General features: G+C 36.5%; 9 protein-coding genes, 1 long non-coding RNA gene and 3 pseudogenes across 16 annotated transcripts in view; 5 read left to right on the plus strand and 8 right to left on the minus strand.

Annotated features, from left to right (window-relative positions):
- The first annotated feature begins 3537 nt into the window (after positions 1-3537).
- Positions 3538-12655, plus strand: LOC148907312 (uncharacterized). Its single transcript, XM_089036171.1, has 14 exons — positions 3538-4775; positions 4940-5174; positions 5437-5545; positions 5625-5728; positions 6036-6148; positions 6482-6558; positions 6799-7073; positions 7421-7569; positions 7663-7744; positions 7838-8037; positions 8458-8550; positions 8634-8850; positions 9357-9443; positions 9518-12655. Exons 1-14 carry the CDS (start codon positions 3873-3875, stop codon positions 11011-11013), a joined length of 4140 nt encoding a protein of 1379 aa, XP_088892297.1. The 5' UTR covers positions 3538-3872; the 3' UTR covers positions 11014-12655.
- A 6824-nt stretch (positions 12656-19479) lies between these two features.
- LOC148907313 (uncharacterized) lies at positions 19480-22414 on the plus strand (annotated as a pseudogene).
- Positions 22415-22711: 297 nt separating this feature from the next.
- LOC148907314 (uncharacterized) lies at positions 22712-24209 on the plus strand (annotated as a pseudogene).
- Positions 24210-26206: 1997 nt separating this feature from the next.
- LOC148907315 (uncharacterized) lies at positions 26207-30974 on the minus strand (annotated as a pseudogene). Its single transcript, XR_016121040.1, has 4 exons — positions 30907-30974; positions 27283-28552; positions 27114-27199; positions 26207-26795 (listed from the first exon to the last, which is right to left on the minus strand). The product of XR_016121040.1 is annotated as an uncharacterized LOC148907315 (transcript).
- A 281-nt stretch (positions 30975-31255) lies between these two features.
- Positions 31256-38518, minus strand: LOC116301558 (uncharacterized). Its single transcript, XM_089036172.1, has 5 exons — positions 38379-38518; positions 35035-35124; positions 33694-33720; positions 33244-33285; positions 31256-32488 (listed from the first exon to the last, which is right to left on the minus strand). The coding sequence occupies exons 1-5, from the start codon at positions 38398-38400 to the stop codon at positions 32133-32135; spliced, it is 537 nt and encodes a 178-aa protein (XP_088892298.1). The 5' UTR covers positions 38401-38518; the 3' UTR covers positions 31256-32132.
- Positions 38519-40753: 2235 nt separating this feature from the next.
- On the minus strand, positions 40754-44451 carry LOC116301556 (ATP synthase lipid-binding protein, mitochondrial). The gene is made up of 7 exons (XM_031710634.2): positions 44305-44451; positions 44169-44231; positions 42560-42576; positions 42397-42443; positions 41788-41819; positions 41567-41681; positions 40754-41065 (listed from the first exon to the last, which is right to left on the minus strand). The coding sequence occupies exons 1-7, from the start codon at positions 44347-44349 to the stop codon at positions 40896-40898; spliced, it is 489 nt and encodes a 162-aa protein (XP_031566494.2). The 5' UTR covers positions 44350-44451; the 3' UTR covers positions 40754-40895.
- Positions 44452-46188: 1737 nt separating this feature from the next.
- Positions 46189-47840, minus strand: LOC116301551 (UDP-D-glucose 4,6-dehydratase-like). Its single transcript, XM_031710627.2, has one exon. It carries the CDS (start codon positions 47799-47801, stop codon positions 46428-46430), a length of 1374 nt encoding a protein of 457 aa, XP_031566487.2. The 5' UTR covers positions 47802-47840; the 3' UTR covers positions 46189-46427.
- Positions 47841-51506: 3666 nt separating this feature from the next.
- Positions 51507-66575, minus strand: LOC116301552 (uncharacterized). 2 transcript variants are annotated; one of them, XM_031710629.2, is made up of 8 exons: positions 66050-66575; positions 61013-62853; positions 58904-59589; positions 58324-58426; positions 55617-55693; positions 55012-55122; positions 53914-54218; positions 51507-53074 (listed from the first exon to the last, which is right to left on the minus strand). In XM_031710629.2, exons 2-8 carry the CDS (start codon positions 62125-62127, stop codon positions 52442-52444), a joined length of 3030 nt encoding a protein of 1009 aa, XP_031566489.2. In that variant the 5' UTR covers positions 62128-62853; positions 66050-66575; the 3' UTR covers positions 51507-52441. The 2 variants fall into 2 exon arrangements, with proteins under 2 accessions (XP_031566489.2, XP_031566488.2); XM_031710628.2 differs by having other exon boundaries at positions 54982-55122; positions 66050-66574.
- A 6358-nt stretch (positions 66576-72933) lies between these two features.
- LOC116301557 (GDP-fucose protein O-fucosyltransferase 2) lies at positions 72934-81404 on the plus strand. Of its 2 annotated transcripts, none has more exons than XM_031710635.2 (4): positions 72934-73972; positions 78312-78378; positions 79173-79479; positions 80461-81404. In XM_031710635.2, the coding sequence occupies exons 1-4, from the start codon at positions 73281-73283 to the stop codon at positions 80739-80741; spliced, it is 1347 nt and encodes a 448-aa protein (XP_031566495.1). In that variant the 5' UTR covers positions 72934-73280; the 3' UTR covers positions 80742-81404. The 2 variants fall into 2 exon arrangements, with proteins under 2 accessions (XP_031566495.1, XP_031566496.1); XM_031710636.2 differs by lacking the exon at positions 72934-73972 and adding an exon at positions 76760-77584.
- Positions 81405-82623: 1219 nt separating this feature from the next.
- Positions 82624-94168, minus strand: LOC116301554 (uncharacterized). The gene is made up of 8 exons (XM_031710632.2): positions 94148-94168; positions 91636-91870; positions 90934-91130; positions 90234-90351; positions 88610-88776; positions 87697-87909; positions 86148-86337; positions 82624-85413 (listed from the first exon to the last, which is right to left on the minus strand). The coding sequence occupies exons 1-8, from the start codon at positions 94155-94157 to the stop codon at positions 84243-84245; spliced, it is 2301 nt and encodes a 766-aa protein (XP_031566492.1). The 5' UTR covers positions 94158-94168; the 3' UTR covers positions 82624-84242.
- A 4022-nt stretch (positions 94169-98190) lies between these two features.
- Positions 98191-105376, minus strand: LOC116301553 (GTP-binding protein Rheb). The gene is made up of 8 exons (XM_031710630.2): positions 105223-105376; positions 105028-105099; positions 104589-104656; positions 102233-102315; positions 101347-101403; positions 100635-100682; positions 99414-99495; positions 98191-98817 (listed from the first exon to the last, which is right to left on the minus strand). The coding sequence occupies exons 1-8, from the start codon at positions 105272-105274 to the stop codon at positions 98725-98727; spliced, it is 555 nt and encodes a 184-aa protein (XP_031566490.1). The 5' UTR covers positions 105275-105376; the 3' UTR covers positions 98191-98724.
- Positions 105377-108566: 3190 nt separating this feature from the next.
- The window catches only part of LOC116301549 (unconventional myosin-Ia), a 39304-nt gene continuing 4841 nt past the window's right edge, over positions 108567-143029 (plus strand). The window contains exons 1-32 of one of the 4 annotated variants that reach the window (XM_031710623.2): positions 108567-108772; positions 114585-114681; positions 118574-118725; positions 119103-119218; positions 119832-119926; positions 120937-121041; positions 121721-121767; positions 122262-122325; positions 122726-122739; positions 124023-124107; positions 124852-124958; positions 125469-125616; positions 126423-126541; positions 127324-127410; positions 128256-128321; positions 128852-128956; positions 129291-129353; positions 130488-130541; positions 131870-132010; positions 132753-132867; positions 133296-133351; positions 133872-133937; positions 134472-134539; positions 134628-134699; positions 135129-135204; positions 135763-135831; positions 136895-136987; positions 137734-137790; positions 138315-138383; positions 139783-139869; positions 141764-141838; positions 142745-142876. In XM_031710623.2, coding sequence (XP_031566483.2) covers positions 114588-114681; positions 118574-118725; positions 119103-119218; positions 119832-119926; positions 120937-121041; positions 121721-121767; positions 122262-122325; positions 122726-122739; positions 124023-124107; positions 124852-124958; positions 125469-125616; positions 126423-126541; positions 127324-127410; positions 128256-128321; positions 128852-128956; positions 129291-129353; positions 130488-130541; positions 131870-132010; positions 132753-132867; positions 133296-133351; positions 133872-133937; positions 134472-134539; positions 134628-134699; positions 135129-135204; positions 135763-135831; positions 136895-136987; positions 137734-137790; positions 138315-138383; positions 139783-139869; positions 141764-141838; positions 142745-142876 — 2697 coding nt within the window. In that variant the 5' untranslated portion in view covers positions 108567-108772; positions 114585-114587. Of the gene's footprint in view, positions 108773-114376; positions 114484-114584; positions 114682-118573; positions 118726-119102; positions 119219-119831; positions 119927-120936; positions 121042-121720; positions 121768-122261; positions 122326-122725; positions 122740-124022; positions 124108-124851; positions 124959-125468; positions 125617-126422; positions 126542-127323; positions 127411-128255; positions 128322-128851; positions 128957-129290; positions 129354-130487; positions 130542-131869; positions 132011-132752; positions 132868-133295; positions 133352-133871; positions 133938-134471; positions 134540-134627; positions 134700-135128; positions 135205-135762; positions 135832-136894; positions 136988-137733; positions 137791-138314; positions 138384-139782; positions 139870-141763; positions 141839-142744; positions 142877-143029 lie in introns of those variants that run through there. The other 3 variants (XM_031710621.2, XM_031710625.2, XM_031710624.2) reach the window with 3 other exon arrangements.
- On the minus strand, positions 117819-119997 carry LOC116301550 (uncharacterized). The gene is made up of 3 exons (XR_004197750.2): positions 119857-119997; positions 118555-118692; positions 117819-117969 (listed from the first exon to the last, which is right to left on the minus strand). It is a non-coding gene; the product is annotated as an uncharacterized LOC116301550 (long non-coding RNA).

Consider the following 143029-nt stretch of genomic DNA (forward strand, 5'->3'; position numbering starts at 1 on the left):
GTATGGAGACGTCTTTGTCAATTATTACTAGTGGTTAACAAAGAAATAACCCTCAAGGGAATGACACAATCTAAAATGGGAAAAAAATAGATTAGGTCAACTTTGAAACAAACTTGCCCCCTACTAGTATGGAGACGTCTTTGTCAATTATTACTAGTGGTCAACAAAGAAATAATCCTCAAGGGAATGATACAATCTAAAATGGGAAAACAGTGGATTAGGTCAACTTTGTAACAAATTAGCCCCCTACTACTATGGAGACGTCCTTGTCAATTATTACTAGTGGCTAACAAAGAAATAATCCTCAAGGGAATGATACAATCTAAAATGGGAAAACAGTGGATTAGGTCAACTTTGAAACAAATTAGCCCCCTACTAGTATGGAGACGTCCTTGTCAATTATTACTAGTGGTTAACAAAGAAATAATCCTCAAGGAAATGACACAATCTATAATGGGAAAACAGGGGATTAGGTCAACTTTGTAACGAATTAGCCCCCTACTAGTATGGAGACGTCTTTGTCAATTATTACTAGTGGTTAACAAAGAAATAATCCTCAAGGGAATGACCGACGATCTAAAATGGGAAAACAATGGATTAGGTCAACTTTGTAACAAATTAGCCCCCTACTAGTATGGAGACGTCCTTGTCAATTATTACTAGTGGTTAACAAAGAAATAATCCTCAAGGGAATGACCGACGATCTAAAATGGGAAAACAATGGATTAGGTCAACTTTGTAACAAATTAGCCCCCTACTAGTATGGAGACGTCCTTGTCAATTATTACTAGTGGTTAACAAAGAAATAATCCTCAAGGAAATGACACAATCTATAATGGGAAAACAATGGATTAGGTCAACTTTGTAACGAATTAGCCCCCTACTAGTATGGAGACGTCTTTGTCAATTATTACTAGTGGTTAACAAAGAAATAATCCTCAAGGAAATGACACAATCTATAATGGGAAAACAGTGGATTAGGTCAACTTTGTAACGAATTAGCCCCCTACTAGTATGGAGACGTCTTTGTCAATTATTACTAGTGGTTAACAAAGAAATAATCCTCAAGGGAATGACCGACGATCTAAAATGGGAAAACAATGGATTAGGTCAACTTTGTAACAAATTAGCCCCCTACTAGTATGGAGACGTCTTTGTCAATTATTACTAGTGGTTAACAAAGAAATAATCCTCAAGGGAATGACCGACGATCTAAAATGGGAAAACAATGGATTAGGTCAACTTTGTAACAAATTAGCCCCCTACTAGTATGGAGACGTCCTTGTCAATTATTACTAGTGGTTAACAAAGAAATAATCCTCAAGGAAATGACACAATCTATAATGGGAAAACAGTGGATTAGGTCAACTTTGTAACAAATTAGCCCCCTACTAGTATGGAGACGTCTTTGTCAATTATTACTAGTGGTTAACAAAGAAATAATCCTCAAGGAAATGACACAATCTATAATGGAAAAACAGTGGATTAGGTCAACTTTGTAACGAATTAGCCCCCTACTAGTATGGAGACGTCCTTGTCAATTATTACTAGTGGTTAACAAAGAAATAATCCTCAAGGAAATGACACACGATCTAAAGCTGAAACAGTGTGCGTTTATTACTAAATGACATAAGACATTCCTATGTATTAACATTAGAGTGGTTTTCATAAACCCATAAAACAAAGTGTGCTAAATAGAGTGTAATAATTGGATAAGCACAATAGAAAAGAAAAGAACTAGAGTGTGATAGCACTAAATAAGCTAAAGTGTATTGCAAAGGTTTATAAAAACTATCTATGATTACTTCTTATTTTACCATTATATTATAGAAATCTACCTTTGCATTAGTTATGTATACACATATATAATTTTTTTTTCCTTTCAGGAATAACATTTTGCACAATTTATAGTCAAAATGGTTCAACCTTACCCTCCTAGATCCATTAATGTTTTCCTTATTTGAATATTGAAATCTATCATTCTTTCTGAGAATACGAAGACTCAGGATTCAAAATAATAACCGTTTCAAAACTCGAATTCCGATTGGATTATGGTGTTCCTTATGTGGAATAATCCAATCGGAATTCGAGTTTTGAATCGGTTATTATTTTGAATCCTGAGTCTTCGTATCCTCAGAAAGAATAGTAAATTTCAATATTCAAATAATGAAACCAGTAATGGAATCTGAGGTGGAATCTGGGGGGGGGGGGGTAAGGTTGGGCTATTTTGACTGTAATTAATCTTTTGTTACTAGATCTTTTAACCAGTGTCATTTTCAAAACACCATTTTTTAGGTCATTCTATAAACATTGATTGATTAATATAGTTCTTTCAATTTCCTTCACTCCTGATGGCTCATACAACCGTCTACCAGAAAATACAAAAGACCTCTACGTGCAATTTTCATGGTATGCAACTACTCAAACCATTGTATAAATATGCAATATGCCCAGTGATGCGGCTGGGTTGATGAATAGCTGATCTTCATCCCTCTAAGTTTCATTCTCACTAGTGATGCAAGCCGATGCAAGTATAAGTACAAGCACAAGCTAACACAAGCAAAACAAAATCTTCTGTTCTCTTGTGCTTGTATAGCTCTTCATACAATGAAACTCAGTCAAAATAATTAAAATCAACAAAGATTCTTTTTACAATCTTCACACTCACAGTTCTGCGACCTAACGTATTTCCTAACCTGTCCAGCAGCATCTTCCCTCTTAATGGAACACAGTTTGTCCAGAAGATATTTAATATTGTGATGTCCTTGAAAATTCAAGAGATCTTCAGTTGCTGACCCATATGGTCTTGTCAAGAAATTTATTTCATCACCAGTGTACCCGAAGGCACAAGCAAGAGACTTGATGTCTCCTCCCAATTGCCTTGGTGGTTCAAGCAGGACTATTAACATTTTCTTTAGGTTTCCTGCATGGGGTGCCTCTCCAATACTTGTTTCCCATATGCATTTTTTTGGCTCTGGGCATTCAGTCAGTGCTGCTAAAAATATGAGTTATTAGAGTTTTTTGGCTAGAATCAAAACTGACAGTTGTCATAGTAACCAACCAGGCTTCCAATCAGGTGGGTTGTGTTTTCATGAGTGGCATGCGCTGCTACGCTGCTGTCTCTCACTGCTGTGTAGTTCACACGGTAACCGGTCATGACGCCCCCTTGTCATGACGCCCCCAGTCATGACGCCCCCACGTATACCATGACGCCCCCAGTCTGCACTACCAGGACGCCCCCAGCGTAAACCATGACGCCCCTAGTCTCTATTCTAACACTTATTTAATAAGAAGTTGAACGATAATAATATGGCGCTACGAATCCATGTAAATCGAACATTATTGGAGTTGTTTCACGATCATTACGGTTTTAAATAACTCGTTTCTACGCTTCGCGTATCCACGAGTTAATTAAAGGCGCTCAAGAAGCGCATGTGGTTAGTCCAAAGAAGTAAAATGAGTGTGAGGACAGGAGAGATCACATCCAAGGTCATTAATAATTCATGAGTTCAACCATGTGATCAGAACGGACCATGAGGAGCCCCGTGCCATTCATTTTGGTCACAGCAGGGGCACAGCGCGATTGCTTGCTAAGGCAATCCAGGTGTTAATTAGCTTACGTCTGATCCAATAGTAAGGACCGTAGTGATTGATGGGTATTAGACTCTTGTGTTAAAAACAAAATGGCGGAGTTGTACACTGTATAATATCTGTCATTAGTTTTCTTTTCGAAGTAACTGGATTATACTTTATTTGGAATATGGCTTTTTTCGGCGGGCTTTACGAAATGTGCTACCAGTACTTCACTGATCACTCCTTCCAGCGCGTAGAGCTCGTAAGAGCTCACAATGTCCCTCACAATGTAATGCGTTATGGCTCGATCATCGATCATTTTTCGTCAAGTTTTCTCAGCAAAGCTGGATTCATCGACAGCTTGGTATGCTCTAACTACTGAGAACTGTATTGGCTCTCCAAGAAAGGCATCCTTATCGAGTTTCTTTCGAGTATTTCCCAATGAAATATCGAAAATTAAGCTCTGTGATCTGGTCACTCGTGATGGAAGCACGGTACAATCTTGCTGGTTCTTCCATGAGAATGCCAACAAAGTCAGAGTCGACGAAGTTTACGTCGCTACTGCATTTGGCATTATCGGAAATCTTTTTAATCGAAGGCAGATAACCGAAGTAAATACGATCCTCCATCCAAAAATCCAGGCAGCGATACGATCTATCGATCTTGAGGACTCGATTCTCCCGCCAGAAGTTGTCCCGCCAAAAGTTATCCCGCCAAACGTTATCCCGCCAAAAGTTATCCCTCCAAGTTCAAAATATACCTCGTCTAGCCTGTCATATGCAGAACAGCACAGTCTTCCCTTTTTCAATGAATCTTTCGAAGAGGTAGAAAACTCAGAGGTGACAGGACGTGTGAAACGAAGGAAAACTCGAGCAAAGTCAAACTTCATTATGAAGAAGGTTTCTGATCTCTGCTCGAGTCAGAAGGAATCCCTGGCGTCAGTGCTGGCTAGATGCTGCACTGACGATCCCCAGTCAAGGCCGTCCTTTGCAAGAGAAACCATTTGCCAGGTAATGGACGAGATTGCTGAGAAAAAGGGAGTAAAAAGAGCATTCGAAGAGCTCATCTCGGACGACCTCTGGGACCAGCGAGTTGCCGAGATGAGAATGCCAGATTGGCAGTTATTGTTTTTAAAAGTCCAGGCGAAAATTTCAGATGCAAACTGGCAATCTATAATCAATTTTACGAAATTGGGAAGGAAAGTAAGTACTGATGCCTTATGATCATGTGGATTTGTTATTGATGTGTTATTTATTTTGTGATCATAATATTGTGTTCTTCCCACCCCTAAACTGTTAGGTTTCGATATGAATCTATAAGGTCACATTTTGCCCATGGCTTAATGAATTATTATGTTTGGTTTTAGGGAAGCTCCAATATATGCATTCTTCCGATCAAGAATCATATGAAGGCCTTACGTTCTTCGATATTTGGTGTCGCTAAACAGATAATGTTAATTCGAGAAGTACCAGATTCTCTTCCTGGGTATCAAGTCAGCCTTGAACAGGCTATTGTGTGGAGTGCTAGGGAGCAGAGACTCCATGGTACCCAAAGTGAAGTTCTGGAATTCCACCTGAAATTAGATGGACGTCCACTTTTTGGTAATTGAGTATCATTATTAGCTTTGAAAGTTTATATTAAATTATATCTTGTATTATTTTGCTTCGAATTTTGTTTTTGGTTTAATTTGTCCAATTGCTTTACTTTGTTTTTATTTACTTTGTGTTGTCTTTTTACCCTTTTTTTTGCTTTTGCCTATTTCCAAACTTTCCCCTCTTAAATGCTTTTTTTAACCAATTTACTGCTAACCTTTGTTAAAATAAACTTGTTTTGAATTTTTTATTGTATCTAAATTGCATATAGGTAAAGATCAAGTAAGTGTTGGCATTGTACCTGGCAACCATCCTTACCTTTCTTCTCAAAGTGCCCTGACAGTCCGCCCATTAGCCATAGCCAATATTGAAGAAAGCAAGTACGATATTATTAATATGGACTTTTAATTTAATATTGAAGGAGTGTACTCAAAGTCATTACTGCTTTCTCATTATTAGGAAAGAAATTAAAGTCCTGGTAAGAGACATTAACAGGCAAAAAGATGTGATCAAGAGAAATGGCATTGTTGTTGATGGGAAACTTTTGCAAGTTAAATTTAAAGGTAAATTTTTTGTTAATTATTATTATTCGTGCTTTTGATATAAATTTATTTCGTGTTAATTTGATTCCTAAAAGACAACAACAGAAACCCTATACCGACGCTGTGTTTTGCTAGAATCATGTGCCTACAAATTCAGTCTTTTAGTAATTTGAAAATTGGCTTTGAACTCATAATCATTAAAAGAATGTGTTAAAATCTTTAAGTAGTCTGATTTGTAAAAGCAAGGGCCATGTACAATGTGTCTTTGTATGTGATTAAGTGATTCTTATAATACTTATAGTACATGTTTCCTTATATCTCCCAACAGTGATTATTGACTATAAAGCATTTTGCCTGTTGCTGTGCAAGAAAGATGATGAAAACTTTCGACTTGGTGGCAAAGGATTTGGTGAATTCTGCATGTTTTGTCATGCACTAAGGGTATGTGAAGTATAAATATTCTAGTACATTATATTATTAACAATGTACCCTAGTAGAATAGGTTTAATCATTGAATCACTGAAATCTGAAAGTATTTTGGATATTCCACACAATTGGTTAAAGCTAGCAAATGAAAGTATACACCGTTGTGGCCTTTTATCTAATGCTCGGGATTGTTCATTCTTTAGTTGACTTAGAATATGATAACACCCATGAGTGATTTGTACTATTGTTTCATTTTGGAATTTTACTTAATTCACAGAGCAATTATTGTAAGCACTCATTTATTAATAACAAATTATTCAATTCTTTGTGTCTTTTTGGATTAATTAGTTATGTGCTGAGTGCAACCTTGGGTCACATCAAGTTTGTTTGAAGCACTTTGCCATGACCAAAGCTAATATTGGAGGGTAGGTTTCTTAGTAGATTGATGGTATAATTTACTACTTTATCCATACAGTATTCTTGTCTAATCAGTGTAATGCAGTGTTTATTTCATTATTCTATTTTTTTTTTTTTCTGTGTAAAAAAAGTAGAATAAAGAATAAGTGTCTGTTACTGGTTAATACACACTTATGCTAATCATAAGTATTTAGAATTATGATAAAGAAGTATCTGCAAGTGGTTTTAAATGTTTTTAATTTTTCTAGCTTCACAGGGATTAGAGATGACCTCACCCTTTTATTGGACGAAAACATGACAGCTGTTAATATTTGTGCATTACACTGTGAACTACGAAATATGGAACAGCTTCTTGCTTCCCTTGGTTTATTCTGTCACAAGATTGGTTCATTAGCTGAGTACAATGCTGCCCTTAAAGAATATGGTCCTCAAACCATGAAAAAAGACAGGATTCGTATCAGTACAAAACCAGGACAGGAAACAATGGTTGAGAAGCACAATGTCAAAGTTGCATCATTTTCAGGTTTTTACAACTAAATATAATCATTAAATATGGCTTAAGTTCTTATCGGAAGCCTTACTTACTAGTAAAAATTAGAAAAGAAACCTGCATGCCTCTTCTAAAAGTTTTTGCCAAAGTGTGTTGTTGAGCTTTTGCTATGTGGTTATTTTTGACAGCTGTTGTACTCAAGACATATGATAGATATTGGCCTCTATAACTACCAAATACACTGAATCCCATTCACCAGTCTGATTATACACTAAGTAACAAAATTGTTGCTCTTCCTATAACAAAGTCATTCACTTATCCATTAAAAAAGAAACTGTCAGTAATCACTACAATGGCATTCTTTTATTTTTTTTAAATAGGGCCTACCGAGAGAAAATTTCTTCAAAATTCGACTGTCATTGTTGAAAGATCATTGCCCCTGCCAAAGCTGAAAGAACATTTCAGAGATGTTGAAGCTGCCAAGTTGTTTGTACTGAACAAGATAACATTCTATCAAGAGCGTGTCTTGGTATTTGATTTGGATTTGATGTTACTTTTTTATTTTCATTTATTCATCTACCATTCATATGGTTTTTCTAATTTTTTCTGGTCCATCTTTTAGTATTTTCAAGCTTTGAAAGACAATGAAAAGTTTGTACGGGACTTTGGCACTCATCAAGAGGAGATCAATATCAAAGATCAAGGTATATGTAATTGCCAAAAATATATTAACTGAAACTCATGTAGCTGTTAGCAAACCAATTCTTACTATTGCACTTTTTTATTTTATTTGCAAGCTGTTGGCAAGAGAATTGATGAGCTGCTAAAGTCATGGAAAGAGAAGGTTGATGATGTGTCCAACAAATTCACTGAGGCATTGAAGCACAACACAAGTTCTAGAAAGAAGCCCAAGAAAAAGAAAAGATTGCAGGCTTATGAAGAAAATGATGTTTTAGGAACTCTTGCTGCTGATCTTGCTCTTGAATGTTATATAAAGGTAACATATAGTACATACATATGATAATGCAGTAGCCCATACTTAGCTAAGTTATTTTAGGCTTTGTACATGTATGTTGCACAAAAATGTTTCAGTACAATTTGCAAGCAGGGAGGTATGATTTCCTTTAACCCGGGATTATCAAATTATAAAGACTATGAGGATGCAAGCCTTGAAATGATCTTATACTGTAAGGTCATGTGTGTCAATTAAGGTTAACTAAAAATAAACCAAGATAGAATGGTTGTGCTCACTGAAATCCACTTACTTTTTATCAAAAGCTTAGATAATTGCTTTTCAAAACAAGCTGTTGTACTCTTACTCTGCCTGTGGGGTGTTGTATTTGAAATTTCTTCCAAAGTCTTATTATTTGTTTGTTATGTTTAAATAAATTGTATATAAATGTGTATTATTTTTTAGGTCTTTTCTGGTTGGAATGATATTGCCTTAGTAATGAGAAAGAAATTGTTCAAGAAAGATGAGGAGCATTTAATTGATTTATTCGACATTCAGGTATTCTGCACACTGCAAGTTTGATGTTACAAAATGGGCATACTAAATAAATATATTCTGTTATATTATTTTGTTCATCACAGTGTAAAGAATGGGGCTTTCTCCTACGGGAGGTCTTTGGTTTGAAGCTTGGGACAGGAGATTATGGGCACATGGCCATTGAGCATGCCTCAATGCTCCTGAGAAACCATCGATCTATTGGTGCCATGTCAATTCAGGGCTTTGAATCAAGCCACAAAGTACACAGGCAACTCTATTTGAGAGCAACATCCCATGATGTTTCAGAAGGCATATCATCAAGTAAGGGGACAAATAAAAAACTAAGAGCAGCCATCAAAGATATAATAAAAGTTATGAAACATGACAGCAATCATTCATTTAGTCATTTTGATCCTAAAATGTGCAAGATGATTTCTGACATAAAGTGGAACAGAGTTGAGCATTAATTTTGAAAATAGACTATGGGAAATAGCCATTTTGAAAATTAACTCTAGTCTGTGTTGTGTAAAGTACATATTCAAGTTTGTTTTCAATTTATGTTGTAAGTGACATTTATTTATCAAACACCCAAATTGGTTTTCTAATTTTTGATGACATGAATTATGCAGGAGAAAAATTAAATGATCTATTTTACAAACTGTTCATGTATGGAGTTAAACAAAAAAATCCTAGAAATTTAAATTATCTCCAAGTAGCAACTGCTGCTGCCATACAGGGCTGTCATATATCATGAAATATTTTTGAAAGTGTTTAACAAATTAGTGTCATGTGCTTATTTTGAGATAGTCGTTTTATTTATTTTACAGTTGATCAAATACTGACACACCAGTATGCTGAATATTTTCTCTTCCTGAGATTGTCCTTTCGCAAAGCACTAGAGTGTTTGAATAAAAGTAAGTATTTAAAGTGGAAGATTATTTGAAAGAGTGATTGTATTATAAATATATTGTTTTTTATTTGTTTGAAGGCTCAGCTTTTCACTTTTCTGGATGTTACTGGTCCCTAAAGCTGGGCTCTGAAAAGAAGAAGATGTGGACGAGTGAAGATATTTGGTGGATGTCACAAATGGATAGTTTGTTGACCTTGATTTTTGGGGTGGATTACCCAAGATATGCATATCAAAAGGCAAAGTCTCCCAGTGGAAGCGTGAGAAATGGAGCATGCATTGTTCAAGAGGAAGATGTACCTTCCTATAAGTATGTGCATAATGAATGGGAAAAGTCATACCAACAAAGATTGCAAGAGTATAAGTCCCAATATGCATCACCCCAGAATCCTGGTCAGAGTCCCAGTCAACATGCAGCTCCACCTTCTCCAGTGTCACGCCAGAGTTCCAGCCAACACGCAGCTCCACCTCCTCCAGTGTCCACAACCACACTAAGCTCAACTAACCCACTCGAGTTATTGTGTAGAAATCCTGGTCTAACTCGTGGACAACTTGCTTCCCTGAACATTCCACCAGTGGCATATATCAAAGATTCTGATATCACACTTGTACAAAATATCCAGTGTAACAATCTTAAAGACCCTTTTTCCTTAATCTGCCATCCTTCTGAAGCTGTAGTGGACAGGGCTCTAAAGTTGCTACGTGACCATGTACACAGTGGTGGTATTATAGGAGCTGATGACAATCATTCATTTGTTAGCTTGGGAACATTTGGTACTTTTACTGGTGAGGCACTGGAAGTAATTAAATCATTTTGTTTCGCAGCTGAGATCAAGCAAAAAGTCAGAGAAGAGCTTACATGGCTGGGTAGGGAAGACTCGGTTGTTAGAGAGACATTGCTGTCACTTCGTCCGCAGGAGGAGTTTCTTAATGTTAATGGCTTTCTAATGGATGCAAAAGATCTTAGTAACCTGGCTTGCGAGCGCTATGTAGATGGCTACACCATTGACATGTCATGTATGCTCTTTCTAAAGAAAAGCATACATGCATCAAGTATAGCATATCTTCCAAGCCACACATTTACCTGGGCAACAGCAGATCATGAGTTTCTTCTTAAGAAGCTGACTCCAATTATCAGCTTCCAGAGCACAAGTAAACTAGAGAAAGTGATTTGCCCTGTGCATGTTGGAGGGTGCCACTGGGGGATTTTATGCCTTGACTTTTCACAGGAAATCGCATACTATGATGATGGCATGCACATGGAACCACCAACCAACATATCAGCTGCTGTGACAAAGATAATGAAGGTTCTAACATGTCTTAGGCCTTCTATGTCATCCATTTTATGGTCTGGTGGAAAAGTGCCATTCCAAAGATTTGGAATGCCAAAGCAGCCAAGCTCAGGGGAAGGCAGCTCAAGTTGTGGCATTGGAGTCATCTTTGCAGCCAGAGATATCATTGAATACAGGCGGCCAGGTATTCCTAGTTTTAGTTGGTCTTTTAGTGATAGCTCAAAACTCAGGAAGAGAATCATAAATGAACTGATTTCTGTAAGAATTCATGCCAGTGGTCAATAGAATTTATTTTTTTTAGTAAGGCAACCACAATATTTTACATTGCACTCCATATATCTGTGAAATAATTAATGACCAACTATTTTGTTAAATAAGTAGAGTTTGCTAGAGCATGATCCAAACAAAGGCAAGTAGTGGTATTTGCTTTTGTATCTAGTGTTCTGCTCAATGAATATCCACAATTTTGTAAAAGCTAAACAAAACATTGGTTTTAATTGTCTTTCAGATATGTGGCACATACTCTAAAACTACATAAAACATGTATTTTGTTGTCAAAATGTGAGGAATTCATAGCTGTTTTAGCTTTTTATGAAATGTGTTTATACAAATGATGCAATTTATAGCAAATATATATAGGCATCTTAGAATGTACATATGTAAATACCATTGGTACTTTAAAATAATATTTTCAGGTAACTTTTTCAAAGCCTAAGTTTAATATCTGATAAATATTTGTCATTGAAAATTGTCATGATACTGTTGTCCTAAGTGCTGTTTGGCAACGGAAACACTTGGGTGACACGCCTGTGATTCTGTGATACAGATTTCATGACATGCTGCCATGAAATAATATTTTTTTCAGTGATTATGAAAAAAGGGCCTTATAAAAAGTCTTCAGGATCTAACTACCAACCATTGCATAGGAAGTAGGCATATACAGCAATCTATGGGTGCAAAAAAGTAAAAGAGCCACAAGGCTAAATATTTAGTCAATTTAGACTTATAAATAATAACCTACTGAGCATGATTTCTCAGTGGATACTAAATAATTTACCATAATAATTTCAATAAAGGTTGCCATTGCCAAAAGTAAAAAGCTGAAAACCACAAAATCTCAGCTGCCAGGGCTTCAGACCAGACAACCTATTTCAGTATGCAGTACATGTATAAGAACCATTTTAGCTCAACTTGAAAAAAAGGTAGTTCTTTTATGTGGGTTCCAAACATATGTAGCAATTATGTATTTTAAAAGTCACTTTTTTCAATGAACATTCTGACAATTAGTCTTCCATGGCTCGTAAAACTGTACAGATTTGGCCACCAGATTAATTCTATTTCTCTGGTGGCTCTGCCCTGACCATAGCCGACCACCAGAGACGACTTAGAAGAAGCCCTTTTTCTTAGTACTCTTGGAATACTTGCTTTCGCTTTAGCTTGCTTGATTAAATCATCAGCAGTGAGCTCAATACTGCTTTCATGACATTCACTGTTCCCAGAAAAAATCACTTTGTCTTTAACTTCAACAAGGCCTTGTTCTTCCAATGCAATAAAAAAAGAATCTGAATCGAAGAGCTTGTATGAAATTTTCTGAGAGGCTGTCTTGTATGCGGGCTGTCCACAGTGCGACCTGTTTTGAACAGAGTTGACCTGTGCATTTAAGGTAAAAATCAAGTGCTGGAAGAAAGGCGTTGGAACTTGATGCGAGTCAATTCTGACCCATCGCCCTGAAATTAAAGATAAGTGTAAATCAGCCAAAGCTAACAATAATAAATAAGTTTATATGTTTTATAGTAATATAGCGAAGGTATGGTGGCTATTAAGATATCGGGAAATTTAAAATATGAAACTATTAAAAGCACCGTGCAGCATTCGCGTCCTTGTGTTATCAGATTTCCAACAGAGTCAAGTAAATACTTATTCAATGCTTGGGTGGTTTTATTGAATCTGAATAACCGTTGGGCTTTACTGAGACAACCCAAGACTAGCTATATTTGATATCAAAATAAGTCTATTAGCGAAACCGTGACGTCGTCGTTGACAATCCCGTTTTTTTAATTTAAACATTTTTTATCGATACAATCCCGTTTTGCTTAGTGACCTTTTACACTTTAGGAAATAACCTTTGAAATTAAAAGAAGTATAGCCTACCTGGTAGACGGGGATGAAATAAGGAGTTCATTCTCTCCACTAAACCAGCAAGCCAAACTTTGTAGTTTTCAAAATTACAACTTGCCGACAAATCTTTGGACTCCGGAAGTGAAGCAATCGTGGAATCCTTGCAGTCTTTAAATACTGGCACAATGTTTTCCCACTCGGTTCCTGGGTGTTTAAGAACGAAGTGTTTCTTTAAGGTGGAGAAACTCTTGAAATTCTTAAGGCAAAAACCACACTCAATTACATACGTTGTGGCCATAACTTCTACAGTGAGTACAAATCAGCAGTATGCAATGGCAATAGTGTATCATGTCACATTCCGTCATATCCGCAACACAATTTTTCTGAGTGGGGGAGGGGTAGGCCAATGATTATCATAACGTCAGATTTAAAATTTTTGGAGCAAACCTACTTTTCAAGAACTTTTCTCTCCTTTAGCTTATAATTCTATTTGATTTTTATTAATTGATTGCATATTGGTATTTATTGTTTGATTCCTTTTATTTTTGGCTTGGTTCTTTTGTACTCGTAGGGAGGGGGGAGAGGAATATTCAGACTCGGTCACCACGCATTTCATTCCGTCAGTGGTATATCGTTGGATCATTTAATTATAATTCGCGGGCCATGCCTTAGCCATGTCTGAAACAAGCTCTCGAAAATCCTCACGATATTATTCAAGACCGCACACGAAAGAAGAAAGGAAGAAGCAGAAAAGGGAGAGACAGAAGAAGATAAATACAGAATTACGTCTTAAGAAGAGAGAAGAGCGACGACACAAGAGGATCAAATTGGATTGTCCATTAGACGGCGAATTTGAAGAGGGCCCTTTAACAAACCGTCGTGAAAAGCCCATTTCTGTACCCACATTGATTGCCAACGTTAATGAAAGTCATGTTGCTAATGAACATAAACAAGGGAAGGTCGATAGACCGAAAACGTCAGATCAAGCCACCACGTGCTCAAATAAACATTCCAAGAAAGATAGTACAAGTAGAGCAAAAAGTGAAGGATCGAGTTTGGAATCAAAGTTTGGAAATTACAGCAGAGGGAAACAAATGGTGACGCTGGCAAAAAAAATAGGGGGAAACTCATCTATTGAATCTGCTGCCTTTCAAAAACCTTCAGGTTGTATATGCTTAGCGCGACAGCATTGCCCTTCGTATAATAAACGCCTTAGGAAGGACAATATTTCGGTGACAATACCAGTAAGAGAAGTTGATTATCGATTGATCTCGAAATGTTCAGATATCCCTGTAGGAAGTGGAAGTTTTGGAACCTGTTATCTTGCTCATTATCGCAACATAAAAGTGGCAGTAAAAGAAATGAAAAAGCGAAACCATTCTTTAACAGAAAAAGAGCGGTGCAGAAAGGAAGTGCTGCATGAGGCCAAAGTACTACATGCACTTGGGGATCATCCCAATTTGCCTCTTCTTTTGGGAATTTGCTCGGTCAAAGAGCCTTATTGCCTGGTACTGCAATTTCACGGAACCGAGAGGGAAAACCTAACTCTGGAGAAAGCCATTTATAACAAACTTATGAAGAAGACTCAAGTTGTTCAAGTGTTTCGCGATATTTGTCGCGCTCTTCAATATGTGCACGGAAGGGAATACCTCCACAACGATATCAAATCTAACAATGTTCTTCTCCAGCCCATTGGTGAAACATATCAACCAATTTTAATTGACTTCGGTAAAAGTAAGCTAATTGAGCAGGGAGAGAAACGTATCAGAAGTCAAAATGCAAGTTATTTGGCACCGGAAGTTGTGCAAGGACAAAGAGAAACCATTGCAAGCGATATTTTTTCATTTGGTAAAATGCTGCAGTTAGCTGTCTCTCGCCGAAGTTTTAGAGCGTCCTTTGAAAACCTAGTGACAAAAATAACATCAAATAACCCAAATGAAAGACCCTCAACGGAAGAAATAAATGTTTCGCTGGGCAGTCTTACAGAATAGGAGTAATTCTAGATACTGAGTACTCATTTCGTTATTCGTTTGTAAGTACAATGTTTAATCAATATTATATGCTGGTTTATATGCAGGATGTATCGGGTTCACAAAAAGATATGTAAGTGCTGACATTTAATAAACATATTTCATTGAGATACCCTGTCGGGCTTTATTAAGTTTGCAACACCTTCAAACCACAAGAATGCGAACTTGCGGTCGATTTGCGAGGCCTTCAAATCCTTGCAAAACCAGATTGAACGGGCCGGGGCTCGTCATGAAGGAAATGAACTTGTATATAAAATCAAGAAAGGGTATTTCCCATGAACTTTAAAAATTTGTCAAAAGTGAAACGTAAATCCTCAGTGTATATACATGGGAAATTATGCCCATGATGATCAGAATGGCCTAAAGCAGTTTTCAACTTTCAATTTTTGTACATTTTCGATTATTTTATTTAAAAATTTTGGTTTTATTAGGCTGGAGGTTTTTAATGCCATATAAAAAATTTGAACCATGTGTTTTATTAAAAACTTTTACATTTGAATAAACACTGCTGCTTGTTGAATGACTGTTTTCATTAATCTTTGTTGTTCAGTTTCAAATCTGCTGTATATATAGCAAGAACCTATTTATCACATGATTGCAAAGAAATCAGAAATAGTTTTAAGACAAGGGCGATTAGGTTATGGCTTATTAAGCCGTTTCCTCAGTATATATACTGTGACATTTTAAGCCGAAATCCCCGAATCGTTCCTCTCTATCCAAGAGCCCGCGCCCTACTCCCATACGGACATTTCTGGGGCTTGTTCCCAGCGCAGAGGATACAAAAAGAATACTCTATAGCACAAATATGTGTCTACCAGGAATACCCGTGTGGGAGTAGAAAAGGTAGCCGAAAATGGTTGCCGAAAAAAGGGAAAAAAATATACTCTTATAATAACATTGTGCGGAGGTGTCCTCTTCTATTCTCATCTTCTTACCACAACAAATATACTTATTTGGCTTACTAGGCTTAAACTTCATTCTCAAACATTTCACACAAAAGTCATAAGCAAACTCTTTACATTCTTCACACTCCATATATAGACTCACATATTCCCAACATTGCGTTGGACAATGTCATTCGGATGACTCGTAGCACCTCGTGCGGGTAATCCTGTACTAAATTCGGGTGGGCGTTTCAGTCGGCTAATCCTCGGTTGGTCGTTGCGCTGATACCCCCATCCCCTATACTACTCAGTACGTTATATGTAAGAGACCGTCAAAATACACCGTTAACTAACGGCCTAAAATGTTACAGTAAATAACATGTAGGAGACCGTCAAAATACGCCGTTAACTAACGGCCTAAAATGTTACAGTAAGCAATATGTAAGAGACCGTCAAAATAGGCCGTTAACTAACGGCCTAAAATGTTACAGTAAGTAATATGTAAGAGACCGACAAAATAGGCCGTTAACTGAACGGTACCACCGGGAGTCCAGCTAGCCTTTTGGCTGTAATACACCATGTGCGTGCGTACACTTTTTGACGCAGAAAAAAATGGCTTCTTTATATTAATTGTGTTGAAAAATATTTGCTAAATGCTTCTATGTATGCATTTGAACTTGTAGCGATCTGTACGGTCTCTAGTATTGCTGTCTCTTATTAGCCCATTCCCCACCATTCCAACGGTAACGGATCTAGGCAGTCCTACTATCTCCACGAATCTTCATCCTACAAACCGTTGTTAATTATGGAAAATGTTCCTCAAAGTTAATTTGAAGTCTGTGGGTGAGGCCAGAGATAGGCTTGACGTTTATTGTTTACACATTATCACTCAACAGTCTAGCCAAAATACTATACCGACTGAACTTGAGATACAGTATGAACGAGGTAGGTGATTTTCATTTAAATACAATCACCAAATCTATAAACTATCGCTAATAACCAGCAATACACTGACAACAGTTTATCGCGCTCTTGCAAAGAAGCAAATGGGCGAGAGAATGACTGGCTTTGCTAAAGTTTGGATTGGCACTTCCGCTTGAGCTTAAATGGCAATGCAAAAGGTGCGAAACGTCAAACTGTTAATTGATATGTTACATACACATACATACACATCATTTAATTTCTGCTCAGTTTTATGGGTGGACCATTTAACTTGTGAGGGGGGGGGGAGGGGTGTTTTTGAAAAACATTTCCTGTACGCTCCGAAAGCCGAAAAAAAATCCAACAATGGAAAATGGTAACGTAATCCTCTACATTTGGGCAAAATACATTTCCAAATGACTAAAAAAATTTAAAACAATTTCCAATTTTCACAAAATAATCGCCCACCCGCCAAAAAGTTAAATGGTTGATATAAAGAAGCCATATTTTTCTGCGTCAAAAAGTGTACGCACGCACATGGTGTATTACAGCCAAAAGGCTAGCTGGACTCCCGGTGGTACCGTTAGTTAACGGCCTATTTTGACGGTCGGTAATATTTTATGTAACATTTTAAGCCGTTAATTAATGGCCTATTAGTTTCGTCGGTATATATGAATATATATTAAATATTACATACTGGGAAAACGGCTTAAAACTTAACAGTATATATACTGAGATAATAACATAATATTTCATTGTACAATATCAATCACAATAAACTCATATTAGATTATTGCTCAAAGATATGGTTTTTCGATTGTTCTAAGAATGAATTTGAAAATCCCATGAACAAAAGGCTGAATTATCTTGAAATTCATCAGGAGAGATTCAAGGTCTGATTTAATTCACAACCGACAATGCGTTTTTTTTTTTTGTTGGTTTGTTTATATTAAAGGCGGACCCACTGCCACTTACCGTGATGCATCACGATTTGTTTACATTTTGAATCGTGTCAATACTGAAAAAACAATTCTAACCTTTTGAATAAACTCTTAAAAGAATGTAAAAGAATCATTATTGTGCCTTAGTGCTATGTCGGAAAAGGATTTAATATGACGTTATTATTCAATATATGAATCTTTGAATTTCATGGACCACGAAATTCATCTGTGACCGCGGTGCATCACGGTAAGTGGCAATGGGTCTTTAAATTCCATGAAGGGCTGAATATATATATCTTGTAAATTACGGCCTCATTTATCCTCCAATTAGGAGGCTCAATATAGTTTTCAATATCGTTTTCAATATATATATATATATATATATTCATAGTTTTCAGTATATGAGTAATGAGTTTGTTTTGTATGAGACTATCTTGTCGAGACTTTAGTGCTTTCTTACTTGGGCCCGGACTTGATTAAGACGGCAGAAAATTTGCTGTAGCAACTCGAGCCACGAGGAAAAGAAATTATTATGGTTTATATGATGATGTAATCCACGAGTGAAAATGGCATACCATTTTATCGGAAGTTTATCGCATTGAACATGACCGAACATGACCGAACATGACAGATAGATAGATAGATAGATAGATAGATAGATGACAGGAAGCATGATTTGTGGCACGATTCCAACAATTAACCCCAGTGGCGAAGGTCTAGTGGCCCACAGCAGCACGGCACAAATTGGTCAGCCGTTTTGTTTTTGCAATTTCGCTGTCAAGATCGGCCATGAAAACTGTTATTCCACTGTTCAGAGATGTATAATGAGAGCTCTAACAGTTAAATGATCATCAACATTTCGGAATATCTTTATCGGCACGAGAAACCTATAAAAAATTCTTCATATTTAAAGAACGTCATTTCGGTGCATTTGGAGTTCTAGAACATCATTTCACAAAGAACATCAAAACTTTTCTGTAAGGATTGTTTTTGAGACGCGCACCTTTGTGTCTAAGACTCTTTGGTTATTTAAAAGATACAAAAGAAGAGTTATCAAACTCATTAATACCTCATGAGGAAAACACAATAGAAATCACTGATCTCCAAATTTGGTATTCGACACACGCTGGGTACATTTTGCAATTCGCCGCATCATTTTTCGAACTCGACCTAGTACATTTTCAACTCGACTTTTATATTTTCGTTTTTACGCTCGAATACCAAACTTGGAGATCAGTCATATATAGGGTACTGGTTCAGGTAGTTTAGTCCACAGCTTGGAGTTGAAAATTGCGGCATCCGACTTGAGATTTGACGGGACGAGTAATCATCACATAACGAGAAACAAGACGCAAGACGCCCGGGAAGGCGCGAATAAAAATGTCGCCTATTGATGTAAGATACAAAAGAAGAGTTATCAAACTCATTAATAATTCATGAGGAAAACACAATAGAAATCACGACCATGAAGAGTGAAGAGTTCTGTAAATCAGATACAGAATCGTGTTCATTTGCATAAACTTTAACTTGGATTTTCTTGGGCAGATTCACTTTAATTTTGAAAATTTTAGTGAAACACAAAGGAACTAACCTAGACGTTTGATAAGTAGCCTGCGTAGCCAGGCGTTCTTTGTGGGTTTTGGGGGGACTTGGGGAGGAGAGAAGAGGAGAGAGGGAACGCCTGCCAGCAGCAGGCCTTATGATTTTGAAAAACGCCTCCTAATTAGATATGCATGGTTAACGATAAAGGCGCCAAAACGTGACCAATCACATTTCACAACTAGGAAATCGGAAGTAAAGTTTCATTTCCGTTGTAAACACACGTGCAAGCATGAGAGTTGTCAAAAAATTATTGTTATGGCGTCGAAGACAAAACCAAATGAAAATTGTAGATTTTGTAGCTGTAGTTTTAAAGTGAAATACGGTAATTATTTGTCGTCCGAAAACATCTTCAGACATTCTAAGAGAAGTGATTCTTTTGGTACTGTTCTAGCCGACATTTGTGAGGGAATTGGAGTTAAACTCGTGCAGGATAGCAAGCATTATTCTGATCGATGCTGTAATCCTTGCGCCCGAAAAGTAAGAAATCTGGGACAACTCTATGATTTCATTCGGAAAAATGCTAACCCTTGGAGTTTAACTCCAGAGAAGCCTACCGAAACTCTGACTAAAAGACGGCTAGACACACCAGACAAGACGAGTCCGTCATGGAGAAAGTCGAAGTTAGCCCGGGTAACAAAATCACCTCTTGCGAGAAAGTCCCTAAACATGGATGACAAAATCAATAGGAAAGAAGACGAATTAGATAACTACCTGAATGTCGATGATCTACCAAAAGACGGCCTTCAGATCAAAGTTGTGGCACGGATGGCAAATGGCAATGTTATTGTTCGAATACCTCGAGACGAAGACAGCAAAAACCTAGTAAAGCAAATTGCTTTCACCAATTGGAAAACTGCTGCCAATGCATGTTTTCTTCATAGAGAAATGCGTTCAGAACTGAACGCGGCTTTTAGGAAGTCTAGCAGGGTTTTCGAACAAAGTGTTCATGGAGGAAGTGAGGGTATTCTGTCCATTGTGGTATCAAGCTGTTCTTGGAGTATCTGACTCAAAGACAGATGATCTCAAACAACATGGAAACACTGCCAATGCAGCAGCACTTGCCACTGCAAGCCTTGCAAAAGTAAGAAACGTTACCTTATCGGCGTACCACTACAGAATCTCCACTATTCTATTTCACAGCGGGGCGAAACATGAAGATCTCATACGTCTAAATCGACTGGGTATTTGTATGTCTCCAGATTCAGTTATTCGTATTCAACGTAAAATGGGGGACTTGTTGGAAAATAAGGTCTGCATTTGGAAGAAGGAAATTGAAGATAACAGAGGAGCTATACTATTATGCGAGGAAGTCAAGGAGAAGCAGTCATCAGCTATGGACTTAAAAGTAAAGAGCATTTGCAGCACTACAGCAAATTCACTGAAGATTCTTATATGCTTTGCTTACGAAGATAGTTTGTGGTGAAAAAGAAATTAAAGAGGAACGAGGAAGCTTACACAAAGGAATGCCTGGAAAATGCCATTACAGTTTTTGAGACTACTAGACTACCTCTTTATAAGTAAGCAATTTTTTATTAATTTATTTTCAGTCATGTATGACTTCAGAACACCCTAAAAAGTGAGGGAGGGGGACATTATTAGAGGCTGTTACACAAATGGAAAAGAAGGGGCTATATTTTCCCCTCAAGTCCCTGTCTCCAATACAATTTGCTATAAACACATAGACCACATAACTTTCAAACTTTGAAGAGTGACTTTGAAGCAAAAAAGTTGTCTGCAAATAGTAGAAACAAGCTCAAAATATGATATATTTGAGAATATTACGGTATATGTGTTCCATATATTGTTATTTTAAGTTACATCAACATTTCATTAAGTAAGAAAGTATTTAAAAGAGTTGTTTTTGCTGTTTTCATGCTGCAGGATAGTTGGAGACAACATTGATCATGAAATCTATGCTAGAATCGCTCTATTCACTGGACGCACCAATATTCTATTTTGGATAAAGTGCAAGATCCAAACCTTGATAAAAAGACTAGCCAGAAACCAACCAACAACATCCAGTTTGTTGAGCTCCTTCCAGACCAGCAAGTACAAGCCCATCTTCTAGAGAATTTTGAAGTTCTTGTAAGCCGGGTCATAACTAAGTATCTAAAACACTTTCAGCCACTAAGAAATGTTGTCATTCGCCATGTCCCTCACCAGTTTGAGAAAGAAATGGCAAAAAAAGTCAAATATTGTAAGTAAAAAAGAATCAGGATGATTTATGAAGAAACAAACAAATCAGTATAGTTCCAGAAATTCCAAAATTCCTCTGTGTATGTGTGTGTTGAAGGGGGTTTGATAATTACTGAAACTACACTATAAGCAACAAAAAGAAATGCAATAAAAATTAATTATGGAAAGTGTTTTGATCTAAAATTTTTTTTTCAGTGCACCCTTGGAATGGAATTTCTCAACCCAAATGTCTCAGGAGATATGGCACAGATTCTCAAACATAATCAAGAAAAGTATGTCCCCTGCCTCAACAAAGGTGATGATGGTGAAAGCAAGACTTTACTAGCTACAGTACCACTTCACGGAGATCAGCTCTTTGAAGAAAGGTCTAGGAATGTGATCTGCAGTTATCAGGATGGACTAAGTCCTTCTGAGTGCCTGGAAGGGATTGACACAGAATTTGCAGATTGGCATGCCAAGTACACTCTTTACAAGGTAATTGGTTAAAGGTTTGGATACTATTGGGTTTACTCATTTGCAAATGGTAGGTGGCTGTTGACTCAAACGTTTTTCAACTCAGCACACACACTTCTCCTTTATCATTATATCTTTAATTTTTATTTGCTAACAACTATTAAGATAATCTTTGTATAGCTGTTCTTTCAAGACTTTAAATATTAATGTGTAAATAAACAAACTGTTAAATGTGAGTTCTAATAATCAATAGAAAAAGTATAATTTACTGGGGGAAAAATTAGTCTACATCATTAAATATGTGCAATGATTATATAATTTGCATTCATTTACATGTGCAGTTGGAGTACAAATTGTTTGTGGATCATTCGTCTGCATCAGAAGTGGGCACAACAAGAGCAAGCATCAATCGTACTGGTAAAATGAATGCAGCAAAAGGAGTATCCAAGCATTACGATGAGTACAGTGAATTTCATGCGAGAGAAATTGAAGCACACATATGTGCGTCATTTATGGAGATGACAGACATGAAAAATGCTGATGGTAATATTGAAAAATAACATAACTAAGGAATGAAATGTGCTAACAGGGACAACAGAGCTTGGGCTGAGGGGGTGAGGGGGGGGGGGGGGGGGGGGAAGGAGTCTTAAGCCCCCTAACTTTTACAAGAAGTATGCCAAAACCAGACCATGCTTGCATTATTGTAGTTATTATAGGGGGAGGATTGTAGCTGCCCCCTCCCAACCATATAGACAAAAAACTAATAAGTTGTGTCTAGGTTCATTAAAATGACTCCAGGGTCTGTTAGTATATAACTGGCAGCTGAATATGTTCTCTAATGTTTGTTGCAGCAAGTCCAAATCTCATTTTACCTGATTCATCAGTATCTCGTGATACCAAGGCTAGATGGTTGCTGGATGTTTGTAAAGATTACATAAACAGATTTGTATTCAATAGTGATGAAATAAATAGCCTGGTCGAGCAAACAAGTGAACTGGAAGCAGCTCACAAACAGAATAGATGGGAATGCTGTGAAGAAGGCTGTAGTGCTAATTTTGCATACCATTCAGGACAGGTTAGGTAAATAGGTAGAGTCATTTTGATTTGGTTTTTTTTTTTGTACATTGGCTAGCTGTCTGTGTTGTTTATTTCTATTTGTTCTTCTAGACATGAAACAAGAGTACACAGTTTAACCTTTGACAATGGAAATGATAAAAGGGATGCCATTGGGTACTACTTCTGTAGAGTAAGATGTGGAGAGGTTTTTAAGACTCCAACTACTAGAAATAGGTAGGCAAATTTTAAATTGTGTAAGCAATCAGTATTGCTAAATTCAATTAAAAAGGCATGTGATGCAGCCAATTGTTTTTCAATGTGAAATTCCAACACAATATGCAAACAAAGACATTATGAAATATAAAAATCTTCATAAAAATTTAGACCATTTATAATAATAAAATTTATAAAATTTGATTCTAACAAAAAAAAATACAGTTCAAAAGCATGAAAAGACTTTTGATATGCTAGAATTAGCAAGAAGCTGTATATTTAAGAAATGTTTTAAGATAATTTTTCTTGCTTTTCAGGCATGAAAAAACAACAACATGGACAAAAAATGCCTCCAGATGATATTCCTGAATCTTCTCCAAAGGATCAGAAACAAGACTACTGTTTCAACTACCACAGTGCAAAACTGACCTTTGGACTAATTCTATTTGAATTTAACAATGCTATCAAAGAAGGGGATGGTGAAAGGTTGTTCAATTTATTAGATTAGTTTTGTTGCTTTATAAGAATCATGGTCACTACAAATATGCATATGCTGTCCTACTCTATATTGTGAAATGTATTGCAATACTTCCAGCATCACAAGCCTTAAGTCTAAAGTGCAACCGTTTTTATAACAAGAGTGGTGCAAGGAGGGGGGGGGGGGGGGGGGGACATCCCTTTAGACTTAAAAAAAGAACAGCAGAACAGAGTTCTAAAGACCATGTGGCATGCTTTGGGAGCAAATTTGGATGAAAAAAATGCCGAAAGAACTGCTGGAGCACTTGAATGTGTGGAACTGATATACGAGTCTGTGGACAAGGACTGTGTTAAGGGAAATCAAACCAGAAACAGGGCTTCATCTGGTGAAGAAGAAGCAGTGGATCAAATCCTCAGAGATTTGACCGACAACAAGATTTTCTAAAAAAAAACCTGGCCGTGAATATCCATCCTTTCCCAAATTTGAAAGAAGTCTCTTGCATGGTCTTGATTACAGAGACTTGCATCAATGGATCAAAGAACATGTGAACTTGTGGGGAACTCTTTATCAAAAGCAATACTCTCAGTAGGCCTAGTATGATTTCTTTTGCATCACTAGTATATTAAGTCAATTATAATACTCAAAAGAAAATAGAATGAATATAGCTTTGTTGTATTAGCTATGTCATATTAAACTAGTGTACTCTTTTATAATGTACCTTGTGTTCAAAACAGATTAGGACATATATTAAAATGAAGACATGAAAATATTCAAAGGTTCAAAGCACTTTTAGTGTACTGTCAACTCTGTTCTATCAGATGGTTATCATATGGTTATAATAATACAGAAACTAGAACAAAACATAGTCTGATGTTGTAAAATGGATTACCAATGCATTTTAAATGAACAAAAAAACATTTGAATACAGTTATATGAGCAGACATAATAAAATTACTTGAATTGATATACAATATCACAGTTAACAGAAATTTATCCATAACCAAAATTGCAAGAACATTGTTATATGAAAAAAATTGCAAAATACAGTAATAGTAGGACCTGTTTATTACTTCTATTTTATTTTCATATGGTTTGTTCTTACAATTTGGGGTATATGAAAATGAAGTTGTACCAAGACCCAGAAATAGACAGCACACATATTAAAAAATTAAATCTCTAGAGCTCTTTCTATTTCAGTGTCACTATCCAAGCTGTCACTGTACAGAGTACTGTCATTCAAATCAAATCAGTTGATGGGGGAGACATCTAAACGGCATCCGGTCATTTCGAGACACAGTCGTTTCGAGACGGGTCGTTTCGAGACACTAAGGTACAAGTTCGAGACAGGCATACATCCGTTTCGATACACCTCATACACCGTTCAATATATATCATATATATAGGACTTTACAGGTTCAAAACGATCTTATAAAGATAAGTATTTATTGCTATGTTGAGATACGAGGATACCAGACCAAACGTTACCAAGTTTTCCGTGAATTATTGACTTGCAAAACTCGTCAATCGACAACAAGAATGTTCGACTCGTCAAACTACCAGATCTTAATCAGAAAACTATGATTTTTTCCAAAATCTTCATCAGAAACTCACATCTTCTAAACTTTATGAAGAATTTTTAGATAAGTATGAAAGGGGATTCAAGTTTAGAGAGAAACACGCAAACGACTAGCTCAAAAACTTAAGACGCGGATGAGATATTTTGACTCGACAACAAGAATGTTCGACTAGTCAAAACTACCAGATCTTAGTCAGAACTCTATGATTTTTTCCAAAATCTTTATCAGAAGCACACATTAAAGTTAGAGAATATACTAGTATAACCTTTATTTTTATCAAGGTGAAAGTATATGAATTCGATCCATGTCAAAAAAACTCCAGAGTAGATTCATCGAGCTTTGAGCTCCAAGCAGATCAAAATCTACCTATCACGGCACTTTATTGGCTTTTTTAACTCCTAACCAGCAAATACGCACAACCAACCAAATGCTTCAAAAGTCAATAATTCATATGCTTTTACCTTGACAATAATAATAAAGATTTTCGATGCACTATACACCAACGAAACCACACCAACATACAAAAAATTATGCAACATAGCAATAAATACTTATCTTTATAAGATTGTTTTGAACCTGTAAAGTCCTATATATATGATATATATTGAACGGTGTATGAGGTGTATCGAAACGGATATATGCCTGTCTCGAACTTGTATTTTAGTGTCTGGAAACGACCTGTCTCGAAACAACTGTGTCTCGAAATGACTGGCATTCCATCTAAACACATCCCTTGTGAAGTAAGGTGCAATACAGTTTCCTCAAAATATGGGATATCCAAAAAAATTTCTTGGACCAACTCAAGGACTCTTAGTGCATTTGCCAGAGAAAACACAGCGAACTTACTTGTCAAATCATCTATGCTGAATATTTCTTTACAGTGTTTTACTACGTCATTAATAAGTGCCACTGAAAACCATTCCTTAGTACTTTCACTGAAAATTCCATTTTCCCTTAAGTCTTGTTGTACCTCCACAAGTGCACTCTTTAGATCCTCTTTATCCTCAGGTGTAACAGTATGCCTCTTTCTTTGACTAGCATTACTACCTTCTTCTTTATTCTGTTCAAAGGGTAATGCCTCCACATAACAGTTTTCACCACTGCATTTGCAAGTTTTTGCACAAAAAGCACAGCAGTCGTGTGGAATATCACCTGGCTCTATTGCAGTGTCCAAGGATTTGTATGCTGATACTCGTAAACAAAGTCTTTGACTTCCTTTTCACAATGGCTAACTTGCTGTCCATGATAAATGTCGACAATTACATGCGACAATTTGCCATCCCTTCCAGCTCTACCAGCTTGTTGGTGCTGCTCTAATATTGTCCTTGCTGGACCCCAATTGATTATAAATCTAACGTCTGGAAAATTTACTCCCATACAAAGAGCAGTTGTGGCAACCCCTTTTTCTCTTACTACTTTAACAAGCCATTGTAGACATGCAAGCTGTTTAACCTTTTTCACTTTTTCCACATGGAATCTCAAATTTGGACGGTTTGGGCTGACATAGATCACCAAAGGTTTTTTAAGGCAGAGTACTTTTTCAATTGTTTTTTGGGTGCACTTGTCTGCTGTTCCTGTAATAGCACCTACAGGGGTTCCTGTAAAAGACAAAAGTGGCTTAGTCAAGTGGCTTGAAAAAATTTTACATTTTCAACTGTTCTATTTTTTCCCCCATAGGCTGAAGATTTCATAGTTTGCATTAAATTCATGCTAAGTTTACGGCTGCATGTCTGAAAAAACTACGAGCCTTGCATTGAGTACTATGACCTTATATACGAAGCTTCTGAAATCTGTTTCACTAACATTTCAGGACACCATGTTTATTTAACCAGGTGTAAATAATTTAATTATTGTTTACCAGTGTTCGTATGATATTAGGTCAATTTTTGTCTTAATTTTGTTTTCACTAAACTTACCTGGTTTACAAAATGAACGGAGCATTGATAGCTTTCCAAAGGAATCTCTAAATGCAGAGGCTTTCTTGCCTTTCTTAGTAACAGCCCTGTCACAAAAGCATACACCGAGATTAAAAAAGTTTGCTTTATGAAAAAAATAAATAGCTTTGTTTACTATTAAAGTACATACCTTTCTCCTGTCCATGTCTCAACGGTGTGGGATTCATCGACCACCACAGCTTCAACAGCTTCCTTTAGCTTCGAGTTGGAATCTTTCATGAGATTGAGAAATTTGGGAGCTAGCATTTCCTCGGCGGAACCAAAGATTAGCTCATACTCTAAATGCTTTTCGTTCTCCGAGGTTACATCAGCTAAAGATGTTGCTTTTAGACCAAGCTCTTTTGCCTCCACCACCTGGTCTCCGATTATACTTTTCAGTGGACAGACTACAACCACACAGCAGTGTTTTTTTGTTAGAGATTGCTTCACTCGAAACTAGCAGGTGAAATATTAAACTCTTTCCGAAACCAGTAGGCAAAACAGCCAATACATCTCGATTTGACGCTAGATGTTTAATAGCATCTCTCTGTTCTTCTTTGAGCGAAAATGAAGGCTCTTCAAGCGATAAAGAAGCTAAAGCTTCATTCAAGAAATGTTCAAAGTCATCCATCTTGAATCTACACGATCAAGTAGCATTTGCATATTTTTCACATCCGGCCGTCCATCATTTATTCATCGCACCAATCATAAGGCCTGCTGGCAGGCGTTCCCTCTCTCCTCTTCTCTCCTCCCCAAGTCCCCCGAAAACCCACAAAGAAGGCTATTTGATAAGCAATCTACAGTATTCATGTCCGTGTTGTATCAGATATACAATCACTCGGCTACGCCTCGAGTTTGTATATCGGATACAACACGGCCACTCATACTGTATATATTACTTATAAATTCTCGAACGCTATATAAACTTGCATGTCGAATTTAAAACATGAATTATGTAGAATATAAAACTTGAATGCTGAAGTTCTTGGGTACATGTGATATATGCAGTAGCAGACTAGTGGGGTTATAACTAGGTGGCTTATAACTGGAACTTGGGTACATGTGATATATGCAGTAGCAGACTAGTGGGGTTATAACTAGGTGGCTTATAACTGGAACTTGGGTACATGTGATATATGCAGTAGCAGACTAGTGGGGTTATAACCAGGTGGCTTATAACTGGAACTTGGGTACATGTGATATATGCAGTAGCAGACTAGTGGGGTTATAACCAGGTGGCTTATAACTGGAACTTGGGTACATGTGATATATGCATTAGCAGACTAGTGGGGTTATAACCAGGGGACCGAGTCAAGGAAGTCTGAAACAACCTGATGGGTTTGAGTTATTGAGATTGATGGGACTGTCTGTTACTTCATTACCTTCTTCATTCTCACAAGAGGTACCAGTAGTACTATCAGCTAAAATAAGGTTCAGAGTTTTGTTATTGTAATACACTCAACAAAATTACTCCATTCTGATTGAACAAGAAGAGTACAATTAAATCCCAAATTGTTCAGTAATAAAGCACTTATAGTATGCAACAACAGAAAAAAAAACTATAATAAAAGAGCTAATAATAGCAGATTTTGCATCTCCTTACACTTGTTTTCATGCTTACATCACTTCTTACATGCTTTATTACTGAATGGAGCACAGAAAGAGCTGTTTTACTTGTTAAATATTGTTCAAGTGGTATCTATTCTATATACAACCATATGAAAAACAAAGAAAACCAAGTAAATTGGGAATTAATGACTTTCAACTTTCAGAATTTTCTGAACATCTCTTTCTCGGGCCCGTAACTAGGGGGGGTGCAGGGGGTGCATTTGCACCCCCCCCCCCCCCCCCCCCCACGCGAGCTTAAGGTCTGCTTTTTAAGCAAGTGTGATTTTGGCTGGTATGATATTTTCACGTAAAACTAAGTAAAAAAAAATCAATTTCACTTTAATAATTTATCTATACCTATGTGTCCTATGGGACTTTTAAAAAATAAAGTATATAGTTGGTCCACTTTTTGTAAATTAGCACCCCCCCAACAAAAATCCTAGCTACGGGCCTGCTTTCTTGTCGTAATATATATATACGACATTCAACTTTCAGAATTTTCTGAACATCTCTTTCTTGTAATATACACATACTATATTCAACTTTCAGAATTTTCTGAACATCTCTTTCTTGTCGTACCGTCGATTGCATCTACCCGTTAAGGCAAGTGAACAAAACATGTTTTCGCGTGACGTCAAACATCTATGTTTGGCATATCAAAGTTCAAAGTTTACTTGTCTGTTTGTCCGTGTTGATCTCCAAATTTGGTATTCGACACACGCTGGGTACATTTTGCAATTCACCGCATCATATTTCGAACTCGACCTAGTACATTTACAACTCGACTTTTATATTACCCTCGTTTACCCTCGAATACCAAACTTGGAGATCAGTCATATATAGGGTACTGGTTCAGGTAGTTTAGTCCACAGCTTGGAATTGAAAATTGCGGCATCCGACTTGAGATTTGATGGGGCGAGTAAACATCACATAACGAGAAACAAGACGCAAGACGCCTATGGAGCGCCATCCGTAAAAAAATTCCGGTTTCAAAAGCTTTCTAAATGTGCTTTCCGAATTTGCTTTCCGAAATAGTTTTGGGTATTTCGAGTTCGGAATTATTTCGAGTCCAGAATTATTTCGAGCTCGGAAGAGTTATCAAACTCATTAATAATTCATGAGGAAAACACAATAGAAATCACGACCGTGAAGAGTTCTGTAAATCAGATACAGAATCGTGTTCATTTGCATAAACTTTATCTTGGATTTTCTTGGGCAGATTCACTTTAATTTTGAAAATTTTAGTGAGACACAAAGGAACTAACCTAGACGTTTGATAAGCAATCTACAGTATTCGTGTCCGTGTTGTATCATACAAACTCTCGGCTACGCCTCGAGTTTGTATATCAGATACAACACGGCCACTCATACTGTATATATTACTTATAAATTCTCGAACGCTATATAAACTTGCATGTCGAATTTAAAACATGAAGGTAGAATATAAAACTTGCATGTCGAATTTAAAACATGAATGTAGAATATAAAACTTGAATGTTGAATTTAAAACATGAATGTAGAATATAAAACATGAATGTTGAATTTAAATCATGAATGTAGAATATAAAACTTGAATGTTGAATTTAAAACATGAATGTAGAATATAAAACTTGAATGTTGAATTTAAAACATGAATGTAGAATATAAAACTTGAATGTTGAATTTAAATCATGAATGTAGAATATAAAACTTGAATGTTGAATTTAAAACATGAATGTAGAATATAAAACTTGAATGTTGAATTTAAAAAATGAATGTAGAATATATAAAACTTGAATGTTGAATTTAAATCATGAATGTAGAATATGAAACTTGAATGCGGAAGTTCAAAACTTGAGCGTAAAATTCGAAACTTGAATGTCGAGTGTATAATTTGTATGTTGAATTTGAAACTTGAATGTCAAATTCAAGGCACGAATTTTGGCGGGGATCGTACGCCATAGATGCCAAACATAGATGTTTGACGCCACGCGAAAACATGTTTTGTTCACTTGCCTTAACGGGTAGATGCAATCGACGGTAATATACTTACAGACGTTTTCAAGTCAAACACCGGACAAAACGTTTCAAATAAAATAAGCTTATACGCATAAGGCTTATAATTTTGTTTAAGGGCTGATCTAAGCCATAGTAGTATTTTTTTAAATCGAAAAAACTCCATATTTACCTGTGTTGTTTCTAGAAGCCATATTTTACCTTCTTTCGCTTTGGATGAAATGACTACTTCCGCATCTGCTCCCGTGAATCAATCCGCTGACCCTAATATTGCGCAGCCTGCACCAAGATTCTCAATCTCGTACCCAGAGCCCTTATTTCTTACTGCGCATGCTCGACGAAATAATAAAATAATGAAATAATTTCGTCGAGCATGCGCAGTAAGAAATAAGGGCTCTGGGTACGAGATTGCAAGATTCTATATATAGAGGGGAAACGAAAATTAGCCTAGTATGGAGACGTCTTTGTCAATTATTACTAGTGGTTAACAAAGAAATAATCCTCAAGGGAATGATACAATCTAAAACTGAAACAGTTTGCGTTTATTACTAAAGAACATAAAACATTTCTATGTATTAACATTAGATAAATGTAATAGTGACGACTTAAAAGATTTGAAGTTCTATGATGTTCTTATAGAAGAGTCTAAATTGTTCCATAATTGATTGAGCTAACATAAAATGTTCGAATAAAGTCCTAAATTGTGTTTCATTTTTGGAACTCGAATGTTATTGATAGAAGCAGACCTAGAGCTATAGCCATGTGAGTTACTAACATACTTTATATACTTAGAGAAATGTGCAGGACATTTTTGATGAACAATTTTAAATAGCATACACAGTTTCTTGAATTGAATAATATCATCTATGGGAATCCATTTGAGTTTTTCAAATAGGCTGGTTGATTTGGAAGTAAAGTCTGCTCTTACGATAATTCCAGGGGGGGGGGGTTGGGGGTACTCCGCCAGGAGTAATTGTTGCACTCTAATTGGATACACACAATAGAAAATAAAAAACTAGAGTGTGATAGCACTTAATAAGCTAAAGTGTATTGCAAAGGTTTATAAAAACCAATCTATGATTACTTCTTATTTTACCATTATATTCTAGAAATCTACCTTTGCATTGGTTATGTATACACATACATTTTTTTTTTTCTCCTTTCAGGAATAAAATTTTGCAGAATTTATAGTCAAAACAGCTCAACCTTACCCTCCTAGATCCATTAATGTTTTCCTTATTTGAATATTGAAATCTATTATTCTTTCCGAGCATACGAAGACTCAGGATTCAAAATAATAACCGTTTCAAAACTCAAATTCTGATTGGACTATGGTGTTCCTTATGTGGAATAATAAATTTTAATATTCAAATAATGAGACCAATAATGGAATCAAAATCAACGAAGACTCATTATACAACTTTTGCACTTGCAGTCCTGCAAAATAATGTACTCTTCAAGCTCTCCAGCAGCATCATCCCTGCCAATGGACTTCAGTTTTTCCAGAAGATATCCAATATCGTGATGTCCTTCAGTAGTCAAGAGACGTTCAGTTGCTGACACATATGGTATTGTCGTCAAGAAATTTATTTGATTACCGGTGTACCCGAAGGCACAAGCAAGAGACTTGATGTCTCCCCCGAAGGGCCTTGGTGGATCAAGCAGGATTTTTAACCTTGTCTTTATGTTGACTGCATGGGGTGCCTCTCCAATACTTGTTTCCAAGATGCATTTTGAGCTTTTAGTCTGTGCAGCTAAATATATAATGAGATATTAGAGTCTTTTGGGCTAGAATCAAAATTGACAGTTGTCATAGTAACCAACAAGGCTTCCAATCAGCTGGGTTGTGTTTTCATGAGTGGCATGCACTGCTACGCTGCTGTCTCTCACTGCTGTGTAGTTCACGCTTGAGGTCGAGAGTTCACCACACGTAACAATCATTCACATGCCTCCATTATTACAATGTCACTGCCATTCTCACTTTAATGCACAAGTACGGTACCTTTCAAGATGGCAGAGGAAACTGTGAAAGGGACTATTGGATTTACTAACTATAACCAGTACAGTGAAAAATAAAGCTTGCAAGATGAAATTTGGGAGAAGCATCTTCGAGCCATCTCTGTGCTACATTAATTATTGGTGCAATTATATCTCTAGTTATATACTGTACCATATACTGTACAGTAATATTAATATGTTCTACTTTATTAATAGATCAGTTTATTTTATCTTAGAGCCTGGACACTAGCAAATTGAGCAATCTGATTGGATAGATCGCATTGCGGACTGGTCTAGATTCTCCGGTATTAACCGGTCCGATCGCATATTAATTAATCTTACGGCAAAAACATTTTGTCCTTTTCAATGAAAAGTGGTCATATAATAAAACTCTTATCAACCGAGCTTGGTCGGTCTGTACGGGATAATCTTGACCTCGGTCCGGTACAGACCCCAGTCAAGATTATCCCGTACAGACCTCCCGCTCGGTTAATAAGATCTAAATACAAACCTGAACGATGACCAGGAGGACCAACCATTTCAGAGGACCCGCCTGCAAATTTGAAAATCCAAAACCTTTCATACTTATGGCCCTATTTTTCCCCTCCTCTTGGGCCTGAAACTCAGGTTAGACTTATGGGGTCAGATATCTCCTATGGGTTAGCAACCAAAACCCACCACCCCCTTCCCCCACAAGTTAGTTGCCCATCAACTACACTCATGGTCTTAAACCAAGGAAAATGTGCTGAATGTTTGTAATCACATTCTACAACAAATTGAAAAAACTTTGTCAGGTTAAGTTATTGAAGCTATTCTGGGCAGCCAATACCCTGGACAGGGTAGGAGAATATAGCAACATGCATAAAACATGTCGTAATCATAAATTGTGACCAGTGTGCACACTGAATTAATTATATTCACTTCATGTGTAAAATTACTAAAGAATAGTTATTAAACTGACCTGTGGTTCTTTCTTGCATTGCAAGTACTGAGGGAGAAATTGTAAACAAAATTAGAAACACATCAATGTAAGTTCTTCTACTATAGAAGTACTCAATTTTCTTAAATCAAGTACTATTTACAAAAAGTTTGTAATTCTAACTAAAGATGAACTTAACACAAGGATACAATAGACCATTTTCGAATTAGTCAAATAATATTACATGCTGTATTCCTTGATCCCAGAATTGTTTATACAGGGTTAGCCTGATGCAGTGTCTAAATATTCACAAATACCAACAGTAAAGTAAAGAATGCACTACTTCAACAATACAAATACTTAGAAATTCCACGGACCTTGACTGGAATGCAAGAAAATTCAAAGTAATTCCATACAAAATAGTGGCTAACGCTGTAGAACAGAGAATTCGAAACTATAGTATTTACGTTGGATGTTTTAATGAACACCTTATTTTACTACAGCAGAATTATGCCGATAATTTTCAAGGAAAATAAAAAATGTTCGAGTTATTGGTAGTTAAAATTATAAGGAGATGAGAATAAATGACCAGAGGGGTTATATAATGGAAGGAACTTTATATCATAACTATATAATAAATACAACCAGGTGGCTTATAACTGGAACTTGGGTACATGTGATATATGCATTAGCCCCGGGGGGGTACTCCCATATATGGACTATACGGGGATGATCTGCTGAACAGGGTATGGTTTTTCAAGCTTCTTGTCATAAACAGGGTATGCAATTTCACTCAAGTTCCAATTTTTTTCCTGAGTTTCCTGTCATATTCAGGGTTTCTCCTTTCGTATTTACCAAAACTGGTTACTATGGTCTTCAAAAAGCGATACGCGAGCTGGCATGATAATTGAAACAGGAACTCAGTGCAATTAATTATACCTTTTGTCATAAACATGGTCTACAAATTTGAGTTTTTTTGTCATAAACAGGGTACCCCTTTCAGAATCCCAGCGGAACACCCCTACCCAAATCCTGGCCGAGTCCACCCCCTTGGGGCATTAGCAGACTAGTGGGCTTATGACCAGGTGGCTTATAACTCGAACTTGGGTACATGTGATATATGCATTAGCAGACAAGTGGGCTTATAACCAGGGGGCTTATAACTGGAACTTGGGTACATGTGATATATGCATTAGCAGACTAGTGGACTTATAACCAGGGGGCTTATAACTGGAACTTGGGTACATGTGATATATGCATTAGCAGACTAGTGGACTTATAACCAGGGGGGCTTATAACTAGAACTTGGGTACATGTGATATATGCATTAGCAGACTAGTGGACTTATAACCAGGGGACCGAGTCAAGGAAGTCTGAACTAACCTGATAGGTTTGAGTTATTGAGATTGACGGGACTGTCTGTTACTTCATTACCTTCTTCATTCTCACAAGAGGTACCAGTAGTACTATCAGCTAAAATAAGGTTCAGAGTTTTGTTATTGTAATACACTCAACAAAATTATTCAATTTTGATTGGACAAGAGGAGTACAATTAAATCCCAAATTGTTCAGTAATAAAGCACTTATAGTATGCAACAATAGAAAAAAATCTATAATAAAATAATAACAGATTTTGAATCTCCTTACACTTCTTTTCATGCTTACATAACTTCTTGCATGCTTTATTACTGAATGGAGCACAGAAAGAGCTGTTTTACTTGTTAAATATTGTTCAAGTGGTATCTATTATATATATATTCAACCATATGAAAAACAAAGAAAACCAAGTGAATTGGGAATTAATAACACTTAGATGCCGGGTTAGCAACTCTTAGGTGGCCGGGGCAAATAAATGTGAATTATGAATACCGTAAATCCTCTATTTAGCAGCCACTCTCAAATAAGTCTCCCCTTTTTAAAGGAAAAAATTTGTTAAGCCCCCCCCCCCCCCCCTTCCTTCCCCTCCTTCTTCACAACTAAAGAATCGCGTATACTGATTAAAGATGATTTATTAAAGTATTGGTTGTTCAGAACATTTCTTTTTAGCTTGCTTTGTTAATGTTACCGTGTTTTAGTTTTGCTATTCACAATGATCGTAAATTATACTTGAGAGACTAACGCAGGTGAATCAAATAATAAAAATGCCATGTACATCACTACAGATTATATGAGACGGTCAATAGTAATGCTTTCGTTTAATCCTGAGTTACAATCATATTACATACTGCGTTTCGACTAAATCAATAAGCCCCCCTCTCGATTAAGCCCCCCTCTCCAATAAGCCCCCCTCAAATGTGCCTGAAATAAATAAGCCCCCCGGGGGGCTAAATAGAGGATTTACGGTATTAGGTAAGTAAAGGGAGCTTCAAATTTGAAAAGGTAATGAAATGGAATCCACCTAAATTATGAACATGCAGCCCTAAACAATTGTACAGAGCTTGAAGGACAATCCAAAATGTTTCCATCATTGTATATAATAATCGCTAGCATTCATAATTTAAGGGTGAAGCTAAGCTATGGGGGTGGGGGTAGGGGGAATGAGCATGGATTTAAAGCTCCAAAGAACAACTTTTTGTTATCCACTATTTTACGAACCTCTTGTATTTTCTTTAAATATATAAAAACATTAAAATAAACATTATATCATATTTTATAGTTGAGAAATATATCAAAGGCCCATATCCATATCCATGCACATAGCCCCCTACCCTTGGAACTGTAGGTTTCTCAGAGAATGGGGAAACAATAGCCCTGACCCCAATACATTTACCGGATAATAATTACCCCCACCCAGTTAGCTCAGTTGGTAAGAACGACAGATCGACTACTGCGACCAACACTCAGGGTCTAAAGAGAAGGTCAGCTGCCTTCATAATAATATTTGCAAATGGTTAGACCTTCAAGTCTTAAAGATAATGACTTTAAACCATAGGCCCTGTCTCTCAACCCTTCCTAACCTACAGTAAAATGGGGGACATAAAAGAACCTGTTGAATTATTGTGAAGTCCTCCACTGACAATAAATGTAAAGCGTATTAGAGTGCTTTTAGTCTCACTGTTGAATAGGCGACGTCAACTAAATTAGATAAGTTATTTACTATTTTAGGTGACGTCACCTAAATTTGAAACTACGAGTAAACAGCTACTGAGATCAGGGGGAGAAACGATGATACAAATGAATGTCTATTCACTCTTTCTTTAGTAAAACAACCCCCCGGATTAGCATGGCCGTTATTTGGCGTGCTTTTACTATTTTAGGTGATGTCAACTAAATAGCTATCCAAGTTAGATACATTCATCTAACTATTCCGGAGTAGTCAATCGATAAAAATCGATATCGATAAAAATCGATAGACATCAGCTGATTTGTATCGATTTTTATGGGAAATCGTTTAAAATCGATAAAAAAAATTGGTGTGAGTTCGATTTTTATCCATGTAATCGATTTTTATCGATCAAGATTTGACAGCTTTAATTCGATCCAATAATGAGTACAATCATATAATGAGCTTTATTTCACGGAAAATATTCGAAAATATCGATGATAGTGCAATAGATTCCTAAGATCAGGCAGCTAATTATCCAAGTATTTTTGCTGTCTTTTCACTGATCACTATATAACATGGCTGTAACATGCACCTATTTTTAAATTATTATTAAGATAACTTCTTGAGCAGTTCAAATGAAATAATAATACTATAAAATAAGAATCAGTAGACTAATCGTTTTCATTTGAATGCAGTCTAACTTGAACACTAAATGTATATATGTTATGAACTTGATTAATAATGATCGATCTAGAGGTCGAATTCGTTTTGGTTCTAAATACAAAGTAATGTTGGTGTACTGTAAGTAACACTCAAAGTCTCAAAAGTAACATTCAAAGTGTCATCGCAGTTGAACGCAGGCAAGCATGAAAATTAAACTTGCAATCCACGATAGAATAGCTTTGTAAAGCAATATGTCAAGGCAATTACAAATTCTGCAATGCATAACATGACAATCAGTTCGCCAAATAATAATAGCAAATCTGCAACTAAATGAAGAGTCAAAGAAAGCAGAAATAAATTATTCAAAATTGAAATTGGTGTTTTTATTGAGTTATGAGTTGCTACTCAATGTGGTGAGTCTATTTGTTTCTCACTGTCAACTCCTAGTTTGTGTCAAGCTATGGTTGACACAAACACACCGGTGGTGTGAATCCGTAGCCACACGACCCTTGTACGATCATCGATAGAAATTTTTCAAGACATAAATCGAAAAAAATCGATATGTATATAATCAATCAATCGATAAAAATCGATACAAAAATTTAGTGTGAGTTCGATTTTTAACGATTGATCGATACAATCGATATCAATCAAATCAGCGGTATCGATTGTTATCGATTTATCGATTGGCAAAATCGATATCGATTTTTATCGATTGACTACTCCGGGATCTATTCAACAGTGAGACTAAAAGCACTCTAAAAGCACTCTATTATTAACTATGCCTTAACTGAGTATTTTGAAATGTTCTAAAATTATAGCAGATTATCGTCTACGGTGTGTACGATCTGAAAACTTTCATGGAATTTTCCGAAATTTTCAAAATCAGATCGATTCAAGTTTTACAGACGTTGCCAAGTCAAGACACCGGACAAAACACATAAGGCTTATAATTTTGTTTAAGGGCTGATCTAAGCCATAGTAGTATTTTTTTAAATCGAAAAAACTCCATATTTACCTGTGTTGTTTCTAGAAGCCATATTTTACTTCCTTTCGCTTTGGATGAAATGACAACTTCTGCATCTGCTCCCGTGAATCAATCCGCTGACCTTAATATTGCGCAATCAGCAACAAGATTCTATATATAGAGGGGAAACGAAAAGTTTTAAAACATCGCTAAAATGGCTTGAAATCGCCACTAAAGAACAAGGACGACGTAAGCAACAACACTTCAAGTGAGTAAATATTGGCTTATATATTTTCCCCCGTTAAATTACATTCAGTTCGCAAAGTTTGTATGGGCTTCCTGTGTATGGCAGAGTAGGAAAGAATATTACAGCAAAAAAACCCCGAATTTTGCAGTTTCGCAAAATTTGCTTGACGAAATTGTATTTAGGAATCGGGGTGATATTTACAATAAAGGCTACAGTCAGGGACTGGTCTTCATTCAGAGCGGGAGGGTACAATGCAAGTTTTTCTTATTTTCAGACCCCACCACGCATGAATTGGATACGATTTCAGGAACCCCCATTTTAAAATCCCCGAATTTGCCACTGTTGCCATACTTGTATGAATAACATGAATCAACAGGTCTTTTTAGTTTGGAAGTGAGTTTGGGTAATGATTTCTCCTGTATTTCTCCTCCAGACCTCTACATTCACAGTGGCGGATCCAGGATTTTTCAAATAGGGGGGTTCCGTTTCTTAAACTGTGTACAGTTCTCTTTTGCTTAGTCAATGTTTGACAAAAAAAAAGGCTCTAATCACCTAATTTACTATCTAGTAATGGACCAAGCTATAATTTTTTTATTAAAATTTACATAAGACATATTTCTATTACCTAAAAGATCAAACTTTCAAGTGGGGTTCCGTGGACCCCTTCAACCCGCCCCTGGATCCACCACTGATTCACAGTACTATTTCTATTATTCAAACTCAACACTTGTAAACAGCAGAACTGATAAAACTGAAACAATCTTTCTTCACAGTAACAACTGCAACCCAAAAGAACAAAAAATACTCCAGTTTAGAGTTCTCTATTTCTCAGGGTTTACCTTGATTCATGTTTTCTAGTGAACATAATTATATCTGTGGAGTATTAGAGTGATTTTACTTTACCTGTGAAAGAACAGTCAAGGCACAAATTCCATTTGTTTTCTTTTGCATTACATGGACTGTTATCACAAATGTAGATTCTTTACTTTACCAATAGTATTTGTTAATATTTTGACCATGAAATAAGTCTAATTCTGAGTAAATCAGCCATAATCAAACAGCAGCATTGCACAAATTTGGAAATAAATTATCAGGCCAGAAGGAATTAGGCTTAAAGGAGCACTTGGATGAAAACGCCCCAATTTTTGAAAGTCCAAATAATTGAAGTATTTGAGGATAATATGACTCAATTATGATTATGTAAACCAGATTAGAGAAAATTTTAGCCTGGGAGTCACTTGCAGATGAGAAATTTTGGTTTAAAAGCAAAAAGAACAATAGGGTTGAGTAAATGACGTCATTTACTCACAATTTAGATGCTGAATAAAACTGATAATTTTCATCCGCTACATTTTACTGTTAAGAAAGTATGTTGCTTGGCTACTATTGGGGTCATATAGATACGTTTAACTAAGTTTAAAGTCATTTCCAATTTTTATCCATTTTCATCCAAGTGCCCCTTTAAAAGAAATCAATATGTAAATGAGTCTAGGGTTCATGGGGATACAAAGGTCAAAAAGATAGACTTATTTCAATAAAGTTAGTCACCAAAAACCTAGAAAGCTGAGATCACAGAGCATCAGGGGAAAGTTTTCATATCAGAAAAAGCATGTATATACAAAGCTTCTTTTAATACAAACTGCAGTTTGATGATGCTCAGAACAGGTGAGACTGTAACCGGTAAAAGATTCACAAGTCCATGAACAGTTATCAAGCGGTTGAAAGTGTAAAATGAATCTACACATAATCCTTGTCGGCCTCAGCTTTATAGCTTTTCAGGTGACTAATTTTATTGAAATAAGTGTATATAGTCACATCATTTAAAGCCAATCCTCAAGACTATTCCTCCATGTTGTCGTACTCTGTCAGCATATCTTCACTGAACTGACTGTAGGTTACCACTTGCTATGCTGGCTGTAGGCTTAAATAACCATTACTACAGCATTAGTGTAAATTACTCTACTCTGTTATGTACAAATCAAAGTCACTAAACCCGTGAAATAGATGCTAGACTAAGACATTAGCAGACCCTAATAATTAATTCCAGTTTTCTCTTTTGTGTCTATTTAGCTATTACACACTGGCCAAAGTTTTTTGTTTTGCGGGTTAAATGCCTACACACTAAAACGCTTTTAAAAACACTAGAAGTAAATGCTAACACAAATCAAAAGAAACTTGCGAAATTTACATTAGTTTATTTTCAAGCTATTACAGCATTCATCACAAAATAAACTTCACATAGAAAGGTTTCCCACATAAGAATACCATGCCTTAGAAAACAAATTGGCACATAATCACACCATCATCAATAAGAAACAATTCTACAGGGCAAAGAGGATTAAAAAGGCCATCATAAGACAGAAAAGACCCATAGCCTCAGACAAGGCAAACCCTAGAATAGCATAGGAGAAAAGCTGTTGCTTGAGAGATGGGTTCCTGGCATAGCCAATGATAAGGCTACCGAACACTGTTCCAATACCAGCTCCGCTGCCTAGAGTCAAAAGAAAGAGATAATTAGAAAGCAAATTAAACTTGAACTGCTTTCAAATGAGTATATATAAGTGAATATAAGGGAATCAAAAATTTGTGCAGTAGACAATATATTGTTTCCCGTCCTATTGTATTTATTCAATTGGGTTAGATCCTCTTAGAGGTGCAACCTAGCACAATTATTGTGCTAGGTTGCACCTCTAAGAGGATCTAACCCAATTGGATATGTACAATAGAACAAGAAATATAAATTAAACAATAGAATGACCCATCAATATTTTGATATAAAAAAATAAGAATTTCTAGGCAGGGCTTAAAATAACAGACAATGATTAGACAATGTCTGGCGAGAATTGGAACTAGTCCAGTCAATTCTTTGCATTGCTGGTCATTTGACAAGTAACATTGAACCAGGAATGAAGTATGACCAGGCTAAAACTAATTTGCCAGTCAACATGACTGGACGTTATTTTCAACCCTGTAAGATAAAGCCTGTACATACCAGCAACACCAACTGTTGCAGCACCAGCGCCAATAAACTTGGCAGCAGAGTCAACATCCTGAACTGCAGAAGTTGTCTGGAATCCACGGCTTACCAGAGCTCCTAATGATGATTGCTAAAGAAGATAATAGATTATGAGAAAAAAGGATTACTTTGTTTTTGAATGAATAGATAATTGCAATAGATAATGCAAAAATGCAGTTAGGATTAGGAAAATGTACCTGTTTTTGTAGTAAATTATCATTTTGAGCACCTATTGAAAGGTCAAATAATATTAGTGATCTCAAGAAAATATTTTTTGTTTAAAAATAAATTAACATGTAATACGTCATAATTTAGAATTATTCCTATAACAACAAGCATATTCACACCAAGTTTGCTACATCACAAAAGATATATATCAAGATACAATCAGGGTTCGTGCTGAGTTAACCACTTAAAATTCAAGGACTATTCAAGGAGTATACAAGGACCCAAAAATGAATTTTCAAGGAGTATGTTCAGCTAAATATGCCAAGGTTTTACATGGTGGTTGCACATGGCCGAGTTTCAGATTTTCCAATCTTTCTGACTAAATCTATTTCAGAACCATGCAAGTAATGATCAAAGCAAAAATTCAAGGAGTTTTCAAGGAGTTTAAGGAGCAGCATCAACCCTGTATAATGTAACATTTGCACTAGAGCAGTTTTAGTGTCACTGTTGAAAATTCTTCTGATTGGAAGACCAGTGACTTCATGCAAAGTTATCGTTTTCAGATATAAATTCTGTGACAGGACTGTGTCATGCGATGTGCAGGGTAATGTGTGAATTAGGTTAGGTAGCATTTATACCTGAAATTTGTGATGAGACTATTGCTCTTGATAGACCAACTATGCCCCTGTTGATCAAATGAGTATAAGAAGTTAGACCACTTTAGAAACTTTTAAAAACCTATATCTAATTCTCCTGGTGCTTTTGAAAGAGAAATCTAAACTGAAAGAAAAGTATACTTACCTAGCCTGAGTTCCAGACTGAAATAGAAATAAAGAAATAGTTAATGTTAATATTCCTGCAGTAATTTTTTATAAGTTGGTTGCTCAATCTCTACAAACAAACATGGCATTAGATTTTTTAAATAATGTGAAACCAGTACAAAGTTTTTATGCAACTGCAAAAATTTGGCTTGTGATTTTGTTCTATTAATTCAAATCTTCTAGGCGAAGAGTATTTGATGAAAAGTGCTTTAAGTTTCTGAAGAAAAGAACTCCACATAAGAACCTAAATGCCAATAATGCAAATTGTCAGTATATTCATATCTTAAAATTGTACAATTTTCTATTTTGTACAATGACTAGAAGCTAGGTTTCTTTCCAGCAAAAACTAAGAAACAGAGCTCAATTATGTATTTTCAAAAATATACAATTTATCTTACAGTATTGTCAAAAATATTCAATCTTTATTGGATAAAGTATTTGAGAGTTTTAGCTTTCCATGTTATCTCAACAATAGTCCCTTTTACAGTTCCCTGATTTATTTTAGAAGGTAGCCATGCCTTTGTAGCAAAGCGAGATGAACAGTGAGTCTTGCAATAATAGAGATCTTTTTTAACACCTTGGACAATTATTCATGTCTCTATCATTGCAAGCTCACCGTTCATCTTCCTTGGGTGCAAAGGCATGGCTACCTTTCAAGAAAAGATCAGGAAACTGTGAAGGGGGATATTGGATCTTTATAACTTTCACATCAATATGCATGTTTTTGGAATTTTGGAAAAATAGGAATTTTCTTCCTATGAAATATGACCAATCTTCTTCTTACATAGCTTTTGTACTTTTGGCATCTCTTACATGCTATATTACTGAACATATCATGGAAAAAGCTGTTTAATTTTAACTGCAATGGCTGGAAGCCTCTGCTGCATCTGTATACATTATCATGTGCAAGTTTTTATTCAAAATTTTTTTTTCAGAAATGTTTAACTATTTGTGACAATCAAAATACACTAATAAAATTATAAACCTATTAATTTCATTTGTGTAAACATTTTTATAAAATGTAAAATTTTCCCCAAAGCAAACACACCCCTATCACAGAATTTTTAATAAAATAATTGGTAGCATTCAGATTTGCAGAAATAATTCACAATCTATATATTAGTTAGTTAATGTAAGAATTAAGTAGTTTCTTGACATTAAAATGGTCTCTTAGTACAAACGTTGTTCTAGTTTTAAGATACGCTTATATTAACCGGCTTCAACAAGAAAATGGCCTAGCCATTTTGTGTAAGAGCATAAAAAAATTTCTTTAATGCCCAAAAATGAAGTAAGAAAGACTTAAAGAATATTAACCAAAATCCAAAATTGAAGGAATTATTATATATAAGGAGAATTTATTAAAATCATCAAGAAAATTCCACGTCAATCCAACATTTTAATATGGCTACTATATACCGGCACCTCTCTCAATTTCGACACGTGCAAAGTCCTACCAAAAAATGTAAAATAGTACCTTCGTAATGAAATAAGGACTCTCGCAGCAGCTTAAATCTTTTAAAATGCAATGATAATATTGGGAAAGAGAAGGAAATTAAGTGAATAAATGTGAATAAGACCTTCAAACGTACCTTGACCAAAGCTTGTGACTGAGGACGAATGGCGGCAGTCACCAACGTGCGACCACTGCCGACCTGACAAAAACCCACACAAATCCATCAAAATAAACCCAAAAAACCCTGCAAACAAATGAAAAGCAAGACTTACGAGATTCCTAGCAATGGAAGAGGTAAATTTACTACAGGTGAACATGGTTATTGTGCAAATTCTCAGTCCACAAGCCAAAGACTCCTCGTGAAGTATTTCAAGATGGACGGCGAGGAAGGGATCGATGCCAACAGGGCACTATGGGTAATCCACGGGCCGTGATGCATGATGGGAAGACCGCCTCGTTTTCGATCGAATGTGAAGTATGAGGCGTGGAACGCACAATAGAAAAATAAAGAAGGTATTCTGCTGGAATTCTGTATTTATTTGCACGTCCTATAGACCCCTTGCAGCATGCAGCACAATCTGGGGGACAAAACAATAGGTTCCAATTCTCAGTAGATTAGAACTGTTTTGTTTTGTTCCACAGATCGAGCTCCTTTGACGTCACATGCAAGGGGTCTTTAGTGAATATGGAGCTGGTACAACTGTACACTAGCATTTAAAGAATTGGTGCCTTATATATGAAAAGGCAAAGAAAGAAAGATTTGCAAGATGAATGTTATAATGAAGGATGAAGGATTTTTTTGTTTAGAAAAAGTAAATAAAATTTAAAAAAACAAAGAAAGAAAAAGAAAAGGGAAAAAAAATGAAGGAACAAAGAAACGCGAAAAGAAATTAAAAAAGAAAGTAAGGAAGGAAAATAAGAAGGAAAAAAAAAAGAAAAAAAAAACTCGGAAAAAGAAAAGGGAAGGGAAGGAAAATTAAAGAAAAAAATCGAATGTCGAGCAAGGGCAAGTCGTTGGAACGGGTACGGGTTGCGTACTGGCTGACCCTTGCGAACGGCAACGTCCCCTTTGATTGGTTAGGTTTAGGGGCGGGGTTGGGGAAAGGTCATTGTTTTCTATTGTTCTACACGTGTGCCCTCCATTAGGATCACATCTTTCAAATTCGTGAAGGATGACCCAGTTGTTGACCCCGCGCAGGGGACTGGAACGTGTTGGAGGGAATTAGAACAAATCACTGCAGTAATCGTATCGTGATTTAGGCTTTTTGTTCACTCATTCAGAATCGAAAAACGGGGGAAAACTGGCTTTACCATGACCTGATGCCAAAAGTGCCCGCGGTTTAGGAATAACCGCCATCGTTTAATTAACGGGACCAAGATATGCACAGCCGAAGACGCCTTGGTTTTTTGTTTTCGCCTCATCAAAAAAATCCTATAGCTCAGACTAGGAATGTTATTGATACTAGCCAGAAATCAGTGATGTACGGCTTTAGAAGTACTAGTACGTCTGGGTTCACTATGGATCACTATGTTTTGCCCACTTCAAACCACGTGTCATTCTTTTGAGAATAAGATTCTTTGTTTGTGTCTTCTCGTGTTCAACCGTTAAACAAAGAAATAATACTCTAGGGAATGACGCGTGGTCTGGAATAGGAAAGGGATAAGGTCTATTTCAGGATGAGTTGCCAGGCCAGAGCTTCATTTATTTCATGTCGTTCGCTTTTCTTACAACGTAGCAACCACACCTATAGTAAAAATTAAACTTGGGTGGCTCAGTGTGTCGTAATGGTTTTAATGCTCGCCTCTTACCACTGTGGCCCGTTCTAGTCCCGGTTCGGGCTGGAATTGAGTTTGTTTGATGTGTTGTTCTCTCCCTTGACAATACGTTTTTCTCTGAGTTCTCCCGCGGTCTTCCTCCCTCCGTGAGTTGAGTGTTGTATGTCGTAATTACAGCATGTATTAGTGCAGTGCGTGCAGTGCGTAGCGAACCCCACGGAAGAGTTCCGTACGGGGAGTGATATATGGTTGTGAAATATGAATTTATTAATAGATTTATTTTACGTATAATTGATTTATCTAGCTTTATTGCATGCATCCCTATTGTATCTCATACTGCATATTATTGATGTGTATTTTTATCAATTTAAATGAAGACATATTACTATTTTTATTTATTATCATAAGTAAATATAATCCACAAAATTGAGTTATTCAGAATATGCATCCGAAAACACTAAGTCTTCCGTGCGTTTCCAGCCACGTAACTTCGTGAAGTTCAGAAGGTTGTTTCGGATAAAATTTTAACTTCAGTATACTGAGTTTCTCTCATGGTCATTAGAATTACCTATAGCTTATCTATGTTGAATATTATCATAATATTTTTTAGTCTCCTAATTTAAAGTTCTTCTTTTTCTGCATTCTTCGTTGACTTTGCAGTATCAGCACTTTCCATTTCTTCGTCATCATGTACTACTTCATCAGCAGTCGTTGTACTGTTTTGGCCGTTGCTTGCAATTGTATGTGCATCAGAAGTGTTGTTAACACTGCTACCTTCTAATTCCATTGCGTCCTTAGCAAACCCAATATCCATGTCGAGACCGTCAAAAACGTCTTCGCCATATATTCGTTTTAACGCCTTTAAAAAACTAGAATACTTTTCTTCTGGGACCAGATTTTCTATCACATCAGCTAAGACCATTTCTCTCTCCGATGCGAAGGCCTTGTCTGTCATGGCGTCCTCAAAAAAAGTTGTCAAAGATTTCAATGCTCTCGTCCAAGGTATTGGTTCCCAGTCCAAAAGGAGTCTAGCTCGACTGATATCTAACGGTCCTTTAGTAACTGTTGGATATGTGTACCAAGCTTGATCTTCGTCTGTTAAAAAGTCTATATCCTCAACTTTCAATTGTCTACCAATGTCTGTCAAGAGTGACTTCAAAGTGAAATATTCTTCAAAAGCAAAATTGATTGCTAGATCGTAAGCTTTAGGACCAGCCTCGATAATCTTCTGTACTGCTTTTGCTGCATCTTCAACGTGTATCAGACTAAACTTAGTATCGGAAACGCCTAGAGGAAGATGGACTTTCTCTTTTATAGCCTTGTGAGTTTGAATCCATATTTGGTATGTCCAGAATCGGAATGATCCATCGCGTGGTCCAATCACATCAGGAAGTCGAAGAGCCACGTATGGAAAGCCACCCGCTTGACGCTGTTTTCGGAGAACTTCTTCGCATGCGAGTTTTTCGTGCCCATAAGTCTCTGACTTTCTTAACTGCATTCTTTTTTTAGCACTTTTGGGTCTGACTGCATCTTCCTCTCTAGAGGCTGCAACGTGGTCTTTCTGGCAGACTTCGTAAATAGAGTCAGTACTGATGTAAATGTAGAGACCAACTCGATCTCGTAATATGTCGGTAACTTGTTGAATCTGTTTGGAAGTGTATGAACTAAAATCTATGACAATATCGTAGTATCCAGAAGTTAGCAGCTCAGGGCATTCAAGCTTGAATGCTTTGTCTCGATCGCAAGTAAAGTGGTAATTAACGTAAGGTTGGATTCGTTCTTTGGAGTCAAAATACCAGTTACCGCGATTGACTAGAGTGATGTCATAGCCTTTTTCAATGAGTTCTTTGACGACTTCACTACCAATGAAGCCGTTCCCGCCAAAAACAAGAACACGGCGTCCTTCCGAGTTTTTCTCCTCTGTTGATTCTTGACCATCGATACTTGAAAATACCACCACGAAAAGAAAAAATAAAGTTAATAGCGATTCCATCTCTAAATTGATACCTGAGTCTGGTATTACTCTTGTACGATAGAGTCGCTTCATTTAGTGTTTAATTAATATTGTCGTTCATTTTAGTATTCTGTGTTAGCACAGCTTTCTACATATTGTAAAATGATTCAAGATTTGGCCTATCATTTGGTTGCACGCCTAAAGTTTAGCTTTTAGACAAATCATCTATCATTACGTCAATGAACTCGACGAGCTAGAAACATGTGCAAAAAAATAGCCTTTTTCTCTCGAGGACGAATTTATATTTTCTCAAGTGTGTTGGGAAGAAGCAATTCAAACGATTCATCGTTAGGTAGCGTAAGTTGGGTGATTGTATTTGAATATTTTATGTGCTCTTAATACACTGGTTACTGTCTGAGCCTTGACTGCATGGGTGAATAATTCTGAAGAAAGACTGCGAAAACGATTATGTAACCACGAAAAGTTGTAACAAAGCACCTTTTTAGGACTCTATTATCTACATATTGTGGTTGCACATTTAGATTTTGTGTGATTAACTATAAAAATAAAAAAAATCTTTTTATTCCAGTGTCTAGTTGTTTTAGCGATTTCTCGGCACTCACTGGGGGACACTTTTTCGCTCTCAAACACACACCATATACATTTGAATATCATCTATGCACAACATGATGATGAACAAAAGAAAGCGGAATTTTTGAGTACAAAAGCGTAGCCCAATTATAATTTGTCGTGGGTGGAGTATTATATTTATTTACCAAAGATATCCAAAGTAACGACGGTCACTCTAGAAGAATCAGAAAATAAAAATTTTATGGCATTTCCTGCGGGATTCCCGATAGCCCTAGGCAATACTATAAATACAAATGAAAAAAAGTACAGTCCTAGCTTTTTTAGAAGGGCTTTGCTAGCCGTTTTTCATCAGAACAAAAGGTTTTGTTTCTTTTTTTTAAAAAAAAGAAAGAAAGAAAGAAACAGCTGTTTGGCATTGCTTCGTATTTGTTGTAACGGCATCTGAACCTCAGGTAAAGCTTGTTTTAAAACCGGCCACATATGATCTTCAATTTTAACCACATTCTAGCTACCACTGAACTTTAAGATATAAATTAAGAATTAACTCTTAAAATTACTGCAGTAGGTTTATAGCATCGTTAAACGAATACAAGCCTTGGGAGACCCCCACGTATCTCATCAGCTCGATAATTTATGCACCGCATTGTTTTTGTAGTTATCGGCGTTCAAACAGCTTGATTGCATCAGCCGTAAAACTCTCCCACTCTGACACGAAATTTAGAGCACCTTATATTCGATGTTTTGGGAGTTTCGTTTAAAAATTTAAGAACGCTGAATAGAATATTTTCAGGAATGGAAAAGTCAATAAATTTACCATCATAAAATAATAGAAAAATGAGTTATTTTTCTTTCCTTTCCGAGTTTACAGTGTATTGTTCCGTCTAAGACCCAAATCTTCAAGTGTGTGCTCACTATTTTAGTTTCTGGTTGTTTCCTAGTTTGTGGGTGATAATGTCCAATATGAAAAATTTCATATGTCACTGATCGCACATCCATATATTTGATGTAACCATTTTTCACTTTAATCCCTTCTTCTCGCGTAATTCAAAAACCGAATTGTATTTCAGATCATTACAAAGAATTAGGATTAAAAGAACAAAGCTGGTTAGAGACAGGTGGTTATAATACAAGCCACGACACTCGGTCAATCATTCGGTCACTCAGCACAAACAATTCTCTCCTTTGGGCTTTTGACTTCGATAATTAATCCCCAAATCTGCTTGAAATATAACTCTCGAGTAGGGATATTAGGTTGTATTAAGTTGTATTGTATGTCTCGTTATTTTTATAGTTTTTATCTGCTGAGGTGTGACCTCTGGTTACTGTTAAGATTTTAGCCTCCTCGCGGTACAACGCATGCAAACGTTTCCGTTCACCACTCCTGCTAATTCTCGTTGCCTTTATTTTGGAATTTCCTACCATAACAAAAATTTTTGTTTGCACAGTTTTGGTCCTGTGCTTCAAGTCGCCCCTTCGATTCAAATAGACCTTTTGCAAATTTGCTTGGGTGTATTGTTTTTCCATTTCAGACCACGTGTCATTCCGTTGAGAACAGGATCGTATTAAGGATCCTGAAGCAGGTGGGTTCCCATTTTGACCAAATCCCAGTCCCAGCTTGTTTTGCTTAAATCTCAATCCCATTTTTGATTGTTCTTTTTTGTTTCCAAATCCCAGTCCATAAAATCCCATCTTCCTAGCCCAAAAAGCGAATTCCAGCTCCCATTTTACCCCTTTACAGGATCCTCTTTGTTTGAGTTGCATCCATATTTGTCTTCTCATTCGCAACCGTTAAATAAAGAAATGACATTTTAGGGAATGACACACGGGGTTTGCAATGGTAAAACAAGCGCCCAAGCCAAGAGCCGTCTATTATCAAGGTTGGCTAGCAGCAGTGCACCTATCGCCTCAAAAAAAGAAGGCACGGATTCGGGAAGCACGGGTGGCGTGCGCTGTTAATGTGCCGCCTCTCACCAATACTCAGGAGTTCTGCGCTACTATTTTAAGCGAATGCTTAAGGGATCAAAGAGTGGGACCATGGGTTGTAACAATTGCTATGTTTTGATGCATGTATGCGATCGTTGTCATGTGAGCAGAATAGTTTGTTGGTTCTCTACTGCTATCAACTTCCAAATTCCAAATCGAACTATCGGCAGCCTTATCAATTATGCCCGTCTACCCAAGGTGTAGTAAATGCATTAGAAGGGACAGGTATCGCACTCCATTCCTGGACTCAGTATCACACTCTTCAGTTTTCTAGGTCTTTCCCTTGATTCGAGGGTTTTTCTCCGGGTTCTATGATTTTCCTTCCTCCATAAGACCTAACACCCCCCCCCCCTACCCCCACCAATTTGATCTGCGAGTTAGACGTGCCCCGACTTAGATCACCCCAGAGGTTATTTCAGGGTTTAATCTTTAGACGTGCCCCGACTGAGATCACCCCAGAGGTTGTTTCAGGGTCCGATCTGCGAGTTAGACGTACTGTATAGAACGGTCTGAACCCAGGTTTATCAAATTTAACAATATTTGTATTATGATCATCCGCGTGGATGTAATCCTGAGGACTGTTTGATGTGACTGACGTTTCGACAACCAAATCATCTTCAGAGTCAAGTGAAGAATAAAGTCAGATTGGTCATATTTATACTGCCATGATAACAATAGCCTAACTAGGAGTGACCACAGTAAATCCGTGAAACACTAATTACTAAATAGTACAAAATAGTGCTAGTTAAACAATAGAAAACAATTGAATTTGCATGAAATTGTGCTATTTTGTATTACTAAAGTTTCACGGATTTACTGTGGTCACTCTACCTGGATTTGCGTAATTAACGTAGCTCAATCAATCAATAATTTATTTAAACACGTATCGTCCAAGAGCTCATAAAGCTCGTTCAAAATACGAACGTCTACGTACTCCTAGACACACCCCAACTTTGATCAGCCCTGAGGTTGTTTCATGGCTCGATCTACGTTAGATCCTTAGATCTAGTCTCCTACGCAGCCGCAACTAATAGCGGCTGCGTAGGAGACGACTACCTTAGATCAGCCCAGAGGTTGTTTCAGGGTTCGATCTGCGAGTTAGACGTGCCCAGACTTAGATCAGACCAGAGGTCGTTTCAGGTTATCGATAAAATTTAACAGACGAACACATTCCAAGAATTACTGTATTTAACAAAAAAGTTTATTTTTACATGGGACAAACCCTACAAACTTTTTGACACGATATGTACAAGATAAATGTCAATTTTCCTAAACGCCATACAATATATGTACAGAAAGTGAAAGGATGAATAAATGGATGAATGGATGGTTATTTCTAAACTTAAGTATGGATAAGTATAGAAAACGTGAAAGAATACTTATAATATAATGGTTAATACGATTCAATATTCCAAACAATTCAACCGTCTAAATTTACATAGCTTAAATCATCTCGTTTTATCAACAGACTTGAACGTCTTTAACACTAACGACCAACGCGTATCAAAGCAAAGCTTATCAAAAACCCTTAGGTCTGAATAATGAATGAGTATCGGGAATACACTTCTACAAACCAAACAATATAATTTTCAAATGACTGACTATATCAAGACAGTACAAACATTGAATTAAATGTTGTGATTAATAACCCTACATAGCTTACTGCTATTTTCAGCATCATGTCTAGTCGATAGAGTGATTTTATTTAAAAAAAGAAAAATGACTATTTAGTTAATACTAGTTAATAAAAAAAACAAAAAACAACAACAACAAAAAAAAAAACACACACACAAAAAACCCAACAACAATTGGTTTAGAGTCTACTACTAACTATTATGCGTACTATTTTTTCACGGGTTAAATAAAATCACTCTAGTTGCGAGTTGCACGTTGGAATATAGTTTTTCGCTGCCGCCAGTCAAAATGTGAAAGGATACGACCAAATTTCAGCGTGCATCTCGCAGGTACCGGGTTCACATAACATTGATAACCGCAGTAAAACGCTCGTCAAACTCTTTACAAAAGGGTTTCTAACTTTAGTTACAATTTTCTTTTTCTTTTTTTTTTTTCCGTTCCTCTTTTTCTATTTTTTCCCCCCATAAGGGTCACCTCTTTGCCAACTTAAGGACAATGCCTTTTCTCGGATGATTTGGATCCCCATTGGTTGATTCGTTGTCACTGGTTACCAGTTTCACAGTCCATTCATTCTTTTCGTCATTCTTCTCGTTCATGTCGATGTCACTTGAAGGGCTGGCAAGAGGCGAGCACATTGGACTCATTGACGGTGACATAGGAGCCGGGGAAGCAGGCATTGAAGGCACAGGAGTGGGCAGAGGAGTAGGAAGCTTCATATTCTCCACTTCTTGTTCGGTCAAAGGAAAAGATCGGAGCGGGAAGGGCGCAACTGTCGGCCAACAATCCATATCAGCTGCCTTGAAGAGACTGTCAGTAGACGAAGATCGCCTATGAGACAACTTCTGTTCAATGGATAACGATCGGGATAACAACCCCCCTGATGTTGGAGTTACAGACCCAGGGACGCCAGTGGGTGAAGGCATCATTCCTGGGGTACCAGGAGGGGTATTCTGAGAGTCTTCAATACTTCCAAGCTCGCTGCTTTGTCGTTGGGACCGTTTACGTTTCTTAGTTAAAAATCCCAAGAATCTTTTCCTTTCGTGTTCTTCGCATATTTCGTGTCTTTCGATGTAAAGCTCGTCATCGAGGACCTCTGTTTCAGACTGGAAAAGAATTCATACGGAAAGTGAGACGGGACAGCTGTAAAAAGCAATTTCCTTTTAAAATAATAAGATAACGCTAATTCTTATGAACTAAAGGAACAAAATTGGGAAGGCTGTAATCATTTCCTTCGGAATAAAGATCTTGTTGGCAAAAAAATAAAAAAGGAACACAAACAACAGAAATGACAGACACCTTACACCCTAGATAGTTTGAACACCTTCAAAAAAGAATGTCTGAGCAATACGAGAAAGAATATTAGCGATTGCAGGCGTACCAAGATCTAAGGGAATAAGCTGGCATGACTGTTGTTTCTTATAATTTCTCGTCAAAAACAGGAATGTTAGTCTTGAGATAATAAGTGTTGCTTGTATTGTGGACGAAGCCGTTTTGAACACACTCGATTATTCGTGTTTAGATACACTGTAATATCTTATGGTCTTGGAATGACCTATGACATATCAAATATATCCTGTAACTCAAACAAGCATTCTTGAAATAGGTATATGAACATGCCAATCATATGACGTTGAATCTTAAGCCTCAGCGATAATGCCATAAAGCATTAGGCTCATTTTCTAGATATTATGTTTTTTAGAAGAGAGAGAGGGATGAAGCAGAATGAGAACAGAAAGAAGAGTTAGAGGGGTTTCGTGACAGTCAAAATATTTCTGTTTAGCATTTTGGACCCCTTGCACTAAATACCTTGAATAAAATGAATATATTTATAACACCATAAAGGATTCAAATCCTCCAGACAGCATAATCTTTTGTTTTGACCCTGAATTAGGAATTACTGTGGTGTTTGATAATGGTTAAATCTGTTAGCAGAATTTATTACCTTTTCTTCAGACTGTTCACCAGTTGATGTACTCTCAGCAACCTCTAACACACGCCAATTTGGAGTTGGGATTTCTTTGTATTGAAGTTTTTCTACCCTTGTTGAAGAAGCCATCGAGTATGGAATAACGATATTATTGATGTCAAATGCATTACTTGTTCTTTTCTTTCGGAGTAAAAGATTGAGTGTTGATGGTGGCATCGAGTTAGACAGAGGGGTGGGACTTGGTGAAGATGTGGGCGTAGAGGATGAGGACCCAGTTGTTGGCAGAGATAAACTTCTTGCTCGCTTCTGTAGTTGTGCAGCTATAAGAGTTAATACCAAATATTAGTAGCTGAACACAAATAGGGCACTTGCGTTATGGCACCATCACCTACGACTACCAGGATCCCTTGCACTCTTTCTATCGTTTAGTTAATTAGCACCAATTATGAGGAAAAGACCTGCCAAAGACTTCATGTACAAATTTGAAGAAAGAAAATTTGTAAAGAATTTTGATAGTAGTAGTAAAATGCCAACATCATGCAAACAGCCCATTGTACCTAGCTTTAGTACAACTTTCATTCAGATTGTGTATCTTTCCCTTGAGTATTATCCTTTTCAGTTCAAAAAAATGGAATGCAAAAAAAACCCCAGTTCAAATAATTTATCTACATTCTAAAAAGCGTGAAACTGGAAAACAATATGCTTAGCTAACAGGGTCAACAAAATAGTTGAAAATAAACAAACTGAGTTATATACCATATCCATAGTTACAAGACCAAAGGTCGTAATATGAACACTAAAAAGGACCTTAGGGTAGTCTGCTTTGGTCAATAGAGAGTTTTAGATTGACATTCCCCCCCCTCCGCAAATGGCAAATGTTTTCATTGTTAACCTATTTTTCACTTTAGTTATTGTAGACTTTCTCGGCACACACAAATATTCTTTTGTTTATCTACTACTTGGAGATTTTTGGATTCCTTTTCACAAATTTTAAAGAATTTTTACTCGCTGGTTGTTTCACTTTTGCGAAAGTAAATATAAAATTCTCTAATGACTCCTACAGCACTTAGGATATCTGCCTACCAGCACTAATAGCAGCAGCTCTCTTCTTACGTGGTATCTCGGTATGGCAAGAGCGATTTGACTCAGTCTTGATGTTATTTTTAGGTGTGCTTGGGAGACTAGCGAAGCCCCTCTTACGGTCATACTTCTGGTTGCGGAATTCTGTAATTAAATAATTACTGTCTTAATTAAATAAATTTTATTATTCAAGCTTGAGATGAATTCCAAGTATTCACCTCAAGGACTAGAGGTTTGTGCTGTGTGATTAGAGATCTTTAGCAAGACATTCTTGCTAGGTACCCACAAATTTTAAACTGCAGCTCATTGTCAAGTGTTTTCCATTGAATTTTTGACATTTGTGAGGGAGAGCTTTTGACATCATAACAAAGTTGTTGCTGGAAGAGCTGTGGTATTGAGTTTTGTTAATGCTGAGTGTTTTTCCTTGTATGCGGGCATGTTTTGGGCCTGATCCCCTAGAATTTAGTGGTTAATGGTAAACCTTATACTAAAGGTCTTTAATATTTCAATGAAAAATGTGTAAAGCATAATGGACAGAATTCAGTATGACGTCCTGTATATTAATAAATAAATAAATAAATAAAAAATCTTTAACTTAGAATGGAATATTTTTCACCACAGCTAAATTGATAACTCACTTGCTGATGATAGTAGTGAAGCTGCAGCTCCTTTTGCCAGTTGAGCTCTTCTATTTGATGGCTTGGGAATTGGTTTTCTGGTAAAATAACATTTTGTTTGGTTAAAACCTTTCACTAAATTATATAAAGATAAATTCTCATATTGCATTCAGTTGTTATATGTTTACTAATGGCTGTGACTGTAAGCTATTGTCATTACTGTGCCAACTAGAGATGGATTCGTTAATGTAAACAAAGCAACTTGGCAAGAGCTAGAGTGATAATGGTTGGCAATTAACGTCACAATGCTAATGTTTGTAAACGAAAACTAGTGTTATGGTAGATATTTGTTATAAAATCTTATTATGACTGTAAATACTCCATGTTATCACCCGAGGAAACTTATCAGCTTTGTTGATTTTAGACAAGATTAAAGTATTCGAAATTTGTGAAATTAGAGTTATGTTGATCAAAACAAAAATGTAGATCCAACGAAATTAGATGAAAAAAGTATAGGTCACAAATATCAAAAACTATCCCTTTAGAACTAATAATATTAACATCCTAAAAGAAACTATGAATATTGATTTTCTGAATGCTTAATTTGGGTCAAGGGGAATGGAAATAATGTGAAGTGGACATTACTTGGTCAGGTTAACTCATGATAATTTGAGCAATACAGATCTTGTTTTCAATAATCACCTACTCTATTTACACATTCACATATTTATGTTTTGAACATATTATTCTTGGAAATCTGCCAGTAAATGCAGGGATTTCATTAAGGTTTTAAACAATAGAAGATCATGAACTAGACAGAGAGTCCTGGTAGAATGTTCATTACTGTGTGTTTTTAAATATTCTGCAAACTCAGACATTTCAATGGCTTGCTGTGAAATTAGTTTTTATAGCCACCGGTCATAAATATAAAAGGTACTGACTGATTATTTTTGATTGACAGCGGCTGAAATTCAAATTTCAGTGTACAGCTCGCAACTTCTGAGTTCACAGAATATCAAAAACCACAATAAGTTTTGAAATAATAGAAGAACATGGTAGTTTTAGCCAGATAATTTTACTCTGTTAACAGATCTTTCTCTGGTCTCCAACACTTAGTGTTTTTAATGAAAACACTAAATTATTCTTATTCCTTATGCAGTCACAAGCTGTTTTTTTCTAACCTTCTACTCAATAAACACCAAGTGATTGTTGAAAATACTATAATATCTAGACATGTGCCATGGAAACCAAAATGTTTAGATCCAGATAAGCAAAAATATTTACCAATAAATCAATTCTTTTTGTTTTGGAAGGTTTTTCAATACTGATTTGGAATTAAAATCCACAAAGATCTCTTAAACTTTGATACTCTTAGCCATTATTGAACACATAAGTATTAATACAGGATGACATCATCAGACTGAAATGTGGTATTACAAGGCCTTATCACTATGGCAACATACCAGCTGCACATCCATTAAATATAACACACTGGAAGCCAATACATGACTTAATCGCAGTCCAATTAACTAAACTAATATCAAAATCATTAATGGAGAACGTTCTAGAGATTACATGGTTATTATTCAATATCTCCTGGTTATTAACCCTTTGGACACAGTAGAAAAACGGGTTCTACTTGTGACTTTTATGCGTTAATAAGCTTTATATTTCATAAACAGGCTTTTTGGGGGCTGATTAACATAATACCAAAATTCGGGGAAACTTAAGGAACGCACATTTGAGATATAAAGCCCTGAACATTGGGAGAGATGATATTTTGATCAGCACAAAAACTAAAATTTTCGCTAATACCTCGAAGTAGAGTTGCTCGAGGTTAGCAGAATTTTGTGAAAAGTTTAAAGCATAAGAGACACGAATAAAACACTAAATGTTTTTTAGCATGAATGAGAGATAAAGAAAAAAATTGCAAAAGTAGCAGCCTTGTCGTTTTTCTGCTCTGTTGACCCTTCATGCTTAGTTGCTTGATGAATGGAAATTGAAAATTCAAGCACCTTAACTACATCCTATAACAGTCAATATTTACTTGAAATAGCCACTTCGAGATCATTAACATAGCTCAAAAAAATTTTTTCATTTCTTTGTATCTATTGGCATATTTTAGAATTTGCAAATATCATTCAGCTAATTTTGGTTGAGAACCAACTTCTTTACTTCTGGCTGTGAAATTTGGTACAGCAATATAAATGGCTTGAGTTATTATCTTTGAGAAAATTTGAATGAGGTCTGCAAGACCCATATCCCGACTGAGAATCACCCTAGGGGTTTTCTCAGGGACCGTTTAATTAATCAATATTTGATGTTATTTTATCAGCTCACTGAACATCTCAGGAGAGATAACTAGCTAAAAACTAGTGTGAGCTGCGTCGGTGTTTCCTAATGAAACAGTAATGATGAAAAGGTAAATTATACACCGTGAAAAGATCGAAAAACTGACGTTTTGGACGCTAGTCCTTCGTCGGAGCATCTCAGTATAAACCTTATTGAACAACCAAGACCTTTTTATCACCCAAAAAGCATGACCCAGAAATGATTAAATTGATAAAAACTTCATAAAACTCCAAAAATAAGCCCATTAATAAACCACTCTATTGTTTTTCTATTGTTTTAAGACGAAACATACATGTTCGGCAATTAAAAGCCCAGGGCCTATTTTTGAAGGTTTACAATATGGTAGTGGTTGAGAATAATAATGAGTCCCACTCACTTTCTTTCATTCTGTGCGGATGACTTTGGTGGCTGAGGTTTGGTTCTGGATTCAAAGCCACCTTTCTTCAGGATGGATGCAAAATGAAACTGTAATGGTATTTCTAGAAAACACAAAAATATTTGATTTCATGATACTGAAAACATGACAATTGGAGGAAATTGAGGGAAATCACCAACACAAAATTACTCCCAATTTAGTCGATGAAATTCAAACTAAATCAAGATCCACTAAAAATACCAGTCGCACTGGAGGAAAGTGAACCAAATTACCAATACTGAGGCAGCAATTAATTTTTCTTAATAAGCAAGACATTTGTCAGGCCAGAGGCATATTTAACCTCTCAAAACCCAAGTAGTGAATGGTCAAATGTCTGGCCAAGGCAAATCATTTACCAGTCAAGTGGTCACTTTAACTGGACATTTGTCCAATGACTGGCAGCTCTTGTTTACAGCCAGGTTTAAAACAAAGTTTTCTACACAAAATTCACATAATTTAAGATTGCTCATTGGCTTTAACTGCAGTCAATTTCACGATTCTTATTCTCTTTTCAATAATAATCTCGTTTAAATCTCAATACCTGTAGAGAATGACAAGACAGGATGATATGAATGGTCCAATAGTTTGACACGTTCTGCAATAGGCAGTGCTGGATCGACTACAGTAATAGTTTTGGCCACTTTTGTACAGGAAATGCAAGGTGTTTCTGGTGTTGAGCACTGACAAGATGACTCTCTGTATTTGCAAGTTTCTTTTATGGCAGAAAGACGCACCAGAGTACGATTGTGAACAGGGTTTATCCCTCTAGTTCTTGCACACTGTGAAACAAAATCATTTCCTGAAGTCGTTCCAGAGATTTTGTTATCTGCTAGGTCATTTTTGATACCAGACGTGCGCAACCTTTTGGAAGGTATGTCACTTTTCTCAATCACAGAACTTTGCAGTAATGTTTTCTTTAATCCATTTCTCAGGTGGTTTTGAGGTTCTTTGAAAATGTTCAGTTTTAATTCTGTAGACTCTGACAATGTTGAGTTGTTTTTTGTTGTTGATATGCCATTTGCAGTAGTTGCCAATTTTATGTCAAGGTCAGCCATTGTGACAGGAGCTTGCAATTTCACTGGCTGCTTAGAGACTTGAATATTTTTGTGCATGTCTTCATATTTTCGGATCTGTCTTTCAAGATTGATAATTTGTGACTGTAGCCAGGCCCAGCGTGAAGAAATTTCTCCCAACTCTGTTTGATAGGCCTTTCTCAATGATTTTGACCTGAAATAATATTGCATAAGGAAATGGTTAGAAAGAAAATGAAATAATTATAAGAATATATTAGTGCAAAAAAATAAATATTTTTTGGTATTTAATAAATCATTGAGGTTTAAGATATAGACATGCTTTTCTAACAATACCAAATAGTGAATTTTTATTCATTTTGCTTTAAAGGATGTTTTTCTACTGTGGACAACCAAATAAAAGCAGTTTTTGAAACAGAAGGGGTTATATTATCTATGGCATACAAGATTTTTAAGGTTTTTCTCATTGGCCATTCACACACAAGCTCCCACAAACTTTTATTTGTTTTTTAACCTTTCAAACAAGTTAGACAACTACAACACCAGTTGTATTTGAATATTTTCAGGGGATCTGTGTATTTTTTTATACCATTTATTAAAGCCATAAAGCTTGGGCCTATAGGCTTTTTACTTAAATTAGGCAAACATTTATTCCCAGTGAAAGAAATGTATGAATAAAATTACAAACAAAATGATATGCAGATTTATAGTCCAGTTCACCCACACAGCATAATTAATTCATTGGACTGTCTTTGCAACTACAAATTCAAAGCTTAAAAACACGATAAATTTATTCCTATATAACATTTTTAGCAAGCAATTTTTTTTTTTTGAAATCATGAAAACGAAAAATAGAAAATGAAAAGATGTGGGGGAATAAAAGAAAGAAAATGATAATTTGAGAGGATGTAATTTACATCGTGAACAAAAGCTGTTTTCAGCCCTTGATGTTGTTTGCATATATTTGAGCTGTTCTGGAGTTATAAAAAGCAAGATGACATATGCATAAGCAATTTCCTTATATTGAATTCGTACAAGAGGAAAATTATAATATCAATCCAGGTGGAATTCAAGACATCCAAGAAATACTGGAAGATAAAGGGAAAAGTAAAACGATCTCCGAGGCGTCAAAGACAACATTTTTCACAAAATACTTGTGCCACAAGATCATATCTTTTTAGGTCGAAAAAAATACTATTAAATTCTTTATACGTAAACCCTCACCCTTGTCAAAGGAACGATAGTTAAATTTTCTTCCCGCCCGCTTTTAGATTTCAAGGCTTGTATTGTTTTGATGCGTGGGAAATTTAAAATGTCATCATGAAGGGAGATACGACTACGAGTTAGAAGAGTAAAGAAAATATTTTGAAGTAAACAACTACATTCAGAGATTTTTATAACCGATACTGGAGATTCTGGATGAAATGAAATCGAAAACGAGAAGGCATTGTTCGCGTTTGTCACACAAAAAATGCTCTCGAAGGGTATACAAGGACTATGTAATTCACTAGGACGAACAACAAAGCCAATCGATCTGTCAGCCAGGGATTTCTTGAAATATACTATTGACAATATAATTGGACCCTTGAATGATTTTTCTTATGTTTTGTAGTACTTACACATTAGATCGAAGCAAATCTGGTCGATTTTCCTCTTCTTCGCTTTCGTCTCCGGAGCTGGCCTCTGTCGCATCCGAATCATACATCGTTTCCAAATGCTCTACATAAGCAGTTAACCCATCCACTAGACTTTCTGTTTCGAATTTTTGCCTTTCGCCACTCAGGGCATTCCTTATTGCTTTGTTAACACTTTCTGGAGAATATTTGACCGCATTTTCGAGCTGATTTTCAGTAGGATTACTGTTCGATGAAGCGTTTCTTGGATCTTTGGCTTGATAAGTAATTGGGCCATTGTCAGTTTCATGTGATCGTAAAGCACTCCTACACAATATTCCTTCTTTCTCAGTATTCAGGTTTGGTTTCGTATCTCCTCCTCCAGGAAGGGAATCTTCCTCTCCTTTCGAAGAACCAAACGATGACTCGGATTTTCCGTTTATTTGATCGACGATCCCGTTCAATTGGCGATGCACATGGGTTTCAATTTGCCGCGTTTGCAGTCTCCGGAGGCGTTTCTCGAGCTTTTTCGCACGGTTTTCTAACCGAGTTTGTCGCTGAACCGATCTTGCAGTTCTCTGTGAAATAGCCGCCAGAGATGAATTAAAACTTGCTACAGGATGTTTCTGTAGACGGCTATTTTTCTCGTCTTCCAGTTCAATATTACAAGCACCCGCCGGTGTTAACGTAGTAGCTGTACTTGAAGCACATGCTCGTCTTGAAAGATCACTAGGAATGGCGGGCTTTCGCTTTTGGCTGTCGCTTTGAATATTTGCTGATTTGGTCATGTCAACGACGTTTTCTTGAAAACTAACACAATGTCCGTTTGGCATGTCCTCTTTTTTGAACTCTTCTTCGTTGCGTATTGAACTTTTGGGCGGGGAAGACAAGCACGACGACTGCTCTCCAGTTGTATTCGTAATGTTATTACTACTATCTGAATCGTCGAGCAATCGAACGAGTCCGTTTCGAGAGAGCAGCGTTAAATCAACTCCTTTACTAATAGAGTTTTGTTTTAGATTCTCTGGTATCGTTGACGAACAGTACCGATCCACAGAATTTTTTCTCGGCGACCCGGGAGACGCGTTTGCCTCGGTGAGAGCAGGAGCCATTTGCGCCATCGACTAGAGTCTCCTTCACGATGAACACGAGCGATGAAAATACGTCCACTGTGAACGCATTTTCCAAAGCACTGAGCGGTGGAAAATTTCACCAGGTAAATCTATAACAAGTCTTCTTTAACTCAAAATTGTCTATTTATGAAGTTCACAAACTCGAGGGGAGGAAACAATTTTTTTTCGCGATGAAAAACACGTGACCGCCACGTCTCGACAGAACGTGTTCTAATCCCTCGCTTTAGAACAACCAGGATGCTTGATATATGCAAAACAACCAATTTTTATCAGTCGATTTTCAGCCCGAAAGAGGTTCCAAAACGTCCAGATGAAACTTCAAAGCTTGAGATGGATAGGTGTAGAGACGTTTGACAATATTTTGGGGCAATTTCCAACGAAGAAGAGAGTCCCTCAAGCGAAAATCTAAACACTTTCCCGTCGTTCAATATGGCGGCGTAAGAATCCACAGAGTTCTTGTACAACCAAATCCTCGTGCAAAAATATCCATTGCCTTCACCCTTGCATCAATACTCCTTACCCCCCTATAGCTACTCATTCCTGATTGGCCCAGAACGCAGGAAGCCCATCAGCTGACAGGAACCCATAAGGAGAAAGTATTATTTGATCATTAGGGATAAAGTCCATATTTACAAACGATGAATACACGCCTCCAAAACGCTTGAGATGACTATTTATTCTTCTCGATTAAAATATTCTAGATCTCCAGTGAATCTGAAACAGGAAAAAATTGTATGAAATCGTTAATTCCGGGCAAAAGGGAGCTTTTTACTATCATTATTATTTGTTTCTAAAGCACAAGAGAATCTTAAAATTATTTAAACAATGCATTTGAGCCCACATGAGGGTTAATCTCGTCATTCCCACGTGGAGCCAATATTCATTAGTTTTTAGAATCGACCCAATCCAAAGAAACTGGAAATTTAGGCTCATAATATTAATTTTATTCCAGATTTTTTATACTGCCGTTTGCCAATAATAAACAAATAAAATAAGATATGGGCAAAACACTATAAATTTTGAATTTAGCAAGAAATGGGTTTTGTACAATATAATTTTTGATAATCTTAATCAAAGTAACTTTCGATAAACAATTATTATAAAGATTTGCTTTGCTGGTCTTCATATAAAATTTAAATATTATAAAATAAAAAATTATTCAGCCATAAAGGCATTAAGAGAATGTTATTGAATCAAACCTTATGAGATCTATTTTTAAATGAAAATTCTGAAAACATTGTTATTCTCTTACAGTTACTTTTTGCAGCTAAAATTGCGAAAGTATTTTAAAAGAGTTGGAATTTAGCATTAAATTTAACTCAATTTTGTGAATGTATGTCCTAAGTTTAGTCTTTTACAATTTATACATTATATCATATTTGCATGTATTTGGCACCATATAAATAAATTATTATTATTAATAAATTTGCATGTTTACAATTATATTTTGTAGATTTTTTTATTTTGAATAATTAAGTACTGTATGGATACACTTATTTCAAAGAACGTTGTCATGACTGAAGGCAAAAGGCAATAGGCAAAAAGTGATAGGAGATAGGTCATTCCAACATCCAAGAATAGCTAGAATGACTTGTGTTTCTGTTTCTTATTCTCCTTAAAAACATGGGCCTTAGTGTTGAGACTGATGCAATGCTGTTTGTAGTTGACGACACCATTTCTGTCTCAGAATGACCTATCGCCCATAGACAGCCTTTGGCCATTACAACATTTTTTTTGAATAAGGTGTATGAGATGTCTTTGTAGAAATCAATTTATTGGCTGGGGGCAAGGGAGTGGCAAAAAATTCAATAATAATAATAATAATAATAATGATAATAATAATAATAATATTAATATACCCATAGGTATGACAACAAGGAAGAAAAAAAATGTTTGGTAAATCTGAGAGATTAATAGAAAGCATTGTGCCAAGGAATTTCTGTTTTAGACTTGGAATCAATGGATAACATGTCAGTAATTAGTCAGTGGACAGAAAGGGAGTTAAACTGATTCTACTAACTAACTAATCTCCCACTAATTCTATTATTTCATTTTGTATGTTAGTTATTTTATATTTCTAAAGACCCAGTATATCACTCCAGCATATGATTATAATTCAAACAAAATGCAGTACAATTTCATAATACTATTAAAGGGTAAATCCCGTGGCAAACTGTTTTAGCACATTTGAGCACTGTTGGCCAACTGCATACATTTCTTTCAATTAATTTTCCAAATAAGGCAAAAAAAGTCATTTATTTTGCAGCAAGGAGCTTATGCCTAAATATACACAAATATATTTTAAGTGGTCGTTGATTCAAGATTCCCACTATAACAGAAATATTTTAGCATATGAGGATTGTCCTTGTTCTATGAGGGTAGCAATTGATAGCCAATGACTAACAAATCTGTGGCCCTTATTACATTGCCTGGAATTTAGAAGTTAATTCTTGCAAAGGGAGAAATTATAAGATTGATTATATATGGAGATACAGATTGTATCTTCAAGTGTTGAGGTGATATCTTACGAGTAGAGCAACGAACGAGTAAGATCCATAAGTAAAAGCCATATCTCCTAGGGGCCATTTAATATTCTATTTCATATAATTATAAATGAAATACAATTTGAGTGGATTTTTTCTATCTAATGCGGTTTTCTAAAGAATTTTTACCGAAGGTGTTATTTTCACATGTGAAGATATAACTATTTAGCGATAGAGAAAAATAGATATTACATCTATGATTATTTATATTTCATTGCATTGAAATAAAGCAAAAAAGCTCACATATATGCTTAATTTACAGTGACAAGTGTTTCTGTAAATATCAAAATTTCTAATATTTTTTTAGCTAGAATTGGATTATCTTTTACACCATTATGCTATTTCAAAAAAAATTGCTGATAGGCCGCTGAATTTTAGCTTTTTATTACTCAAAGAAACATGCATCTGTGGTAAAGAATCATCAAGATTCCATTATTTCTATTACTATTGGTCTCCAATAGTAAAAAACATATTGGAAGGTCTGAGGCAAAAGTAGGTAATTCATTAATATATTAGAGGAAAAGAAAGTCTGATTATGTTTTTGGTTTCACTTTCATTACCAAAGCCATATGAACCACAATCTAAGCAACACTTAAATTAATACCTTTTTACATTTTTGAGGCTTTTCTAGAATTTATTTTCAAGGAATAAAATTATGACCAAAATATTTGTAGATTTTCTGTGAAAAAATAATTGTTTTACTTCAAATCATAAAGAATATGATTTCATTTTCAAATTTTGACTTTTTGAGATAGCATTTATGCATTTTTAAAATAAAAATATGATAGCATAAATTTAGTATATTTTTTTAATGGGACAAAATTTTTGCTTCAAAAATATTCGCAACCTGTTTACTTCTAAATTTTATATTTTCTCACTGGGTTTCCTGTGGTACTATAAATATCCCTTACAATATGGAAATGAGCCAAATGTATTGTAATCATTATGCAAACGTTGCAAAAATTTATTTTTAATTGTGAAAAATATCAGAATTATACTTTTAGACAAACGAAAATCGTTAAGATTAAGAAATTTATTTTAATAGTGATTCAATATTCATTGAAATGTATTTATTGTAATGTAGGCGCATGAAATTAAATAAATTAATGGATAATCGATTGAATATCGATTTCAGCTCAAGCTAGCTTGTTATCAAGTGTTGAATATTTTATACAGAGAAATTTCTGAAAAACTTTTTTGCTACCTCGCTTGAAATTCAAATCTCTTTCGATTTGTTAATGGAAGAGGGTTTTTACAATGGTTACAGTGTTTTAAAGAATTTGCATTTCATATAAAGCAACAGGTAAATTTAAATACGAATCAGACATCTGGACTCTAGCTCAAGAATTTATCCTACAAGTCCTTACCTCATAAAGTGCCATATTCGTAGATCCTTTTTTTTCCCACCTCCGCTGCAGTAGAGTGATTTTGTGAACCTTGTCACATTATCCTTAACCAAACTTTAGCATAAAGGTTGACCTATGTTAAAGTTCCAAGTCTGATGGAAATTTTTTCCCTAGTTTTTGAGTAAGCAACCACATATGAGATACTCTCTTTCAAAAAACTTTCCTTCTGCCCCACAAAAAATTCCTTAGTGATCAAAAAAGGCATGTTTGTATTGAAAGACCTGAAGAACGACGAAGAAAATACTTGTAGACCAACTTAGGACTCTAAGTACTTTCACTATCTTAGTCGCTCAACAACCAAAACTATAGGACTCTCTCTTCAGTACCACACTAGTATCCTGGAAACGCTAAATGCAATCGAAAAAAAGAAAAGTATTCCTTACAAAGTAATGTTGCCAAATACTAGCTCGAATGAAACTTAGGAGCGTTAAAAAAGGGCAGATGGAAAGTTTTTACACGAATCACTAAAAAATTTGCCAACCCTTTTCTAAAATTTCTTCTGAAAACAGATTTTTCGGGGGGTATTTTGGTGATACTGCGCAAACTCACATCGATTAATTCCTTTTACGGAAAACCGGAAGTAAAATTTCATCGAAGAAAAGTCACGTACTGACGAAAAAATGCATCAAAAAATACCAAAATAACACTACAAATATATTGTTTAGGGAAAAAATAAGGATTTATTGTGGAGATAAATTAATAATAGTGAAGTTAAAGAGTTTTTCAGGGAAGAATTTTTTCACATCCTCTCTCCAGTCTTCATCTTTTGGCTCTGTCACAGGGAATCCATTATTTTCTCTTAGTGACAAAATAAGACAATTAGATAAATAAAATTCAAAAATTCAATTATAATCTTTATTACACTCATGTAGTGAGTTTTTTTTAGGCGCATTGATAGTTCATATGTCATATATTGGTTAGCCTTTATCATCTGATTATCTGAAACACAGGTGTCAACTGTATACATATACCATTTTTCATTGCCGCTGTTACATTGGCCAGTGTGCCTGGTCCCCCCTTCCTCCAAAAACACTAAAATATTATAATACTACAAGTTAATAATGAAGAACTTAAACACAGTATAATAAAGGTTGTAACAATACTAATGTTTAAAGCCTATTTGACAGAAGAAGAAAAAATTATAGAGTTGCTGTTGGGTTTGCTGGGAGTTTAATGGATGACCATGAGGAAAGAGCATGTTAAGAAGACGTCACAACAAAGAGAACAAAAGTTATTTATCAAAATGAAAAGCATTCATTAATTGAACTATAACCTCCGTGAAGTTTGGAAGTCTGAGTTTTATGAATGAGTTTAATTTCTAATGAGTTTGTTTACTTCTTGAATGTTTTGAATGCCCAACCGGAGTCGTAAGCAACTTAAGAATTAGCCACTCCAAGTTTGAGAAAAAAGCTGGATCAAGTTGGCATTGAAGTGCATTGTGGGACTGCTTAAGGGGACGAAATACACGTCATCTAGTAAACATGTCCCCTAAAACAATCCCACAATGCTTTGCAATCCCTACTTGACCCAGTTTTTTGACCTCCTGATCAACCTTAGAATGGCTAATAATATCTATATTTCAATTTGTCAAGTTACAGTTATGAAATACCTAGGAAAGTAAGTATTGATAACCTTACGATAGTATTTCAAGGGAACTACACAGAAGAATAGCGAAGGGGCAATACCCCACTCAAAGTTTGAATTAGGCCTGTGAATACGATTAAGATTGCCCCCCCCCTGGAGGGGGGGGGCAATCTTGATAAAATAGTGTTATAAATACACTGACATTGCATAAGGAAAATTGCAACTGATTCTTGAATAGAAAAGAATGCCTAATATAGGAGAGGGCAAGAGACTTTTTCCCTCAATCCCCTTCTGCACATATGTACCCATGCTTTTTCGAGGCTAGCGATAATTTTTCAAGCAATTAAAAAAGGCTGGCGGTGTCAACTAATTTGTATGCAAGCAGATTATAAATAATAGAACAATTATGTCAAGTGCTAGCTATATACAAATGCATTTAATTTAATAGGCGCATGATATTCAAACTTTTCTGATGTACACTCCTTTCTTGTCACACATACAGTTTTATCACCAGGACCTAAAGGTGTTTGCTCTAGCTTTGTTTCAAATAACACTGCATAAGACATGAAGAAGAAAATATGTCTGCACCCAAGCTAGACCACAATGCACCATGTTCATTATCTCTGAAAAGGCCTATGGGAGTAGCCCCCTACATAGTAGGAATTTTTAATTGGTTTCAAATATGAGTTGTAGAATTGCCACTCCTGATTATAATGCTCCAGTCCCTTAGTCTGTGTAATGTATTGGGATACCTGTGTTAAACTCTATTTATGAATATAATTACCAGTTCCTTTGTCTGTGTAATGTATTGGGATACCTGTGTTATAATGACGTCCATTCCCTTCGTCTGTGTAGCGTGTTGGGATACCTGTGTTGAACTATCAATGTGGCTAAATGAAATTTAGGCGAAGTTAAAATCGAGACAATGCATGCTGCTCAGCGGTCTTCCCAACAATGTGCGGGACGGACCCAGGGCATTATCAGGGGCTTACTTGCTGTGTTTGCAGTGCTGGTTGAATTGTACCCACAGTTTTTCTCCCACCCTCCCTCCTCTGCTAATAGGTTCTCTACAGGTAAGTATATACTCCACTGAATCTCAGTGTGACAACTACCGGTGGTGAGCTGTGGACCGGTTGCCATGGTTACCTTCCAGCGGGGACGTGATCTGTCGCACGAGCTCCCCGTGGTACCTTACCCCAACTCATTTGTCGATGAGTTAAAGACATGTGAAAAGAGCGAGCATAGCTTATATTGAATGCCAAACAGAGTGAATTTCTACTGAGTTAAATCTGGTGCATCTTGTGTAATCGTTTAGTGTCTACAACAACAGGCACTACATTCTGCACCGCAAATTAATAAGGCTATGCTAAACTGGCCATGGGTGAGATTTGATTGGAGCAGGTGCATGTATAGGCAATTAAAACCATCCATTTAGATAACCAATTTATGTCAGTGACATTGGCAGGGGGTATTAAATATGAGTTCGGAATACATGCAGAATATATCAAAATGACAAATTTCACCAAGATTAAAGGAACAAAGGTAACATGGATTCTACATTTTTTTAATCAAAAAAATATTAAACATGGTTTTGAAGCTTCGTTTCGACAGACCTAAATCGAAAACATTACCGCAAGGTAACCATGTCAACCAAAATGAAAATATATTAATATTTTTCGATAAAATTTAAAATTAAATCCCTATATATAGTGTTGCCTGAAAAATGTTGGCCCCCCGAATTTCTCATGGTCTTCCCCAGTATAAAGCTTCTTTTCTAAAAAAAATAGGAGCGAGGTAACTTTAATGAATGAACCAGATTTGGAGGCGAGCACACTTTTGGCGCGAAATTTACCGCCAACGCCACAGGTAGCCCAACAAACTCTGTCCCCTCATCGCTACGCCCCTGAAATGATGCAGGGTAGACTAATCGGAACACAGAACACCACGCGTATATTCTGCTTTAATTTTGGCTTTACCAGAAAACTGTCAATATCTGACAAATACTGGATTTACATATCCGAACTAGGATAGACCGTACGTTTCCTTTGATTGGAATTGAAACTTATATTTTCTTCTGCTGATTCCCGTCTATGCTATCGTATTGAAGTCTTCTGTTCCTTTCGGCTCACGTTTCTGTCTTCTAGCTTTTCTTCTCCTCGGTTTCTAGCGTGATCGACATGACCTTGAGTCGTTTCTTCTAATCAAGCACTCAAAAAACTAATCCGATATAAGAAGATTTTCTACGTTGGAGGCATGAATTATAGAGGGTCACGACATATAGGGTAATCTAGAGCTGTTTTTCTTAGATATTTTTGCGTATCAAAAATTACAATTGTCATGCGTATTGGGGCAGTGCAATATGCATAGTTGACTCAGTCATACTTAATGAACGATATCTTATTTTATTATGTGCTCAACCCCAGCAAAGCCTGATTCGCTGATTACAAATGCTGGGGTCTTTTAGCCAAGCGTGGGATGTGACTATGTCAGTGGGCTACAATTAGTCTAAGACTTGATTCAGGACTCATATCCAGTCGCTTCTCGCTGTCTTATTGATCTCACAACGTAGTTGATAAGGATTTAGTGAGATTGCGGTGCATCAAGGGAAGGAAAGAAGAGAAAAGCGAAGCCTTCCCAAAAGCCATCGCGCGCGCATTAAAAAAGCGTGAGTGACGACTGGGTACGAGTCTCATGATCATGATCAGTTTTTCCGAGCATATTTTTCATCATTTTAACTGCAAAGATTGGCATAGGTCGGTTAGCAGCCAAGCATGATGGCATGCACTAACAAGACTTTCAGAATAAGCGACGTTTCGTCATGACACAATTATTAATCTAGTACTGAGCTGTTTTACTTAGTTATTATTATTAGTTATTATTATTACTATTATTATTATTTACTTAGTTGAGTTATTAGCAGTTATTCACTTATTAAAATCCCACTTCTGCAATTTTCCCCGTCATTTATAATCCCCCGCGAACATGCGCAGTGCATTTACCCCAATGTATTGTACTTTACTCCTCAGCAGCAGCCAAATAATCTAACTACGGTATAACTTTTCGTTTTCGCAATCAGCCAGAGTATGTGTGACATATTTAGTCTGCTTTTTATTCAGTGCATGTTACCCTAGACCACGCACTTCTCTGTGTGATATCATAGTGAGCCTGGGTGGGCGATTTTTTTTTCGCGGGAAAATGCCGGATCGAGCCTCTGTATCAAACTAAAAGTAACCTACATTGACGCTGAACGTGAATTCCCTCTTCTTATACATAACTGATGCATCCAATTGGTTCCTCTATTTCCACGTACTTCTGCACCATCGCGCGCGCGTGCCCACTCCAATAATATAGCTTGGGCTGCCTGTGGTTAGATGGCAAAACAATAATTCCAACTGGTTACTCTATCTCCACGCGCTTACTTCGGTATTCGCGTCGAGAGAATAGAATCAGTGGAGTTTCAGACCACATGCCATTGCCACTTGATACAAAAGAAATAGAGGTTTTGCACCATCACATGCCAGCGCCCATAATACAGCAAATCCCTTTGCTCTTGGGAATTGGATTCTTTCTCATGTAAAACGATTTTATTGTTTCTGCCATCTAACATGGCTGCCGTCACGTGATGGTGCCCAACCTCTTTTATAATATTCCTCGTTTTTGAGCGTCAACCATATTTATTAATCTTTAAGCGTTAAGGCTGGATAGGATGCATTGAATGGCAGTATGTGATTTAAGTGAGGTCCCCTCTCTCCCTCCCTTCTTTATAAAGACTACCGCAGACCGCAAAGCAACTCAGACTAGCCTTAACAAAGGAAGAGCACTCCAGGAAGCGATTAACGAGATTACTGTAAAACTGGCTTTACTCAAGCAACTTCATCTCAACTTGTCATACTATCTTCTCACTCGCCATCCTAATTATAAAAATACTTTACATCAAACTATTGATTATCAGATAACCCAAAGACCCTGACAATTTTGAGTTGCAAAAGTTGGATATGGACTAAACTGCATGCATGGAGAATGGTTAAGCAATTATCTTGAAAATATCAGTAGAGTTTGACCTCAACCCTCTTGTTTTTTCTTTATTTGTATCGGTTAATCTGGAACTTTTATCAATTGCTAGTGATGAATACGATTGCTGAATGATGTCTTCCACTCTTCAATAGGCTTGAGGCCATTTATCTGAATCATACTACAATTACCAGGATCCTTTGTACGATTTAATTTAGTCACTGTTCATTTATATTTATATTTGATCAGTCACCTTTCTGGCAACCCTCACGAGACAGTAAAGAATTCCAAACGATCTTTCTTTCTCCTTTTCTCTTTTTTCCGTCTTCCTTTTCCTTCACTCTGCTTTAATTCTTTTCTCCCTTTTTAGTTTTAATTCTTGAAGTTATTGGAATATTATTTTCATTTTTTATTTTTCATTTCGTGGACTACAGTTTTGTTGAGAAAAAGTATCCCAGGGGCGGAGCCAGCCAAAGTTATAAGGGGGAGGGGGGGCTTGACCGAATTTTGAGAATGAATCTACAGAACTTAGAAATATGCTTTCTGTTCCACCTCAAGAAGCATACCCAACGCCCTGAAGAGGAAGGGAAGGGGGGGGGGGGAGGGATGTTCCTCTCCCTAGGGCTGAGTGGCAGGCTGAAGCCTTGGCCTAAAACCAGAAAAAAACGGGCAGAAAAGACCTCTACAAAGCAGGACCTCATATTACAGTACATCTTTCTCTAAACGTTGACTTAGTTAACTTAGAGCCAGGGTGAACCGTTGATGGATTACCCTGTTGAACTCAGTTTTGGACCCCTTTCATTCCCTTTGCTTGTCTACAGACGTTTCTAAGCAGCTCGTGTCCAATCTTTAGAGCTCGTGGAAAGGAAGGGGGCGTGGGGGGAGGGGGGGGGGCACGTGCCCCCCACTGTGCACCCCTTTCATACCTTAGTGGTCCCACTATAGTTTGACCCCATTGTGCGGGAATTCCTCAGTAAAAAGAAGCCTAACTGAGAGGCACTGAAGGAACTTCAAGAATGATTCTTAAAATCTGCTGCACATAGTTAATTCATAAGGATCCATAAGGCGTTGGCATTAAGGTTAAAAGAGGTTACTGCAGAAACTTCGCTCCATCATGTTGTCAACAACCTTGTTGATTTGTGCTGTCCTGTGTCCGTAGAGAAAGTTAATTTATTATGTCTAGACTTCTACGAAATTTTGACGTGTCTTGACCATATCCAACAGCGTAGTCACCCGCGTCTCAAGCTAGACGAAGCACTCAACGTTCCTCTTGCCCCGTTGGAAAAAAACTAAGCCATAATTTTGCAAATGGTGGTTCGATGAGCATCAGAAAATTCAACTAACTTTAGAGACGCTTTATTCGCAGCACGTGCACCGACGGCTCTTGGCACTAATCTTGAGGCGATTTTCGCGGGTCAACACTATCTGTTATGGCATTGGTCGGCACAGTAAAAACAATCTCGTGATTTTGATTGATAAAAATCAAGCAGATCATCGAGAAGCAAATCGAATCTATCTAGATTATCTTTCGTTTGGGTTCTCTAAAAGGGCTGGTGAGTTTGTTGCTAGACTTGGTGGACAGCCGATAAATATTTCAATGGATATGATTTTCAACAGTAATCCGGGTGTAAATTTGTTTATTATCATATCAACACTCCAGTTTTACTGCTTATTTTCAAGCTGTGAGAAACAAGGCGGCATCATCGGTGGAGCCGGAGATAAACAAGCCGTCGAACAGACACCGGTCTATTTAGATAAAAACCTCGTAGCTTCTTCCTCTCTGCTTGGCAAAGATGAGCGATATCTCACATATGGAGTGAGCGCCACAGAAGGATTTAATTTGCGACTTGACGTCTTTATTCGAGTGGCGCACTTGGTAAAACTGCTTCCTAAAGTACAAAACTGGACGCTAGTCCTCCCTCCATGGGAACATCTCGATCATTGGAGATCTCCGGTGAAGCAAGAAGGGTTTTCCTGGACAACGTTTTTTGATGTGAAAAATTTAAAATCGTACCTATCGGTGCTAGAAATGAAAGAATTTGCAGGGCATGACCAGAAGAAAGTTGACGAAGTTTTTGTACTTCAAAGTGACGAGAGGGAGTTTCTGTGGAATGGAGAAAAGCTCGATGAAACAGCTTGTTTGGTAGACCCCGGATATTATAGAGATGTGGATGGTTTGTATAAAGAACTTCTGAGAGGTGCCAATATTTGCTCCGCAGGATACAAGTGTCTGTCTGTCCAAGGAACTGCGAAAGTATTGGTGGAAAAGCTTTCTAAATCAACAGCAAAGTAAGTTTAAATTTTAAATTGTCTTTTTTTTTTCGAAAAAGGTTACGCATGCGTAGTTCGGCACTGCTTACGACCCTTAAATGGCTTTCGAGTTCAAAGCAGTATGATTGGCTGGTGTGCTTTTCCCTTTCGTTGATTGGTTCAGAACGCAAGCCATTTTACAGACACATTCCCATATTCCTTCCTTTTCCCGCTAATCCACATCGTACAACATATATAAGTACACAGAACAAAATTGTTCAATGTTATTTCGTACCAAAGGCACATGTTATGGTGATTATAATTGGATTTCAAGTATTCGACTTCCCCTGACTGACCTCCAAGGTTTTGGATATCATTGTTGAAAGCATTAAACAGGCATATTGAAAGCAAAGACATAGTCGTTCAGTTGGTCGTGAGCTGACCTCGCGACTTGAAATAAAACAGCCTGTCTCGCTTATCGTATCGGAATTATTCTCCGACATAGATCCCCAGTACTGGTCATTACTGCTTTTTTCTACAAATTCAGGGTCAATATTCGTGTGATAAAGCCGTAAATAAGAACCATATCAGTGAAGTGATACCGATATCACTTCACGGTAAAATGGAAACTTTAAATTTTGTCATTTTATCGACCCTAATTGTGTAATCTCTCTCTATATATACCACTACTAACGGCAGAGTCCAAACCAAAGCTCTCATTTTATCGAACTCTAAAACATTCTTTGGGTTGATTTAAGTTAGGGTACATAGGGATTCCTTTTTGGAGGGAGGAAAACTGGAGAATTGAACTAGCGAAGAAAATCCCTTGCCATGAAGGTGGACACCAAACGAACAAACTCTGCTCATGGAATGCTGAGTAAAGAAATCAAGCCCGAGTCCTCTAAGCAATGAAAGATGAATAAGGCGTGTACACTAAACCGTCATTTTCCACTGATAGACGATGCTATTTAGTCTCATAAACACAATCACTATCTTTGCGATTTCCCAAAAATGAAACATCATTCTTATTATTAGCGTTAAGCGTACTTGCAGAAAAGTTTCGCTCTAGTTTAGTTGTACAGTTTTCTTTGGCTTGAACCATCCCAAAAAGGTGTCTAGCTTTTTCAATGTGAGCCGCCCCCCTGGAGATATGCCCAGAGGATAGGTCACTTCCCACGTTACTTTGTTGTTACCGAGGCATAAGGTTGCAAGCATATCTTCAGTAAAATAATTATCGACTCATGAGCCTCAGAGTATATATAACTTAGCTGCGTATTGGTATATAGGCGGTGGAGGCCCCCCTTTTTAGGGTAGTTTTGGATCCTTCTGTATTGCAGTTTGCTTGTTTGATTACTTTCACCTACTCCCTTCCCCCCATTCTCGTCATTTCGTTCTGCCTTCACTGTGCTTACCTTGACCAGAGCCTTTAAAGTGGTCGTATCACTGACTCTGTAAAAATTCAGACAGTTGTGATGTAAAAGAATTTCATCATCGTGTCTTGAGGGCTAATAGACCTTTTTGTAACTTGGGCGCTTTGAAATACTTCCCCATTTCTGACCACGTGTCAATCCCTAGAGTATTATTTCTTTCTTTACGATTACGCATGAGAAGACACGAGAATATGTATACGACTTTAGTCTGGGGCGTAAAGTGGTCTCGGAGGGGGAAGAGGGGTTGAGAAGCACCATTTTCCCGCCAAATTCACAGAAGTCCCTTGAATTTTGGTGCAGAGAGCAAACTTCTTTATAGGGGGGAGGATGTGAGCTAGTGACTCGAGTAACGAAGAATCTTATTCTCAAGAGAATTACACGTGGTCTGAAATAGAAAAATATTATATATATATCATAAATATTTGCCACGAGTTCCGGCACCCTCTGTTATCACCCGCTGAGTGTTTTATGTCAAAGTGGCGGACTTTGATGAAGTCTTCACATGTGGACACCCTTATACTAATCAAATACCGGAACAAGTTTTCACACCCCTGTAAAAAAACAATGTAGTATTAGCTAGGTTTTTTTCCATATTTACTTCTGGCATAAATATATTTAATTATATTTAGAATCGAAGCTGGAATAAAATTGAACTTTAGAGAGTGTATGTTTTATCATTTTTAGTAAACTGATAGATGCCACGACAAGATGACTCCCAATTTTATTTAGACCGATAGTCCCTCTCAATAGGTAATATAAATAATAAGTGTCAAGAAGATGTTTTAAAATTTAGTAGGAATTGTAGTTTATAACAATAAGTTGTACATAAAGTACAAAGTCATCGAGAGGAATAAAGCTTCAATAAATCAGCGAAAAAAGGCCGAGAAAATAGGCATTTTAAAAACTTTTGACTTTTCATTAATAAAATATAGCTCACTTAATTATTTTTTTTTTACTCATAAATGAGAATGTCAATTTGTCAAGCTGGGTTTTTTTTCTAGTTCAAATTTAAAGGTGGCTTTTGTTATCTGTGTCGTTTTGGCAAGAAAGCAGTGTGGCGCTATTTATCATCATTCTTGCACCAGTCCGTAAAAACTGGTTCCCCTATTCAAAGAGTGGCTTGTTAATCTAACATTTACCATTTCATATTGGTTTATTTATACACTAATGCGGCCTTCGACTGGTCCTGTCGTTTGTCGGAAGTGTCAACGTGGCTGGTATGATTAAACTTGGTGACAAACCTTTATATTTTATAACAAACATAAGCAAAACTTCCGTAAAAAACAAACTGCAAACAAGTTTAAGTTTCAAAAGCTTACAGTTAAAAAAAGAAGTATAAAAAATCCATATTGGCTATGAAAAGATCTATCGAGATTTTTTTGCACCGAAAAAGTACCACCCTCCATAGACTCTCATATTTCGTGGTTACAGTTGATTGGATAATGTATTTTCGTATCGACCAATGAGAGGAGCAGAAATCACGTCTTTGTCAGGGAAGCCATTTGTAAACGTTCCCGCGCTCAACACAAATCACAGAAAATCCTTCAACTCTTCCAAGAATGGACCGGATTTTTGCTTCTACTCTTCTTATTTTTTCACTGATTTATATATTCTTTAATGTAATACTTGCTGATGAAGTTGATGATCAAATAGCATTCGATACTTCGAGTCAACATGGGTTAAATGTAGGTATTGCAGAACAAAATATGACGGGAAAAAGATATCTGATATACGATGTGAACCCAGGAGAAGGATTCAATTTACGCCGAGATGTTTATCTAAGAGTTGCTAACCTCGTGAAAATACTACCAAAGGAACAGAACTGGGTATTAGTTCTTCCCCCTTGGCGAAGGTTGTACCATTGGAGATCTCCGATCCACCAAACTGGAATTCCATGGAGGACATTTTTTGATTTGAAGAACTTGAATTTCTACGTTCCAGTCATGGACTTTGAGGATTTCGTCAGAGAAACTGGTAGTTCTGGTATAGACGAAATAATATACCTACAGCGATATGCAGAGGGATGGAAGGATGGAGTATTTGAGGAAAAGATAGATGATCGGCCTTGCATTGATAATCCTGTTTATCACAAAGGAGAAGATGGGCTGTATCGAGGATACTTTTGGGATATGTCCGAGGTTTTCGCGCGAAAGTTTAAATGCATCTCTGTACAAGGAACTTCGGCTATTTTAAAAGACGTCCTAGTAAAAAGCAAATCTAGGTAATGTGTTAATTATTTTTGAAAACCTGGCTAAATACGTGAATCAGCTGGCTGTTTTTTGTGGACTTTTTGACATCATAATTAATGCTCATAAATTGAACATTGTCATGGAAACCCCAACATTTTTATATTTAAAAAAAAAAAAAAAAAAACAATATTAAAAAATATATATTTGTTTTGGTATTAATCCCAAATATGCGAATATTTTTGTACAATAGATAGGAATAACAACGAAAGAATAGCTTCAAAACCCATGACACAGAATAAAACAACTTCCTATTGATGACATTTTATTATAAGCTAGGAAGGAAGTAAAGGAAGTATACAATAATTATCACTAGCTGAAAGGAGAACTCTGAAAAGGAAAAAAACCCAAAAAAAACCTGTAGCTCACTGGTTAGAGCATCTTACCAGCATCCAGAAGGTCATGGGTCTGATTCCTATCAGGACTTGCAATCCCCTTTAAGCTAGTGATGAAATAATCTAAATTATTCTATAAAAGAGCTATTTGTTCTGTGAAAACAGTGCATTTGTTTAGGCATAATTAGCGTCTCATTAGAATTTTTACAAAATTTGACTGTTACTTTTTGAAATAAAATGGTCTTTCGTTTGTATACTAGTTACATTTTCATTGGTAGATTGTCTATTTCCTATGTTAATAAGCCAGCGATAGGATTTATGTTGATATATTGGTCTATTAACAGTTGACATGTCTTTTATCTTGAAGGTCAGTATTTATAGACAGACTTGAGGAAGTCTTGCATATTGTTTATGGACAGAAAGATTATTGGGAGGTTAGTAAACTTGGATATAAATATATTTTTGATTTTAGAATATATGATAAAAAATTGAAAATGTCTGTGTTCAAAATCTTTCCTTTCACCAATAAGTGCAAAATCCATTTTTCAAACCTCTTCAAGAATTTATTTTATTTTGTTTTTTACCATTTTTATTTTATATTTGGATATCAAATGAGGTATTTTCAACATTGCCTGATTAAGTGTGTTTTTTTCTCTGGTTACCTCCCAAAGCCACAAAGTATTATGAGTATGGGATTAAGTAGAGAATAGATTGACTGAAGTTGTGTCATCCTCCTGCTGTGTTATAATAATAACTAAAGTAGAGAGTATGATAATTCATATAGCCTTAGCTGCTCAATTTAATCAAAATTGGTATATTTTTAGCTTCTTAAAAATACTTAATTTGAGCTATATCCAGTTCTGTTTTATGGTGTCATCAGACACATGATTAGGTCTGTGTATGAAAGGACCGCATGGTCATTTAGTCACTCTTCCTTTCGTGTTTATCTAGGTTAGTGTTAGCAGTGTTTTCACTATTAGTCTTATTTTGCCCACTTCCCATGGGTTGTAGTTTATTTTGAGGCTAGGGTTTTGTCCCGTTTTAGTGGTCCTTTCTTTGCTGTACCCAAAATAAACTTCCTTTCCCAAGTTAAACAAGTAGTTTTGTCGTTCTTTATATTTTAGCGTAGAATTTCATAAATAGTTATGCATCCTTCCCCATAGGATGGCAACTTTGGCATTCATTTTATAGTATTCTAATTAAAAAAATTAAATGTTCTTTTCTCCAGGCCAGGAGAAGTTTAGTCTTTGCCAAACATCTGCGTGACGAGGGAGATAAGTTCCGTCAGAAACATCTGCAGTCAAATGACAAAGATGACAAGACAGAAATGGAGGATGACTGGAGGAAGAACCACAAGAAGGAAGGTTCTGCAAAAGGTGGTCCATATTTGGCTGTTCACTTGAGGAGGGCTGATTTTCTTTATGCTCATCCAGAAAAAGTACCATCTCTTGAAAGTGTGGTAAAACAAATAAAGAAACTGTTGAAGAAATATAAGCTGAAGAAGGTGTTCTTGGCAACAGATGCTGATAGGGAGGGTAAGAATGATATTACCTATCTGAGCAAAATATAATGATATTTTGTAATAATAATAATAATGCATGCATGCTGCTCAACTGTGCATTGTAAGAACTGTTAGAGCATGTAAGGTGTAGGTTTAGGAACATCGCCAGTAAATAGAGTGAACAACGTAAAGGAAGGAATTAATGCAAGACATAGCTGAGTGTTTTTCTTGCTATTTCTAGGGACCATGGGGGCATGTTTTTAGCCAAAAAAGGATTTTCTTTTATGAGTTGTTTAATAATCTGCTATAAATGTTGCAATTTGCTCTCAAGCACTGGAAATTGTATTTCTGAGAGCCTTAATTTTAAAAATTGAAGGGGTATGTGGGCATTTTCCTGGACCACCCAGATTATAATTAGGTCCTGACTCAAAGCAATGCTCCAAGGCTGATAGTCCTACAGTCTCTATAAAAGTACTATAATATGAGTGACCAATTAATATTGCATTCACTATTTCATAGTTAAAAGGTATGTTGGTGAGAGAATTATGTCCGGATTTTTTGGGACACGTCTAATTACTGGGGGGGGGGATGGGGGAATTACTGGGGGGGGATTACTCGAGGGGTTCAGTTGGCCCATACAAATTGCTGGCTTAGTCTCTCTGAAAAATGTGATTTACTGAAATACATTTACTGCAATATCAGCATAAAAAAACATAAAGCTTGACCTCCCTTTACCCTCTAGCTAAAATACCATTTCACGGATCCTGCGGCTCAACCTCAGCCTCATCAGCGTGTAATACATTCTTTAGAAATTGCCTACAATCTGTGAAATTTTTAAGTGTTTCAATTGGTTGTTGATGTGTAAATTCCTTTCATTACTGCTGATTGTAGTCAAATTCTAAAGAATAATTACACGCTGACGAGGCTGAGGCTGAGAAACGGGATCCGTGAAATGGCCTATTGGAAGTAGAGTATGGTGATGATGGGGAAATAATTCATATTTTTACAATTCCAGATGTAAAATACCTGAAATCCAAGCTTCCGTTGTTCAAGTATACACCATCAAAATCAATACTGGAGAAGTATGGTGATGGCGGCATGGCTATTATAGATCAGTGGATTTGTGCTCATGCAAGATATTTTATTGGAACATGTGAATCAACATTTTCGTTCAGAATTCACGAAGAGAGAGACATACTTGGCTTCCATGCCGACAATACATTTAACTGTTTATGTGGCGATAAAGAAGAAGGAAAATGTGAGCAGCCTACGAGATGGAGAATTGTATATGATTAATGTCACAGAAAATATTTAGTTCGAAATAGTGCTAGTCATAAAGGAATTTTTTCATGTATATACTGTGCAGGGGTGGATGCAAAATTTGCGAAGGGGTGTTGATTTAGGGACATTATCAATAAAATCCTCATCTGACTTATTTGATTTGTTCTTAAGATAAAAATCCAAATGCGTTTGAATATGTTGAATGTGAAAAAAAATGGCAAAATGTTGCTGGATTTTGGATTTTGGAAAAAATAGTGCGCGATTTGGAATTTGGGCCCCCCTTCCAGACCGTCTTCAATTTCAAGAAAATGAAAGGTGATGTAGTAGTAGTTAAAGGTGATGTAGTGGTAGTGATGTACTTGCTTTTCATGTCAATGTTCTCAAGTTTGATTCCTGGACATGACAATGAGTCAGATTATTGTTTTTATTTGATTCCAATGGTTTTTAGTTTTTAAAGAGTTTACATTACCAGTAAGAAATTGTGAACCAAAAATATATTAGATAATTGAAGTAAATAAAATTAGTTTATATTATTAAAATGGTAGGGGCTTTAAGTTACTGATTGTACGTTATGCCCATAATTTTGGTTATGGAAAATGACAGTCTGGGAAAAAAGCCCTTTTTATAAATAACACTAATAAATAATGTGTAATAAAACTAAATTTTTGAATTAAATAATTGTTGTTCTTTATACAATGGGTGATAGAGCGGATGCAATTAAACCGTGAAATAAAATCAAACTAAATACTAACTAATAGTATCTTCTATTTAGTGACTAATAGTTGCTATCACTCAACCAGAACATCCATCATACAAAGACAAATCTTTTATTTAATAAATATTCTGGTTGAGTAATAGTGACTATTAGTTACTAAATAGATACTTAGTATTTAGTTTGATTTTATTTCACAGTTTAATTGCATCTGCTCTATTGGTACTACTATACTCATTTGTTTGGCAGTCGTAAGGAAGGATAGTGTTGGGCAAGAAGTATCCCCCAAGTATCTCAAAATTACAAGGATAGATTCTAGCCTGATATGGACGCTCTTTGGAATAAAAAGTCCAAAATTCCATCATACCTCGATCATAGATTCAATTGTAACATTTCCGAGTGAGCTAAAATTTTCTTATTGGTAAAAGGTAGGAACTTCATTTATGGTGCATTATTTTATTTCTACCAATAAATGTATGTGGTAGTCCACGTATTCCTACAATACATGAAGTACCATACGACTAAAGCCTTGCAATCAAGTCTGAATTTTAAAGGGGCACTTGAATGAAAATTGGAAATGACTTGAAACTTGGTTAAACTTATTTATATGGCCCTAATGGTAGCCAAGCAAAATACTTTCTTCACAGATAAGTGACAGATAAGAATTATCAAATTTTATTCCGCACCTAAATTGTGAATAAATGATGTCATTTACTCAACCCTATTGTAACTTCTTTTCACTTGCGTACCAAAATTTCTTAAAGTGCAAGTGGCTCCCAGGCTAAAATTTTCACTAATCTGGTTTACATAATCATAATTGAGTCATTTTATCCTCAAATACTTAAGTTATTCAGACTTTCAAAAATAGGGACTTTTTCATATGAGTTCCCCTTTTAGATAAATAAATAAAATAGGATTTACGGTGGCATTTCCACAGTGGCTCTTCATCCACTGTAATTCCAATTGGAATTTAGAAGTTGATTTTTGCGGAGAGAGGTAAACCAGAGAACCGGGAAAACACAGAAGAAAACCAACAAACAACTTTACTCACATACTATACCGAGCCTAGCGGGACTCGAAACCATGCCATCCATGCTTTCCAAAGATATTGAATGTAGCCTATTGTGTAGTTTGCTACCAGTCTTGATTTTAACAAGCACAGACTACAGCAAAGTAACACCTCTCTTGAACTTTATGATTTTTAATTATATCACATTCATTCACCAAAAATTTGTTTTAATATTAAGACCCAAAGAAAAAGCATATACATATATATATATATAAATGGTCTGAATGATGAGGGCAGCTCTGTTGCTGACTAACTGATGGTCCTCTTCAAATTTACAAATATACAAACAACTAGAGTGCAAAGCTTTAAGATGTGAAACTGTTTGTAACTAGCACTAATTTGTACTAAAAAGCACTGATACAACGATAGATAGAGTGCATACAATATATCAGTGAAAAAGTTAACTAACAAAATTGAACAACTTAGTGCAAAGTTTTGTAGGATTACGGTCTACCAAGGGCTACTATAGTTAATGGAGTGGAATGGTTTGGAAACATATTCTTCTAGGTTTTTGTTTGACTTTATCCACTGTTATGACGTTGACCCTGCACAGAGAAGGAAACGTTGCAGGGTTTTTTCACAGTATTAGGAATAATGATAAGAAGGTAAATTATACACCTTTAAAAGATGAAAAAACGTTTCGGACGCTAGTCCTTCATTGGACGTTCGACAAAGGACTAGCGTCCCAAACGTCAGTAAGTTTTTTCATCTTTAAATGGTGCATAATTTATCTTTTTATCATTACTGTTTCGACGCATCTCACACTAGTTTTTAGCTAGTTATCTCTTAGTATTAGGAATATAGAAGTTTCTTTCCCTAAAAAATTCGTCTTAAGATAGTTATTATTTGTTAATTAATCCCATATGATTTTTCTCATTGGTTTCGTCTTATTCTTATTATATAAACACTCGCCCTTTTTCATGCTTTCTTATTAATCATTATTTTAGTAACTTAACTTTATCTGTGCGGAAATATTTATCCGCTTAGTTTGTGGTCACTGAATGAAACTTTTCACTTTCTAAATGTTCATACATGAAAATAATAAGGAATAAGTATTTTCAGCCATGCTTGCTTTGGTTCATTGTGCATGGTCAGTATCACATGATGGTACGGTTCAACATCAAACGCAAAACAATAGCTAGTTTATTCTATGGAGTTTCCAAACCATTCCACTCCATAAACTATGGGGCTACTGAACTTACTAATTTGTGCAAATTTGTGCAATTTCCTACAAAGTTTTTCATGGATATATGTATGGTAATATGCACTCTATTGCACCATTTTGTACTATTTAGTGCAAAAGGATTTAGTACTGTTTCACAAATTAAGATTGCGCACTCTTCACTCTACAGTACATATTCAGAAGATAAGCTGCCTTATTTGGTTAAGATACTAAAGTTAGTAGAAAAGGTCATGACCAATGTTTGAAGATGCAATTGAAAATAGAAAGATCTACAGTAAAACCAGGCAGGTTTTTGACAAGAAAATGTTTTTGTTCTCCATTTTGCACTATAAAATTCTTTATCAGCAAGAATGGACATGCATTACATGTGAAAATGTGGGGCATGAACAGCTGGCCACATTTTCTTAGAACTTTATTTCTTTGGGAATCTACTGTGCTAATATATCTTTTCTGAGATAGGGAACATGGTGCATTGTGGAATCTAGACCACAATGCATCCTGTTTATTGAGCTGAGAAATGACCTCCGGTTTACCAGATAATGCGCCAACACCCTAGTTGTTCTTGGGTGTGGTTGCAGGTAAAGACTCTGATACAGAAACAGATGAATTGGATACATTAGCAGTAGCAGTTGTCGTCATAATCATATTTTGGTCTGCCACAGCAACTAAAACCTTTGCAGCATTGGTAACACTGCTCGTTGCTGCTGCTTTTTCCATTGAATCAGTATTTGCTGTATCAGAATTTGTTCCAAGAGAATCAATCTTCATACTGCTAGATTCAGACTTGCTAGTGTTCAGTGTCATATTTGTGTTATCAGCTTCACTAATGTTTGACACTGTGACAGCAATAGTACTTGTACTACTGCTTGATTCAGTGTTCGGCACTGTGCTGGTAATACTACTTCCTTGGGACTTGCTATTACTAGAAACAGTGGTGTCAATCGAGGACTTTTCTGACACAGAATCAACTTTACTTTTAACATCACCAGATGTTGGTTTTGAATCACTTTTGGTAGGAATTGCTGTATCCAAAGAACCTTTAAGAGCCTTGCTCTCACTAGGAGTCAAGGACGTCAATCCACTGGGTGCTGAAGTACTAAGAGTTGATGGATCATTCATAGCACTTGAAGTAGAAATGGTTGAAGTACACGATGTTGTTGTGCTAGATGCAACAGCTGTTACCGGTGCACTAACATTACCCACTGGCGGAAGTTTAGAATCAGAATAGATAGAAACGGCAGGATCACTTGGTGAGGACGTTGTGGCTAGAGGCGATGTAACTGTTGCAATGGGAGCATCACTACACACAGCTGCTAAACTTGCTGCAAGGAGAGTAGGTGAAATGTTCTGGACACCAGCAGGCGAGTCGGCTGAAGCAGGACTCAGGACTTCCATTGGAGTAGAATCCGAAGATGCTCTGCTTTTTGGTAATGATCCCTCTAAACCCAAGGAATCATCTGCCATTTTCTCTATTTTTAAAATGGATGGTTTTGTATGCAACAGAGCTTCTGAAGATACCTTAATTGTTGGGAGTGTTTCATGGGAGCCGGTCGTTTCCTTGGTTACTGGTGCTAGAGGTGGAATCAGAGCACTGGATTTTTGCTGAAGTGCTTTAGGCATTGGCAGGTGTTTATCTGTCACTTGGTGTAATGGAGGAATGGTGTCAATTACTACAGATGCAACTGCTTTTCTTCTTTTTTCCTCTTCTGATGCCTCCTTTTCTCTGAAATAATCCAAAACCAAACATCAAATGAGCTTTTTCAGGTATTTTTAAATAAGTAAAACGGAAGAACTATTACCATAAATGGAAAGAGCATGTTACAGTTCGAATCTCAAATTCCAATTTTGAAAACTTTCAAACCATTACTTGTACCTATAAATTCCGAATTTTACTCGAGATTGTGCTATTTCCTATACTAATAGACCTTTTTACCTTCATTGTGCACATTTCAGACCATGTGATGCCACTTTTGGCAGTTGATTCTTTTGTGTGTAAATGTTTTAAAATGTGGGCAATTTGCAAACAAAGCTAAAAAGGACTATATTTCTGAAAAGGAAACATTTCTTTACTTAAGGGGTGGACTACTAGATTTTTGAAGAACTGGGGGGGGAGGGGGATTGGGTAAAGACTGAAAAAAATTTGAGCACAGCTTTAAAGACTGAAAAAAAATCATGCATAAGAAAAGCGCCAGAAAAAAATTCCAAATTATGTCCAAAATAAAATCCTGCACAGCCATGAGGCGTAAAAAAAATTGCTGCACAAAATAAATTGCCCAACCCCTCCCCTCCCTCAAAAATCTAATGGTCCTTCCCTAATAGAATGCTCTTGAATTCTAAAGAACAAGCTTAAATGCACACATTGATCACTAGTTTTGGCACAGCTACCTTGCAGATCAAATTGTAATTTAACAAGGCAGCTATGTTTGGGAGAAAAGAACTCATATGAAAAACACTTACTGGTCTCTTTTCTTTGCTTCATCTAAATCTTTCTTGACGTCTGTTCTGCTTGCTTCAGGGGGAAGTGTAACATGTAGTTGACATGTAGAGAATGGGTAAATCTTTGGGACCATATTATTACATGTCTTCTGGTCTCCTGTCTTGAATGAACAACTCTGGAATAATATCTGATTTGGGTCATGACTGATATCTGTGTCCAAGGTGAAGGAATATATGGATATCAAAGTCACCCCAGTGTTGTGGGCACTTTTTTTTGATAACATGCATGAATTAAAACTTCTTTTTTCACGAGGGTAGCACTTAATAGCCAGTGGCTAACAAACCTGTGGCCCTCATTCCGTGATTGAATTGGAATTTAGGAGTTGATTTTTGTGGAGGGAGGAAAACCAGAGAACCCAGAAAACCCTCAAAGCACAGGAGAGAACCAACGAGCAACTCAACTCACATACGACACCGAACACGGCGGGACTCGAACTTGGGTCGCATTGATGAGAGGCGAGCACTCACATGGCTACGCCATCCGTGCTTCCCAATTCAGTTACATTAAGCTGCTTATAATGCAGCTACCCCAGTGGCATTGACACTTTCCTTATGTGTTTATATAGACACTGAGGGTGGTTAAATGTCATCAGCGGTTATTTTACATCCTTCCCCCCCCGGGGGAGGGTATTCTTGCCCATTGAGGGTAGGGATGTGCCGCTGAGCCTCCTGAACCCTGACCCTGTTCCACAGTAAAATTGCTGAAATTCATACCCTGTTCCAGAGCAAGATCACTGAAAACCATAACCTTTTCCGGTAGTGCAAAAAATAGATACCCTGTTCCAGAGAGGAGAGAGCGTGATTTCATATACCCTGTCCCAGAGCGAGGGCAATTTTATATACCCTGTTCCAGAGTAGAATTGCTGAAAACCATACCCTGTTTGGCGGCATGTACCCGTATAGCGAATATAGGGGAGTACCCCCCCATCCCTCTGATATTGGTTAATGTGATGAAGAAATGTGGAGAGACAGACGACCGCCATTTAGAGAGTGGTCTTCTGAGTCACTTCAAAGTCTAACCATTTGTAAAATGATGCACTTACAAAGACAGCAGTTTCTCTTTAGTTATTTGACTTTGAGTGTTGGCCTGGCTGGAAATCCAACCCACAGCCTCCCACACCACAGGTCAATGCTCAACCAACTAAGCCTCTCTAACTACATACCATGATATTCTTCATAGAGTGCTTTAAGTCTCACTCTTGAATAGTTAGATAAATTTATCTAACTTATATAGCTAATTAGTTGACGCCACCTAAAATCGTAAAAGTGCGCCAAATAACGGTCATGTTAATCCGGGGGTTGTTTTGCCAGAGAATGAGTGAATAGCCATTCACTTGTATCATCGTTTCTCCCCCTGATCTCTGTAGCTGTTTACTCGTAGTTTCAAATTTAGGTGACGTCACCTATTCAACAGTGACACTAAAAGCACTCTAACGGGAAACCCAACACACCACACTGTATTATTCATAAGAATTCAAATGCAATGCAAACAAGAATTCAAAAAGGATACGATGAATGCAATATTTCGTTAGTGGGAGGATTCTGTTTGGGCATCTCAGGCCATCACCAACATGAGTACACCTCTGATGTGATGTGCTTTGATGTCTGGCACTCCCTCCATGACGTTTTTCTTTTGCTTGTCTGTGAAGAATAGCTTCTACTCCATGTCGCTTGCGATGAGCAGGGGATCTTAGTACCTCGGAAGGACTGAGATGACTTGCAACTGATGAACAAATTATGATTTTGTTTTCAAGGCCTTGTTACACATGGTCTGGAAGGGTATTTGCGGGAGCCAGGAAACGGATAAAATATAGCGCGGGACCCGGGAAACTAGAAAAAATCTTATGTGATTCGGGATATTGGCGTCAACAGTGACTCTGGAATTGATGAATTCAAGTGGCCTAATCTTGGGCCCCGCCCAAATGTATCCGCTCCGAACACAAATACGTGTGGACGGTCGTATCCGCAAATTTTCGAATACACTAACACGATTTTGCGCATGCTCAATGAGAAAAACTATCCGTCAAAGGGACTAGGCACTAACATGTATCAGAGGGGATCAAGAAATTTCCAGATATGTGTGGACAGTGAAAGCGATTTGAAACCAATCGAATACGCTGGCAGCGTGTGGACCTAAACATTTTCGTCTCTGAAAAAAATATTTGCGTATACAAAAATTTGCGGATACATGTGGACGGGGCACCCTTAGTTTACAGTCTCCACTGAACTTTGATTGATCATAAAACAGTATTTTTTGCTACTTTTGGTTGTTTATAACCAAAAGGGGCTTATGATGAGAAGAAAAAGTATTTTAAAATGCTAAATGTGGATGAGAATTTTTTTTGCAAATGGAATGAAAATATTCTGTTGAAAAAGATATCCAGACAAAATTTATTAATGTGAATGGGGCCTTAAGTACTTACTAGATTCATTTTCTTGTTCTGCTTGAATAACTTGCAAATACTTTCTTCTTTTCTCTTTCATCACATGAAAGAGCCTTTTATATTGTGCAACGTAGAGAGATTTCAACCTCATCATCTTTTCATAGCACATTTTGGAGGCTTCATCTAGTGTCCACACTCCAGCATGTCTAGTAATTAAGGAAGTAGATGATTGTAAATAAAGCAATTTTGGTACAACAGTGTGAAAAGCTCACGGTATGAACGTGGTCGTGACACAGCAAGGCATACACCAGACCAATCATATTGCATGAGAATTTACTTTTCATCCAATCAAATGCCCGAAACATGGCATAAACACGGCACAGACACGGTCACGCCAATGTCACAGCACTGTTAGACCAATCAAATTGCTAGGAGAAAAATCTGCCAATCAAAATTCTAGAAAAGATACCGGTCACAGTAAGGCATGCATATGGCACTGACTTTTTCACAGTCATATGAGAACTGCTCTAAAATGCACAGTAGTATCTAGCCATTTAAACTAAAGTTACAAAGGTACACTGTAAGAAAGGTTAGTTAAACACTAGTTAGCCAACAACCCATCTATTAATCTACAGTATCCCTCTGCAAGGGCGGATCCAGGGTTTTTTGAAGGGGGGGTCTCAGGGGTAAATTTGTGGGCAAAGGAACTCCAGTCGCATTTTTACCACAGGAAGCCCATTTGACCTCAGGAATGACAGGGGGGTCGCGACCCCCCCGACCCTCCCCCTGGATCCGCCCTTGCTCTGTATCTGTCTGTCTAACCATACGTCTTTAAATAATGTTATATCATTACTACCACTAACTAAAGGATTTAAAAATGCACTGTTTATAATATGGACAATTGAGGGCCATAAAACAGTGTCTGTAAGGTGACCACTGGTTGGGTACATGTAACTGAAGCAAAGAATGTATGGCGAATTTGCCAGGACTTAAATTTGTCCATGATATAGAGGTGGCCATAATATAGATGTGTCCACAATATATGGGTGTCCATAATATAGGGGTGTCTGTAATATAGGGGTGTCTGTAATATAGAGGTGTCTGTAATATAGATGTTTATCATATAATTATCCATAAAATACCTATATTGCTCCTTTTCGTAAAACTGATATTTTCACATGTGAAAATAACATGTTATTTTCACATGTGAAAATATCGTTTCCATGTGTATTTAATCTATTAGTTTATAAATAAAAACTTTTGATAATAACAAAAAGCTTAATAAGTTGACTTTATGGATAATTATATAATAAACAGAATATTACATGGGCGCTTGGAGATACGAAATTTTCCTTCTCTTGTTGAAAATCTCTCACTCGTTCGCTACGCTCACTCGTGAGAGATCTTTTCAACACTCAAAGATAAATTTCGTATCTCCACGCGCCCATGTAACATCCTCTATGTCTGTAATATAGATGTGTCTGTAATATGGAGGTGTCTGTAATATAGATTTGTCTGTAATATAGATGTGTCCGTAATATAGAGGTGTTCGTAATATAGATGTGTCTGAAATATAGGGGTGTCCATAATATAGAAGTGTCTGTAATATAAGGGTGTCTGTAAGGTTCCACTAGATTTAAAAACACAATTTCAAAGCACTTACCTAAGAGCATCTTCTTCTTCACTGTCTACTGATTCAGCATCACTATCAACGTCGCCATGCCAAGCACTGTCTACTTTCAAGGACCCACCAATACCCAGATCCATGCTCAGCTCATCATCTATGGAAAAGAAAAACAATGTATAGTACAGTAGTTGAGCACTATTTAGTGTAATACCATGATAACCTCGGATTCTTTTGTCTTCTGAGGGCTCTACAAAACCCGAATTTCCCACATACATAGAACATAAGGGAAATTTAGAAGACAAAGAAATCCTTTGTCTCTTACTAAATTTCCCTGACGCATATATTAAATGTATGGAAATTTAGTAAAAGGCAAAGGATTTCATTGTCTGCTAAATTGATGTTACTGCACGGTTTCCATGTGGGACACGTTCTCAAATCTGCGCATGCTCAGTCATAAGATAAATTGAAAATGACTAACTTGTTTTTAGATTCTATTTTTGTTTTATTCCACAAATTTTCCCTTGTTATTCGGGGAAATTTAATCACTAATTTCCCTCATGCCATGGTATTAGTTATAATAAACAATAGAATTAAAGTGCCAATAGCACCTAATTAATATTTTCAGTATTGATTCTACATGTACATAAAGTGAATAATTGAATGGTAAAAAATTTCAAATGGTTTGAGTAATGCATCTTGAACTTGAACTTTTGTGACCTTATTTTGAAGCTCGTACCTGATGAATGGCATTCGTCATCTTTGTGTGAGTCATCAACACTTTTTTGTGAAGCAGTACTTGATGTTCTCTTTCTCTTCATTGCTGTGCTTTCATCTTCATCCTCTTCTACAGTAGTGCTATCTCTTGCTCTCTTCTTTCTACGCTTTTCTACTGCCCTACGAAGCTCAGCTTTTCTTGTGTGAATTATGCAGTAACTAAAGAAAAACAAACAAAAGATTTTAGAATGCTTTTCTATGTTTCTGCATACTACACAGCTTCCAGAGTTGGAGCAAAGAGAAGGGGCAACTGTCGCGCAAAAGTTTGAATACAATCATTTCTTTCCCCCTTGTTTTGTTGGACTACCTTGTGGATTTTGTGGGAGTTTTTGCACCAAAACGTGTGTGCACGCTGCTCCATCATCTCCATTGTCATTGTTGTCATCATCATCATCACAATCATCATGTGTCATCACCATCCTCATCATCATCCCCACCATTATAATTTCCATCTTCATCATTGTCAGCATGGTTGTCATCATCATCATCATCACCACCACCATCATCTCCATCATCTCCATCTTCATCGTTGTCATCATGGTTGTCATCATCATCACCACCACCACCATCATCATCTCCATCTTCATCGTTGTTATATGGTTGTCATCATCATCATCATCATCACCGTCATCATCATCATCATTACCAATGCCACAATACTAACCTCTTTTCTTTATCAAACAGTTTTGGTGCAGGATTCATACATCGTCTGTCATTAGACTTGGCATAAAAATCACATGGTTTGAATGGGCTGGCTTTGTCTTCTAAGATATGCTTGTGACAGAAGTCAAATCCTTTGAGTTTTTCTAAGTTGCACACTCGTTGAGAGTAACAACACAGATTGCTTGCTTGTGAAAGGTTCTTTTGACCAGCAGTGTCTCTTGACTCCTCTGTTTTACCTGGTAGTTTGAGTAGAAAGCACTTTTAATTTATTTCTGATCATCAAATGTTCAATATAAACATTATACAGCAAAAAAGCATCCAAAACTACTAAATAAATTTGGTACATGCTATACAGTATCTACCAGTGAAACCAAAAAAAAAAGCCTCATAAGCCTCTACATTATGGCACCACTACCACACTCTTTTGTAACATAGAGAAAATCAAAGAAACCTAGAAGTGTTGCACAAAAAATGGCTTGGAATCTTAAGGATTGGGTTTAAAAGATAACAAAAAATCTCAGGGAAATGTTAGAATAGACCTCTTCGGTACTGACGTAATGTTTTCCCACTTCAGATCACATCATTCCCTAGAGTATCATTTCTTTGTTTAAGGTTTGCGCTTGGTTGCACATGAGAAGACACATGAATATGGATACAGCTCAAACAAAGAATCCTATTCTCAAGGGAATGACACGTGGTCTGAAATGGGAAAACATTACCCTAAGCCGAAGAGGCCTATTAAAAAAATTAAAAATGCAGAAGTCTGGAAAGTGCCCAATACCACAAGTGTTGAAGAAGTAGAAAACGTGTGCATGTGCTGTGTGTAGTTATAAAGCATGCTGGGTTTGCAGAACACGAGAGAAGCACAACGTGTAGAGGAGTGTTTCTCAACACTTCTTGAGTGTTCTGCCAATTACCAAGTGCTTTATAACTACACACAGCACACCAAGCAAGTTTTTTATTTCTTTTATAAAATACAATTTACAATAAAGCACGTGCTCCCAACAAAACAGACACAAGATTTCAGTTATTTTATAATGCAAGTTTATATCTCCAAATTAGTCTAAAAACCTGATTAAATATTTCCTTTTAACATTTAATTCTAGATTTTTAAAGGCACAGACACATGATGGAATTTTTCAGCTAGTGTTGCATGCCATGTCGCGAGAATTAGAGGTCGCACCAAGTGACCACCCTTGCAACAATGCAAAGCCGCTGGTGATGTAGCAATGAGTATGTAACTTTAATAATATCTAATAACCTTTCTTGCAGTAGAGACTGAATTAGTACGATGGCATGAAATAAACAATATATTTACAAAACTTAAATAATTGTGATGGAAATAAAGTAAAAAAATATGATAAATATGAATGTGGAAAAATACATAATGGATCATATGGAAGTGCAGACGTGGAAGCAAAAAGTAGAAAAGACCTTTGGGTTTTTATGTTTCGCTCAACGAATCTCCACCTGTGAACGACCATGCATTAGCAACATCGCACTGATGGTCAACACGGTTTGATCTAGTTCTTGTGACCTGACATATGTCACATGAAAATGGCGTAGCTTGTAAGTGCCCAATGTAACATCTGCTCTTGAAGTCGTTAGCCTGCGTTTAGCCAGTAAAATTTCCTCAAAATTAACGTCTGCAAAACAGCGCCAGAATCCTTGTTCCCTCTGGCCCAAAATAAGAAGCGATTTCTGATTGGCCCTCGCCCGGTTCAATTCTTATGTGAACAAGGATTCTGTTTAAGTTGTAAGCTTTCACTTTTTGAAACTATTTGACGCATGAAAGTATTTTTACATCCCAAATTGACAGGAATGTTGCTATGCCTATTTAAGCAAATTTATAGCAGAAGAGCCATCTATATTGCACATCTTACGCTATTTTGACCTACGACTTTTGATGACTTTTGCTTTTGAAAGGGAATCTGGATAATAAGCTTACATCAAATTTTATTTACTTATTTTGGGTTTCGCTTTGACAACATAAAATGCAATACAAATTTGAAATATAGATTTAAAACTTTAAAATCCCGCTGCTTTACAGAAGGACGAATGAATGGAGAATTTGTTGTTCTTACGGTACAGAAAATAAATGAGAGTGATTATGATATGGAACACAGGCAGAAATATTCAAGTGGTCATTCATGAACGACACAGACTGACAATGCGATCTGTCACAAGTTGAGGTAAAGATGATATTTTAAGACCAGTTTTCCCGCTTTGTTCAATAAACTGTATGACTGAACTTAGAAAGCCAGAAGAAGAGCGTTATTGAGGCATTTTAATGCGTAATAAATGATGCAAACATATGAAACACGTGCAAAGATAAACTTTTTATCACCACAATACGTCGAGACATTATTTCTTTCCCATTACAGCTAAGAAACACTTCCTACTGATATCGTAAGAAATCTAAGGGCTTGTGTCTTCCCGCTGGAAACGACTGTTTGTTGAATTAAAGCGATGTAAAGATAAAATTACGATTTTTGTGACAAGGTTGTACTCACCTGCCGCCATCTTGTTCCTTGTCGACGCCAACAACCACAGGAAACCCGCGCAACTAAACTAACTTGGTGTAAGATCTATCAAGAAAATGATGTTGAAAATGAATTAAAGAAATGGAATTCTTCGATAACCCTCTGCTGCACAAACAGCAGAACATATTTTTAAGTGAAACAGGAAGGGAAGGGCATTGGTCCTTTACTGAAGAAACAGACAGAGGAACGGATAAGGGATGGTGGGAGAAAGGACAAAAAAGATGTGAAAGACAAAAAAAAAAAAAAAACTAGAATAGGGAAAGGGAGAGCAACTGGAAAGAGGAATAGGAACAAAATAACTACTATCCAAATAATTATTTTAATAAATTTCGTTTGTTGATGTAGAAACGAAATGGCCAAAAAAATTAGGGAGAAAAATGACATAAAAGAATAAGTATGAGGAAAAATATCTAAATTTCTGTTGCTAATTTCTACTGATAAGAACCTAAAATAAAAATTTACCGTTTTCATTACTTTGATTGAGACAAGAGTGGCAACATGGAAGTCAAGCAAAAGACTGCTGTCAATCAAATATATTGTTCTGAACATTTATATTCTCTACTACTCCCTATTTCGAGCTCGCCTTTTCTCAGCCTAAGCCTCGATTGCTTACAAATGTGTTTTTTTCTTTTATTAAGGTCCATTGTATAGTACGCAATGTACATACTACATAAAAGTATCAGGTGGTTAAAATGCCATGGATTTTGGTTGAATAGTTGAGAATACTCCATTTTGCTGTTCTGTTCCAAGCTGAGGCTCGAGTTTCCGTGCATGATAAAAAGTATAGTTTTGCTATGCACGGAAACTGCAGCCTCAACTTGCAACTATTATTCGTGGTCACTCGAACGGAACTGTAAAATGGAGTATTATGATACACAACCGAGACTAAGGCTGATCAAAGAGAACTAAAAACTAGAAGTCAGTCTCCCTTCTAACCACATTTCTTTGCATTTCCCCTCTCTTCGTTCAAGGGTAGGTATGTATCAAAATAAAGAGAATTTACAATAAGTAACAGCATAGTTTATTTTTAAAGTTAATTGAAATACAATATTCAAGAATGGAATGCATATTTGAAACATTAAAGCAAAAATAAAACTTTTTTGTGGTTTTGTAGACTTCATATTTTGTCAATCATGAAGTACTTTTTAAAATAATATTTTACATTTTATTACAGCTGTTCAAACTAGGTAAAAGAAATTTGGAAGCAGCACCCAGGGAGCACTCTGTGGAAAAGTATCGGGTGTGCTCTTCATATCTCTAAGGGGTTAAAATCAGCAATTTGGTATCTTTCATGGTGTTGAAATTTAAATTTAGAATTTCAACATTTCTTTTAGGGTATCTCTTAGGGGTTAATACACCATTCAACATAGCCCTATTTAAAAAACTTTGGGTATCTTTAAGGGGTATTTTTAAACATTTCTGACAAGCATACCCAATACTTTTACCCCAGAGTCCCCCAAGGGCACCAGAGTCTATTCTATACTGACACCGATTCTCACCAATTAGAATGCCCTTAATTCTATGTTGTCAGTAACAAGATTGATACGTTTTATTTGATCCAGAGTCATTTGTTTCCATTATATTTATAATCAACTTATAATGGTTAATCAACTGTATGTAAGAGACATACAGTGTACATAAACATATTATTATCATCACAAGCCATCATATATACTAACTTCATTAAATCAAACAAAATTGAATTTTTGACTATACAATTTTTTATGAAACATTCAAATATAATTATTGTTGAGCAGGGATTACAAAGAAGAGAGGGAGAAAGTGAAAGAAAGACCTCTCTTTCTCCCTCTCTTCTTTGCAGCACTGCAGGTTGCTACTATGAGGTGTATATGTTCTTTTGCTCTGACGTTGAGTGCTTCTCACTTGTTAAAATAATTAACTTATTGACCACTCTTTTCACTGCTATGCGCTGATCGAGACAACAGTCGCAACAGGGAAATGGGGCAATACACTGCCACCGATCAGAGAATATACCAACCAAAGGTACCAACCAATTTATTTGATAGATTGTTGTTTCGATCATCGCAGAGCAAAGTGTTAACAGCCTGATACTTGGAATAGAACTGGAACTTATTAGGCTTAGGTCAAATTCCAAACTTCACAAGCCAAACCTAATCGTAAGAATGGATAATAAGCTGGTTGTCTTTTATGTAATTAGTTTTGGCTCATGTAAAGTTTGAGGTTTAGAGACCTTTAGCATCTGGTTTACTGCCAACTGCTGGGGATCAGGCCCAGAAACACAGAGAAACACTCAGCATCAATGAAATTCAATATGTCAGCTCTTCCAGCAACAACTTCGTTTTGACACCTTGATAAATGTTGAAAGTTTGACAGAAAATGCCTGATGTCAATCTGCTGTTTAAGGTACCTAGGAAGAACATTGGGCTAAAGGTCTCTATTATCTATCTTCAGCTTGTTTTTCTCCCAAAAAGACAAAAATAGCAATTCAATGTACAGCAATGGAAGCAAGTCCAATACTCCATTTTAAAGTTCAGTTCAAGTGACCACGAATAATAGTTGCAACTCAAGGCTGCGGTTTCCGCACATAGCAAAAAACTCCAGCCTCGGCTTGGAGAGACACTGTAAAATGGATTATTGAATGAGAAGCTACTAAACTGTTTTTTCTCTTGTTGAAATATGAGTCGTAGTTTAAGACTAATGGTCATATAGAAAACATCTTGTAGTGTATATACGAAACTATGAATACGACTACATAAACCTTTTCCTTGAAGTGAAATAACTGGATGTTATCATTAGTAACTATAATTTCATGAATGCATTATGTCAGTTTAAAAAACCACTAAAAAGTTGTGAACAATATTATAAACAAGACATTTAAACACAATTTGATTTGAAAGCATATTTTGTACAATTTGTACAAGGAAGCAATTTGTGCTAACAAACTTGCTGAGTGCACAAATAAGTTTTTCAGTAATGAAGTATTTGAATTTCACAGATTATTAATGTCACTGCTAACTAATAAACGAAGCTAAACCTGTATAAATGAGCCTGTGTTTAGTAATAATACTGGCGATATGCATCAAAGAGAAAGAGAACTATTTGACCTATCATCATCTAGCCCACCTACCTACTCTTCATCATCATATGGGCTTTTTAATCAATATTTTGTCAACCCTCTATGTATTACTAAATCCAAAATTCAAATAAATGTTTCTGTTAACTTAAACATAAATATTTATGTCCTCTGAACTTGGCAGATGGAAGTTGAATAGAACAAAATGTAACAGTTACTATGAAGTTAGTCTTGGCAAGTATGAAGTAGTTCTACCTTCAAATATCCATTCTTCCACCCCCTCCCCCCTCCAATCAAGTATCACCCCTTGATTGGGATTTATTTCAGGGCCCAGTTGTACAATAGGTGGATAAATCCTTATCCAGTGGATAGATACTTATCCAGTTGATAAGTTGATACTGTTATCCAATAAATTTATCCACTGGATAAGATTTATCACTCGGATAGTGCGATAAACCCTTCGTAAAGCCTGGCCCTGTAATGTAACATCAATCTTTCTCTACAGAGAGGTATAGATATTTCTGGATCTGCAAAATTTCTCTATAAAACAATAATTATAATTTTTCAAACCTTAAGAGCCAAATCACAGATGCATTTTCAGATTTTCAATGAATAATAAAAGACTAAGATAAATCTCATACTCATTAATAGTTCATGAGGAAACCAGCCAATCAATGGGCTATTTTTTGGGTCACATGATGTTACTTGAAACCTGGTAAAGTCCTGTGAAAGGGCTGAATTAACTTTGTTCAAGTCCTTGGACTGGATCAAAATTAATTCAGTTCAGGGACATATCTGTCCCTTAAGTCTTTCAATCCTAAACAAAAATAAATAACCTCCCGAATTATTAATGAGTATGAGAAGCCATTTCAAGGCCTCCAAATCAGACTGGACGGGATTTCAAGTCCTTGCAATTAGTTCCAGAACTAATTGTGCAGACTTGAAATCTTGTCCCGGGGGGGGGGGGGGGGGGGGTACTCCCATATATGGACTACACGGGGATGATCCGCTGAACAGGGTATGGTTTTTCGAGCTTCTTGTCATAAACAGGGTATGCACTTTCACTCAAATGCCAAGTTCTTCCTGAGTTTCCTGTCATATTCAGGGATTCTACTTTTGTATTGACTGAAACTGGTTATTATGGTCATAAAAAAACGATACGCGAGATGACATGATAATTGAAACGGGAACTCAGGGCAATTAATTATATCTTTTGTCACGAACAGGGTCTACAAATTTGGGTTTTTTTGTCATAAACAGGGTACCCCTTTCAGAATCCCAGCGGAACACCCCTACCCAAATTCTGACGGAGTACCCCCCCCCAGGAATCTTGTCCAGTCCCCATTGTCGGCTTTGAAATATTACTTCAAGAATGTGAAAAACCAATAGTATCTTTGCCACAGATTTTTCACGATGATTTGAATTTTTCTTAATATGCAGTAATCATGCTGTCACTATATGTCTTTTCCAAATATTAAATAAAACAAAGTTGTCATAAGATATTACAATCTTCTTTTTTATCTTCTGGTCCATTTTGATGCTTTTCTATCTCGTATAGCATGGTATTGAAAATTTCCTGGACACACTAAACACATCAATAAAATACATTAAATTTTGTGAGAATTTGTTCATGACTTACACATGTGTGATATCCATTAAAATATGACACAACGCAAGTCACAAAGTCTTGGTTAAGACTACAGAGGGGTGGGGGGTGGGGGTTTATATCTGGGAAGAAGACATATTGTTTACTTCCAGAAAATATCCATACCCCATCATGAAAGGAAATTTGTAAGAGTACCCCCCTGCCCCCAGGAACTTCCCATTTTCTTCCATTCAAACTTTGGATTTGTAATTTTGTTCTTTCTCTGACCCCCCTCCCCTGCAGAATTTCCAATGTTCTCCTTTGGTGGGGTATGGATATTTTCTGGAAACTACACATCGCTGGGGAAGGGGATAATAAAAATTTATTATGAGTAATCCAGTACCGCTCGAAAGCTGGATTTTCATTGCTCCCTAAGTACAGTACCGCTTTTGTAAGGTTAGGTTTAGAGCTATTGTTTGGATGGCCAATCTATTGTTTTTTAATCCTATTATGTAACTTGCTCCGAGTGGCACGGGCTGGCTCATGATTATAATCAAAATTATAATCAGAATTTTAACAGTATATATTGTACTTACACTATTTTCCTTGGCAGAAGCTTCAAAAAAAGCTGCCTTCCAAGAGTTAGCAACCACTTTCCCTGATTCTGTACTAACAACTCTGAAAATTCAATGATGAATTGACTGTTACTTAAAAGAGAGAAAGGACATAAAAAAAATTTAATTAACAGTTTTTAAAAGTTTTCTTTAGGTATTGTTGCAGTTCCCCAAGAGGTTGCATTGGTAGGGTAGGTCAATCGTACCTCCAAATTCCTGTGGGAACCTTGCAACTAGGAGTTTCATTACCCATTACCCCTTGTAATGATCTAGGATTTCATTCATGGACTGGAGTGAAAATCTTGGTTTTTAATTACTTTTGAATTTCAAAATATGCAATAAACCTAATTCATCTTGGTGCAATGTTTATCTATTTCAAGTCAAACCACATATCGTTCCCAAGAGTATCATTCTTTGTTTAACAGTTGAACACAAGAACGAACATGAATACGGATACACCGCACTATATAATCATTCCCAAGTGTATCATTTCTTTGTTTAACGGTTGAACACAAGAACAAACATGAATATGGATACAACTCATTAAATAATCATTCCCAAGAGTATCATTTCGTTATTTAACGGTTGAACATAAGAACAAACATGAATATGGATACAACTCATTAGATAATCATTCCCAAGAGTATCATTTTGTTATTTAACGGTTGAACATAAGAACAAACATGAATATGGATACAACTCATTAGATAATCATTCCCAAGAGTATCATTTCGTTATTTAACGATTGAACACAAGAACAAACATGAATATGGATACAACTCATTAGATAATCATTCCCAAGAGTATCATTTCGTTATTTAACGATTGAACACAAGAACAAACATGAATATGGATGCAACTCATTAGATAATCATTCCCAAGAGTATCATTTCGTTATTTAACGATTGAACACAAGAACAAACATGAATATGGATGCAACTCATTAAATAATCATTCCCAAGAGTATCATTTCGTTATTTAACGGTTGAACATAAGAACAAACATGAGTATGGATACAACTCATTAGATAATCATTCCCAAGAGTATCATTTCTTTGTTTAACGGTTGAACAGAAGAACAAACATGAGTACGGATACAACTCATTAGAGAATCTTATTCTCTAGGAAATGACATGCATATTGCACCACAATGATTTAGGTCTATTGGGTGGCTCTTGTAAGTTTGAATGGAAGGAGACTTTACCTTTCCATGTGTAAATCAGTCTTGTTTCCAACAAGTACCATTGGAACACTAAAAAAAGATGACAATTACAGGTTGCATCTCCAATATCATAGTAAATCACAATACCCTGTCTACAATGAATAATATTTTACTGTCAACTGATCTACCAACAGCCTATTGCTAATCTACTGACAACCTACCAACAACCAATCAATACCCTGTCTACAATGCAATAATATTTTACTGTCAACTGATCTACCAACAGCCTATTGCTAATCTACTGACAACCTACCAACAACCAATCAATACCCTGTCTGCAATGCAATAATATTTTACTGTCAACTGATCTACCAACAGCCTATTGCTAATCTACTGACAACCTACCAACAACCAATCAATACCCTGTCTACAATGCAATAATATTTTACTGTCAACTGATCTACCAACAGCCTATTGCTAATCTACTGACAACCTACCAACAACCACTCAATACCCTATCTACAATTCCACTACTATAATCTACCATACCCCCTCCCCCCAAATCCACAAAGGATTTTTTTAAAAGACCCCCCTGACCCGGGAAATTTCAATTTTCTTCCACATTTTGTTCTGACCCTGCCGCCCCTCGGAAATTCCAAATTCTTCTGTGTGTGGGTGTGTGGGGAGGGGGGAGGGAGGGGGAGGTTGGTGGGGGATAATTTCTGGAACTGCACAACCTACAATTATTACTTACTAGTTTTGTCCAGTCATATCTAAAAGTTTTTCATGGATGACTTTTGCAACCTCAAAACTGTGAAACAAAAAAAGTAGAAAAACAAAGTTTTGAGAAAAGAAGATAAATGAATAGAAATGCAAAAGTTAATTTTAGCGTCAATCATGATACCTTAAGTAGAACCTGCAGAATCAATCAATAAAAAATTTGCTTTAATATCAGCCTTAGTTATTCTTTACAATTGAAATTACAGATGTTTCCTAAGCGATTCTTTTATGTTTGATGCTTAAACTACAGTAGAAACTGTATTAAGCAGCCACCCTTTGAGATTGTCAAGTGGCTGTTAAAAATAGAGGTTGGTTGCTTGGCAGAGGTATAATTACCACAGTTTTCAGTTTTCTGTTACTCATGGCTAGCCTCAACTTTGTGCAGAATATTCATGTGTTCCAGTCAAGGTCCATGAAATTTCAAAGAGTTTGTATATAAATAGAGGTTGGTCACTAAATGGAGGTTAACCACTTTATAAGTGGCCATTTAATAGAAGCTCTGCTGTACATAGGTTTTACTCTCTTTCTAAGCCAAATCGATATCAAAGCCCTGAAACATCGTAAAATGTATGAAGTAATAAAGATTCTAATTTCCTTTTTTCCTTTCACTCTCATTAAAGACAAACTTTTTTTGAAACAACTGTAACAGATTTGGTACAACGCATCTGGAAAATATCTTAAAAATCTAGTTTTGATAACGGTGGACTAGTACATGTACTGTATGATTAATATTTGTGAAGTTTTCTAATAATTTACCAAAAAAATAGCTCAAAACCCAACTTTGCTTTTATAACACCAGTCGACGTGTATTGCTTTTTCGTTTCACTTATTTAATGCATTTTTTATTCATTATGACAAACCTTTTTGCAGAAGTTACAGTATATACTATAATATATCCATGGATGCCCATGGAATAAGACTGTGGAAATATTGAATATTCATCCTATAAAGAAAGAAGTTTATGATTAATTGAATGAGCTTTCATTGGGTATTTTGAAATCAGTAAAAAATACAAAATAATTACCACACTTGGAAAAATATGTTAAAATTAGGAAAACTGCAAGTTTGAAGTAAGTAAGTTCAATGAACTTGTGAAAGTAAATTTTTTTGAAGAGAGTGTGAATTTTGTAAAAAACCCTTTTGTGGTACTAGGCATTACCAACAAATGTTTTTATACAAAACTTTGATTTTTTGAAAATATTGTTATCTTTCTGATTTTGGAATTCCTTCCTTCAAACTTCACAGTTTTAATAATTCTAGAATGCTATGGTAATTATTCTTCTGTCCGGTGAGTTTTGGAGACAGTTCATAACAGTTCATTATACTATGTTAGGAGCAAGAAGAGATAACTAGCTAAAAACTAGTGTGAGCTGTGTCGGTGTTTCTAATGAAACAGTAATGATGAAAAGGTAAATTATACACCGTGAAAAGATGAAAAAACTTACTAAGTAAGTAGTTAGTAAGTTATTCATCTTTTCACAGTGTATAATTTACCTTTTCATCATTTATGTTAGGAGCAGATGTCCACTAATATCGAGCAAAATCAAGAATTCGTGGTTACTGTCAAAATTCCGATTTTGCTCATTTTTGGTTGTGTGATACTTAGAAATTTTGACTGTGACTGGCCGATGCTGGATATTAGTGGACCTTCGCTCTTAATCTTTTGTAAAGAAGGACAGCATTTTGTAAGAACAATGAAGGCTACATGCAGCTGTAAGTCGTAAGTAAATAGCAAAAACAACAAGCTGGGCAAACTGACAACATTGCCTTTAAAGTGAAAGTGAAAACTGATCCATAGCAGATATAAGAATGAACACGAAAAACTATAAGAAAATGTTTAAGACAATTTTTGCTATACATTGAATTGCTGGGTCAAATCAAGCTGATGTAAAGAAAGTAGAAAGTGGAGTTATTCTTCCCTCCCCACAATCAGTGGTACTGATTGTGGGGAGGGGAGAAGGGATGGATTGAAGAAGTGGTGGAAGTGAATTGGATTGAAGTGGGAAGGAAAAGACATGACTGGAGTGAAGAAAGTGGATTGGAAGTGAAGTGAAAGATTGTGGAGTGCAATAAAGTGGATACAAAATGCAATGGAGCATATATTATATACAGTAATGATGAAAAGGTAAATTATACACCGTGAAAAGATGAAAAAACGGATGCTAGTCCTTCGTCAGAGTAAAAGACTAGCGTCCGAAACGTCAGTAAGTTTTTTCATCTTTTCACGGTGTATAATTTACCTTTTCATCATTACTGTTTCATTAGAAACACCGACGCAGCTCACACTAGTTTTTAGCTAGTTATATCTTTTTATATCCATATATTATATACCTAAGAGGCATGGAGAATAGATGCACCAGATATTATATAATGATTTGATTACTAAATTACAGAAGAGCACTTCAAAATATATTAAGCACACAAAAAAATTACAAAACTGCCTATAACTGAGAAACTAATATTCCATTCACACCAAGGCTTAAACATGTTTTAAAGTGGTTTAACTAAACAGGTTTGGAAAACTATCTACGAACACTGCACAATATTTGGTGAAATAATGCGTGTAAGCTATCCTTTGTCTTGCTCTGATAATATTTTAGAAAGTTTCATTATATTGTAGGTTTCTAGTTTCTCAATTTTTTTCCTAATGAAAACATAGTTTAACTAAACACGTTGATGATGATGATGATGATGATGATTTATATAGCGCCCTTTCCTATGTGGATATCATCAAAGACGCTTTACATTGAGTTGTGAATGACAGATTGCTTTTTTAAGCAATTTATAAACATGAGAGATGGTTAGTATGAAGTGGAGGAACTGAGGGTGGTCACTGCCAGGGTTTCTTTTTACTTCCTCAGTGGTTCTTTTATGTCCCCCATTTACTGTTGGTTGGGAGACAGGGCCTACGGTTTTAAGTCCTTGTCCGAGAAGACTTGAAGGTCAAACCGTTTGCAGATATAATTACAAAGGCAGCACCTTCTCCTCAGTTATTTAAAGACCCTGAGTGTTGGTCCAGGCCGAGGCTTGAACCACGACCTCCCGCACAACAGACCGTACGCTCTTACCAACTGAGCTAACCAGGTGGCCATTAGGTGTGAATGGGGTATAAGTGTTTTAGTGTCTCAGATTCAGGGTAAATGATTAATATTATGAGATTATTAATAAGTGTTGAATTCAAATATCTCGAATATTGCATGATGTATATTCCCTTACCTGACCAGCAGTATCGATCAGCTCTAAGAGAAATTCCTGTCCTTTGTATTTTACGCTTTTCGTAAAAGCTGAAATAAAAACAAGGGGTTTGAAGCAAATGAGGTAAGGGACGGATCGTTTATTACGTCCCAGGGAGGGGGGGGGGGGGTACGTTTTTTAAAACTAGTAAAAATTGGGGAGTACATTTTTGTAATGGCCGAATTGTTTGGGGGGATGGGGGGGGGGTACGTATTTAGTAGTATTGAAAGGGGGAGGGGTACGTTTTCTATTTAATGATTTTAGAGGGGGTACAAATTTCATTTCATTTTTTTGCGAAGAAACCACCGCTCCCCCCCCCCCCCCCCCCCTGGGACGTAATAAACGATTGGTCCCTAAGCTTTTGATGAGGGTAAACTTGCTAAATTAACAAGACGAAATAATTTGTCATAAACTGCCTTACTGTTTTCAATTGTCGGGTCATACGAGTCTACAAACTGTCCCTCTACGTACTGAATCGTTAAAGAAGACTTTCCTGTCATGAAAAAGAGCAAAAAACGATAAAACAAAAGACTTTTTCCGAGATCGAATCATCATCATGTCCCGGGCATCATGTTTATCGCTGTATATTTGAAGTCCACGAGAAGTTAATACTTACCAACTGAACGGAATCCCATCACGGCAATTTTACGACTTTTTGGAGGAGCCATTGTTAATTGAATCAACTATATAATCTTTTTTAAAAATATATATTCCTTTTGAATTTATTTTTGAAGTCAAAATAGATGGAACACTACATCTTGTACATGCTTTGGACCAAAGAAGCTGAGCGCATTCCCAGGGTTCATAGCGTACGGAAGAGTGCACACCACAGGAAACCCAGTCGACGAACACGCAATAAAGGATTGCTCTGAGGAGGGGGGAGGGGATGGGGGTAGAGGGGCTAGTTAAGATGCATGGAGCACTACATTTTGTGTTTGAAAACAATTTTGGAGTATTCCCAGAGTCTATATCGTACGCAATAGTGCACACCACAGGAGGCCCAGTCAGTGATGTTTTTTTTTTTGCCTGCTTGTGCCTACGCAGCTTGGTGGTGGTGGTGGCTGAGATCGAAGGAAGGGGTTAGAGGGGTCTTAGAGTGATTTTGAATTGGTAGGGGAGAGGGAGATTAACAAACTGAAGTTACGCGCTAAACATATCCCAATGATAGTGCCTCTGAAAAAATGCCAAACAAATTCTTTGATTAGACTTTATTGAATACAGTTTTTTAACACGAAATAATGCTCATGCAGAAAAGGGCACCATTAGCTGCAGAAAAAAAAGTTCAATCTGACAGGCACATAAGACTGAAGTGACAGGGATGAATTGATCGCATTCGGTTTGATTCGTGTGGTTTTTATGGATAAGATTCAACAGTATGACAACAGTCCTTTTAAATCTTTAATTGGAGTTTAACTTAGTTCGCATTATGAGTTAAATTCCCAATTAACGCTGTTTCTTTTGTCTTGGAACTGGAAAGGAGAAAAGGGGGTTTTATTTAAAAGAAATAAAAACCCCTTTTCTCATTTCAAGTTCCAAGACAAAAGAAAAAGCGTTAATTGGGAATTTAACTCGCAATGCGAACTAAGTTAAATCTCCAATTAAAGATTTTTATTAGGTGCTTCCCATTTAAGCCAATCCATCCGGTTGGAAATTTATTCACTAGTGGTAAGAAAAGAGCGCGGGCAACTTTGACTTTCGAAAATGGTGTACACGCGTCTACCCCGGAAAGAACCGAAAACCGGAATTTCCGGTTTTTCGTGAATATATGGTAAGCACCCCATTACTTTACAGGTAAAAGCAGGTATTATCTGCGAACATTCAATCGAAGAGCATTTAATTTTATAGCAGATTTTTAACCGGTTATCCACAAAAACCAGAGCAATATGGGGAATGTGAAAATGGCGAATAATGTTCACATGTCTGACAAAGCCATGTTCAAAAACATGAGTCAAAAACATAACCCTAGTTGCCAAACATGGCCTAAACTGAATTTATACGAATTGCATCAATAGACCTCTTGGGCTCGAGCGTAATGTTGTCCCATTTCAGACCACGTGCCATTCCCTAGAGTATCCACATGAGAAGACACATAAATATGGATACCACTCCAACACGAGAATGACAGCTGGTCTGGATTGGGAAAACATTACGACCAAGCCGAGGAGGTCAATTGCTTTTTGATTGAATTTGAAACCCAAATCAGTTGCTGTAATTGCCCTAATTCACTATGACGTCACATCAAAGCAATCTTCAACAATCTATTGTTTAAAGGGAAAGGATCATGGTCATCGGAGGGGGTCAAATCAACGCAAATTCACCGAAAATTGTTCAAAAACCCGTATCAATCCACGAAGAGAAGTAGAATAGCCAGCAAACGCTCAGAATATTTTTTAGAACATATTAACACATATTATATCTGAAAACCAGGCCATTTTAGATTAAACTGTTTCGTTAGGAGCAAATTTTGTTGAATTTCCTATTGGAATTGGCGATTCTGTCCCCCACATAAACAAACAGTGACGTCATAGTGAATTAGGGCAATTACCTGAGGCTGGAAGGAATAGCGATGCAAATGTATGATTCGCTTATTTATCGAAGGGATCCGCGTACAGCTTCACGAAAGAAAGACACGGTTTCGTACTTTTAACAAAAAATCTCAGCAATCAATCTTGCCAAATCTGCGCTATAGATATCAACTATAGAATGGAGGCCAATCTCGTACCCAGAGCCTGCGGATACGAGATTGAATGGAGGCGCAAGCGCGGGTGGTCTGCGCTGCGCATGCGTCGCCTAACATTCACTATGTGCGTTCTCATACGAACAGCGGTTGCTTGTTGGTGTCTTCGGCTGGCGTTTCTTCCGGTAAAAATAAACCTCTAAATTCCAAATAATTCATGGAACAAAGGTTCACTGCTGGCTATTACGTGCTACGCCCGAAAAAAAAAAAACCATCCTGGAACATAAGTAGTACTCATTAAGTGCTTTTAGATAATAATGGTCAAATGCCAGTATCGATAGACGAATTTTTTCATGGCATCTGTTTAAGGAGAAAATCCCCTATGATAAATACACGACCTCGAGCGAAATAGGATATGCAATTCAGGTGGATTAGATTTGTCTGAGAGATGATATTATTAAATGGTTCCATCGGTTTTAAAGCCACACCCCTCAGAATTGAATAACAATCTTAACTTTAAAAGGGCGGCATAATGTGAGTCATGGCTATACTACACTTTTTGCCTTTGGTGTGATTCATTGAAATTAATTGAACAGATGAATAAATCTTTTTTGAAAAAAGGGTGGGTCACCATGATTTTTAAAAGGGAATACTAAATAATATGAAAAGGAGTCGTCAAAGAGAACGGCTTCTGATGACGTGACCCTCTGACCCACCCCGGCATTACTAGCCTCTCCCCCACTTGACTGCCATATATGCATTGTTTTAGGAACGTAGCAGTTTCAGTAAAATGATCAAAATCATAAAGTTTATTTCTTTAGAAAAATAAAAATTGATAATAAGAGAAGTCGTCTTTGCTATACGATAGACAGAAGTCGCTAATATCAATGGCGTCATACCATTTCAAATGATAAAATAAGCTGTAGTTTTACAATCGTTTATACAACCTAAGGTTTAATTGGAACGTACGGCTATCGTAGCTAAACTTTGGCAATAAAATTCCCAATAGCGGGCGTTGCGGCAACTCTGGAACCACATGCACTCCCTCGATATCCGCCCCTTAAAAATAAAGTAAAATAAGGGGGGAATCATTATAGCGGTTTCCGTACGGTACTGTCTCAAACTGCACGTACACGATACGACGTGCCGTAAGATTCAAATGTTTTCCCATTGATTTTGAGTAAAAGTACATGGCTCTTCCAGAGCTCAAGTGACCTTACTCATACAGTTACCGCTGATATGTACCTCCTACGGGCTCACTTTATGACGTCACATATTGTTCATAAATAAATGGAGCCGCAGTGACCCGCGAACTATTTATTTAAGATGTCCGACGAGTTCTTGTTCAAAGAAGGCCTTTCTTAAATCAAAAACCCAACAATCAATTACTCTTGTCCAACAGCTTGGACCACAGATGGTCGTGACTTGAAAATTCTTACCATTTAGGGTTGTTTAGCTTGGTGTTGTTGGCTTAGTTCGCCAGGTCGAGGTGAGTCAAATTGCGCGTGAAATTTTTCGTCTACTCCTACTTTTAAAATATTATATTTTAGATTACACATTCTTCAAGCTCTAAACAGGGTTGCTAGTGTGTGAAGTCAGATTTAATTCTCCACGTTCCGCTAGTAAATATTTTAGTGTTTTTCTCATCGTATATTGGGATTATAATTAGCTACCGTTTTCAGTTTGAATACAACTTGTCCAACATGTCTGCAAATATAACACGGTGTTTACTTTCGGACACTTTCAAAACTTGGAAAGTCATTTTTATTATTCCTTTTAACCTTCATACTTTTAATAGGATAATCTGGTTTAATACTGGAATTGAATATTTCTTGACTAAGCTAGATCTGAGCAAATTTATGGCTTCCAATGGAAGTTATTTTAGTCAACTTTTCAAAAAAACATATATAACTTCGTGATCAATGACAGCAAAACGAAGGCTGATTTGGCGTTTGATTTTTAAGCGTTTGTTTTATGTAGTATTTGCATAATTTTCCAAAAACAGAACATACTAATTGATTGTCAATATGATTTATGCTAACTTGTGGACTTGAGATTAGTTTTCCATAACTTACTCTCTTATCTTTTTGAACTAAAATATGTAATTATTTAATACCTAACAACGTAAAATTTAAAAGTTGAATATATATTCATAGAGGCTGGAATTATAAATATGTTTGAACCATCTTTGAAGTGTTCTGTAATTATTACCATTAATATTTATTCAAAACATTAGTCCTATACAACTCATTTCAATATTCACAAATGTCTGATTTTTGTTTAGATGAAAATATTTGCCACTGATGTGACATCATCTCAAAAAAATTGTCCTCTAGACAGTAATGCGTTTAGCACTGACTTTCACATTTAGGTTGGCTGTGTTTGTGTAATCGTACTCTTTTAAAAAGGCTAAGTTCCTGGGCTTGCCAAGTAATAATCAAAGCGTGAAAAGGTAGATTAACTGTCTTACAGTATATGTACTAACATGCATAGTATATATACTTGTTAAGTCATGCTTGTACTCTTTAGTTAGACTGTACTCCAAAGAGAAAATCTAAGAGTTTAATGATAAGTGCTATTCAAATTAGTTTTGTTTTAAAGTTAGTTTTCTTTTGTTGATTATAAATTTGAGATTCAAACTATGGTTCACAACAGCTTGCTTATGCATCTAGACTGAACTCCTAGGAAGAGTCTATAAAATAAGTTTCTAAATCATGAGGGTTTTATATTTTACAATCATCTAAGGTTTGTGAGTAACTTGGTTTATTTTTGGATCTCATAGATTGACATTTCACTGAAAGGTCAACTTCCATTGATGAAATTTAAACCATTTCCCTAGCCATCTCTGACATTTATATTCACCATGTTTTTGTCCATTTTAGGTTGAGATTATGACTAAATATGGTAATCTGGCTAAATTTATGGATTATTCACCACATCTCTGTGTCTTTAGTCATTAACAACATATCTAAAAGCGTGTTACTTTGTGTGTATCGGATATTCTTGTGGTGTTAGTCAATATGTCTGATATACAGTATAAACACTGTCATATCTCTTTTCTTGTATTGTCTGTGCTTTGTAGATTACAGCCACTCCCATTGGGTTAGTTCTAGCTTTTATCATAGAGCTGGACACGAAATGTTATTAGCATAAGAACAAAACTACAGAAACATTACTGAGCTTAGTTTTGCATTTGCAGTAATCTTAATAAAAGAAGCAACTGACAGTATTATTAATGATCTCATCACTAATTCAAAATATTTCAAATTCAAATCAAACCTTTTTTGAAAAATTGTAATTATATAGTTTTTAGTTCAATTCCACTATTGTGACTTGAAAAAATTTTTTTTTTCTTATGAAAAATTTACCACAAAATTCTTTTGACCGTAGGAGGAAATATCTGAAATTGTCATAGTCAATATATTAGCATATACATGTATATCACATCATATTGGCATTCTTTTGTTGTTGGTTTAGTCATGTCTAAAGAATGATAACTTTCTTCTGAATAACATAATTTTATAATTTTGTAATGGTACAAAATCAGGGCTACAAGAACCAATTCTTACCTAAAAATAGCATTTTTATTGATATGGTAATTATTGTGCTTGATGTGTGCTATTAGGTTATTACCAGTTGATATTAAATGCATTTTAATTATTTGATCAAATATTTTATACGTATCATTAATAATCATTGACATGGTCAATGCCTTCGTAGGTATGCAATAACTGTGAGTCACTAATTTGTTAAAGGTACTTTTAGGAATACAATTTAATAAGAAAAATAGGTATAATTTGTGTTTTAAAAATTCTTGTTTGAATATTTTTATAAAATTCCCTGTGTATTAAGATAGCAATAATAAGAGCTGTTTTTTTTTGTCTGTGACCTTATGAGAACTTTTTCGTAATCCACTGGTTCAAAAATTACTTAGGTGGCCCAGACTGTGGTAAATTTACCGTAATGGATCAAAATCTAAAATATATCGTTTCTGGTTGTTGCCTAGTTATATCAAATGGTATAAATAAACATATATTACAAACACTTTTTAAGTGCATGAATATCAGAATGTTAATGTGGACAGTTCTTAAGCTATTTTTAAGTGGATAATAGCTTTTGTTGTCAGATAAACAGTTTTGCTTTGATGGAATCCAATAGTGTACATTGAGATTACGTTAGTGTTCATTGATTAGGACCATTTAGTAAATTATGTATACTAGTTTGTAATTACACTTACTCAAAATGGAGAAATGTATATTCCAAAAAAATAGTTTCGATGATGTTTCCATCTTAGTTTGTGGTTCTCATTAGCTAATGAACTATTAGCTTTTAACAATATATCCATCATTATTTTATGATATACCATTATGTAGTTTGAGCTTGAAAATGATGTCATGTTAATATTGAAATGTTGAGCTCATTTTTATCACTAGTTTTCATAATGAAATGTTTACCTAAAATATTTTTAATCAGCGAATCATTTGATAATAATATTAATTAATAAAATTAGAATTTGATTAATATTAAAATCCATAACTTTATATTATTTCTGAAGTTGCGAGAACAGTGTGTGGCTTTTATTTTAAAAGCACAATTAACGGGCATTGAAGTGCATAATTATCATTAGTATTTTTATACAAGTGAATATAATAAATCCAGCGAGCTCACTGTTCAAATTTTAAGTCTTATACTGCTGCTATATTCATCTACAGGTGAATTTATTTGTTTATTTGTGCTGCTTGCAGAGATTAATAAAATTTGAAAAACTCTCTCCATTATTTATTATTTTAAAATAATTATTCATCTCAGGCTCAGTAAATAGCTGGAATTTTTACCCCGCCACTCAAAGACTCGTATCTCGGTTAATTGTTAATAATGTGAACACATGCCAACCAACTCTCTCAATTCTTTTTGTATTTCAAATTGATTATGATAGAGCCAATATTGCTCGAGGTAGAGCCAATATTGATAAGGTCAAGTAGGAGCTAATAACAATGTCCAATTTAGAAAAAGCCTGTTTTTTTTGACATCTGGACAAGACATTTTGAAAAATTCATTAACTAAAATTCATTAAAGAAACACAAAATAAAGAATGAGTTAAAAAGACATCAACAATTTTTTTGCCACAAGCAATAAAACATTCTTTCCTCATCAAACATTTAAAAAATTGCTTAAAATTTTAAATAATATTTTTTAAATATTAGGCTGGCACAAGTGTTACCTACGCTATTCAGGGCTTGAAATAGCGACCTGCCAATGGCCAAATGCCAGGCCAAATTAAAGGTTTGGCAGGCAAAAATAATTATGAACTGCCAAATGGATATTAAAATTGCAGGCCAAATTTACTGGGCATCGTTTTTCACTGTTTCTTTAATCTGGTACTGATTGTTCCCATTCACAAATAAATTCTCCAATCAAAAAATATTAATATTTAACAATTATTCGCTGAATCTAAGTTTCTTGACCAATCGGTGCGCGAGATTTTCAATAATCACCTGTGTATTTATACTAATGATAAATATTAAAAGAGCGTCCCTCCTTTAGCTCTCAGTGGTAAAACCCTCCATTTAGTTTGCAGACGCATAAACATGTGTACATATATTGTCACTTTTTTGATTTTAGTACTCTGACAGAACAAATGTCTGCTCAGAATATTTATCCAAGAGTCTGAAAATCATGTAATTTTATTTTCTCGGAAGTCTTGTCTACTTTATGTTGCATGCCATAAAAATAAATGGAAGGGCAATATTTGTTTCATAGTTCAAAAATAAAAAACAGTGGCAGGCCAATGTTTTTCCTATTTCAAGCCCTGGTCATTATATGAGAGGTCTGACAAACACCTCTCTCATTTAACAATTATTTACTGAGAGGCGAGTCTTCGAGCTGCGAGGTAAATATTCTCTGATATTCACTGAGGCTGAGGCAAATAATTGTTTTAGTATAAATACCCAGGTGATTCTTTCAAAAAAAAGTTAAAAAAAGATAAAAGACATTTTTTTCCAGTAACAACAACATTTTGGCCCCCATTTTGAATTATTGCTGGAGGTGACTATCCTGTGATAATCTGATTTTTTTGACCAATCAGCGCGCGAGATTTTCAATAATCACCTGTGTTTTTTTACTAATAAAGATACATACAATACGAGAGTAATTATAAATGCGTGTAGAACTTGTATTGCATTACAGTATGAATTAGTTGAAAAAATTTACTCTTGACATGATCAAAATGATAAAATAATTAACTAATATTAGCTTCTCAAATAATTAAATATTTAAGAATAATAGAAATTAATATTTATTCTTCAACTAATATTTTGTTATGAAATTCTTAGTCAAACTATATTTTATTCAAAATTATAATACTTTTAGTGAATAAAATAGTAGCATGTATACTTAATATTTATTAGATATTAGGCCAGTTATCAATATATATGTAGCCATTAGATATTCAAGGTCTGGTTGAAAGTATTCTTATTAGGTAAACACAAGAACATTACATTGTGTCATGTTTCGTTTTGTTACTCTGTCAATTTTTGATGATTTTATTCGAAAAACATCAAATCATATTAGAATATCATATTTCTGCTCTGAATATATATGTCTATTGAAGTCATATCAACAGTTAATTTCACTAGTAACATCATTATATATCTACCTTTTGCCCTCTCAAAAATTTGATTATAGTTAAAGCCATTACTTTTTTACAGGATTTCCTGTATTGATATTTTTTTGTCAATTGAAGTTGACACGTTAATTCTTATTACATACTGCCAGGTGAACTGACAAATTAAATATTCATCACAACTCTTTAAATTAGAATTTTGAAAATTCTCTCCACAAACCAAGAATTTTCTTGGAGTATTAAAAATATATATCTTATGTCTGTGTTTGGAAATAATATTCTGTGAATAAATAATAAGGACATTTTTCATTGAGAGGAAAAACTAAGAGATTGGATAAAATGTTGAAGTCAGTTATCACCAATTATCTTTTCCTCATTTATATTTAAATTTATGCTGAAAAATGCATGGGTTTGGCACTAGGCAATAGATTTTTTCAAATGTTTTTAAGATTGAACATTCATAGTTTTTTCTGTTTTTTAAAATTTTATTTAATACTAAACATGTAGTGAGTTCTTTTTACTGGAAATCCTGGAAGATGCAGCGATATCCTAAGTTTATTCAACCGTATGATCCAAATGTAAGTTATTATTTTAACTAAGAAGCAGCTCTGTCTGAAGCTGTAGTGTGTTCATTGATAACTAACCATGTGAATCACAAAATGGCTTACCAATACTCTAGGAAATGGAACAATCAGCCAAAAAGCTAGCATCACCTAGGAGAACATCTCCAAGAAAATTACCAGCTCCTAAATATGCTTCATGGAGTGAAGAGAAATGTAAGGGTTTGTGAACCAAGAAAATTCCAAATATTATCATTTTAAAGAAGCATGGTTTGCACCTTAAAGATCACCAAGTTTTTTTTCCTTCACTAAAAGAAAAAAAAAAACCACATTCATTGGGTCTATTCAATATTATTTGTAAAATTATCTGAAGATTTAAGCAATTGTTATCCCCAGTAAGATGCAAGAAATAATTTTCAAATTTTTTTTTTTGATTACTGGAATGTCAAACATTTTATTAAGCACTTCACAATTATTAATTCACATTGTCTATTTAATTTTATCCTTTTTTATAATTTTGAATTTATAAAAAATTGATTTAAATGTTGATTTGTGTTTCTTATAATTTTAATTTAAGGACAGTTTACTAAATTTGGGTTATTTGTTCAGCATGGCATGTAAACTAAAGGCATGAGTTTTTTATATACAATTTTATTGCTTAGAAAAGAAATATCTTGCTCTGGTTTTGTCAATGTCCCACATATTAATTTTGTTTGTTTTTGTATTAATATGGTAATTAAATTGTATAAATGACAGCTGGAAAAATATTCAAGTTTTATAGTTATTGACATCTGCAGAGAATTTGCTACTCTTACAACTTAAATTTTCTTTGTAGTTATTTATATATTTTTTCTTTCTGCCTTCCTTCCTTTCTTGCTGTTATCTTTTTTTTTTCCATTTATTTTCTTCCTTTGTTCCTTCGTTCCTTCATTTCTGCCTTCCTTCCTACTTTGCTTTTTTCGTTTTTCTTTCATTTATTTTCTTCCTTTGCTCCTTCGTTTGTTCGTTTGTTCCTTTCTTTCATTTGTTCGTTTACTCGTTCGTTCGTTCGTTCGTTCCTTCCCTCCTTCGTTCTTTCGTTTCTTCATTCCTTCCTTCTTTCCTTCCTCTCGTTCCTCCTTTCCTTTCTTTGTTCCTTCCTTCCTCCTTTCTTTCCTTCCTTCCTTCCTTCCTTCTTTCCTTCGTCTCGTTCCTCCTTTCCTTTCTTCATTCCTTCCTTCCTCCTTTCTTTCCTTCCTTCCTTCCTTCCTTCTTTCCTTCCTTCTTTCCTCCTTTCCTTCCTTCCTTCCTTCCTTCCTTCCTTCCTTCCTTCCTTCCTTCCTTCCTTCCTTCCTTCCTTCCTTCCTTCCTCCTTTCCTTCCTTCAGTCCTTCCTTCCTTCTTTCCTTCCTTCCTTCCTTCCTTCCTTCCTTCCTTCTTTCCTTCCTTCCTTCCTTCCTTCCTTCCCTCCTTTCTTTTTTCTTTCTTTCTTTCCTTCCTTACTGTCTTTGCTTCTTTGCTTTTTTAAAATAAATCATTTTCCTTCTTTTGGTCTGTTTTCTACTTACAATCTGCCTTTTTCATTTATCATTTTTTAATGATATTTTATAATATTTTTATTTTATTTTTAATTTTTTAAATTTATTTGATACTATCAATAGACATCATTCACTTATTAATTGAATCCTGTTTTAATCCATTTTGATCTAGGCATCACCATCAATATATATATATATATCTCATACCATATTTCCTCTATTATTAAAGCCCCAGCTGCTACTAAGGCCCTACCCCTAAGGGTGAAATTGCTAAAGCATGTGGTCCTTTTACCTCGACAGCCCTTCTCACCTGTTGAGACTATGAATAAAAATAAATATGAATTTCCAAAGATCAGGAAAAAAAGAATTAAGCCCCCAGCCTCTAATAAGCCCCTCTTCTAATAAGTGACCCCAGTCCAAAAGCTCTGATGAATAATAAGCCCTCAGGCAGCTTAATAGAGAGAATATAGTATGTCTGTAAAATTCTAATCAGTATAAGTAGAGTATACCTAATTATTTATGCAAAGTAAGAGAATAAATTCTCAGAGAATCAAAAAATAAGCTCAGTACCAAGATACTGCCCTTCAAAGCTGCATCCATCTTTTACACACGTTTTTGGCTTCAAAAAGTCCAAATTTAATGACTTCAACCATTGTTACTAACATTATTTTTGAAGTGCTACCTAAAACGTTTGATATCTCGTTCGCCAACTATCCATTTCAGTGACCATCTATCAAAGAACTGCAATAAAAAAGCAAGACTTCCATGGAGATTTGGGTCTGAATTAGTATATGTAATAGGACTCCATGCTGTCCAATTAAGAAATAATTGGACAAGGAAAATTCTGAGGACTTCCAAAATTGGAATTTTTCGAGCCTAATTATTTCTTGGTTGGGGAGCATGAAATCCCATTACCTATTAATTATATAGCTGCCTAATTAATCCCATATCAACAAGACCTGTCCAATTAAGAAAATAATTGGACAGTTACCTATATGGGATTAATGAGAAGCTGTATAATTAAAGATTTTAGAGGATCAGAGTATTAAAATCTTTGATTTAGTGTAAACTTTCCCTCAATAGATGGTTTTTTTGCAGTCCTTTGATTGATGGTTGTTAAAATGCTAGTCACCAAACAAGACTAGCATTCGGGGGTCTAGTCTCCTCAGCAGCCGTTCTTAGTGTCGGTCCAGTAAACGCTTCCCTTCCCTAAGAACAGCTGCCTGGGGTCGCACTTCAACGATAATGGTTATAATTTGTTGGATGAAAGTCAAAACATGAGAAAAAGCTGTATGGTTTACAGGAAACATGTTTATTCATCGCACTTAAATAATTAAAAAAGGCCAGCATGTGGCCAGCATATTCACTTATTATGGAAAATGCATGGTGTTTTTTAAATAATGTAACCTGCACTGATAAGTATTGAATGTAAATATATAGGTATAATTATATTAGATTGCTAGCAGAATTGTTGTTGAGTTTCAAAATGATAAAATAATAGAAGCCAGAGCTGGAAATGATGGTTTGGAAGTTTGACAAAATTGGATAATAGTGCTTATAGAGGTTTTGCACCATCATGTGCCCGCGCCATAATCCAGCTTGGGCTGCCTGTGGTTAGATGGCTGAACAATAACGTCCCTTTGGGCTTAGGAATTGAATTCTTTCTTATGTAAAACGATTGTATTGTTCCTGCCATCTGACATGGCTGCCGTCATGTGATGGTGCAAAACCTCTATTCGTTGTGGTGCAATGTTTACAAATTTCAGGTCACATGTCATTCCCAAAAATGGTGGTGCATTAGTAAACACATGAATATCGATACAACTCAAACAAAGAATGTGATTCTCAAGAGAACAAATGTCTCGTGGTCTTTAATGGAAAAACATTGCACTACAACAAATGAGGTCCATTAATAATACAACCTACAGCCTGAATCACATGGGCCGCTTGGGGTCAGCAATGAGAACTTTAGCCCCTCCATACTCCACCTGCAATGACATAACATCAGGGCTTAAAATAGCGGTTGGACATCACACAATCTCCACCCAGAATTGGAATTTGTCCGGTCAAATCTTTGCCTTGCCAAACGTTTTGACCAGTAACATTGAGCCAGAAAAGTGTTATGAGCTAAAACTAATTTGGCCAGTCATCATGACCACCGACTTACTGGCCGTTATCGTAAGCCCTGAACATTTTGTGAAAGAAAGTAATTTCTAAAGCTTTCCACAATTACCAATGACAAATAGTCCACTAGTTTGTTTATACCAAAGTATCTTGTGTATTTTTTTATATTATCTTTGTGTCTCGCCATTTGGTTGCATTTTTTATTATTTTGATCTCAACAACAACTTAATATTTTAGTGCTGTAGAGGCTTTACACTACAGTAGATGTATCTAAAGATGGCAGCCATGACAGGAGACACAAAACAATTGAATCTGGTCTCATCTGATTTACATGAGAAAGAATTCAGTTTCCCAGGGGAGAAAGACTCTATTGTTGTGCCTCCTGTCATGGCTGCCATCACGTGATGGTGCAAAGCCTTTGTGGAAGTTATTGTATTAACATGTTGTACCTCTTGTCCGATCCTTCAGCCATGACATCAACAGAGGATGCCCCTGTAGGGGGTGGACGGAGCATCCTGGACGATATGGTAGGGGTAGGAGATATGGTGCTGCTTGAACCATTAACAGAAGATGCTGTGATGGAGAATCTGTGGGAAAGATATAATTCCAAAGATATTTATGTAAGTAACTAACTTTGTTTTAGGCTTGATTTAGTGAATAATTTTTCCAGTTCCAAGCAATATTATCAAGATCATCATCAGGATGTTTCATCATCATTATTATGGCCATGCATCATCATCATCATGTATCATCAACATCATTATTATCCTATATGAGAATATATGTATAGAATATATATTTGTACTGCGGTAATAATGTGTCTGATTGAGCTGATCCGCGCAGTATATCAAGCAACTTATGCATCTGCTAATCGTAAGACTCAGAATTTGAACCCTTGCCCTTATTATTGTCATCATCATTATCTTTATCATCTTCATCATCATTATTATTATTATTATGACATAATTTTATAATTCTATTATTTTTTATTCCCCAGACATATATAGGAAGTGTTGTTGTGTCCATCAATCCCTACCGAAAATTCCCTCTTTACACACGTGAAGTCATTGCTGAGTACAGATCACGAAACATCTACGAACTATCTCCACACATGTGAGTATTTGAATGAATGGGAGAAGGGAGAACAGATTAAAAGAACAGCCAGCATGTACAAGCACAGTTTTCCACCACAATGCATGATGAGAAACTGAGTACTTTTGTTGTTTTGGCTCCTCTAACCAGGGACTGAGGAGCCGGGGGGGCTGGGCGGCTGCAATCCCCCACTTGTTGCGCAAAGTCAAATACTATCTTTTTATAGCTTAATTTTCAAATGCCAGTCCCCCCTCCCCCACTTTTAATACATATGCTCCATGGTCCCTGTCTAAATATTCATCTGACAACTTTTCCTCCAATGTTCTATTGAAATGTAAGTATTTTAACAGACGAAAATTAGTTTTTTTCTTCTGAAAGTTCCTTTGATTTCCCTGTTACATTTTTGCAGTACTCAGTTTCCGATAATGCTTTGTGAGCTTTGATACACATTGCCTATTTGAATGAATGTCAGATGATCAACCAGACAACCAAATACTTAATAAAAGTATGAATCATTGAATTAACAAATGAACTAGATGATCTTGTTATTTATCTGGTAAACATTCTGCATGAAACCAAAAGCGTCTATTAAAACTTAGCAGTTAACAATATTTCAACTGTCTTTCTTGTTTAGATATGCCATTGCTGATGATGCTTACCGGTCAATGAGAGATCACAACAAGGATCAATGTATTCTGATAACAGGAGAAAGTGGATCTGGCAAAACAGGTAAATGATGACATTGGTATTAGAAACAAATATGACCTCAAAATAAGTAGTGACAGGTTGTTAATGGTGTTGATGGTTAATTGGTAGGACTGTCAAAAGACAGATGGTGTTGGTGGGCTGTTGGTAGGGTGTCAGTAGATTGATGGTGTAAGTGGGTTGTTGGTAGGGTGTCAGTAGATTGATGGTGTTAGTGGGCTATTGGTAGGGTGTCAGTAGATTGATGGTGTTAGTGGGCTATTGGTAGGGTGTCAGTAGATTGATGGTGTTAGTGGGCTATTGGTAGGGTGTCAGTAGATTGATACTGTAAGTGGGCTGTTGGTAGGCTGTCAGTAGATTGATACTGTAAGTGGGTTGTTGGTAGGGTGTCAGTAGATTGATGGTGTTAGTGGGCTATTGGTAGGGTGTCAGTAGATTGATACTGTAAGTGGGCTGTTGGTAGGCTGTCAGTAGATTGATACTGTAAGTGGGTTGTTGGTAGGGTGTCAGTAGATTGATGGTGTTAGTGGGCTTTTGGTAGGGTGTCAGTAGATTGATACTGTAAGTGGGTGGTTGGTAGGGTGTCAGTAGATTGATACTGTAAGTGGGTTGTTGGTAGGGTGTCAGTAGATTGATGGTGTTAGTGGGCTATTGGTAGGGTGTCAGTAGATTGATGGTGTTAGTGGGTTGTTGGTAGGGTGTCAGTAGATTGATACTGTAAGTGGGTTGTTGGTAGGGTGTCAGTAGATTGATGGTGTTAGTGGGTTGTTGGTAGGGTGTCAGTAGATTGATACTGTAAGTGGGTTGTTGGTAGGGTGTCAGTAGATTGATACTGTAAGTGGGTTGTTGGTAGGGTGTCAGTAGATTGATACTGTAAGTGGGTTGTTGGTAGGGTATCAGTACGTGGATGGTGTTGGTGGGTTGTTGTTAGGGTGTTAGTAGGTGAATGGAATTGGTAGAGTGTCAGTAATAATGTGGTTTTGGTTTTCTATTACTAGTTAATTATTATATTATTATTTTGTTTGTATGAGTAGAAGCATCCAAAATCATCATGCAGTATGTAGCGGCAGTATGTGGGAGAGGCAAGGAAGTGGACAGAGTAAAAGAACAGCTTTTACAATCCAATCCTGTTTTAGAGGGTAAGTTTGCCACTCCCCTGAATAATTGTGATGTCAAATGCTAAGTCGAAATAATTAAAGATTTGTTTATCCATGTAATTCATGTGAAGTATAATGATATCTTTTTGATAGTGGGTGAACAAAGTCAGTCTCCAATTCAGGCCACTTGCACACACTTTAAACTTATATTATTACAACCACCACTCTCCATATGGGGCTCTTTCGTGAGGTTCCCTCCACACCCACTACCACTAGATTCTATATTTACAACATACGACACTCAATTCATGTTGCTTTTTACGGAGGGAGAAAACCCTTGTGGCATATGAGAGAACAACACATTGAACAAACTCAACTTACATATTATGATCCAGTTTGAGCCAGGGCTTGAACTGGGACCACGGTGGTGAGAGGCAAGCCGCAAACCTCTACGCCACCCATGCCACAAATATAATCACAAGTCAACCATGTTCTTTCCTGTGACATATTTTATAAAATGCCCTTAAAACCATAGGGACCCAGCTGATAATACTGCTTGAAATTTTGTTATTGAGTCCTGGAATTTTGCATTATTTCTCAGCTAGAACCCTGTAACTTTCAACTGATGGGTTAACTTGCAAAGGGAGGAAAACTGAAGAACCCTTCTTGCTCAAGGGAAAAGGGGAGAACAATCCATTTATTATTTTGTTAATTTTTTTAGCGTTTGGAAATGCCAAGACATTGAGGAATGACAACTCATCTCGTTTTGTAAGTAAACAAGGAAAAACCTGCCTAACAAATATTAAAATGTATTCAGTGATGAGAGGAATGATGAGAGGAATGATGAGAGGAATGATGATGGTAGGGGTGGTGGTGGTGGGTGGTGATGGCAGCAGAGACGATCCTATCAGTATTATCAGTAATGGTAAGCTAATGGAGACAATAATAATAAGAAAGACAGGTGATGATACTGATAATAGTGGTGGTGATGATTGATATTATCATGTTGCTTAAGCTGGTGACAATGATGAGAATAGTGTTAAGGATGATCATAGCAATTTGGACTGCTGATTATGATCCCTATGATTAGTAGTAATGATAAAAGGACAAATGTATAACCCAAATAATGAGATATAATCTGTATTGTATGATGAAGATTTAAATTAAAAAAGTGGTGTTGAAGCAATTTAAAGGAACTCAAGAAAAAAAGATGTGTTCCATATGGGATTTAAAAACTAAATCATCCATTCATTTATCTACAGGGCAAATACATGGATATAGAATTTGATTTCAAGGGTGATCCTGTTGGGGGAGTCATCACTAAGTGTAAGTCTTCTAACAGTATTAGTATATGTAATAGGACTCCATGCTGTCCAATTAAGAAATAATTAGACGAGGAAAATTCTGACGACTGACAAAATTGGATGAGGCTCTAGGCCTCCAATTTGGCAATCAGAGGAATTTTTCGAGTCTAATTATTTCTTGAATGGGGAGCATGAAATCCCATTACCTATTAATCATATAGCTGCCTGATTGATCCCATATCAACAAGACCTGTCCAATTAAGAAAATAATTGGACAGTTACCTATATGGGATTAATGAGAAGCTGTATAATAATATAACCTTTGAAGTAGTAAAACAATGACCCCTAAACAAGTGTTTCACAATAGTTTTTTCTGCTGTATTCTAATTCTAAACTATTTCGTCTATTGTTTTCATTTTCAGACTTACTAGAAAAGGTATGATATAAAGTGCTGTTGCCCTGTAGAAAGCAAAGATTTTATTTACAAGCATTACCCTGGTTTTCCATATTCTGCGAACTTGGTAGTTTCGAGCTGCACACTGAAATTTTTTTTTTTTTTTGTGCTGCTGTCAATCAAAAATAATTAGTTGGTATCTTTTACTGTATGTTCTTGACTGGCGGCAGTGATAAAACAATTTCACAATAAGCAGTTGAAATGTTGGAGTTGCAGAATATTGAAAATCTCTGTAATACCTTTATGCAGATTTCTAAAATCAGTAGAAAATGAGACAGTAGGTTTGCTTGAAGTTAAGGTCAGTTACAACAATCATTCCTGATTTCCACTCCCCCTAGTTACCATTGCTCTGTCACACCAACTCAAAACGTTTTATCTTGTACTCTAATCCTTCTAGTACCTTTTAAAAACAAAGAAATGTATAGTTGTTTTTGGGGCAATATTTTTATTCCACTGGGAAAAACTGATGTGATGGTTATTGATTCGCTATTGTCCGAACTGGAAACACCAATTAGACTAAGATGTGAGTTAGTCAGTGATAGAGAACAAAAGTAACTGATAATTATTTATAGAATATTTGAGATAGGGGTGCGCTGATTGGCTGGCTATCGTGTTTATATCAGAGGACAGAGACACGCTCGCGCGAAATTCAAAAATATTTTATAAAAGCGATATAAAACGTCCGTTTGTGTCTATATACTGTGATATAAACACTCTGGGAGCTGTAGAGCACTCGAGAAGTCAAAGAAACACTCAGCTATGCCTCGTGTTTCTCTTGACTTTTCTCTTGCTCTACAGCTCCCATTGTGTTTATATCACAGTATATAGACACACGCTCCGTTATATATTTCTTAAATAAACACTAGTCCATATAATTCTGACTAGTACGTTTAAATCTGACCTTTGGGGTCAGGATTCTAATTGTTAGGGCTAGGTAGGTTAGGTAATAAAGCAAGGATCTCCTAATGGTTAGGTAACAGCGGGCATCGTATCAATGCTTCACACAATGATTTGGAGATTTAGCAAGAAAGACCTTTTCATCGGGTAGGCGATTGGTAAATTCCTAACAGAAAAGATGATCAACACATGGCATCCTGAACTTGTCTCTTACATATTTAAAATTCAACTGTGTTTAAAGAGGGTGGCGACATAACAGCAACAACTGATAAACTTGTGGCCCTCTTATAACAGTAAATGATTGCAGATAAATGATTACTGATTTAATAACTAAAGACAATGATCTAATATTCTTTTCCTTGATTTAGTCACGTGTAGTTTACCAAACGAAAGGAGAAAGGAATTTTCATATTTTTTATCACTTGCTGGCTGGAGCCTCAGACGATATGTTAGGTAGGTATGATAACAATATTGTAATAGTACATTGCTCTGCGTAAGGTCTCTTCCATGGGTTTGCTTCACACTCACTACCAACTGCATTTAATATACAGTACAACACAGTCGTTCAAATGGCAAATGATTTTTATGGAAGTAGGAAAACCGGAGTACTTTGAGAAAAACCCTCGTCGTGAGGGAGAGAACAACCCCAGCACTTTGGAATGCAGGTCAATCTGGAGGACAAAACAATAGGTTCTTTTGTTTTGTCCCCCAGATCGAGCTGCTTTGACTTCACATGCAAAGGGTCTATATCGTTGGGTCGAGAATCAAACCAGTGACTCCATGCTTGAACTATGCAGCAGTGAATGACAGTGCAGTAATAGCGCGTGCCACTCATGCCGTCCAAACACTTTGAAAAGAGATTTATTTTAGATAGGTAAAAGATTTAATTTTTATAAAGTTCATCTTTAAATGGCAATTTAACAAAGCCTCTCCCTTTACAAGGGCGGATCCAGGCAAAATTTTTAGGGGGGGGGCTAATTGAGTTTAGGGGGGAGGGGGGCTAATTGAATTTCTTCTGTCAACACAACGGATAAAAAGCATCTAATTCAGTTTTGCTTCGTTTTTTTTTCTGCTGAAGGGGGGGGGAGCTTCAGCCCTTCTTTGCCCCCCCTGGATCCACCCTTGCTTTTATTGACCAGCTCCAATAACTAATATTAGTAATACTGACTAATTTTTTTTTTTTTAATATTGTGACAGGGTTGATACATCTGAAGCGTGATTGTGAAAAGTACCGATACCTCAACCAAAGTGGATGTACATCTTTAGATTCTAAAAATGACAGGGAGGATTTTGCAATTGTTGAGGTTTGTACGATTTAGAATAATTTTTTCTTTCATTTATCTTTAATGTGTAGCACTCACAAAACTCTCTTTCTGATGTGTTTATTGAGGTTGCCATGGAACTACCATGAAACTATAGCTATAGCCCCTCCCTCCCCCTCCCCCCCCCCCCACCACCACTTTTCCCCTTTTCCCATACTAGTCTCTTACGTAATTTTTTTGTCCAATTTTAGATCTCCATTTTCCCCATGCTAGTCTCATATTTTGCAATCTTGCCCCCACTCTCCCACTTTTTAGAGTGGTCTGCAGTCTTTTGCATAGTGTTGCGGCATATTTATATGATTTTATAGGATTTTATCAACATTTTTGATTAATTAATTAATTAATTAATTAATCTTTTATTTTCTAATTTTCTAAGTATTTGTTGAGACCATTGAGACAGGTGTAATATATAAGAATTAAAGTTATTATTATTATTATTATTATTATTATTTTAACTAATTCACTGACAAATTACTTTTCATTGTTTTCCAGAAAGCAATGGATATCGTAGGTTTTAGTAAAGAAGAAGTCATTGCAATTTATCAACTGCTGTCTGCAATACTAAATCTGGGCAATGTCGAAGTCACAGAGGTCACTACGAGTGATGGAACAGAAGCAGCAACCTTCACTAATGATCATGGTAAGCTACATATATAGGTAATGGTACACCCCACCAACTTCCAATGAGTGCTCTGTTCTTAGGGTATACATGTAGATATACGAGTAATTGACGAGCGCTCAGTCCTAGGGTATACAACATGTAGATATACAAGTACTTGACATCACTGATGACCAAATTACAGATTCCTTGCCTTGCCGAAAGAGAATATACCAATTTGCACCAAACTTATACACCGAATCAAAGTATGGCGACCAATTTGAATGTTCATAAACCATTCAAACATGAATTGTATTGAATCTTGAAAAGACATCTCGCCTAATCTTAGTCAGTGCACGACTAAATCCCAGATAGCATTAGGATTTAGCATGCTGTGGTGTGCTTAGGGGGAAGCCAAAACCTGAACAAAGTTTTCAAGTCAAAGGAGAGACCCAAAAAGAATCTACTCTCCTGTAAGGTGCCAAGTCCAGAAATGAGTGCACCACTAGTTTCTAACTATCCTACCCATGTTAAATAGCGCAGCGCAACTGTGACGTCATAAAAACAAAGACAAAGGTGAAATTCGGACAAACAAACTTACAAAGTTTACTTTCAGCAGATAATTTTCACAGCCGATTGCAGTTGATCTTAGTTTACATGGGTTATTATTGTAAATTTAAGTAAAAATAATAAAATCGGTTTGTATAATCCTCGTTGTGGTTAAACAGAATGCAATGTTTGTCCGAATCTTTAAGCTATTTTTAGAATCAGTGCGCTACGCTATTATAGATCTGTCATATGCCTAGCCATTAGCATGATAATAATTTCTTGTTCATTCTTAATTGCAGTTCTTGAATATGCATGCGACCTGCTTCAATGTGAGGTAGAAGAACTCAAGAATGCCATGCAAGAGAGAACAGTAGAAACAAAACAAGAAAAAGTCCGAACTCCTCTCAATGAAGCTCAGGTACAACTAATTAGAAATTAGTCTTTGAGCCCGAATGGGCTATTGACTCATGAGGGCGATGAGAGCTAATAATTGTTTTAGTCAAATCCAACTACTCTGTCAAATATATAGATGGAAACAAGTTTTAAATTATAGTTAAATTTAAATGTTTTGGTTTTCAGAGCTGGCACTTTTCGCTACTAGTAGGATATAACTTATATCTGAGTAGTAGCTCATCCAATCAGAACCCAGTATTGACGATAGACCATAAGTTGGATTTGACAAAAATATAATAATCTCTTTAGCTATGCGTAATGTTTTGCACATTTCAGACCATGTTTCATTTCCTAGTGTATTATTTCTTTAACGTTGTGTATGGGAAGACATTTGAATATAGATACAACTCAAACATCTTATTCTCAAGGAATTGACATGTGGTCTGAAATGAGAAAACATTACGGTCTATTATAAAGAAGAGATAACTAGCTAAAAACTAGTGTGAGCTGCGTCGGTGTTTCTAATGAAACAGTAATGATAAAAAGGTAAATTATACACCATGAAAAGATGAAAAAACGTTTTGGACGCTAGTCCTTCGTCGGCCTATTATAGGTCTGTATTATCCAATGAATTACGGTATGCACTTTTCATCAACATATATTAATATTATAAAATATTAATATATCTTGATATGTATTAATATTATACGTTTCATTAACATATATCAATATTATAAAATATGAATATATGTTAATATATATATCAATATTATGCTTTTCATTAACATATATTTCATGAATTTGCAGGCAAATTATGCAAGAGATGCATTATCCAAAGCCATTTATCAAAGACTGTTTCACTGGATAGTAAAGAGAATAAATGACAGTATAAAGGTATGACAATTCCACCAATGAATATCTATATATTGTTTATAATTAGTATTATTAATTCCGAGAGATACAGAGAATGAGTGAGTATATTCCCAAAGAAATGAGTGAAGGAAATGAGTGTCCAGTGGTATATTGTTCAGTCGCCTGTCAAAGACAAAACTTCTCATGAACACTTTCCCCCTTTGTGAAAACAAAATGGCTGGCTTTTTACAATTTGTATAGGAAATCGCACGATCTTCTCAGACAATTTGGAATTAATAGACGCTTGTAATGTTTTGAAAGTTCTTTAATTGCGATTTTTTGTTTATAGTTCACTCAACAAAATTTCAGTAAAAAATGCGAAGCGATGCCGTTCATCTTTGTCTATTTGGCGGCCGATTTTCAGTCCATCGCGCAACTGAAATGCATAAAAAAGATTAGTTCTTACGGCTTCAAAATTTTATTTATATGTTTTTTAAGTACAAAATGATAGAAAATAATTGTTTTGACATTGTTTTGGCCATGTTGTCATAGCGACTTAATTCGGTACTCCTACGGAATACAATTAACGCTATAATTGTACTCCTCTCGACCAATCAGAGTTGAGTAATTTTGTTGAGTGTACCATAAAAACGTTAATTTTCAATTTTTTAATTATTAATTATTTAAATTTTTTGTTTTTGTTTTGTAAAATGAGATGTAAAGCGTAATGACGGGGTTCAAATTTTATTTTTTCGGTACGCCAATGGGGGGACTAATTTGTCCCCGCCCCATTGTGACGAAATATCAAAAATGAGCTATTGCTTTCACTTTATGATTTTAAATAAATCACTTGAAATTGAATTATGGTTTAAATAATTATTTTTTAGGTAAAACATGGTGGTAGAAGAAAAGTGATTGGAGTACTAGACATCTATGGATTTGAAATATTCCAGGTACTATTATGTAATTATGAAATAGAAAACAGTTTTCTGTGTTGGATAGTCTGATCTAAACACATGGGATGGTGAGAGCTCCTTTGAAATAACAAGCACACATATTAACAAAAGTACTGTTTTTTGTTATTGCAAGGGTAGCACTTGATAACCAGTGGCTAACAAACCTTTGGCCCTCGTTCCATGACCGAATTGGAAGTATGTTTACTTATACGTAATGCCAGAAATCAAATCTCATTTCCAATACAATCTACAGAATAGGCTCTATCTAGTTTAGCAGTGCAGGGCTCAAAATAGCGTTTGGTCATCCATCAGACAATGTCGAAGCAGAATTGAGACGTCTTCAATCAAATATTTGCCTTGCTTGTCATTTTGACTAATAAAACCAAAGTATGACCAGGCTAAAACTAAATTGGCTGGTCATCATGACCTGCAACTGACCAGCAATTATTTCAAGTCCTGACATTGTCATTTAGTTATTTAAGTCTAGCCTTGATGTATATCATCACAATCTCTATATTTTTTGACAGGACAATAGTTTTGAGCAATTTATTATCAACTACTGCAATGAGAAACTGCAGCAAATCTTCATTGAACTGACTCTGCAATCTGAACAAGATGAGTATGTTAGAGAAGTAAGTACTCATCAAGCTTGTTAATAATCAGATCAATAGTCATTCCCTTGATTATTATTTCTTTGTTCTAATTCGAGTAACTTCATCAGATACATCAAAATATGAATGCAACTCAAACGAAGAATCTTTCTCTCAAAGGGATGACAATTGTCTGAAATGGGAAAACATTGTCCACATATGGATTGAGTTCATTCCCTTGAATATTATTTCTTTGTTCAAACTCAAACAGAATCTTACTCTGGAGAGAATGACAAGTGGTCTGAAATAGGAAAACAATATACCTGTATAGATTGAGTTTATCATTATACTTAATATAATTTTTTTCCCATTTTAGGGGATCGAATGGACTCATATAGAGTACTTCAACAATGCTGTCATTTGTGAGTTAATTGAAAAGGTATGTAAACAAATACTGCATTCGGATCTTTACTTTATAATCACTACGAAAGAACCAACAATAATAGCAGTAGTATCATATGACTAAAGCCTCGAAATCAAGTCTAAATTGATGGTTTTCAACCATTCACAAGAGAGTTAAATAACAAAAGACACGGCGGCCATGTTGGAGGATATAACAAAAGAATTCATTGACAATTCTTTTGTCAAGTCCCTCCAACATGGCCACCGTGAAAACCATTTGCAACAAACAGTCTCCTGCTGATATATGACTTTTTGATAACGTATCAATTCAGCTCAAGTTCCCTTGGGAAAGGCTCTGTTGGATGGCAAAACAAACTTGAGAGTCTCTCTTTTCTCATTCTGTTTTAAGACTGAAGACTCATCTCCGCAGGCTCAGCCTCGCTTAAGAGTAAATCATTTGCAAATATCAACTTTAATGTAAAGATTGTGCAGCTTGAACAATACCAATGTTTTGAAATCCCACGGACTTTTAATGGTATCTGTGAATAGCTGACTCATAGACGAGGCTATAAGCCTGTGCAAATGAGTCTGTGGTCTTCAAAAACAGCGGTATGCATTGAATGTGAAACTGGTGTATTGCTTCGTATCTTGAAATCGAAAGTATCTTGTAATGGAAAAAAAGCATTTTGGAAAAGGTCTTGGATATGACATTAGTATTCCAGCAAAAGTCATTTGAATAAAGGAAGTTTGAAAGTTTTTACCATCAAGTAACAGTCATGTGATTATTTCTTGCAAATGCCCTTTATGATTCACCATTTTCCATACATCGGTTCACTGGTCAAACACAAAGCATTCAGTCGAGGCTGCAAGGTTCAAATTTGAAAAATCCTTTGAAAGTACCTTGGTGCCTCGCTTGAGCGCTTTGTGTTTGACCAGTGAACCAATGTATGGAAAATAGGCTTAAAAGAAAAACCTTTCACTCTCCGGACAAATTAGTTTTAGTTTGGCCATACCTCATGTCTGGCTCAACATTACTGGTCAAAAGGACCAGCAAGACAGACATTTGACCAGACAAGTACCAATTCTTGCAGGACATTGTTCGATGACCAACTGTTATTTTAAGCCTATTGTGAGGAAATATTTTGTGATTTTTAAAATCTCTTTTCTTCAGAACCATTCTGGGATCCTTGCATCACTAGATGAGGAATGTCTGAGGCCAGGAGATGTAAGTATTTTTTAAGTCTTTCTTGGTGTACATGTAGCATAGTATTGTATTCTGGGTTGGGTTTTTTGTTTTGCAAGGTAGAGTGCAAACTATATATTGATGGGTTGCAAGCATTCCCAAGAGAGATTAAAAGACAAAATCATGGCGGCTATTTTGGTGCCGTTAATAATGGATGCTAGTAAGAATCTAATAAGAATTATTTTGTTAAATGGCACCAACGCTCCCGTTCCGAGGCCGTGATGACGTAACGTGCAATCGAAGAATCCGTGAAACAGCATAAAAAAATAAATAGCACAAAACACAACTATTTCTTTTGTTTTGAATTGTTTCATTAGTGCTATTTTGTACCAGTTAGTTAGTACTATTTCATGGATATACGAGTGGTGATAACTAGTGGAGCACTAGCGTGGACTGCGTCGGTGTTTCTGAATAAAACAGTAGGAACTTGTAGATAAATTGGATAACCGTAAAAAGCTTTGTGAAACTGATGTTTTGGATGTTAGTCCTTCACTTACTCCGACGAAGGACTAACGTCCGAAACGTCAGTTTCATGAAGCTTTTTACGGTGATCCAATTTATCTACAAGTTCCTACTATTTCATGGATATATTAAGCTTCAAAGTCATTGTTCTTGGCTATTGTTTTATTGTCTTCATGGCTCAGGTGCCTTGCAACACCAAGAAAGAGCCGTTTTTTGTCTTCTTTACTTGTCATTCTTGGGGTGCATGTTACGTCATAGCCTCATTAGCTTCTCTTGTTAGATCAACCAACATGGCGGCTGTTTCCTTGTTCTTTATATCTCATAGGAATTTTCAGTCGTGCTTGCACCCCAAGAATGTGACTGATTATAATTTGTACTCGATGGACAAACGTCCAAAGAAATGCTTAGAAGTTTAGAAACAGCCTCAATTATTCAAAAATCATACGAGACCCCTTGCATGTGACGCCATAGCAGCTCAATTTGGAGGACAAAACAAAAGAATTTCAATCTCCTGAGAATTGGAAACCTATTGCTTTGTCCTCCAAATTGAGCTGCGTTCCGACGTGCTGCAGGGGGTCTATTCGTTCGGGCGTAATGTTTTCCTATTCCAGACCAAGCGTCGTTCTCTTGAGAATAAGATTATTTGTTTGAGTTGTATCCATTTTTATGTGTCTTCTCTTGCGCAACCGTGAAACAAAGAAATAATAATTTAGGGAATGACACATGGTCTGAAATGGGAAAACAACATTACATTCGAGGTAAAGTGGTCTATTTGTGTTTTAATGTTGTGTGGTAGAACAATGTTACTCTAGCTACATTAATATCATCTTTATACTTTATTTTTTTAGGTTACAGACATCACGTTTTTACACAAGCTTGACAGACAATGGATTGGTCATGAACATTACGAAAGTCGAGCAGACAAGCGGTTCTTGTCTGATAACACCCTTGCACGTGACTGCTTTAGATTAAAGCACTATGCTGGAAAGGTTAGAACAAAATATGATGCTGAAGATTATTGTTATTGTACCTTAACCTCTGGGCTGATCTAAGTCAGGGCACGGTTAACTCACAGATTGAACCCTTGAACAACCTCTGGGCTGATCTAAGTCAGGGCATGGCTAACTCACCGATTGAACCCTTGAACAACCTCTGGGCTGATCTAAGTCAGGGCACAGGCATCTCACAGATCGAACCCTGGAACGACCTCTGGGCTGATGTAAGTCAGGGCACAGCTAACTCACAGATTGAACCCTGGAACGACCTCTGGGCTGGTGTAAGTCAGGGCACAGCTAACTCACAGATTGAACCCTGGAATGACCTCTGGGCTGGTGTAAGTCAGGGCACAGCTAATTCACAGATAGAATCCTGGAACGACCTCTGGGCTGATGTAAGTCAGGGCACAGCTAACTCATAGATCGAACCCTGGAACGACCTCTGGGCTGATCTAAGTCAGGGCACAGCTATCTCACAGATTGTATTGGAATTTAGTGTGTTAAATTTTGTAGAGGGGGGAAAGAACCAAGAGAACCTGGAGGAAAAAATCTCGATCCAGGGAGAGACCTAACAAACGCTAATCGCTTGCAAATTATGATGATTTTGGGAATCAAACCCCAGAGGTCAGAGGCAAATGCACTATTGCTATGCCACCCTTGATTTCCAAACGAATTCATTAAACACCATATTAAATGTACTTTATTAAGTGGTTGTTTTTGTTGTTGTTTTCTTCAGGTCACCTACTGTGTTAATGGTTTTATAGACAAGAATAATGACTTGTTGTACAGAGGTCTGTCACAGTGCATGTACAACTGCAACCATCCTTTCACCAAGAAGCTCTTCCCTGAAGGTAAGACCAGTGGAGGATCCAGGGAAGGTTCAGTGGAACTCCCCTTTTGTGATATCTTGTGAAGCTCATCCCCCCCTCTTGTGAAGCCAATCTTTGCATCGTTTTCTGCGTGGCGGTCATTTTGGAACCCCTCTTTTTAAAATCTTGGATCCGCGACCGAAAACTAAAGTTATTTGCCATTTCCCATTTTTCACTCTATAAATAGACTTACTCCTCCTTTTAACATCAGCCTCACAATCATCTTTTTTTTCTTTTCTACGCTGACTCGTTTTTGTACGTATATCTTTAGGTTTTATTTATGTCATCCTTACCCAAGCTAGAGATTAAAAATGCCATCTTCATGTCAATGAAACGTGGTCGGAAATGGATAAAAACATTAACCTCAGTCTAAAAGGGTCCATTCACTCATTCATTATTTACTGTATCAGGTTGTCCAACCAAAGCATCCAAGAAAAGACCACCTACAACAGGCACTCAGTTTAAGGTTAGCTGTTGTTGTTATTTTTATTAGTCACCCCACACCCGTCTATATTTCAAAACCGCAACAATAATGTTTCTTATGACAGCGGATTTAGACCCAAAAATCTCCAATCAGGATTCCCAATCATCATGTTTGTCCCCACCCCCCCCCCCCCCCACTTCCCTCTGTTCTCACACCATCATCAATAACATTGAATTCTCTGTCACCACGGGCAAAAGAAATGCGAGTGCAAAGCAATGTTTGCACGTGAAACGCAATTGCAAGCAAATTATGATACGCAAGTGCAGTACTTGTTTACTTCGAAAAAAATTTGATTTTTCGCGTTTGGGTTTGCTTTTACTCCGGTTTACACGTTAAAAATGAAAACGCAAGCACAAGAAAAAGAACATGTCCATACCTTGCATTAGCGCTTGCGTTTGCGTTGTTCGTGTGAACCAGGCTTATCACCACTCACGATTACCACGATAAATATCACTATCATGAATGTTGTTCAATAATAAAAACACTTAATACCTGTTCACAGACCTCTGTAGCTGAGCTCATGAAGAATCTTCATGCCAAGAATCCAAACTACATTCGTTGCATCAAGGTAAGCTCTGATGTAGGAAAAATGGGACACATACATAAAATAGGACAAATAAATCTTCGCAACTAAATAGTTCTCTACATGGCTCATACTGTACTGATGGAGTCCCTGTAGATTTGGCGGGAACTTTCGCGCCAAAACTCGCGCCTTTAACTCCTCTGTCCTTTATGACTCTTTTACATTATTTATACTGATGGGGTTCCTGTGGATTTGGCGGGAACTTTCGCGCCAAAACGCGCGTTCCCGCCTCCCCCGATCAAACCCAATATTTGCAAAAGATCAAAAGACTGCAGTTTATGAAATTGCTATTCTCCTGTGATTCGATAGACCTCTTTAGCTTGGACGTTTGTTTTCCCTTTTCATATCACGTGTCATTCTTTTGAGAATAAGATTCTTTGTTTCATTTGCATCCAAACAAAGAAAGGATACTCAGGGGAATGACACGCGGTCTGCTTTAATGGGCAAAACATTATTATGCCCAGTCTATATTAAGTCTATTTTCATTCAGCATTTTTTTTCCATTTTTTTCCTTCTTAGCCCAACGAGAGAAAAGCCGCTGGAGTTTTTGATGAAAGGCTAATCAAACATCAAGTCAGATACCTAGGGTCAGTAGTGATATTTTCTCAGTTCTTGCTGTCATGGATTTTGCTTTTAAATGGCTTATGGATATCTTTGTATTGTTGTTTCTCGCAGGTTAATGGAAAATATCCGCGTAAGAAGAGCGGGATACGCCTTTAGACAGGACTACTCTGTTGCCCTACAAAGGTACTTGTATGTATTTCTTTTGAGTAGTAATAATGATCGACTTCGTTTAAAGAGGGTGACACACGACAGTCGCAACTGCACTGAGAAACTGTGGCCCTCTACGTGAGACGGGACCGACATCTTACATGGTCTTCCGAGCAACGGCGAAGGTCTAACCATTTGCAGACATTGTTAGAGCAAAGGCAGCACCAACTGCAGCAGCCAACTAGAGAAAACTGCTTTATACCTTTTAAAATAACGAGCGCACAAATTAACGCGGAAACATTCTCTTTTATTTTTCGTTTGAAAGAGCAAATTCAGAGCGCGTAAAGATTTCACAGTCATCTAAAATGGCATCTCGACCAATCAGAGCACATGTTAGAACTCAGTTATTTTATACTATCTTAACTATCACGTGGAAAAAAACTTAAAATGCCGATATCTTTACAGGTATAAAATGCTGTGTCCAAAGACATGGCCACAATGGAAGGGTGAACCTCGAGAAGGAATTGTTGAACTTTTGAAGGTAAATTTGAGAAGGCTTTAGACCGGTCTTGAGAAGGCTTTAGATCGGTCTTGAGAAGGCTTTAGACCGGTCTTGAGAAGGCTTTAGACCGGTCTTGAGAAGGCTTTACACTGGTCTTGAGAAGGCTTTAGACCGGTCTTGAGAAGGCTTTAGACTGGTCTTGAGAAGGCTTTAGATCGGTCTTGAGAAGGCTTTAGACCGGTCTTGAGAAGGCTTTAGACTGGTCTTGAGAAGGCTTTACACTGGTCTTGAGAAGGCTTTAGACCGGTCTTGAGAAGGCTTTAGACCGGTCTTGAGAAGGCTTTAGAGGTCTACCAGAAACATAATGCTTGTAACAAACTAGCCATACGGATATAAGACCTTATATACATTGCCTTGATAAAATATTTATTTGAGATTCGACGGTACATGTTGAGAGGTCAAGAACCCGGATCAAAAAAACTATCCTGTCATACCAAAAGTACTCGTGTCATATAGCGTGCATACCCAATATTCCAATTATTATAATCGTTGCTATTGTTGCAAAATTCTTATATTTGTGGTATATTTTTTCCTTAGCACCGCAACATCAAACCAACCGAGTATGATTATGGCAGGACGAAGATCTTCATTAAAAACCCTCGAACGGTAAGCCGTTGGATATTCTACGCTTCCTTCCTTCCTTCCAGGCGTGTAATGCATTCTTCCCCTCAAATTAACATTTCCTGTTCATTATAAAAACAATTTAATTTTTTTTCAAGAAAATTTTTTTTTCATCTTAGGAAATATAATTTCTCTTAAAATTTTTTAGTAACTTGGAATCTGAGCCATGAATTAAAATATATTAGCTTTCTGGATAATTTGCTAGAGAGAAACAGAGATAAAAGGGAACGGATGGAGGTGAGCGGAAAAAAGGATGCCAGGAAGGAAGGAAAGATCATGTTGATGAAAATAGAAATTGAAATAAAGTGGAGCATAATCTGCACGAAAAGAGAGAGAGAGAGGAGAGAGAGAGAGAGAGAGAAAGAGAGAGAAAGAAAGAAAAAGAAAATAAATTAAAGGAAAACTTTGTCATCTTCTAAAAGATTAAGTTTCAAAATTATCGTTCAAGCTGTCAGGGTTACTATACAGTTTTTTCCGTTGAAAACAGAAACGAAAGTTCGTACTATGAAGCGTTTCAGCTCGCCAAACACTAGTACAGACAGCCTGACAAATCAAGTTAAGACAATTAACTTCTTATTTCATTATAATTCTTATTTCATTGTTTGCACTGCAAACGAAAACTGCTAAAGCTCATTGGAGCTGTCTTCTCACACCGCCATTATTCATTGACAGCGGAAAGGTTTCATAACGATATTCTAATATGACAGAATCCCATGAGGTAGATATCTATACTCGCTTCATTTTTCTTCGTACCTAGCCTTTCTTGTATGTGTGTTGATTTGATTCTAAAGAACTTTCTTTTTCTTATTTATGGAATCTGTTTCTCAGATAGGTATAATATACCTATTTCAAAAAACCTTGTCGCTCGGAGATCTGAAATGGGCGATCTGAGGCTAAACAGAATTTCTTAGCTTTTATGTTTTCTTTGGTTATTACTAACTCAAAGGTCATGCTTGCTTGCAAAACGAAATATAGACTTACCTTAAGTCATTTTGACTCTATTATCGTTTTTGTTTTTTTGCTGAGAACAGTTTCGTTGTTGTTTCAGTTGTTCGACTTGGAAGAAAGACGTAAAGAGGCGATGCATGACCTCGCCGTCATCATCCAGAAGACCTTCCGAGGATGGGTTCAGCGAACCAAGGTTTGTATCTTTAGATCTTTTGTGTGTGGATTATTGTCTTTGTTGAGCTTCTTTAGGATTATCTAGCTGTCGGTCGTGATGTTTTGAGAGTATCAGCAGAATTACAGTTGTTTCCTTATTTGTACCTTTGTGTGGAGGGAAGGGAGAGATAGGAGGGAAGACTGAGAGGGAAAGGGAAGGAAGGGAAGGAAAGGAAAGGGGAAAGACAAAGAAGAGATTGAACAATACGATATTAATTGAGCTGAGCATTTAAATGGCATCCAAATTCATATTATTGAGAGAGAAAAAGAGGAGAAGAATGAAGGGAGAAATGAGGGCAAGAGGAAAAAAGTAGGATAAAAGGAAAGGGAAAGGCGAAGGAAAAGAGAAAATAGGAGTAAACGAATTGAAAGGAAAGTAACAGAGAGTGGAGATCAGAGGAAAGGAATGGGAAAATGGGAAAGAAAACTGGAGAAAATGTAGAAGAAAATAAAAGGAAACTGAAAAGGAAAACAAACGGAAATTAAGATTAAATGAACTGAAAGGAAAGTACGAGTGAGTGGAGACAAGAAGAAAGGAAGGGAAAATGGGAGAGATAGGAATGCAAATGGAAATAACAAAGTCACGGAGTCTGGCTCGTGGCTCTGATCAAATCTGCTATGATTGATTTTCACAAGGCCTTGTTTTTTAGTATATTCTAGTCTTATGGCTTTGTTGTGATTCTGGGCGGGCTCCCTTATCTATCTATTTGCTTGTTTGTAATGCAGTATCGAAAAATGAAGGCAAGCGAAGTGATGATCGCCAAGTACTATCGAGGATTCAGGGTATGTACCTGTAGGCGCAGGGGCAGGGGCGTAACAAGGTCTCAATTACCTCGGTAGACCCCTTGCAGCACTTTGGAATGCAGCTCAATCTGGGGGACAAAAAAATAGGTTCAAATTATCAGGAGATTGGAATTCTTTTGTCTTGTCCCCCAGATCGAGCTCCTTTAACGTCACATGCAAGGGGTCTATAGGAGGGGCAATTTACCATTTTCCCGCAAAAACTACAAAAAAAAAATTTTAGGGGGGGGGGGGGGGAGGGGGCATTTGCCGTGATCTTGGCGTTGACTGTGTTCGCGCCGTGTTCATGCCGTGTTTCAGGCATTAGATTGGATGGAGAATAAATTCTCGCGCAAAGTGATTGATCTGGCGTATGCCTTGCCGTGTCGCGACGGTGTTCGTGCCGTGAGCTTTTCACAGTCATACGAAAAGTGCTCTATCTCCAAACTGAACATGGTCATTACGACCATGACCGTGCCGTGTCGTTCCGTGTTCTATGCTAACCTTGTTTGGGTCATCATTCACAGGATCGTCGTAATTACCTGAAGCAGCGTAACGCAGCCATCTTGATCGCTTCTTTTGTCAGAGGATGGAAGGTACTTGCAATCTGCCATGACGTACCAGTGTTATCAATTTACTACTTTGCATTTTTAAATAGACCTTATTCGTGGTGTGACAATGTTTTCCCAATTCAGCGTGACGAACCTCCAGGGGATTCATTTTCTTTTGTTTTTACTCTTCGAAAAATTCATGAGTATCCCAAAGGATACGAAAGGAATAACGATGATATCCCGACGAGTTTCAAAACAATAGCTCTTCATTCCCCCAGAGGTTTGTCACGCTGAATTGGGAAAACATTGTCACACCACGAATTCTTCGTTTGCAATAGACGTCATAGCCGCCATGTTTTTTAAATGAATTCTTTTGTTATATCTTCCAAACCAAGAATAAGGTCTATTGGAAAGGGTGTGGGATTGAATTTTTGAATTTGCCTTTCCGAAGTTTAAAGTAAAACTAGTAGTGACCACGTGTAGTCTAGTGATGCAGATTTTGGGGCGTAGTCTCGGCAAACGAGATGGTCAGAAATGGCAACGCTTTTTGATCTTGTCCCAAATTCATTCCTACATACCTATCCAACATGAAGTCGTCACCGGTCAGTTCTTTTGAACTTTGGAAGGTAAGTTTGAGGGGGGAGGGGACAGGGTAAAGTAGTTTCTTTCTCAATGGAAGGGCATGTTTTAAATCGTAGGTGAAAGGAAAGTACTTTATATTTTCGTTTATATATTGGAAGCGGGAAAGGATTTGTTTAACTGGTGTGGAAGATTTTTAGTTTTTAGACTGGAGAAGGTATTAATTTTTACTTTATATTGAATGGGAGGAAAGGCATTTTATCTTTCTAAATTTGAATTGAAGAAGATGGGGTTTTCATTCTAAAATAAAAGAGGGAATGGGAGGAAAGGCATTTTATCTTTCTAAATTTGAATTGAAGAAGATGGGGTTTTCATTCTAAAATAAAAGGAGGGAATGGGAGGGAGGGAGGGATAGAGGGGGAGAAGGAGGAATAGATGGAGGGAGGGAGGGATGGAGGGAGGGAGGGATAGAGGGAGGGATAGTGGGATAGAGGGAGGGAGGGATGGAGGGAGGGAGGGATAGAGGGAGGTAGGGATAGAGGGAGGGAGGGATAGAGGGAGGGAGGGATAGAGGGAGGGAGGGATAGAGGGAGGGAGGGATAGAGTGGGAGTGATTTTTAGGGCAGGTCGTGCATGTCTATCCGTACTCATACCATACTCCACGCATATCGTTCATAAGCACCTATAAATCAACCCACCTGCAAAATGTGAGACGTCTAACTTCTGCATCACATAGTGTAGTATAAGCATTGCACGGTAAAACAGATAACGCACGATTATAATGCGGAGTCTAATATATCAGAAGGGTGTAGCCTGGTGGGTGGGGCTAATTTATTGTAATATAATCATATTGTTATCTTGACAGGCCAGGAAAGCCTATCGTGCTCTCTTGTACGAAAAGAGGTGTATCTGGGCTGTGGGAGTAATCAAAGCTTACTTCATTGGTTGGCGGGTGAGCCATAACCGCTAGATTTTGTCTGTCTGTCTGTCTCTCCGTCTGTTCGTCTCTCCGTCTGTCTCGTTCTGTCTGTCTGTCAGAATGATTTATAAATGCTTGTTAGCCAGTGCTAACATTTTTACACTAACAATGATCAACCCGTTTTGATCCTAATATACACGGAATCGAAATACGGCGACCAATTTGAATATCTATTCTACACTAACTAGCGACTGACTAGCCTTGTGTTCACGTGGGAACATAAAAGCGTTTTCACATGTATGCTAGTCAGTCGCTGGTTAGTGCAGAACAATAGTTATTCGAATTGGTCAACATTTTTCGATCCGGAGTATTTCACGCTAATACGTAGGAGATATCCACTATAAAACCCACTAAAAAACTTAAAACTAATGGAGACGACGTTTCAATACTAACGTAGGTTTATTATCAATTCAGTAAGAAAACTTAACCAGTGGAATAATATATGTACGAGCTGAGCCGGTCCACGAAAAAAACATTTCTCAATGATTATGATCATGATTTACTATAGGATGTACACCAAGAGCTTTTAAGAATAACAAGACGTACGTTCTCTACTTTCAAAAAAATGCTGTGTTTTGAGAGACACAAATAGGTAGAAGTCTTGAAGATATAAAGGATGAGTGGATTGGGGAATTAAGTGTTCTGGAGGACGTATGTGTGAAGGCACCTACCTTGGGCTTCCTGTGTCTCTAGGCATGGTTTTGAAAAATAACACGGATCTTGTAATAATGGTTGTAATTGAGAAACACTGCTACACCATTAGGTTTATCAAATAATCCATATGCACCGCGTACAGGTATCCTAAAGCTAATACTTGAGCTAATATTTGAGTCGTTCGGCTGTTGTTAACACAATGAGCTTCACTCAAATATCGGCTGACACAGGATGCCCATCTACTGATTACTCGAGCATGGTAGCATATAAAACAGGAAACCCTGTATCAACACTTTTGCTGGCTGAGCACAAGGGTAGCACAAAATTTCTCAAGCCTTTATTTTTATTATCTTTTTATCTGCTGAATATTTTTACTTTTTAAAAAAATTTTTTCAAATCAATAGATTTCAAATTTTATCACAAATTTTTTTTGTTCTTAATTATTTTTTCATTGACTTTTTTGAATTACTATTATAACTATTTAGTTTTTGGGTTAGTGTATACTGATATAAGAAAGAGAAAGTGAGAGAAAAGAGGCTGGTTGAGAGAAGTCTATAATAATAAGCACCTCTCGTTCATACGTAACCTCATCCATTACGATCACCTTTCTTCATGTGGGATCAAGGCTGATTTATATGGTACGGAGATCCTATTTTATTGACAGTCCCACCCCCTGTACTTATTTATGGCCCGTCATTTTTCTGTTTTGGAAAGAGTGCGAAACCTTACAGACGGGTTTCCTGAGATCGATAATCAAAGTGCATTCTGGTCTAGCTCGGGTAAAAACAACACCGTGTTGAACGAAAAATGTTTGTGCCCAAGCTATACTACAATGCACCTCGTTTGCTTTGAAAAATGGTCTATGCGAGAGTTATGTTATGAATGAAATCTTAAGTCGTCCTGAAGCGCTCAAATGACTCGTGCAACATGGCTGTCACGTGAGTCAAATTAGTGTCCAACGTAGCCGCTAATTAGTGTCGTCACGCAACGCTCACTCCCCTAAGTAGCGTTACTTAGGGGAGTGAGCGTTGCGTGACGACACGCGTTGGAGACTAGAATCAAAAGAATTTAATATCCATTTCATTTCATTTTCGGTATCGATCAAATTCCAATCAGATTCGTACCAAGTAAATCAGCCTTAATTACGTCATTTAACGTGAACAAAATACTATATCACCCTTACTGATGGTTGGGTAACCTATTTAACTTTCAGGTACGCAAGCTATGGAATGCCAAATTCCGCAAACACGCCGCTCCCAAGATCATCAAGTTCATTCGCCAGTTCTTGGTGAGTCTTCTTTAGACTGTTAACATTCCCTCTTTTCCTTCTAGACTCAGACGGTCAGGGTTCCCTCCCCCCCCCCCGTCTTGAATGCGCGGGGAGTGGGGGCACCTTTGAAACGGCACGCGTGAAAAAGAGGAACTGTAAACAGTCTATTTTCAAAGTCGCCTCGTTGGTATTATTTAACCAATTTTTTTTTAGTTTGTTGTGTGCAGCCGCTCTCACACGGGCCGAATGAAAATGAATAGACCTAGCTCAATTTCAAGGACATAGCAATAGGTTTCCAATTAGTAGAGAATTGAAATTGTTTTGTTTTGTCCTTCAAGTTGAGCAGCTTCAAGGGGTCTATTACGTACCTCATGGACCGTTGTCACACGGCGGCCATGTTTATTGTCATGAGAATAAAAACTTCTCTTAACCTGTATAAATTTATTCATAAGCACTTGAATGCGAGGCTACGCGTGGCGGAATCTATCGTTCAAACCAACATGGCTGTCACGTGAAAAAGGCCCATACCAATCAAATATCTATTGACAGTAGTATAGACTGTCTCCGATTATCGCCCCCTCATTAGCACACGGTATGAACCAATGATAGAAGAGTAGGTGATGATCGCGCGCTCAGAGTGAAAAATCCAGACCCGGATGCGGAGCGCGTTCAGAGTCCGGATAATTCGGATCATGCATGGCGCAAACGCAATGAACCACACAAGTGTTTTGAGTTAAAAAAAGATGTTTAGTGAAAAAAGAGAATTATCCGGATTCGGATTGCGTCATCATCCCGCGTCACGTGGTACAATTACTCTTCTATCATTGGTTCATACTGTGTGCTAATGAGGGGGCGATAAACGAAGACAGTCTATACTACTATTGATTTTATTAAATTTTTAATAGTTATTCTTTTTTTTGTCAGACGTACCGGTATTTAACAAGCCTCAGTAAAAACCTACCATCCAAAAGTCCTCTGGATGATCATTGGCCGTCCGCCTCGTCTATGTACCTACAAGCTAATCACACTCTTAAGAAGATGCACCATGCTTGGAGGGTAGGTAGAACTAGAGTACGAACTTTCGACCATCGGGCCTCATGTTCAATGTAGGAGCAGGCTTAGTTAGAGGTCCAAGGTTCACTCCTCAGGATCTCCACGTCTGTTTCGACTTCTCTCTAATCTGTGTAGCTTCAGCTTTGAATACTCTTA

This window comes from Actinia tenebrosa, unplaced genomic scaffold (assembly GCF_029948245.1).
Source record: "Actinia tenebrosa isolate PJP-AT-01 unplaced genomic scaffold, QUT_ActTen_1.0 PGA_scaffold4__44_contigs__length_22323623, whole genome shotgun sequence".
Classification (NCBI taxonomy): domain Eukaryota; kingdom Metazoa; phylum Cnidaria; class Anthozoa; order Actiniaria; family Actiniidae; genus Actinia; species Actinia tenebrosa.

Bases quoted from the DNA above. Each gene is read 5' to 3' on its own strand.
- LOC148907312 (XM_089036171.1), top strand. From the start codon at position 3,873: ATGGCTCGATCATCGATCATTTTTCGTCAAGTTTTCTCAGCAAAGCTG. The intron at 6,149-6,481 runs GTATGTGAAGTA...TGGATTAATTAG, and splicing joins TGTTTTGTCATGCACTAAGG to TTATGTGCTGAGTGCAACCT. The intron at 8,851-9,356 runs GTAAGGGGACAA...TTTATTTTACAG, and splicing joins TTCAGAAGGCATATCATCAA to TTGATCAAATACTGACACAC.
- LOC116301558 (XM_089036172.1), bottom strand. From the start codon at position 38,400: ATGGCTTCTAGAAACAACACAG. The intron at 35,125-38,378 runs GTAAATATGGAG...ACCTTATTTTAG, and splicing joins GGCTTCTAGAAACAACACAG to CTGATAGTACTACTGGTACC. The intron at 33,721-35,034 runs GTTAGTTCAGAC...TTTCTCCCTCAG, and splicing joins CAATAACTCAAACCTATCAG to TACTTGCAATGCAAGAAAGA.
- LOC116301556 (XM_031710634.2), bottom strand. From the start codon at position 44,349: ATGTTCACCTGTAGTAAATTTACCTCTTCCATTGCTAGGAATCTC. The intron at 44,232-44,304 runs GTAAGTCTTGCT...GGTTTTTGTCAG, and splicing joins CTTCCATTGCTAGGAATCTC to GTCGGCAGTGGTCGCACGTT. The intron at 41,066-41,566 runs GTATGTACAGGC...TTTTGACTCTAG, and splicing joins TGCAACAGTTGGTGTTGCTG to GCAGCGGAGCTGGTATTGGA.
- LOC116301551 (XM_031710627.2), bottom strand. From the start codon at position 47,801: ATGGAATCGCTATTAACTTTATTTTTTCTTTTCGTGGTGGTATTTTCA.
- LOC116301552 (XM_031710628.2), bottom strand. From the start codon at position 62,127: ATGGCGCAAATGGCTCCTGCTCTCACCGAGGCAAACGCGTCTCCCGGG. The intron at 58,427-58,903 runs GTATTGAGATTT...TGTGTTTTCTAG, and splicing joins TGTCTTGTCATTCTCTACAG to AAATACCATTACAGTTTCAT. The intron at 53,075-53,913 runs GTAATAAATTCT...ATTCTTTTCCAG, and splicing joins GTGAACAGTCTGAAGAAAAG to TCTGAAACAGAGGTCCTCGA.
- LOC116301557 (XM_031710635.2), top strand. From the start codon at position 73,281: ATGGATATGATTTTCAACAGTAATCCGGGTGTAAATTTGTTTATTATC. The intron at 73,973-78,311 runs GTAAGTTTAAAT...TTTATCTTGAAG, and splicing joins CTTTCTAAATCAACAGCAAA to GTCAGTATTTATAGACAGAC. The intron at 79,480-80,460 runs GTAAGAATGATA...TTACAATTCCAG, and splicing joins AACAGATGCTGATAGGGAGG to ATGTAAAATACCTGAAATCC.
- LOC116301554 (XM_031710632.2), bottom strand. The intron at 91,131-91,635 runs GTTAGTATTGTG...GTTTTTCTTTAG, and splicing joins CTGTTTGATAAAGAAAAGAG to TTACTGCATAATTCACACAA. The intron at 86,338-87,696 runs GTATCCTTTTTG...CCTTGGACACAG, and splicing joins AACGAAATATTGCATTCATC to ATATCAGTCATGACCCAAAT.
- LOC116301553 (XM_031710630.2), bottom strand. From the start codon at position 105,274: ATGGCTCCTCCAAAAAGTCGTAAAATTGCCGTGATGGGATTCCGTTCA. The intron at 105,100-105,222 runs GTAAGTATTAAC...TTTTCATGACAG, and splicing joins GATGGGATTCCGTTCAGTTG to GAAAGTCTTCTTTAACGATT. The intron at 99,496-100,634 runs GTAAAGTCTCCT...TTGAATTTTCAG, and splicing joins ACTGATTTACACATGGAAAG to AGTTGTTAGTACAGAATCAG.